This window comes from Hypanus sabinus, chromosome X1 (genome assembly GCF_030144855.1).
Source record: "Hypanus sabinus isolate sHypSab1 chromosome X1, sHypSab1.hap1, whole genome shotgun sequence".
NCBI lineage: Eukaryota > Metazoa > Chordata > Chondrichthyes > Myliobatiformes > Dasyatidae > Hypanus > Hypanus sabinus.
This window is the reverse complement of record NC_082738.1, coordinates 61,627,896-61,772,074: the sequence shown is the minus strand read 5'-3', so window position 1 is coordinate 61,772,074 and position 144,179 is coordinate 61,627,896.

The window sequence follows — 144,179 nt, the reverse complement described above, 5'->3', positions numbered from 1 at the left end:
CACGGGACTGTGAATACGTGCCCTCTACAGCATCCGCACCCGGGGAGGGCGGGATCAGGAAGGCTTTAAAGCGAGGCCGCAAAGTTCGAATAAAATCTTTTTTAACTGCAGCTCACCGACTCCGTGTCGTTATTTCAGCGCTGCGTGTAGCACACCGCTACAATTGGTGACCCCGACGGCCCAAACGATATTTGGTCCGAAGATGACCGATGCTGCATCTGTTCATGCAGTTTTGTTGAAACTGCCAAGCTTCTGGACGCTGCGACCTCACCTATGGTTCCAGCAGGCAGAAGCCCAATTCCACATTCAGCAGATAACCTCGGATGACACACGTTACTACTACATGGTGAGCTCCCTCGACCAGGAGACAGCCGCCCAGGTTGAGGAGTTCATACAGTCTCCCCCAGCAGACAGCAAATACACAGAATTCAAAGCCCTGCTCATAAGGACTTTCGGACTCTCATGGCGTGGGCGAGCTGCCCATTTACTACACCTGGATGGTTTGGGAGACAGACCTCCATCAGCTTTAATGAACGAGATGTTGTCTCTGGCCGGAGGACACAAGCCCTGCCTCATGTTTGAGCAGGCATTCCTGGAGCAGCTGCCCGAGGACATATGCCTGCTGCTGTCCGATGCGGATTTCAGCGACCCCCGGAAGGTGGCAGCCCGGGCGGACTTCCTGTGGAACGCCAAGAAGGAGAGTGGGGCGTCCGTCGCACAGATCACCAGGCCACGCTCCCAGCAGCAAACCAGACCAGGCCCGGCCACAGAGCCCGCTAACCCCAGAGGCAGGGGTGAGGAGACCAACGAACAATGGTGCTTCTACCACCAGCGGTGGGGCGCAGAAGCCCACCATTGTCGCCCACCCTGCAAGTTCTCGGGAAACACCAGGGCCAGCCGCCGCTGATGGCTACGGCGGCTGGCCATCGGGATAGCCTCCTGTATGTGTGGGACAAGTGGTCAGGATGCCGTTTTTTGGTCGACACCAGTGCCAAGATCAGCGTCTTACCTCCGATGAGTTACAACACCCGCAAAGGGCATCGGGTCCCACCCTGAAGGCCGTGAACGGCAGTACAGTAAGGACCTATGGCACCCGTATGGTGTGGCTACAGTTCGGCTCCAGCCGGTTCACATGGGACTTCACACTGGCCGTCATAGCCCAACTGCTTCTGGGTGCAGATTTTTTGTGGTCTCACAGCCTACTGGTCGACCTGCCGAGGCAGAGACTGGTACACGCCAAGACCTTTCAGACGTTCTCCCTGGGTGAAGCCCAGTTGCCAGCCCCACACCTCGACTCCATCACGCTGTCCGACAACGACTTCACCAGGGTCCTGGCGGAGTTCCCATCGGTTCTGGCACCGCAGTTCACAGCGGCCATGCCCTGACATGGCGTACAGCACCACATCCTGACCCACGGACCTCCCCTCCATGCCCGTGCTCGAAGGCTTCCCCCAGACAAGCTCCGACTGGCGAAGGAGGAGTTCAAGAGGATGGAGGAATTGGGGATCATACGGCGGTCCGACAGCCCATGGGCCTCCCCCCTGCACATGGTGCCCAAAGCGACAGGGGGCTGGAGAACATGCGGCGACTACCGCAGGCTGAACGAGGCTACCACACCGGACCGCTACCCTGTGTCGCACATTCAGGACTTTGAGGCAAACCTGCACGGTGCACGGATCTTCTCCAAGGTAGATCTCGTCCGAGGGTACCATCAAATCCCAATGCATCCGGACGACGTTCCCAAAACGGCACTCATCACCCCGTTCGGCCTTTTCGAGTTCCTCCGCATGCCGTTCGGCCTGAAGAATGCCACACAGACGTTTCAGCAGTTAATGGATGCGGTGGGACGCGACCTAGACTTCGCTTTCATCTATTTGGACGACATCCTCATAGCCAGCAGCAGTCGTCAGGAGCATCTGTCCCACCTCCGTCAACTCTGCGCCCGACTGAGTGAATACGGCCTGACAATCAACCAGGCCAAATGCCAGTTCGGGCTCGACTCCATCGACTTCCTGGGCCACAGGATCACTACAGACGGGGCAACCCCTCTGCTCGCTAAGGTAGACGCAGTCCGCCATTTTCCCCGACCCACTACAATCAAAGGCCTGCAGGAATTCGTGGGTATGGTAAATTTCTACCACCGCTTCCTCCCTTCAGCTGCCCAAATCATGCGCCCCCTGTTCGCCCTGATGTCAGGTCCGGGCAAGGACATTACCTGGGACGAGGAGTCCGCCGCCGCTTTCATTAAAACGAAAGAAGCCTTGGCAAATGCCGTGATGCTAGTGCACCTCAGAATGGACGTCCCAACCACCCTCACAGTGGACACATCTAACACGGCAGTCGGTGGGGTACTGGAGCAACTCATCGAGGGTCGCTGGCAACCCCTGGCATTTTTCAGCAAACACCTGCGACCACCCGAGCTCAAATACAGTGCTTTCAACCGGGAATCCGCTATACCTGGCAATCCGGCATTTCAGTTGCTTCTTAGAAGGTAGGCCCTTCACCGCGTTCACGGACCACAAGCCGCTTACCTTTACGTTCACGAAGGTGTCCGACCCCTGGTCATCCCGCCAGCAGCGCCATCTGTCCTACATCTCTGAATACACGACGGATGTCCGGCACGTCTTGGGTAAGGACAATGTCGTGGCGGACGCACTCTCTCGCCCTAACATTCATGCCTTTTCCCAAGGGGTAGACTTTGAGGCGCTGGCAGAGTCGCAGCAGGCAGACGAGGAGATCCCGAGTTACAGAACTGCAGTGTCCGGTTTGCAGCTCCAGGACCTCCCCGTGGGCCCGGGTGAGAGAACCCTACTGTGAGACATCACCACCGGCCAACCCCGTCCTGTCGTCCCGGCAGCCTGGCGGCAACGCGTTTTCAACTCCATTCACAACTTAGCGCACCCCTCCATCAGGACAACTGTCCAGATGGTCTCCAGCAGATTTGTTTGGCACGGACTCTGCAAGCAAGACAGTGAATGGGCCAAAATGTGCATGCAGTGCCAAACAGCCAAGGTGCAGCGGCACACCAAAGCCCTGCCGCAGCAGTTCCACCCCACCCACTGGCGTTTCGACCACATTCATGTGGATATCGTGGGCCCCCTGCCAGTGTCGCATGGAGCGCGGCACCTCCTCACTATCATGGACCGGTTCACCAGATGGCCAGAGGCGGTCCCGCTCACCGACACCACCTCCGAATCTTACGCCCAAGCCCTGATCGCCACCTGGGTGTCCCGCTTTGGTGTACCGGCCCACATTACCTCCAACAGAGGCGCCCAGTTCACCTCCAGCCTGTGGTCAGCTATGGCCAGCCTTTTGGGGACTCAGCTGCACCACACAACTGCCTACCACCCACAGTCGAACGGGCTAGTGGAGCGTTTCCACCGTCACCTGAAGTCAGCTCTCATGGCCCGCCTGAGAGGAGCTAACTGGGTGGACGAGCTTCCCTGGGTCCTACACGGAATCCGCATGGCGCCCAAAGACGATCTGCACACCTCGTCAGCCGAGTTGGTGTACGGTGCAACCCTGGTCGTCCCCGGGGAGTTCATACCAGCCCCAAGGGGGCACGAGGAAGAACCTGCAGCAGTCCTGGGCAGACTACGCGAGAGGCTCGGCAACCTGGCCCCTGTACCCACTTCGCAGCATGGGCAGAACCCGACCTGCGCACCCAAAGACCTGCAGAACTGTAAGTTTGTGTTTGTACGAAGGGGCGGGCATCGGCCACTGCTACAGCAGCCCTACGAGGGGCCGTTTACGGTGATCAGGAACAACGGGTCCACATTCGTGCCGGATGTTGGGGGGAGAGAGGAGGTTTTCACGGTGGACCGACTCAAACCGGCCCATGTGGACCTGGCGCAACCGGTCGAGTTTCCGGCACCGTGGTGCAGAGGCCGACCTCCCAAACAGGGTCCGGCCCAGACTGTGGACATTGGGGATGTATCGCCGGTTCTGGGGGGGGGGGGGGGGGTGGTTATGTGGCGACCCACTTCCTAGCGCACTCGAACCGGCTCACAAATAGCCAGCATAAAGGCCAGTCCCAAAAGGGCGCCAAGTCTGCTTCACCAGCAAGGGGAAAAGCCCGCACGGGACTGTGAACATGTGCCCCCTACAGCATCCACGCGCGGGACAGGACTGTGAATACGTGCCCCCTACAGCATCCGCGCCCGGGGAGGGCGGAATCAGGGAGGCTTTAAAGCGAGGCCGCGAAGTTTGAATAAAATCTTTTTTAACTGCTGTTTACCGACTCCGTGTCGTTATTTCAGCGCTGGGTGTAGCACACCGCAACAATGTGTACATTGAAACATTCAATGAAGTATGGTGTTTATGTAAATAACCACAGCATGAGTGCAATCTGGAATCACATCTGACACACCTTCCCATCCATGTTAAATATACCCATGTATCCACCTTGTATTTGGTTATTTATTTATTTATTGTAATATTGTGTGAATCAGCCTTGCTGGCTCCTCAAGACATGCTGCCCAGCAACCCCAATTTATCCTTAGCCTAATCACGGGACAGTTTACAATGACCAATTAACCTACCTGCTGGTATGTCTTTGGTCTGTGGGAGGAAACCCACACAATCACAGAGAGAATGTACAAACCCTTTACAGACAGTGGGTTGTTGGTATTTTAAAGTGTTGTGCTAATCACTACACTACCATACCATCCCAAATCCCATGAACAAAGTATTAAATGGAGGTTCCATCTGCACTCACAGAACAATTTAAAAGATCTCATAACAAAATTTAAAATATTTTAACACCCACTGATTATCACAGAAATACATTGGCTCAGAAAAGGGGTTCCCAATCTTTTTTTATGCCGTGGACCAATACCATTAAATAAGGCGTCCATGAACAGCAGGTTGGGAACCTCTGGCCTAGAAGTTCTACAAAGCAAACTTCATGTATTTTACACATCAGTAATTCCATGAAAGTATTCTTGATTAAGAAGATTCTTAACTTTGGAACTTTGAACTAGAACTCCACTTTCCTTCAGCTTCACTTTGAACCTATGTTGGCATCTATCCTTGTATGGTTCTGAAAACAAAACAAAAGACTGCAAGTTGGGAGTCTTTTGTTTTCTTTCTCAAGCACCCCATTAAAAGAGTAAGAGCAGTAGCATGGCACAATTCCATTCTTTAGTGGGATATTTTATTATGGGTCAGTTTTACTTCATTCTGTGTTTGTCCCTCTGCAGAATTTTTTAAAATGCTAAGCTTGCAATCACTGTGTTGTAGCTTATCCTGTGTGTCCCCTGCTTCTAGCCTGCTTTGAGATGCTTGCTGCTGCATTAGTTGAAAAATACAGATGTAAAATGACCAGATAGTGAACTCCTAGATTATTTCAAGTTGATCATCCAATTGACCACCACTAGATGGAGCCTTAACCCTCACTCCTATTAAACATGGGAGGCCAAGTGTGCCTGTCCTGTCCGTCTGTCAGGGTTAAGGCCAATGTAGATTCATGGATGATTCCAACAACTGCCCTTATATAATCTTTGGCACAAACTCCTCCCTGTCCCATGGACAGCTTTTAAAAGCCTCTTCAAAATCAACAGAAAAGGTTTTCAATCATTTCAAACACAACTTATACTTACAAGTGTGTTTGGATATGGCAACTTTGTACCTGCCAGTGACTTGTGGTGTTCCACAGGGGTCTGTGTTGGGAACATTTCTTTATATGTTATATGTCAATGATTTGGATGATAGAATTGATGGCTTTGTGACCAAGTTTGCAGATGATATGAAGATAGGTGGAGAGGCCAGTAGAGTTGAGAAAGCAGGGAGGCTGCAGAAGGACTTAGACAGATCAGGAAAATGGGCAAAGAAATGGCCTAATTTTGTTCCTATATCTTATGGTCTTATGGTCTAAATTTCTGGGCTTCTAATTCTTTGAGATATAGTCTGAAGATACAGTTACCAATAATGACAATTAAACCTGTACTGAAGAGCTATAAAAGAGGAAAAGCTATTGTACCAGCTCAGTTCCACCCTCTCGGCCTTGGAAATCTGGGTCCAGTGGTATGAGTAGTTGTCACAACTGAGGTCTGCTTTGGTTGCAGAAGATGACCATGACTTCTTCTGTGCCTTGTCATGCCCTTTGCTCTCCACAAAGCATTACAGAACTGCCTTCCTGGCTGTTTGAATTTCACTGTTGATCTCATTTATTCATTTAGAGATATTGCATGGAACAGGCCCTTTCAGCCCAATGAGCCGCACCACCCAGCAACCCACCCATTTAACCCCAGGACAATTTACAATGACAAATTAACTTACTAACTAGTATGTCTTTGCAGTGTGGGATAAAACCAGACCACCCAAAGTGAACCCACATGCACACAGAACGAACATGCAAACTTTCTTACCATAAGACATAGGAGCAGAATTAGGCTATCTGGCCCATTGAGTCTGTTCCAGCATTCAATCATGGCTAATCCTTTTTCTCTATCTCCTTCTCAAACCCAGTTCCTGGCCTTCTCCCCATAACCTTATAGCCTTTGATGCCATGTCCAATCAGGAACCTATCAATCTCTGCCTTAAATTCACCAATGACCTGGCCTCCACAGCTGCCTGTGACAACAAAGTCCACAAATTCAACACCCTCTGGCTGAAGAAATTTCTCCACATCTCTGTTTTGAAAGGGCACTCCTCTAACCTAAGACTGTGCCCTCCTGTCCTAGACTCTCCACCATAGGAAACATCCTTTCCACACTTACTCTGTCTCGGCCTTTCAACATTCGAAAGATTTCAATGAGATCCTCCCCCATCCTTCTGAATTCCAGTGAGTACAGACCCATGAAACGTTCCTTGTATGATAACCCTCTTATTCCTAGAAACATCCTTGTGAACCTCCTCTGGACCCTATCCAATGCCAGCACATCTTTTCTATGATGAGGGACCCAAAACTGTTCACAATACTCAAGATGAGGCCTCACCAGTGTCTTATAAAGCCTCAGCATCAATCCCTTGCTTTTGTATTCTAGACCTCTTGAAATGAATGCTGATATTTCATTTGCCTTCCTCACCAATGACTCAACCTACAAGTTAACCTTCAGGGTGTTATGTACAAGGACTCTCAAGTCCCTCTACATCTCAGATTCCTAGATTTTCTCCCCATTTAGAAAATAGTCCACACATTTATTTCTACTTCCAAAGTGTATGACCATGCATTTTCCAACTTACAGAGGATACCAGAACTGAACTCCAAACTCCGATGTCCCAAGCTGTAATAGCATTGTGCTAACCACTACACTACCATGGTGGCCCATCCAATGGAGATGACTTTGCATGCTAGGACAGGCATGCCTCTATCTCACCAGAGTATGAGCCCATTGACTACTTTCACCTGGTTTAGCCCACCTGCAGAAGCAATGTACTGGGATGTGGAGCCACAGGTGACAGCTATAGGTTAAGTGGGGACAAAGGTGAGTGAGTGAGGATAAAATACAACTCTGATTATACAACTCCATTATCTGATTTCTTTTGAAACACCCAATAGTTTGCCATGTGATTCATCTGGTTTCCCACATTCTATTTAAACCCTCTGGGACCCCAAAGCTACTGTCCTTATAAAATCACTAGAGCACCATTTTCCAGAGTCTCTTTACGCTTACCTGCACTGTTCATTGGAATATTTACACTATTTCTCTATAGCATGTAAAAAAAATAATTTAAAATGTGTCTGGATATCATAGGCAAGAGAAATTCTGCAGATGCTGGAAATCCGAGCAACACGCACAAAATGCTGTAGGAACTCAACAGGCCAGGCAGCATCTATGAAGAAGAGTTTAGTCAATGTTTCAGGCCAAGACCCTTCATCAGGACTGAGGAAAAGATGAGGAGTCAGAATATCATAGGAGTCAAACTGCAAAAGTTTTGAAAATTGACTATTCCTCCCCAAAACAGATGCACCTCAACGTGTTAAGTTCCTCCAATAGATCATTCATTGGTCCAGATTCCAGCACTTGTTGTCTCTTCTGTCTCCCATCAGTGAAATTTGCCATTGCAGCACTGTCCAATTCCTAAGGGTGCCAGATTATCAAAATTTTACTGTGGCTTGTCATTTTCCAACAGAATAGCTAATAATTAAACTAAATCAATCCAGAATTGACTATAAAGATATCTTTTTCTGGCATGAGTGTAATGGGTCTACTCATGTTTATGACTGTAACAGAATGGTGCTTCATCAGATGTTACAGCAAGCTTTCAACCAAAGTGGTTGTTTTTTAAAGAGGACAAAATAGGAGGTGCTGCCTCAAGAAGGCAATATCTATCATCAAAGATTCCCACCAGCTGAGCTATGCCATCTTCTTACAGCTCCTATTGGACAGGATGTACAGGAGCCTGAGGTCCCACACCAGATTCAAGAACAGCTACTTCCCTTCAACCATGCTGTTGTTACCACCTGGCTAAACCCTGTTCACTACAGTTTAGCCACACTTTTAGAATATTGCACAAAAGTGAACTTTATTTTTGTATGTTTTACCTGTGCTTCCTTGCAAAAATTGCGTATAATTTATGTTCTTCTTGTGAATGATGCTGTTCACTGGTGATGCTGCTGGAAGTAAGTTTTTCATTCCACCTGTTCATACTTGTGCATATAACAGTAAATTTGACTTTGAATTTAAGAATGAAAGGGGGGAAATTCCGGAACTTAATGCTCAGGCAGTTCGGATTCAGGTTCAGATACAGATTCAGATAATTTTCCACGTATTGATTGGGACTCTCATACTGTTAAAGGTCTGGACAGGTTAGAATTTGTAAAATGTGTTCAGGAAAGTTTTCTAAATCAATATATAGAAGTACCGACTAGAGAGGATGCAATATTAGATTTTTTATTAGGAAACGAGTTAGGACAGGTGACAGAAGTGTGTGCAGGGGAACACTCGGGTTCCAGTGATCATAACACCATTAACTATGATCATGGATAACAATAGATCAGGTCCTCTGGTTGAGGTTATAAACTGGAAAAAGGCCAATTTTGAAGAAATGAGGAAGGATCTAAAAAGCGTGGATTGGGACAGTTTGTTCTCTGGCAAGGATATCGTTGGTAAGTGAGAGGCCTTCAAAGGAGAAATTTTGAGGGTGCAGAGTTTGTATGTTCCTGTCAGGATTAAAGGCAAAGTGAATAAGAATAAGGAACCTTGGTTCTCGAGGGATATTGGAACTCTGATAAAGAAGAAGAGAGAGATGTATGACATGTATAGGAAACAGGGAGCAAATAAAGTACTTGAGGAGTATAAAAAGTTCAGAAACATACTTAAGAAAGAAATCAGGAGGGCTAAAAGAAAGCATGAGGTTGCTTTGGCAGTCAAGGTGAAGGATAATCCAAAGAGCTTCTACAGGTATATTAAGAGTAAAAGGATAGTAAGGGATAAAATTGGTCCTCTTGAAGATCAGAGTGGTCGGCTATGTATGGAATCAAAAGAAATGGGGGAGATCTTAAATGGGTTTTCTGCGTCTGTATTTGCTAAGGAAACTGGCATGGAGTCAATGGAAATAAGGCAAACAAGTAGTAGTGAGGTCATGGAACCTATACAGATTGAAGAGGAGGAGGTGCTTGCTATCTTGAGGCAAATTAGAGTAGATAAATCCTCAGGACCTGACAGGGTATTCCCTTGGACCTTGAAGGAGACTAGTATTGAAATTGCAGGGGCCCTTGCAGATATATTTAAAATGTCAGTATCTACAGGTGAGGTGCCGGAGGATTGGAGGATAGCTCATGTTGTTCTGTTGTTTAAAAAAGGCTCTAAAAGTAATCTGGGACATTATAGGCCGGTAAGTTTAATGTCGGTAGTAGGTAAATTATTGGAAGGAGTACTAAGAGATAGGATCTGCAAGTATTTAGATAGACAGGGACTTATTAAGGGGAGTCAACACGGCTTTGTGCATGGTAGGTCATGTTTAATAAATCTATTAGAGTTTTTTGAGGAGGTTACAAGGAAAGTGGATGAAGGGAAGGCAGTGGATGTTGTCTATATGAACTTCTGTAAGGCCTTTGACAAGGTCCCACATGGGAGGTTAGTTAGGAAGGTTCAGTCGCTAGGTATACATGGTGAGGTAGTAAATTGGATTAGACATTGGCTGAATGGGAGAAGTCAGAGAGTGGTAGTGGAGGATTGCTTCTCTGAGTGGAGGCCTGTGACTAGTGGTGTGTCACAGGGATCAGTGCTGGGTCCATTGTTATTTGTCATCTATATCAATGATCTGGATGATAATGTGGTAAATTGGATCAGCAAATTTGCTGATGATACAAAGATTGGAGGTGTAGTGGACAGTGAGGAAGGTTTTCAAAGCTTGCTGATGGATCTAGACCAGCTGGAAAAATGGGCTGAAAAATGGCAGATGGAGTTTAATATGGACAAGTGCGAGGTATTGCATTTTGAAAGGAAAAACCAAGGTAGAACATACAAGGTAAATGGTAGGGCACTGAGGAGTGTAGTAGAACAGAGGGATCCAGGAATACAGATACAAAATTCCCTAAAAGTGGTGTCACAGGTAGATAGGGTAGTAAAGAGAGCTTTTGGTACATTGGCCTTTATAAATCAAAGTATTGAGTATAAGAGTTGGAATGTTATGGTGAGGTTGAATGTTATTGGTGAGGCCGAATTTGGAGTATTGTGTGCAGTTTTGGTCACTGAATTACAGGAAGGATATTAATCAGGTTGAAAGAGTGCAGAGAAGGTTTTACAAGGATGTTGCTGGGACTTGAGAAAACTGAGTTACAGAGAAAGGTTGAATAGGTTAGGACTTTATTCCCTGGAGTGTAGAAGAATGAGGGGAGACTTGATAGAGATATATAAAATTATGATGTGTATAGATAGAGTGAATGCAAGCAGGCTTTTTCCACTGAGGTTAGGGGAGAAAAAAACTAGAGGACATGGGTTAAGGGTCAAGGGGAAAATGTTTAAAGGGAACATTGGGGGGGCTTCTTCACACAGAGTGTGGTGGGAGTATGGAATGAGCTGCCAGATGAAGTGGTGAACTTTTAACATTTAAGAAAAACTTGGACAGGTACATGGATGAGAGGTGTATGGGGGGATATGGGCTGGGTGCAGGTCAGTGAGACTAGGCAGAAAAATGGTTCGCACAGCCAAGAAGGGCCAAAAGGCCTGTTTCTGTGTTGGAATGTTCTATTGTTCTGTGGTTCTATGGTTCTACAGCTTCAGTTATTTATCATGTGTAATTATTTATTATTATTTATTATTATTTATTATTTATCATATTGAAACACACAGTGAAATGTGTCGTCTGCATTTACAAACAAAATAAACTGAGGATGTGCTGGAGGCAGCCCTCAAGTGTTGCTACACATCCTGATGCCAACATAGTGTACCCACACTATTCAGCAGAACAACAGCAAAACAAGCTCCTTTCCTCCTTCCCATCTACACAGACACAGACTTCAGCCTACATTGTACTCGCAGACTTGCAGACCCGGGACTTTGGTCGTTCAGTGGAAAGCACAGCTGACAATGATGGAGCAATTAAATTCAAGAATGGCCCCTCTGACTATTCTGAACAAGGCCAATGTCCTATATTGACCATGCCGACATCTGCAGGGTTGGTACAGGGTTCAATGATACACCTCTATCCTGACAACATTTATCTCTGTCTGGAGAAATTGGGGGGAGTTACATTTTTTAGTTAACTTGAGGGAGAGGGAGTGAGCATGAATTCATAAAACATACACTCAGTGGCCACTTTGTTAGGTACACCTATACACCAACTCATTAATGCAAATACCTAACTAACCAATCATGTGGCAGCAACTTAATGCATAAAAGCATGCAGACATGGTCAAGAGGTTCAGTTGCTCTTCAAACCAAACATCAGAACGGGGAAAAAATGTGATCTAAGTAATTTTGACCGTGGAATTCTAAGACTTTCACACACAACAGTATCTAGAGTTTAAAGAGAATGATGTGATAAAAAAAAACAGTGAGTGGCAGTTCTTGTCAATGAGAGAGGTCAGAGGAGAATGTCTAGACTGGTTCAATCTAACAGGAAGGTAACAGTAATAACATTTTGTTACAACAGCTGTGCGCAGAAGAGCATCTTTGAATGCACAACACATTGAACCTACGGCAGCAGAAGACCATGAACATACACTCAGTGGCTACTTTATTAGGTACAGGAGGAACAGCACAGGATCAAGCCTTTCAGCCCACAATGTCTGTGTTAACCATGATGCCAATTTAAATTGCACATGCTTGCTCGTGATCAAAATCCCTCCAATCCACGTTAGTTCATGTGTCTATCTAAATGCCTCTTGAACACTGCTATCATTTCTGCTTCTTTCATCTCTCCTTACGGCATATTCCAGGCTCCAAGCACTCTCCTATTGAAAGCCTGATAAATTTCCACTAATAACCAATGGCTTTAAATAGCCCAACTCAGTACACTCAGCACACAAGGTATCATGGTCCTGGCCATTAATTCCCCATTTTCTCCTAATTTCCTTTGATGGTGGCACACCCGGTTTTCATCAAGACCTGCAGTATAGAGCACCGGCTTTGCACTCACTAGTTGCCAGATCATTTGTTTTAGCCAGTTTGGTAATTAACATTGCCAGCTGCTTAGGATTGTGTGTTCTAAATTTTACTCAAGTACCAAGGTTTACCAGTGAAACTTTGTCTCTCTGTGTCAAGATAAGGATTCCAAGTCAAGAGAATTATTGTCTACCGCTTGTCTTTCTACACTCCATGTCAAGATAAGTTCTGCCTGCCTCCTGCTTTCCTGTTCACCCTCCTGTTTGCCGTTCAGCTCCAGCCACTCCCACACCCTTGTCTGCATCCTAACTCAATATCCATGCCAGTGACTTCATTTGGGTTGCAACACAAGGTGCTTGAGAGTGATACAGTCACAGGACAGTATACATACAGCATTCACACCAAGCCTGTAGAGTTCATCTGATAGTACCAGATATTTTAGCCCAGGGGTCACTTCCTGCCCGAGACTGAAGGATGTCCTGTTAGATAAGAGATGAGGAGGGATCTCTTTAGCCAGAGGTTGACAGTGTTCTATATAACTCAGGGCTCTGATGAATCACCAACATGTGGAAGGAAGAACTGGTCTGAATAGTTTGGTATTAGAATTGGTATTGGTATTGGCTTGTTATTGTCACATGTAGCCAGATGCAGTGAAAAGCTTGTCTTGCATATTGTATGTTCAGATCAAATCATTACACAGTGCATTGATCAAGCATATGGTAAAACAAAAATAATGCAGAATAAAGTGTAAGAACTACTGAAATAATGCCTGCAGGTAAATGATAAAATGCAGGGTCATAACAAGATAGATTGAAAGGACAAGTGTCCATTTTATCGTACAGGAGGACCATTAACAGTGGGATAGAAGCTGTCCTTGAGCCTGGTAGTACGTGCTTTTAGGCTTTTGTATCTCTGCCTGATGGGAGTGAGGATAAGAGAGAATGTCTGGGGTAGGTGGGGACTTTGATTATGCTGTCTGCTTTACTGAGGCATCAAGAAGTATAGACAGAGTCTATAGAGGGGAGGCTGGTTCTATAGGAGTGAACATCAGGGAGAGCAACCAAAATCAGCTCTCGCCTCCGATCTGGGCTGACACTTAAATTGTCTAAACAGCAGATCATACATCACATTAGGACCCAGTTACTGCGGATGGCTGAGGGTTTACACCACACCTCCCAGTGTCTTGCTCTGGGCCCAGATTTTGCCGCCCAGCCTAAAGCCACTGTCAACCTCTTCAAATCAGCTTGGCGCCCAGTGTGAGCCAACCTTTCACCCAGGCCAGTTGTACAGGCAGATGGTACAGTGGTTAGAGCAGAATCTGGCCACACAATCTTCAGCATACAGGGAGGGGGCTGAGGATACAACCTTAAAGCACGAGTGTTTAGAATAATCAAGGCTGAGGTGTTGCTGCCTATCCTTACTTTTTGTGGCTTGTTGGTCAAAATTTCAAAGATCCCGTTGCAATTTATTTCAGGATGTAAAATTCAAAATAATGTGATAGATTTTTAGCTCTAAGCTCAAACATGCTGTTACAGACTGGTTTATATCAGTTCTTTAGCCCTTCAAATTTTGGTCCATTAATTAGATTGCAAGTTTTGTAATGGTGTAGTTCCTGGGCATAGAGCAAGGCAATATTGTTCAGTATAGTGATTTAACCACAGGATTATTCATCACATATAAAATAAAAAGTAACAGATGGCAATGTGCTGAATATGAGAGCCTTGGTAACTGTGCCTGTGAAAGGTTATCTGTTCAAACCCAATTTCAGAAACACAATCACGAAAGTCTGGGCTGTCACAGTGGTGTGTCTACTGAGGAAGTGCTCTGCTGACAGAACTGCCATCTTTCCAATGAGATGGCAGATTGAAGCCCCAGCCAGGAAAGCTCCCATGGAACCATTTGGAAGAAGAGCAGGGCCGCTATTTATCCTTCAACCAACACTTCTAAAATGGGTCATCTACTCTTCATTATCTTCCAGTTTGTTGGGAGATCCTCTCCTATCAAATTCCTCCTTCTTTACCTTTTCCACCTATCACCTCCCAGCTTCTCACTTCATCCCTTTTCCCTACCCAGCTTGCACACTTTGCACTTCCCCCCACCTTCTTATTCGAGTTTTTTCCCTATCCTTTCCAGTCCTAATGAAGGGTCTTGGTCCAAAATGTCAGTCTTTATTCCTTTCCATAGATGTTACATTAATGTGCAGAGTTTTTTGAGAATTTTGTGTGTATTACTCTGGATTGTCAGCTGCTATAGAATCTGTTATGCTTATGCGGTTAAGAGATCCTTCTCTGGAATGTTGTGCAATGTTCTTGTGCAATTTTTTGTACACTTGCACTTCAAAAGGTATGGATGCCATCCTGGTGTAACTAGTGGATCCATTTCTTTGAATTCAATCCTGACTTCAGGTTCTGTCCATGTGAAATGAGAATCAGAATCAAAATCAGGTTTATTATCACTGACATATGTCATGACATTTGTTGTTTTGTAGCAGCACTGCAGTGCAATATATAAAATATACTATAAATTACAATAAGAAGTATATAAAAAGAAATTTAATGTAGTGCAAAAGAGTGCAGAAAGGGTGAGGTAGAACAAAGATATTGAGGTAAGAGGAAAAATAGTGAGATTGCATGTTCTCCCTGTGAGAATATGGGTTTCCTCCAGGTGTACCAGTCCCCTCCTACATTCCAAATTTGTGCAGATCAGCAGGTTCAATGGCTGATGTAAATTACCTCTTGTGTCTCGTTAAGAGATAGAATGGACACCACGGTAGTGTAGTGATTAGTGTAATGCTATTACAGTAAAGTTTTCCCATAAATCAGAAAATACAACCTCTGGTAATTTCTCCTCTCTTCTCCTTCTCTCTTTTCCATTCCCCATTCTGTGGCCCTTCTCAGCCCTTCCCTTCACCTCACCTGCCCATCTCCTCCCTCTGCTGCCTCTGCTCCTTCCCTTTCTCCCATAGTCCACTATTTTCTCCTATTAGATTCCTTCTTCTTCAGCCCCTCATCTCTTCCACCTCTTACCTCCCAGCTTATTCTCCATCCCCGCCCCCACCTCTGTCTCACCTGGTTTTACCTATCAACTTCCCCTCCCCTCCACCTTATTATTCTGGCTCCTGCCCCCTTCTTTCCCAGTCCTGATGAAGGGTATTGGTATGAAACTTCAGTTCTTTATGCTCCTCCATAGATGCTGCCTGATCTGCTGAGCTCCCCCAGAATTCTATGTGTGCTATGAAAGTTCAACTTTCTGACCTATTCTGTCATTCGATATAACTATTGCACAGACGACCATATTTCTACTCTCTCTGTAACGATGCCTTGTATATCTAGAAAGATGCCCATCTCCTTATTAAAGATATTTAGTGGCTTGGCCTCAACAGCTTTCTGTGGTAAAGAATTCTACAGGTTCACCACCTTCTAAGGGAAGATGCTGTATATCTCCCCATCTCCTTATGTTAGTCTGAAATGTCTTACTCCGTAACTTGAGATTGTGATCTCCCTCCCCCTCAACACCCCCCCCCCCCAGGTCTTGACTGCCTTTCTGCTATCCAGCTCGTGGAAACATCCAAGTGGTCAAGCCCTGTTAGAATTAGAGTCATAGAGCAGAAACAAGCCCTTCAGTCCACACTGAACCATTATTCTGCTTAGAACCATTAACCTTTACCTAGACTGTAGCCCTCATGCTTCTCAAATATGTGTACAAACTTCACTTAAAAATTGAAATCAAACCTACATCCACCTCTTCTGCTGGCAGCTCGTTTCACATTCTCACCAGATACTGTATGCTTATATGTTTCAATGAAATCTCCTCTCATTCTTCTATGCCCAGTGAATATCGGCCTCACTGGCCAAATATCTCTTTACATCCTTCTCTCACAATCCCAGGTGTCTGTCCAGAGAATCTTGGCTGCACTTTCTCCAAGGAGAGTATATCATTTAGCAGATAAAGAGTCCAAACCTGCAGGCACAGTCTCATGACAGCTTGTATTACTGCAGTGAGACATTTTTGCTTCTTAGTCAAAACATTTTACTACAAAAGCCAAAATACCATCTGCCCTCTTAACTGCTTGATGCAACCATATGTTTTCTTTCAGTGACTGGAATGAAGGACACCTGTAGTATTTCCATTTTTACATCAATATTTCCCAATCACTTCCTATGTTAAAAATACTCTGTCTGCTTGTACTGTACTGTACTGTTCTATGTTCTATATTCCAGTACTGCACCTACCATGTATCTGCTCACTTGCTTAAATCACTTTGAAGCCACTTTGCAATTCCACCCAATTCCACATTGTCGGCAGATTTAAATGTATTGCACAGGAAAAAAATGAAAGGGCTAAATGGGAGGGAAGTGTTAGATTGATCTTGGAGTAAGTTAAAAAGTCAGCACAACAATATAGCTGAAGAGCCTGTACTATGCTGTACCATTCCATGTTCTAAAACAATACTGAGCAGGATGATGTCTTTGTTTGCTAAACTACATTATTTTTTGTAGAAAGGGAATCTTATTTACCCTAGTCAAGATGAGGATGGGAAAATTATCTGTACTGTGCTGTAATGGTCTATGTTCTATGTTTTATGTTCTAGAAAGTATTACATTGGTGGAACTCTCTGGTTCAAGCAGCATCCATGGGGGATAAGGAATTGTCAGTATTTCAGTTTGGGACCCTGCTTCAACCCAAAACACAGACAACTCCTTTCCCTCTCCACCAATGCTATTTGACCAGCTGAGATCCTCCAGCAGTTTGCTTTGTATGGTACAATGAAAAACATTGCATGCCATCCACACAAATCATTTCTGCATATCAGTACAATGTGGTAAACATTAACAGAATGCAGAATAAAATGTTACAGAGAAAGTGCAGTGCAGGCAGACAATAAGGTGCAAGGTTATAATGAGGTAGATTGTGAGGTCAAGACTCCATCTTATCATACTAGGAGATGATCTAATAGTCTTCTAAAAACATGCTTTCAGGCTTCTGTGTCTTCTACCCAGCAGGAGGAAGGAGAAGAGAGATTGACAAGAGTCTGTGTGATTTTTGATTATGTTGGCTGTTTTACTGAGGCAGCGAGAAGTACAGATAAAGTCCAGGAAGGAGACTTTGGCTTCCATGATGCACTAAGTAGTCTCCACAGCTCAATACAGTTTCTTGCAGTCTTGGGCAGAGCAGCTGCCATACCAAACTTTGATGCATTCCCCAAATTACTTGCAATCCCATGTGATTATTTTTTCCCATTAGTCCCTTATAAAAGGTCTGAAAATTCATCTGTATCACATCTATGTATTCTCCTGTATCTATTCCATCAGTTATACCCTCAAAAAAAGTCACCAGTAGATTTGCCAAAGACAATTTCCCATTCATAAATCCATGTTGACTTTGTCTTATGGGGATATGCTTATTTTGTCATGTAAATTATGTATAATTTATGGTAATTTAAGTTAGTGTTAAGTTATGTTTGTCATGTTATAATATACTGTGCTTTCTGCAGACAACTAATATTCACGGTAATTTCTGTCTTGAATATGTATACTCATTATAATAAAAGAACTTAACTCACTTGTTATTTTCTAACCAGCTTGTTCTCACGTCTTTAATACAGTAGGCAGCTACATTGGCCATAATCAGCCTTTGTCCTGATCAGAGTTGACCATACTGTATATTTCAGGATATGGCATGATCTGTAATGGAGGGCACACAAAGAAATCTTTTCTCCATATTTTGGTACATTTGATAATAATTAACAAATACAAATATTCAATTAGTAGCTCAGATTGAAGGTGATTGTAAATCAGACAATATTTAAACAGAAAAGTTGTTGAACAAGAAACAGGTAACCAAAAACTTAGTCAAGGGGATGGGATTGAGCAGATTAGCAGTTAATAGCAAACAATAAAGCCAACATGTTTTTATCACATTAACAATTCAATTAATAAGATGACTGAGTCTTTAGACCCCCAACTTTATTGACATTAAAACCAAGGCCATACACAGATATGGTATATTCCATAAATTACACATTTTGCAGTATACAGTTAAAAATGTTTTCATCAAAAATAGGGAACAAGAGCAAGGACATGGGTTACCAACAAGAAAAAAAAGTATGTCCCTTTGTAACTGACTCTGTTAGGTTCTTGATTAGAAAGGGTGTCAAAGGTTATGGGGAGAAGCAGCAGAATTGGGTTGAGAGGGAAAATAAATCAGCCATGATAGAATGGTGGAACAGACTCAATGGGCAGAATGGCCTAATTCTGCTCTTATGTCTTATGGTCTCTTCAGTTACAACACAATGTCATGGAAGATGATGAAACTGGAATCCTCTACTCCAGAGGATAATGGAGGTGAGAACATTGGAGGTATTTAAAGAGGAAGGAATTGAGAGCTACATATAGGAAGAAGAAATGAGGGCCTCGGCCATTATTATATTGACTGGCAAAATTTCTTTCCTGACAATACAGCCCAAACGCTCAACATCTAGTACCTGATAGGGGAAAGGGGTCACGTAATTAGAAACAACATTGCCTCCACATTCCTAGCATGGAAACATATTCCTTATTGTCACGACATACAGAGTTTCAGGAGTCCCAGACTACAAGTGCATCATGCAGACTGTGGTACTATAGAAAGATATCTCACCAGCATCTTCCTAAAGATGGAAAGGTTTGGTGATCAATGTTGTCTTTGTCAAAATCACTTAAAACAATGAAGTGAGAGAGGCAAAATGGTAATGTAGGGTGGCTCAGTAGCATAGCTGGTAGAACTGCTGCCTCCAGATTCAGTGACCCAGGTTCAATCCTGACCTCAAATACTATCAGTGTGGAGTTGGCATGCTGGAGTTTCCTTCCTCATGCTGAAGGCATAAAAGTTGGTATGTTAATTGACCACTGTAAATTGCTCCTTATGTGTACATGTGTGGTAGAATCTGGGAGGAGCTGATGGGAATTTGAGGAGAATAAAATGGGATTAGTGTAAAAGTGGCTGGTGTTGACATAGTGGGTCAAAAGTCCTATTACCATGCTTATGATTTTGTGGCACGCAAACACACACAATGCCTCTTACTCTACATCAAGAAACAGCATGGTCCAGGAGAAGATTTGGTGGAGTGACGAAAGAAGGAGATTCATTCAGTTACTACAGTGGTTCCACATTAAAGTTCAAAGTACAAAGTAAATTTATTATCAAAGTACATATTGTATTTGGGGGCAGGGATCCAGAATATGAGAGAGGATAGCAAGAGGAAGAATAAAGGACAGGTGGGGACTACACGGTTCTGGAATATTAAGTGTGTAGTAGAGAAAGGTGAGGCAGAACAAGTGATAAGGAGGACACATGTACAGAGGGATGGTCTGTCGGAACATGGAGTTAAATGTGTTGAAAGAAGAAGTAAATTTAGGAAGGACAACAAAATTCTAGGGGCGTATAGCCTGATGGGAGTTCGGGGAACTGAGTTAAGCACAATAGGCAGCGATTCAAACAGAGAGAGGAGAAATGGGCTAAAAATTCTATATCTGAATGTACAAAGTGTCAGAAATAAGGCGAATAAGCTTGAAGTTCAGGTGTAAGTGGGTAACTATGATGTTGTTGGGATAACGGAGACATGGCTGCAGGGAGATCAAACCTGGGAAATGAATGTACAAGGGTATACATGCTATCGTAGGGACAGAAATGTGGGCAGAGGGGGTGGGGTGGCCCTGTTGGTGAGGAATGAGATTCAGTCCTTTGCAAGGGGGGACATAGGGTCAGGAGAAGTAGAGTCTGTGTGGATAGAACTGAGGAACAGTAAGGGCAAAAGGACCTAAATGGGTGTTGTCTACAGGCCACCAAACAGTAGCATGGATATTGGGTGCAAGTTGAATAGGGAGTTAACATTGGCATGTGGCAAAGGTAATGTCACAGTAGTTATGGGGGATTTCAACATGCAGGTGAACTGGGAGAATCAGGTTGGTGCTGGACCCCAGGATAGGGAGTTTGTAGAGTGCCTACAGGGTGCATTCTTGAAACAGCTTGTACGAGAGCTGACCAGGGACAAGACTATTCTGGATTTAGTGTTATGTAATGAACAGGATTTGATAAGCGATCTTGCAGTAAAGGAGCCATTAGGAGGTAATGATCATAATATGATAAGTTTTTATCTGCAATTTGAGAAGGATAAGGGCAGCTCGGAGGTGTCAGTGTTGCAGTTGAACAGGGGAAACTATGGAGCCATGAGGGAGGAGCTGGCCAAAGTTGACTGGACGGATATCCTAGCAGAAAAAACAGTGGAACAGCAATGGTAGGTATTCTTGGGAATAATGCACAAGGTGAAAAATCAGTTCATCCCCCGGAGAAGGAAGGATTCAAAGGGGGGAAAGGGGCCACAGTGGTTGACAAAGGAAGTATGATAGAGCTAAGGTGAGTGGGAGGACAGATGATTAGGAAGTTTTTAAGGAACAACAGGACTTAACTAAAAAGGCAATACAGGGAGAAAAAATGAGGTACGAACACAAGCTAGCCAGGAATATAAAGGAAGATAGCAAAAGCTTTTTTAGGTATGTGAAGAGAAAGAAGATAGTTAAGAACAATGTTGGGCCCTTGAAGAATGAATTGGGTGAAATCGTTATGGGAAACAGAGAAATGGCAGAAGAATTTAATGAGAACTTTAGATCTGTTTTCACTAAGGAAGACACAAGCAATCTCCCAGATGTATGGATGGGCCAAGGACATAGGGTAACAGAGGAAATGAAACAGATTGACATTAGGAAGGAAACGGTGATGAGAAGACTGATGGAACTGAAGGCTGACAAATCCCCAGGTCCAGATGGTCTGCATCCTAGGGTACTAAAGGAGGTGGCCCTGGAAATTGCGGATGCATTGGTAATCATTTTCCAATGTTCCTTAGATTCAGGATCAGTTCCTGAGGATTGGAGAATGGCTAATGTTATCCCACTTTTTAAGAAAGGAGGGATGGAGAAAACAGAGAACTATTGACCTGTCAGCCTGACATCGGTGGTGGGGAAGATGCTAGAGTCCATTATTAAGGATGAAATAGTGACATATCTAGATAGCAGTGATAGGATTGGGCCAATCCAGCATGGATTTACCAAGGGCAAATCATGCTTGACTAATCTGTTGGAGTTTTTCGAGGATGTAACCAGGAAGTTAGATGGGGGAGATCCAGTGGATGTAGTGTACCTTGATTTTCAGAAGGCATTTGATAAGGTCCCACATAGGAGATTGGTGGGTAAAATCAAAGCTCTTGGTATCGGGGGGAAGACATTGACATGGATAGAAAACTGGTTGGCAGATAGAAAGCAAAGGGTAGTGGTGAATGGGTGTTTCTCAGAATGGCAGGTGGTGGCTAGTGGGGTGCCACAGGGCTCGGTATTGGGACCACAGCTGTTTACAATTTACGTCAACAATTTAGATGAAGGCATTGAGAATAACATCAGCAAATTTGCTGATGGTACTAAGCTGAGTGGCAGTGTGACATGTGATGAGGATGTTAGGAGAATTCAGGGTGACTTGGATAGGCTGGGTGAGTGGGCAGATACTTGGCAGATGACATTTAATGTGAATAAGTGTGAGGTTATCCACTTTGGGAGTAAGAACAGGAAGGCAGATTATTATCTGAATGGTGTAGAGTTAGGTAAGGGAGAAATACGAAGAGATCCAGGAGTCCTTGTTCATCAGTCACTGAAGGTGAATGAGCAAGTGCAGCAGGCAGTGAAGAAGGCTAATGGCCTTTATTAAAAAGGGAATTGAGTACAAGAGCAAGGAAATCTTCTTGCATTTGTACAGAGCCCTGGTGAGCCCAAACCTGGAGTATTGTGTACAGTTTTGGTCTCCAGGGTTAAGGTCTCCTGGCTGTAGAGGAAGTGCAGCGTAGATTCACGAGGTTAATTCCTGGGATGTCTGGACTGTCTTACGCAGAGAGGTTAGAGAGTCTGGGCTTGTACATGCTGGAATTAAGGAGATTGAGAGGTGATCTGATTGAAACATGTAAGATTATTAAGGGATTGTACGAGATAGAGGCAGGAAATATGTTCCAGATGCTGGGAGAGTCCAGTACCAAAGGGCATGGTTTGAGAATAAGGGGTAGGTCATTTAGGACAGAGTTAAGGAAAAACTTCTTCTCCCAGAGAGTTGTGGGGGTCTGGAATGCACTGCCTCGGAAGGTAGTGGAGGCCAATTCTCTGGATGCTTTCAAGAAGGAGCTAGATAGGTATCTTATGGATAGGGGAATCAAGGGATATGGGGACAAGGCAGGAACCAGGTATTGATAGTAGATGATCAGCCATGATCTCAAAATGGTGGTGCAGGCTCAAAGGGCCGGATGGTCTACTTCTACGTCTATTGTCTATTGTCTATTGTCTATTTATCAGCAAATACTACCCTGGGATTCATTTTCTTGCAAGCATACGCAGTAGAGCAAAGAAATACAATAGAATCGATGATAAACTACACAAAACAAAGCCCGACAAATAGAAACAAGTAGTTGCTTGGTGGAAAATGATGGAAGGGCTCAGCAGCCTCCTGTGCCTGCATACTAATTTGGAATTCACTTTATGTTCCTAAACCTGGTGGTGTTGGACCCAAGGCTCCTATACCTCCTTCCTGATAGTAGCAACGAGAAGAGAGCATGGCCTGGATGATGGATAATGATGATTGACAAGCTTGCAGATGACATTGAGAGCTCTGGAATAGAGACCGGTTCACTGTGAGACCTGCTACTCCTTCTCCTACAGTGTAACGGTCCCCTTTCCAATAACTCCGAGCTGCCCTGGACCAGTCCTGCAGTAAAGAAATAAGAAAGTAATAAGAAACCACCAAGGCTTGACCAATCATCTTAAGACCCTTTTGCCTGGAAGTACAAGAGTATTTACTATGGTCAACTGTTAAACGTACCTGTACATGTGTTTGCATTGCCTATCAGCAATCCTTGATTTAATCTTGGTTTTGACTTTAAAGAAAATGTAAGAGTGATCTCACAAACTTCACATTGCACATCAAAATACTTTTATCATACACTTTAAAGTCTTCAGGATGCATTAGAGACGGGGCTAATCTGCAGACTCCCTTTTGCCCATTCCTCAAGGCAGACTCTTTCACCAGTGTCTAAACCACAATTTCCTAATTGTGAAATTTCAATATGCTTTACTTTCACAGCATCACCTCATTCTTCAAGGAATACTGCTTTGCCATTGAACTGTCACAGGCTTCATTTCACAATAAGATAGACTTTGTTCTCAAACTGAAGGTTATTTTTTCTTGTAAACAATGAAAAAACATTGTGTTAAAACTGAAGATTTTGCCAAGTGTTAGCAAGGACAAGAATACCTTTCAGAAAGGCAAAGGTCCAATAAATTTGTCTTTTAATTGATCTCAATTTCACATTCCTTAATATTGCAGATGACACTAGGTCACCTTCACTGTAATAGTTTTATTAGGTATGTAACGTTCTCCTTCGCGTGTAACGAACGCCGAATTAAACGTCGAGATAAACCACAGTTAATAAGAACCAGATCGCAGTAAGATTAACCATTTACTGTTCACTCTTCACATTAACATATGGTGAAAACTGTTGATAAAACAATACAAGATTGATACAGTATTTGTTCCTTCCTTAATATCGCATTTCAATTGTAAATACTTGCAAAGGTGACTATAACTACATTACACTAAGGTGCAGTATACAGGGAGAGTTTACCTGCTCCATTGACTACTTTAAATACACTTCCATGCAAACTATCCGCAACTCTTTAACTAACGAAAGCATAAACATTATCGACCGTCGTTACTTCTAACAGGATCGGCATTAACATCTTAGTTCAATATATCGATTATCTATTAACTTACAGCGTTGCTCTCACTGTGATTTCTCATGCCTGCAAAACAACTTCTGCACAGGTGTGCCTCGTGGTAAGCCCCCACCCTCGCGCTAATTTCAAACTGGTACTTTCCCACAAGACGCGGCGAAACCGGATGTGACATCATCGCATGCCGATATATTTTACATGCAATGAATATACTTTAAACACTTCTAATTCTAACTAGAAAATACTATCGAATGAATTACTAAGCAAAAATATTATAAACTAAATAACTGTCGTAAAGACAGCACAAGGTACATGAAGCACACCTTCCTACTACAGTTACAAGAATTACAAGAGGATAAAGTTTTGCTTGCTATTTGTGAAAAAAAAGTCACATCCAACATTTCTCCTCAAAGCCACAGAAAGTATCAGGAATCTTCTGAAAAAAAAATGTAGGCCTTGGCAGCTGAGACGTGGTCACAAATCATGACGTCATAAACATCAGGGTAACCTGACCGAAAATATGGAACAGGAATCCTTTTCCCCATAGTGCAAATTCTGGTTGTCTATCCCAATTTACATCACTTATCCTTTAAATGGAAATGGGACAAATAATTGTACCTCTTGCACTGACAACCGATTTGGAAGCACAAAAATCTCGTAAACAAAATATACGTCATCAATGGTCTATAGGTACTCTGCACCTAACACCATGGAAGTGCAGAATACAGAAATATTACAAGGATGCTGCTGGATTTGAGGACCTGCGGTATGAGGGAAGGTTGAAGAGGTTAGGTTTTTTTTTCCACTGGAGCATCGGAGAATGAGGTGAGATTTGATAGTAGTAAATGCAAGCAAGCTTTATCCACTGATGTTGGGTGAGACTAGAACTAGAGGTTATTGGTTAAGAAATATTTAAGGAGGGGGAACTTCTTTACTCAGAGGGTAGTGAGTGTGTAGAACGATCTGCCAGTGTGATGCACCATCAATAACTCTGAGACGTGAGTTAAGGTAGGCTTTTATTGGCTGGAAGAAAGCACAAGCAGCAAGTGACCATCACACAACATCCTGGAGACTGAGGAAGGGGCTGTGCCTCCAATCGTCTTTATACCGGGGTCTGTGGGAGGAGCCACAGCAGGGGTGGGACGTGTCCAGACAGGTATATGTAGTTCACCACACAGTGGAAGCAGTAGATGTGGGTTTGATTGCAACATTTAAAGGAAATTTATATACTGTAGGTACATGGATGAAAGAAGTATGGAGGGTAATGGTCCAGGTGGATCGATGGGATGAAGCAAAATAGAACATAGGACAGTACAGCACAGTACAGGCTCTTCGGCCCACAATGTTGTGCCAACCCTGCAACATTGGCAGCCATGCTTTCAGCTGCCAAAGCCAAGGACTGTCCTCCTAAGTAAGTCTACTTCTTTCACTTATGATAAAACATACCTTCAAACTTATTTGGGTCAGTTGTCTATTTCTGTTTATGTGACTCAGTATCAAACATTGTTTCATAGTACCTACGTGAAGCACTTTAGGATATCTTACAGTATTAAACATGCTATATAAGTGCAAGTTGTCATGAGTCAGAAAATACAGCTTGGATTCAATGGAAGTTTCTTCCCTATTCCTTAGTAGAAATATTTCTTTCCAGGTGTTGACAGAAGAAAGATATAAAAAGTAGTGGCAAGAAATAAAACTTAATCCAATTGTGGAAGGCTTGAGAATCTGAAAAATTTTTTGTTTCTTTTTTGCAATGATCTCAAAGTTCAAAGTAAAATTTATTATCAGAGTAGATACACGTCACCACATAGAACCCTGAGATTCTTTTTCTTCAGAACAGTAAACAGTAACTGTAAACAAGATCAATGTACAACAAACTGTGCAAATGTAGAATGAATAAATAACAATAAATAATGAGCATGAAGTAAGAAGATAACAGAGTCCTTAAGTGAGTATAGTTATCTCCTTTTTTTTCAAGAGCCATATAACCATATAACAATTACAGCACGGAAACAAGCCATCCCGGCCCTTCTAGTCCATGCCGAATGCTTACTCTCACCTAGTCCCACTGACCCGTACTCAGCCCATAATCCTCTATTCTTTTCCTGTCCATATACCTATCCAATTTTACTTTAAATGACAATACCGAACCTGCCTCTACTACTTCTACTGGAAGCTCGTTCCACACAGGTACTTTACTCTGAGTAATGATTAAGGGGTAGTAACTGTTCTTGAGCCTGGTGGTGAGAGTCCTGAGGCTCCTGTACCTTCTACCTGATGGCAGCAGCGAGAAAAGATCATGGCCTGGGTGGTGAAGATCTTTGATGATGGATGCTGCTTTTCTATGGCAATGTTTCATGTAGATGTGCTCAATGGTAAACTGCTTTACATAACCAAGATTCATCCTGGCTGCAATATAGAGTAATATGAATGAGACAGCAGAATGCCATAAAATATATTCTAGTAAGACAGTATTTTGATATAGACCAATGTAGAATAATATAGACCAATATGCTTGGAAGGAACTTTAAGAAGGGGGCATCTGCTACCACTGACTTTATTAAATTGTGATGTTATGTTTCATAACTTGCTTTTACAATCAGTTTTAAAGCTTCACAGATCTGCACAGTTTCTGAGAGCTATGATCACCATCACTGCCATTTCAATGCCAACTTAACTGGAGATGAACTGTATTTAGCTAATCCTCTGTGGCTGCAGCCACAAACAAAAATTTAGCAGCAATATTGCAGAAAATTAATGGGATTCTTTTAACTCTTTAATGATTTCTTGGTATGATTACCATTCTGTTAGAATACTTTATTAGTGACTACTTTATTAGGTACACCTTTACACCTGCTCGTTAATGCAAATATTTAATCAGCCAATCATGCGGCAGCAAATCAATGCATAAAAGTATGCAGCATGGTCAAGAGGCACTGTTGTGGTTCAGACCAAACATGAGAATGGGGAAGAAACGCGATCTAAATTACTTTGACTGTGGAATGATTGTTGGTGCCAGATGGAGTTGTTTGAGTATCTCAGAAAATGCTGATCTCCTGGGATTTTCATGCACAACAGTCTCTAGAGCAGGGGTCCCCAACCTGGGGTCTATGTACCCCTTGCTTAATGACATTGGTCCATGGCATTAAAAAAGGTTGGGACCCCTGCTCTAGAGTTACAGAGAATGGAGCAAAAAACAAAATAAAAATCCAATGAACGTTAGTTCTGTGAGCAAAAATGCCTTCTTAATGAGAGAAGTCAGAGGAGAATGGCCAGAAGTTCAAGTTGACAGAAAGGTGACGGTAACTCAAATAACCACACAACAGTGGTGTGCAGGAGAGCATCTCTGAAGACACAACATTTTGAACCTTGAATTGGATGGGCAACAGCAGCAGAAGACCACCCTGTGTTCCACTCCTGTACCTAATAAAGTAGCTACTGAGGCTACATCCTCACTATGCCAGATAAATCCGTAACCGAAGCTTTTTCTCTTTGTTTTTACCCTCCTCTACACTAAAATGGCGTTTTCATCCCCCAAAACTGGAGCTTTTCAGAAACACTTTCCAGGGTGGTATTTTTGAAAATGCTGCTCAGACAGATCAGTGTGGATGGGGTAACCGGAGACTTCTGAAAACGCTGTCAGACAGCAGCGCGCTATTTCATTGTTTTCTTGAACGCAACCTAACAATTTCAGAGCAGACCGCAACTAGACTGAAGCCAGAAGAGTTAGAAATATACTCACCAAGTACTTTGACCCATAACTTACTGAATAAATAAGTATACTGTACTCACTTTGCCCTGTTTTCTGTCCTTGCTCGTATGAAGGTGGTTTTACCTATTCATGCAAGTACTTCTCTGACAATAGATGTGTAACAGCCTAATGTAACATTGTATGGAAATACAAGATAACACTGATGCAGGCATGTTTTATACATTTAACAAGGTGCTTTATTAATGCAACAGAGTTAGTCAGTTTTTCAATGTTCGTCGTCAGCCGGGTTAATCTGTCCGTGAGCTCCTCGTCGGTTGCCTCCGTACACTCCAGTATTTGTTTTTTTTAGTTTTAAGTTCTGCGCGAGAGCCAACAGCTGTCCATTGTTTTAAGTTTTTCTAGTCTGTAACTACACAAACGCACACTTTTACAGCAAGATTTGACACCAAACGTGTCACTTATTTTCAGTAGATGTGTCCTGCACGTGCGCAGCAGGAGGAGGTTCGTCGAAATCTCCATTTCAATACGGATAGATATTTTCAAAAACGCAGTGTGGACGCCTATTGTTTTTATGTGAAACCGGCGTTCTGCCCGGTCTAGTGTGGATGTAGCCTGAGTGTAGGTAGTATAGCAGCTGCTATACTACCTACTTGAGGCACTAATACAGCACAATAACAACTATTCCCTCTACATAAGCACATTAATGAGTTGGTGGCATGATGGCTAATAAATCAGGAAGATTTTTTAATGACCTGCTGATGAGTTCAAGTCTTTGCACAGCACCTGAGCACTTAACTTCAATGCATTAAATAAATTAGAAAATCATATGCTACAGATTGGATGTTGAGAAATAAACAATGGTTTACAATGCCTTTTAGGAATGCAAATTGGTGACTGGGAGATGTATTCACCCTATGCAAATTAACAAACCTGAGTGCCCTTCCTAATATCAATTTGTGTTTGTCTTTGGTCAGACAGCCTCACCTAAAATAGAAACCAGCTACTCTGTTGTTTAAAAAATTAAGCCTAATGAATTACTTTCAAATTTCCATTACTTGGGTAAGCAAGTGCTGCAAACTACCGTGCACAAGGTCCCAGAAACAGCAGGGGAGAGAAATGTGCTCTCTGCAGCAACAACTGAAAGAATAATACAAGGGCATTGGAATGTGATGTGCTGTGAGGGAGGGGAAGAGGAGAAAGAGTTCAACAAACCCACATCTGTTTAAATTACTCTCACTAGAGGTAATCAAAACTTAATTCCCATGTACACTTCTATGTTAGATTTGAAACCAAGCTGCCGTGTTGACTGCAGCTTTTTGTCAACAGAACACATTATTATAGTGCCCCTCATACAACATGCATTGATATGTAGTACATGCAATTCTTGCTGTTACTTACCTTTTCAACCAATCTGTAGCACTTCCATGTGTTTTTGCTGTACCCTACTCTGCTTTTGCTGGCTGGTTACCTGTGGATAAGTTCATATTTATTCCTTCCTGCTTAAAATGTTATTTGAAGATTTGTTTTGAGCATTCTCCTCTTTGTCTTTCCATCACATTCCAGTCATTCCAGTTACTGAGATCTCCCTCCTGGATACTCCTCTTCCTCTCTCTCATTCCCCTACTTTCCCTTCCCTCTTTTACTCTCCAACTGTGGTGAACTACATACACCTGTCTGGACACCCCCCCCCCCCCCCCGCTGACTGCTCCTGTGGCTCCTCCCACAGACCCCTGTATAAAGACGATTGGAGGCACTGCTCCTCCCTCAGTCTCCAGGAAGTTGTGTGGTGGTCTCTTGCTGCTGACTGCTCTCTTCCAGCTAATAAAAGCCTATCTCACCTCACATCTCCGAGAGTTATTGATGGTGCATCACCAACTCTCTTCCATCACCTTCTTATTTCTTCTCTCTTCTGTCTTCCCTCCCACTTTCCTTCCTTCTTTTCCCCTACCCCATTCCCTCATTTTCAAATCACCAAGATCACCCAGTGAAATGACCTATACCAGTGCCCTGACCAGCTCCTTCTCCTTCCCAACTCTAAATAGACCCATTACTCCATTCATACCATTATGTCCCACCAACCCATACCCATGGGATCCATCAACAAGGCAGAAACACAGAGGTGTTAATTCTGTTTCTTTCTCTCCACAAATGCTGCCTGATCTGGTGAGTGTTTCCAGTGTTCCCTTTTTTCACTTACTTTAGGTTCTGACCATCTGAAGAATGTTCCACAATAATGGAAGGGAAAGAACAGGCAGAACAATAGGAGGAGAAAGAGAGAACAGAGAGCTAATGCACAGAGTAGGAAACATGGCAGCGAGTGCAGACTGACTGCACAAAACAAACACAGTCAGAGAATAAAGACAACAGAATCTGTGACTTACTGCGAGTGATAGTCCAAACCTTAGTGATTAAACAGTGGAAGCTTTTGTTGCACAACTAACATCCAACATTCTTCACACATTTGCTGTAATAATAGAAGCCAGGAAACCTTTTTTTAAAAAAGGGGTTCCTTTAACTTTATAACATTACCTGACACCATAATTGGTTGGGTTTTACATAAAACAAGTTATTTGCCGAAGTTAGAGCAATCCTCTTGAAGGGACAAGCTGGTCAGCAGATTCAGACCCTCAGCAGCCCAGGTCCCATGGGAGGATGCCTGGCATTATACAAAATTATGAACAGCTCCCAAATTGATAATATCTGCACCCTATAAATTGGTGGTCAGTAGGAGGGAACCGACTGCACTCAAAGTAAAACAAATAAGCAATCTCATATTCTCTGATGCTTGCGTGAACAACTTTTCAAGGTGAGAGACGAGACTGGGTCCACACCTACCCTCACCATTGCCCATTCCCATCTACAATACCACTACCCCATCAGGATTTCTGCCTCTGAACCCAATAATTAGAAACATAGAAACATAGAAAATCTACAGCACAATACAGGCTCTTCGGCCCACAAAGTTGTGACAAATATGTCCCTACCATAGAAATTACTAGGCTTACCTATAGCCCTCTATTTTACTAAGCTCCATATACCTATCTAAAAGTCTCAAAAGTCTCTTAAAAGACCCTATCGTATCTGCCTCCACCATCATTGCCGGCAGCCCATTCCATGCACTCACCACTCTCTGAGTAAAAAACTTACCTCTGACATTTCCTCTGTACTTACTCCCCAGAACCTTAAACCTGTGTGCTCTTGTGGCACCATTTCAGCCTTGGAAAAAAGCCTCTGACTATTCACACAATCAATGCCTGTCATCATCTTATACACCTCTATCAGGTCACCTCTCATCCTCCATCGCTCCAAGGAGAAAAGGCCAAGTTCACTCAACCTATTCTCATAAGACATGCTTCCCAATCCAGGCAACATCCTTGTAAATCTCCTCTGCACCCTTTCTATGGCTTCCACATCCTCCCTGTAGTAAGGAGACCAGAACTGAGCACAGTACTCCAAGTAGGGTCTGACCAGGGTCCCTGACCATGAGGTGCAGCAGCTAATGGCCTGGTGCAGAGCCAACAACCTGACTCTTAATCTGAACAAAACAAAAGAGATGGTTGTCGACTTCAGGAGGGCATGGAGCGACCACTCTCTGCTGAACACCGACAGCTCCTCGGTAGAGATCGTAAAAAGCACCAAATTTCTTGGTGTTCACCTGACGGAGAATCTCACCTGGTCCCTCAACACCAGCTCCATCGCAAAGAAAGCCCAGTAGCATCTCTACTTTCTGCGAAGGCTGAGGAAAGTCCATCTCCCACCCCCCATCCTCATTACATTCTACAGGGGTTGTATTGAGAGCATCCTGAGCAGCTGCATCACTGCCTGGTTTGGAAATTGCACCATTTTGGATGGCAAGACCCTGCAGTGGATAGTGAGGTCAGCTGAGAAGATCATCGGGGTCTCTCTTCCTGCCATCACGGACATTTATACTACACGCTGCATCCGCAAAGGAACCAGCATTATGAAGGACCCCACGCACCCCTCATTCAATCTCTTCTCCCTCCTGCCATCTGGGAAAAGGCTCCGAAGCATTCAGGCTCTCACGACCAGACTATGTAACAGTTTCTTCCCCCAAGCTATCAGACTCCTTAATACCCGAAGCCTGGACTGACACCTTACTGCCCTACTGTCCTGTTTATTATTTATTGTAATGCCTGCACTGTTTTTGTGCACTTTATGCAGTCCAGTGTAGCTTTCTCTGTGTTTTTTTTTACTAAGTAGTTCAGTCTATTTTTTTGTACTGTGTCATGTAACACCATGGTCCTGAAAAACATTGTCTCATTTTTACTATGCACTGTACCAGCGGTTATGGTCGAAATGACAATAAAGTTGACTTGACTTGACTTGACTTGATATAGCTGCAATATTACCTCTCAGCTCCTAAGTTCAATTCCCTGATTGATGAAAGCCAATACACCATACACCTTCTTAACCACAGAGTCAACCTGCTCAGCTGCTTTGAGTGTCCTATGGACTCGGACCCCAGGATCCCTCTATTCTTCCACACTGCCAAGAGTCTTACATTAATACTATATTCTGCCATCATATTTGACCTACCAAATTGAACCACTTCATACTTATCTAGGTTGAACGCCATCTGCCACTTCTCAGTCCAGTTTGCATCCTATCAATGTCCCACTGTAACCTCTGACAGCCCTCCACACTATTCACAATACCTCCAACCTTTATGTCATCAGCAAACTTACTAAACCCATCCCTCCACTTCCTCATCCAGGTTATTTATAAAAATCACAAAGAGTAGGGGTCCCAGAACAGATCCCTGAGGCACTCCACTGGTGACTGACCTCCGTGCAGAATATGACCCATCTACAACCACCCTTTGGATCCACAAAACAATGTCGCCTTGGGTCCCATGCCTCCTTACTTTCTCAATAAGCCTTGCATGGGGTACCTTATTAAATACAAAGCACACTGCAGATGCTGTGGTCAAATTAATACGTACAAGCACGCTGGAGGAACTCAGCAGGTCGGGCAACATCTGTGGAAACAAACAGTCAACATTTCAGGCCGAGACCCTTCATCCGTGTCCCCCTTGTCCTCACCTATCACCCCACCAGCCTCCGGATCCAGCATATTATCTTCTGCAACTTCCGCCACCTTCAACAAGACCCCACCACTAAGCACATCTTTCCCTCTCTACCCCTCTCTGCTTTTCGCAGGGATCGTTCCCTCCGCGACTGCCTGGTCCACATGTCCCTCCCCACAGATCTCCCACCTGGTACTTATCCCTGCAAGCTTAAGTGCTACACCTGTCCCTACACCTCCTCTCTTACCACCATTCAGGGCCCCAAATAGTCCTTCCAGGTGAGGCAACACTTCACTTGTGAGTCTGTTGGGGTCATCTATTGCATCAGGTGCTCCCGGTGTGGCCTCCTGTACATCAGTGAGATCCAACGCAGATTGGGGGACCGCTTTGTCAAGCACCTCCGCTCCATTCGCCACAACAGACAGGATCTCCTGGTTGCCACCCACTTCAACTCTCCCTCTCATTCCCATTCGGATATGTCCATACATGGCCTCCTCTACTGACATGATGAGGCCAAACTCAGGTTGGAGGAGCAACAACTCATATAACGTCTGGGTAGTCTCCAGCCCCTTGGTATGAACATCGAATTCTCCAACTTCTGGTAATTCCCTCCCTCTCCCTTCCCCCATCCCACTTTCACTCTGCCTCCTCTTCCAGGTACCTATTACCTCTCTCCCCATAGTGCTTTCTCCTTACATTCCTTCTTCACCTTTCCTGCCTATCCCCTCCCCCACCCCTTGATCTTTCCTCTGATTGGTTTTTCACCTGGCACCTACCAGCCTTCTCCTTCCCACTCTCCGTCCACCTTCTTTATAGGGCCCCTGCCCCTCCTTCTTCAGTCCTGACAAAGGGTCTCAGCCCGAAACGTTGACTATTTGTTTCAACAGATGTGGCCCAACCTGCTGAGTTCCTCCAGCATGTTTGTACATGTACCTTATCAAATGCCTTGCTGAATTCCATATACACTACATCTACTGCTCTTCCTGCATCAATGTGTTTAGTGACAACCTCAAAAAATTTTTGTCAGGCTCTCTGAACCTTTTGTAAACTTTTCTTTTCATCATGACTAGATTTATTACAGCTTTTGTACACCACGGTTCCTGTATCCTATCATAACTTGCCTGTCTCATTGGAACGTACCTATACACAACACCCACAAATACCCCCTGAATATTTGCCACATTTCTTCAATACTTTTCCCTGAGAACATCTGTTTCCAATTTAAGCCTCCAATTTCCTGCCTGATAGCCTCATAATTCCCCTTACTCAAATTAAACACTTTTCTAACTTTCCTGTTCCTACAATGCTATTGTAAAGGAGTCAGAATTATGATCACTATCTCCAAAATGCTCTCCTACTGAGAGATCTGACACCTGACCAGGTTCATTTCCCAATACCAAATGAAGTAGAGCCTCTCCTCTTGTAGGCTTATCTGCATATTGTGTCAAGAAACCGTCCTGAACACACCTGACAAGCTCCATCCCATCTAAACTCCTTGCTCTAGGGAGATGCTAATCAATATCTGGGAAATTAAAATCTCCCATCACGACAACTCTGTTATTATTACATCTTTCCAGGATCTGTTTCCCTATCTGCTCCTTGATATCCCTGTTACCATTGGGCAGCCTATAAAAAACACCCAGTAAATTTATTGACCCCTTTCCTGTTCCTAACTTTCACCCACAGAGTCTCCGTAGACAATCCCTCCATGACGTCCACCTTTTCTGCAGCCGTGACACTATCTCTGATCAACAGTGCCACGCCCCCACCTCTTTTGCCTCCCTCCCTGTCCTTTCTGAAACATCTAAAACCCGCACTCCAAGTAACCATTCCTGTCCCTGAGCCATCCAAGTCTCTGTAATGGCCACAACATCATAGCTCCAAGTACTGATCCACGCTCTAAACTCATCCACTTTTTTCACAACACTCTTTGAATTGAAATAAACACATCTCAAACCTTCTGAGCGTGTTCCTTCTCTATCACCTGCCTATCCTCCCTCTTGCACTAATTGCAGATTAGCTTTTGGAAGAGATTTATCACAATGTGTCTGTGATTAATTGAGCTGTCTGCTAGGCCCCCTGAGACTTTGCACTGCTCACTCTCTCAACATCTTCTCTGAGAACATACACTGAGTCTGCAAATAATAATTTTTAAGAAAACACATTTGCAGTTTCCTGGGACAAATGGGTGTTCTCCTGGGACTGAACACCAAGTAGGAGAGCCTAGACCGGTCTTTTGTATAAATATGTTTTGCCTTTCCAGCTTTTTTCCAATAGGTTTCATAAAATTTGGGAACCGTTGTGAGTTGGTAATAATGCAATGAAGACTGTAAAGCCCACAGTTATCTCAAGCTCTACTCAATGAATGAGTTCATGGGGTCTCCTGACACAAGTTAAACTAATCAACATTAATTGTTTGTTAAAGGGATTTCTTCATGGACTTTTCACTCTGCTCCTAAGTCTCAATTTAAAATGGAAAATTATGTTCCATTTGCAATTCCACTTGCAATTTTGAATGGAGACACATCCAAACTATTCAAGGCAACAGTGGAACAGGAACAGGCGATTCTGAACCCCACGCCTGTAGCATTGTAGTTCTACACTCAGTGGCCATTTTATTAGGTATACCTGTACACCTCACCTGTATACCTGTACACTGGTCCTCAACCTCAATAATATCTCCTTTGGCTCCTCCCAATTCCTTAAAACCATAGGAGTAGCCAATGGGCACTTGCATGTGTCCAGTTATGCCTGCCTTTTGATCCCTTACATGGAACAGTACAAGTTATGGAGATTATGGAGTACTTGGAGACACAGGACAAGATATGACAAATTCGGCATAGTTTCCTTAAGAGAAAATCTTGCTGGATGAACCTGTTGGAATTCTTTGAGGAGATTACATGTAGGACAGATAAAGGGGATGCAATGGATGGTGTATACTTGCACTTCTAGAATGCCTTTGATAAGGTGTCACACCTAAAGCTGTTTACCAAGTTAAGAGCCCATGGTATTACAGGGAACTTACTAAAATGGTTAGAGCATTGGCTGATTGATAGGAGGCAGTGAGTGGGAATATAGAACATTGGCTGATTGGTAGGAGGCAGTGAGTGGGAATATAAAGATGCTTTTCTGGTTGGCTGCCGATGACGAGTGGTGTTCCGCAGGGATCAGTGTAGGGACTGCTTCATTTCAGATGATGGAATAGATGGCTTTGTTACCAAGTTTGCAAATGATTCAAAGATTGGTGGAGGGGCAAGTAGTGTTGAGGAAACAGGTAGGCTGCAGAAGGACTTAAACAGATTAGTAGAATAGGCAAGAAAGTGGCAAATTAAATGTTTGAAAATGCATGGCCATGCACTGTGGTAGTAGAAATAAATGAGCAAACTATTCTCTAAATGGGGAGAAAATCAAAACAAATCTGAGATCATAAAGGACTTGGGAATCATTGTGCAGAACATTCTAAAGGTTAAACTTGCAGGTAGAGTCAGTGGCGAGGAAGGCAAATGCAATGTTAGCATTCATTTCAAGAGGTCTGGAATTCAAGAGCAAGGATGTGATGCTGAGACTTTATAAGGCACTGGTGAGGCTTCTCCTTGAGTATTGTGAACAGTTCCTCATCTAAGAAAAGATGTGCTGGCATTGGAGAGAGTTCAGATGAGGTTCACAAGGATGATTCCGGGAATAAAGGGTTATCATACGAGGAATGTTTGATGACTCTGTATTTGCTTGAATTTAGAAGGATAAGGGGCGTCTCATTGAAGACTTTCAAATGTTGAAAGGCCTAGACAGAGTAGATGTGGAAAAGATGTTTCCCATAGTGGGAGAGTCTAGGAGAAGAGGACACAGCCTCGGGAAAGAGGGGTGTCCATGTAAAACAGAAACACAAAGATATTTCTTGAGACAGAGGGTGGTGAATTTGTGGAACTTATTACCACAGTAGCTGTGGAGGCAGGGTCGTTGGGTGTATTTAAGACAGAGCTTGATAGGTTCTTAGGTGGACATGGAATCAAAGGCTATGGGGATAAGGCCAGGGAGTAGAGCTGAGGAGGGGAAAAAAGGATTAGCCATGATTGAATGGCGGAGCAGACTTGATGGGCCAAAAGGCCTAATTCTGCTCCTATGTCTTATGGTCTTATGTTCCAAGCCTACACCAGCATCGCTCCCAAACTCTTCCTACGGTACATTGATGACGACCTTGGTGCGGCTTTCTGCACCCATGTGAAGTTCGTTGATTTCACCAACTTTGCCTCCAACTTCCATCCCTCCCTTAAATATGCCTGGTACATTTCCAACACCTCTCTCCCCTTTCTCAATCCCTCTGTCTCTATCTCTGGAGACAGTCTATCTACTGATATCTTTCATAAACCCATGAACTCTCACAGCTACCTGGACAATACCTCTTTCCACCCTGTTAGTTGCAAAAATGTCATCCCCTTCTCACAGTTCCTCCACTTCTGCTGCATCTGCTCTCAGGATGAAGCTTTTCATTCCAGAACTACTGAGATATCCTCCTTTTACAAAGAAAACAAGCTTCCCTTCCTCCACCATAAATGCTGCCTTCACCCTCATCTCTACCATTTCGCACACATCTGCCCTCACTCCATCCTCCTGCCATCCCACCAGGGACAGGGTTCCTCTTGTCCTCACCCATCACACTACTGGCCTCTGCATCCAGCACAAATTGTCTGTAATTTCCGCCATCTCCATCGAGATTCCACCACCAAGCACATCTTTTCCTCCATCTCCAGCCACTTTCTGCTTTCTGCAGGGATTTCTCCCTACACAACTCCCTTGTCTATTCGTCCCTCCCCACTGATCTCCCTCCTGGCACTTGCAAGCGGAACAAGTGCTACACCTGCCTCTACACCTCCTCCCTCACCACCATCATCCCAGGCGACACTTCACCTGTGAGTCTGTTGGGGTCATCTACTGCATCTGGTGCTCCAGGCGTGGCCTTCTGTATATTGGTGCGACCCAACATAGATTGGAAGACCGTTTTTCTGAGCACCTTTGTTCTGTCTGCCACAAACAGTGGGATTTCCTGAGTGCTACCCATTTCAATTTTACTTCTCAGTCCCATTCTGACTCGACAGTCTATAGCATCCTCTAATGCTGCAGTGGGACCACACTCAGGGGGAGGAGCAACACCTTATATTCAGTCTGGGTAGTCTCCAACCTGATGGCATGAATATTAATTTCTCAAACTTCCGGTAATAGCCCTCTCCCCTCTGCCACCTTCACCATTCCCCATTCCTGTTTCCCTCTCTCATCTTATGTCCTTGCCTGCCCATCACCTCCCTCTGGTTCTCCTCCCGCCTTTTCTTTTTTCCATGGCCTTCTGTCCTCTCCTATCAGATTCCTATTCCTCCAGCCCTTTATCTCTTTCACCAGTCAACTTCCCAACTCTTTACTTCATCCCCTCCCCCTCTCCTGGTCTCACCTATCACTTGCCAGCTTGTATTTCTCCCCACCCCATCCCCCACTTTTATACTCTGACTTCTTTCCTTCCTTTCCAGTCCTGAAGAAGGGTCTCAGCCCGAAACGTTGACTGTCTACTCTTTTCCATAGACACTGCCTGACCTGCTGAGTTCCTCTAGCATTTTGGATGTGCTGCTTTGGATTTCCAGCATCGGCAGATTTTCTCACGGTTGGTGTACCTGTACACCGGCTTGTTAATGCAAATATATAATCAGCCAATTGTGTGGCAGTAATTCATTGCACAAAAGTATGCAAACATGGTCAAGAGGTTCAGTTGTTGAGATCAAACATCAGAATGGGGAAGAAAAATGTAATCTGAGTGACTTTGACCATGGATTAATTGTTGGTACCAGACAGCGTGGTTTGAGTATCTCAGAAACTGCTGATCTCCTGGGATTTTCATGCACAACAATCTCTAGAGTTTATAGAGAATGAAGCAGAAACAGAAAAAAAAATCCGGTGAGCATCGGCAGTTCTGTGGGTGCTAATGAGAGAGAAGAGGAGAATGACTAGACTGGTTCAAGCTGACAGGAAAGCGACAGTAACTCAAAAAAAGAGCAAGCATTGCAATAGAAGTGTGTAGTGTGCATCTCTAAACACACAACATATCGAAAATTGATTAGGATGGCTGCAGCAGCAGAAAACCACAAACATACGCTTCGTGTATTTTCATGGTTTATACTCACTGTGTATATCCTATCTTGAGGTAAAATAGTTCAGTTCTTCTTTAGTTTCAGTCTTGTGGATGATTTTATTGTTGTTTTAATCAATAGTCTGCAAAATTAGGTACCTTTAGTTATTAAAAAGAACTTCAGGTATTAGATAAATCAATGTTCAAACTCAATGAAGTACAACAAACTTGAAAGTGGTATTAAATATACATGCACACTTGAGTCCACTATTCACTAGTTCACCTGTGACAGCACCAACCAATACAACCCTGGTTTAACTGGTGTTCAGCATCCTGTACAAGAGCTTGGTAAACCATGTTAGGAAATATTAAAGCAAAATAAATCAAAGAGTAAACTCTGCATCGTTGGCATTTATTGTTATCACAGAATTTAAAAAGAAAGCATAACTTTGAGTAGGTGTTTGGTTTGATTTTAACTTTTTTATTGGCTAAAGCTGAGCTGTTCAAACCAGAATACAGCTGAACATCAATAATTTTCCTGCCTGCTTTATTTTTCTAATAACCTTATTTTTAAAAATTCTGATCATGTTGGTCTTGAATGTCAACTCAAACAGTGAACATTCCAAGATTTCCACTGTTCCTTATGAGAGAAGCTGTCATAGGAAGATAGAGAAACACTACACTAATTCTACATTAATCGCAGTATTATTTATTCTCCACTCCTTAACTCCCCTCAAGATTCTACCACTCACTTATATATCAAAGATAATTTACAACAGCCAATGAACTTACTGACACTCGCATTTTGGGAGGTGGGAGGAAAGCAGGGGCACTTGGAAAAGACCATAGGACCATAAGACATAGGAACAGAATTATGCCATTCAGCCCATTGAGTCTGTTCTGCCATTCCATCATAGCTGATTTATTATCCCTCTCAACTTTGCTGCCCTGACTAATAAAGAATTATCAACCTCCACTTTAAATATACCCAATGATATGGCCTCCATAGCTGCCTTTAGCAATGAATTCCATATATTCACTGCCCTCTGACTAAAGAAATTCCTCCTCATCTCTGCTCTGAAGGGGCATCCCTCTATTCTGAGGCCCGTGTGGTAACAGGAAAAATGTGCCATCACCACACAGAGGTCAGGATTGAACCCATGCCTCTGGAGCTGTGAGGCAGTGGCTCTACCAGGTGTGCCACTGCACTTTCACACTTAGCTTAGTTCTTGAATAACAGAAAAGCTGATGCAGAGAGGGAATGGATAAAATTGTGAAAAGAAGCACCTAACATGGCAGGGGCCAATCTGAAAACCAGTCTATGGACCATTTATGGTCTCTATATCTTATGAAGTTAAGACAACTCTATATTAAATCAAGAATGCCTGTTGGGCATTCTCAGAACACAATTCAGTGAGAATATTCTGGATTACCTAACCCACTCCACACCAATTTTAATCAGTATTCTGTGAGCACTCAGCCTAGCAACTGACTTTGACTGTATGCTTGGTCTGTGTTCACAAGGTAATTATTTAAATCAAATAATACCCCCAAAATATCTCATCCACTGATCCAGTGTACTCCACAATATACTAACCCAGGAATGGGCAAAGCCTTGCATACAGGACTTCAGTACTCAGAGCACAGAGGATCTCCCATCTCAGGACCAGGGCTTAATCCTCCTTCTTCCCAGTCTTGTCCAATTGGAATTATGCAAACCAGCAGGATTGGATAAGGCTATTTTCAAACCTGCCTTGAGGAAACTCTTGCTGCCCAAAGCAATCAAGGACACCAATAGTTAAGAAAACTAAGGCAGGTTTATGTTTCTACAACACTTCAATCACCATAGCCAATAAAATAGTTCGGAAGCATTATCACTCATGTAAGCAGACAGTACACCACCTTACTGGGAAAGTCAAAGAAAATTAATTATCAAAGTATGTATATCTCATTATATATTACCTTGAGATTCATTTCTTGCAAGCATTTACAGGAATTATACAATAGTTATGAAAAACTATACATAAATAACGACTAACAAATACCCAATGTGCAAAAGCAGTCAAACTGTGCAAATAAAATAGTAAAATAAATAATACTGAGATTGTAAAGTCCTTGAAAGTAAAGTCCCTGAATTGTAAAGTCCTTGAAAGTTTGTCTGTACGTTTGGAATCATTTCAGAGTTGTGGTGAGTGAAATTGTCCACTTCAGTCCAGTTCAGGAGCTGAATGGTTGTAGGGTATTCTGTGTTCCTGAACCTGGTGGTTGTGGTGATGTGGAATCAATGTTCCACAGCAAGGTCCCATAAACAGCAATACAAGAATGTTAATTGGGGTTTAAATATTGGCCAGAGAGAGCTGTGGGGAGAATTCTCAATTCTTTCTTCAAAATAGTATCATCATATCTTCTGTATCTACTTAGAAGAGTAGCCTTTAAATTAAACTTAAAAGAACCTTTAAATTAAAATGTTATCCAAAGGGAACTAGGAACCTCTGACACTGCACTAAATCCTACTAAGGGCACTTCCCCTTCAACTCTGTGCTGAAGTAGCAGCTTGGGTTTTTGTGTTCAAATCTGTGGAATAAGACTTCAACCTATAACTCTCTGACCCAGAAGAGAGGTTACATACTCCAACTGAGATTATTAACTCAAATGAATTTGCGATGAGTTAGATTGCATTACACCCAATTTGTCCCAGATGCTTTTGCTGTCACTTGACCATGGCAGACAGCCTCAAGTCATTGGTTTGTTTAGTTTCTGTTCTACAACAATAAAACAGGCATTGAACTTCTTCCTTATTCCTTGAAAACATTAACACTATTGAAGAAGAGTGTCTTCCAGCAGTTATCGTTTGCTTTATAGACATCACACTCTCAGTCTCTCTAATTTAATTTTCATGCTGTGACTCACAGCTGTGGTCACTCATTTACCAAGGTCGTGAGTGCATTGCACACATTGTTAAAATTGGCATGGGTCAGGAAGTAACAAGGCTCTAATTTAACCCAATGCTTTGGAGAAGAAGATCCATTAATCTACTGGCCTATCAATCTCACAATTTCCAAACCCCTTGATCACATTATACCTATTTCACTAATGTAGTCAAGGCATGTATCTGAATCCAGTCAAATTTTACTTTCTAAAATCCTAGGCAAAGACCAAATGTTATCTATATTATTCACTGCACTGGAGATTTGTAAACGACAACTCTTTGTATAGGTCTATTAACTAGTTCAGTCTAGCATAACGTTTGCAAAAGTAGGTGTGATCCAAGCAGATTAGAAAGGTTGCGATGTGAGTTTCCTTCAACCAAATTTGTTTATCAGTCAGTCCATCAATTGAAACACTTTACCCTAGTACCATTTGGCTCTGCCTGCACATAATAACAAAATTCTCACAAATTTTGCTATTCAAAGAAATTGATCTGTTTCTGTAACTAGTTGCTGTATGTCAGCTTGTCCTTCATAATACTATTTACTCCTACACACTTCTGAATTGTCTTTCTTTGCCAAAGAACGATAATATTTATTCAGAGAGCCATTAAAATGCAGATGAGCTATGGGATAGTGTGGTTCAAGTGAATAACATGGGAAAGTTAGATAATTACATGAGGATAAAAGGGACAAAAAGCAATACTGATAGGGTTAGACTTGCGCAAAGCTTAAACATTGATATTAAATGACTGTACAAGAGACTGCAGATATTGTAATCTGTAGCAATTAACAAGATGTTGGAGAAACTCAGTCGGTTAGGCAGCACTGGTGAAGGGAAACAGACAGACAACATTCCCATCGTACAGACATTCAGGTCAGACAAAGGGTCTCAACCTAAAATGTTGACTATCGATTTCTCTCCACAGATGATGCCTGACCTGCTGAGCTCCTGCTGCATCTTGTTTGATGCTAATACTGTATTTATTGCTTTGTTGCTACAATTTGTATGGAGTTCTAACATCTAAATTATTAAACTAAAGAAAGACTTGCACTTACTTAACATCCTTCATGGTTTGTGTTTATCTCAAAAAATGAATGATTTTGAAATGGAGTTTTACTGCAGGAAATTATAAACACGAGATTCTGCAGCTGCTGGAAATCCAGGTAGCACTATAAATGCTAGACGAACTTATTAGGTCAGGCAACATCTATAGAGAGGAAGAAACAGTCAACGTTCTGGGCCAAGACTCTGCTGCTCTCCTGTTTATTTCTTTCCACAGATGCTGCTTGACCTGCTGAGTTCCTCCAACATTTTGTGTGTAGTATATTGTAGGAAATGCAGCAACAGTTTACACATAGCAGGATCCCATAAACCACAATACAATACAATCTGTTCTTTTGGGAATTTAACTGAGGACTAAACATTGACTATAATAAAATGGTAGCAACATTGTTGTGTTACTCGACTGGTAGCCTGAATTCTGGATCATTGATCCTTGGACACGTGTTTGATAATTTAAATTCAAATAAATAACCTAATCGGATTTTTCTTTAAAGTCAGTCTCAGCAACTACTGGATTGTCTTTAAAACCGACTTAGTTCATTCATGGATGGAAATCCATGAATCCCGTACCTTGTGTGGCCTTCATGTGTCTCCAATCCCACCAACATGATTGAATCTTAATGGGTCTCTGAAATAATATAGTGAGATGCACAATAAATACTGTCATCAAGACAACACCCTCACCCTGTGAACAAATAAATTAAAGAGAAGTGTAGTGATAGATACAAAGACTGAGATTTTGGTAAATACTGAGAAACAATCAGTGCAAAATTATCTTCTGGACCAAGCTATCAGGTTCAGCATTGGGATCTCTGATGTGTTGTCCATGGACAAGTAATGAGACATCATGAATTACAGCAGTTCCCAACAAATGGAGTAAATATCTATCCATCGGCTGAAACTACTGTGGCCAAAAAAATCAAGTCACTTAAAATAGAGTCCCCTTCCCCCACATTCTTATTCTGGTTTCTTCCCCCTTCCTTTCCACTCCTGCAGAAGAATCTTAACCTGCGATGTTGACTTTATATTCTTTTCCATAGATGCATGTCCCGCTGAGTTCCTCCGGCATTTTGTGCTTGTTGTTTTGGCTGTACTAAAGGACAACACCTAGAGTGAATTGCAATATTAAAAAATTACAAATTGTATTCCTTTATTCTTCAAATTCCATCAAGTATTTCCTGACTTGATCACACTTCTCCATCTGACATGATTTTCACATCAGTCAAACATGTGATGATCTCATCCCCTGTGAAATACTCCTTTGGAGCAGTGGTGAGAAGCTCAGACCACATTGCCTTGTGTGCTACAATGGGCATACCCATGTTTAATAACCAGTGTTGGATTGGGAGCTATCCAGAAGCCAAGTCTCTTGGTCTTTTAGGCACACATTCTATGCCACACAATGCACTGATTCCCCAAAACCTAGACTCTAATCACCCAGTACTCCACCTCTACAACTCTATGGAACCATGTAGAAATGGAGAATACAAGACCTAATCTCTAGACATTGTTTTTCAGAATCACCAAGCCCACAAATCCATACTCTCTGAACCCTGAGACTTTGCAACCATAAAGATCACAACCATGAGCTCCCCAATTTGAATATTGCTGTTGGTTTATTATTATCGCATGTACCAAGATACAGTGAAAAGCTTGTCTTGCATAATATTTATACAAATCAAATCATTATTCAGTGCATTGCGCTAGAATGAGGTAAAATAATAATGATGCAGGATAAAGTGTAAAAGCTACCGAAAAAGTACAGTGCAGTACAAGAAAGTACAAGATCATAACGAGGTAGATTGTGAGACCAAGTGTCCATCTTATCATTTAAGAGGTCCATTCAAGCATCTGATAATAGTGAGATAGAAGCTTAATATCCTGCAGCAGAACCTATCACCACAGCCCCATCTTGCATTTCACCCCAACACCTAGGAAGAAATACTTGGCCAAAAGTCATTAGCCCTCTCTATACCCCCACCTGCCCACTAACCTCCCAACCCTTCCTCTCAAATTGCCAAATATGGGTATATTCCTAGTTTATATGTTTCCTATGACTGAGAGATGCATGCCATTATAGTAACAACCCAGCCTCTAAGTACACGGTGCTACAACTATTTGATGTACTCACTTACATGTGCTAGAATTCCCAGTGAAATGCATTTTATTACTGCTGGCACATTGTCACAGGAGTGCCAAAGTCAACTGGCAATGTACACTTTTATCCCCAATTTGGCAAAGGATATTGGAAAACAGAGTTAGGATTCCCCAATCTAAAAGATGCTTGAAGATTACTTACCACTGCAGCAGAACAATCATTGTCCAACTTATACTTGTCTCTATTCTTTTCCATCCATCCATCTATCTATCTGTCCTAATTCCATAGTTCACTGAGAAGCTACATTGCTCTATTATGCTCTCTTTCAAGTTATATTAGAATAAATGCTATATTCCTATCACGATGAAGAATTGTCCAATTTACCAGGGGTCCCATCTTGTCACAATTACTGGCTTTCCTTTTTAAAAGAAACTGTGGTGCACTGGGTACTTCAGTCATTCTGAAGACGTGCCCTCATTGCTCTGGTTCCCGTTTTTGTTCATTATTTTTTTCTCTCTCTCTTTCTCTCTGAAAGATGTGCAGAAAAGTCACCGATTCTAAACTGTTCGAACCTATCCAGGAGTGAGAGGTTGCTTTTTGCCAATTTCACGTTCCCCATAGGGTATCCTCAGTCAGTGAGCAGTCATTGAATTGTGTCTGACTTCATAATAGGCACCCTCAAGAAACAGACTACTTTGCCCGAATTATAATGTCAATCCTATACTCTAATTTTTGTAAAATGCTACAATAAAGAGGACCTCTGACATGACAGGAAGAAACAAGAGCGAAAAGAATTTTATCATGTTATGACACAAATGAAATTCCCATCACATGGCATAAACAGACTCCAACCTCTGGCAAATGCCCAGTACCAACAAGATAGTTACTGCATCTAATTGCTTTCCTCTCTCTGGGAATGAAGTGGCTAAGATACTGAGATACTGGAAAATTCATTGGAGGAATTAAGTGCTGCCTTTTACTAACCAAGGCAGCAGTGAGAAATCTGGTGAAAGCAGAGAGGGATCTGATAGATTGCCTTGTCCGGCAGTTCCTGACAGGAAGTAAGAGTGAGCAGATGGCTTGGGATGGTGGGAGGAGGTTTGAGGCAGCTCAGACTGCTGACTTCTGGAGAAGGCTGCCAGGTCTGGATGGAATTTGTCATGGGGACGACATTGCATGACCTTCTGGCCCTTCCTCTGCACACCTACAACAAAGTTGTCAATGATTGCCTCAGAGGCAGATACTTAATTATTGTTTTAATAACTGGTTAATAGATTATTAAACATTCATTTCTGGCAATTTGCTTACAGCAGTCCTCTAAAGGTTCCATTTATTCCCTGGGGATTGCAGGGGAACCCTGGGCCATTGATAACAGCATCTCAAAGTTATGAGCCTCACTGTTCACTGTGGGAGTAGCTTGGTTTAACATGTGGGAGTAGCTTGGTTTAAAAGTAGATGTAAAGAGGAGCAGTCAATGCCGGAGCCTAGGACCAGGGGACGCAGCCTCAGAGTTAAAGGACATCCCTTTAGAACAGTGTTGAAGAGGAATTTCTTTAGCCAGAGTGATGAATCTGTGGAACTCATTGCCACAGACAGCTGTGGAGGGCAAATCATTGGCCATATTATGTTTCTATGTGTTACGGTCTATGCCTCCTGGTACCTTACAGTCATGTCCCAGTCAACATCTGTGTTGGAATCAAGTGCGAAGATTTTGAGCAGAAGATAAAAACTGTAAGAAGTTAAGTCATCATGAAAAGAAAGACATGACACAAGTCATTGCAGAAGAAAATATGCATCAGTTTTAATATTTCTAGAGATACTTTGCAAAAGGCTGCACCGTGTGGGAGTGACAGGATGTCATTGTTGAGCTATTTTGGTTACCCTGTGCACTTATATAAAGTTTAGCAATGCTGAAATAACTGGGACTGAGGAAAGTAACACCTACATTTTCTTCTAATTTCCTCCTCTGCTATCTCATCTGATGAAATTAGTTCTCTTACCTCAGCTGTAGTCTTGATGAGCAGTCAATACCTTGTACTGTCCCAGTCAACGCTGTCTAAGATGTAGTGCTCGAGTCCACTGTCAATACAGTGCTGCTGTGTAACCTGGCTTGGCGTTCACAGGGCTGCAGTTGAAAGCATGGATCAGCATCACAGCCAGAACCATAGCTCAGATTCCATAAGGCTTGGATACTGAGGACCAACCCTTTCATTCCATCCTACCCCTCTTGTCAAGCAAGTCTGCTGTGAGAAATTGTCTTCTGCTATTTTCTTTACTCCTTTTAAGAGAAATAGTTTTCTCCTTTGTCTGCATTGGGATAATTTTTGGAGAACTTTGATCAGCTACAGAAGATAAAACAATAGCTTATCCCTAATATCTGCAGAACCATTGTCAAACTCATCTCCATTACACTACCCAAGTTTCACCCCTTTAACTGCCTCCAATACCAAATCTCTCTTTGACCCCACCACTCTCACACCCTTCCCATTAACCCTAAACCATCTGTAATTCCTCTCTCCACCAAACCTCTCCTGTATTCCACCAATGCCAACCCCTTCCACTATCTCTACATCAGTCCCAAATGACTATTTCACTCCTTCATTTTTCTCATTCCTGTCTTTCACCTGTTTCCCCTCCACTAACTCCATTCTCAATCTTCATTTCTCCTGCTCTCCTATTTTTATTGTCTTTAGCTCCAACCCTCCTCCCTCACCTTCACTCACCTGCTCCACACTTCCTATTCCCACAGCTGATTCCTTCTGTCCCCAGCTCTCAGTCCTATTCCCACATGCACCACTTACTCCTGGCAGCCAGAACCTCCTCATTCACCATTCCGCAAGTTGTGGTCTGCTTCTCATTCCTTCAAATCTTTACCAATCCTCCCTAACCCCACTCCCATATCTGCAGCATTGGCAGAATCTCTTGTGTATCCCATATCTCCATCTCACTCTCCAACACCTCATTCCAGCCCCAAGATCCCACATATCCTCTATCAACCCCACCCACATTCCCAACCTCCTGCATTCCCACAGCCCTCACAGCCTTTCTATTTTGGTTTCACATTTTCAAGGATTGGGAAGTAATGTGTTTCACGGCTGTTTCCCCATGACAATGAGCCAGCCTTCAAGCTGCAAATCCCCTCTGGTGCACCTCTGATTTCCTAGACCTGCCAACTGCAGCATGCTACAGAACAATAGGAATATTTTTATAATGTTAAGATACACAGTGCTGGAAGACAGGTTGTAAAACCAAAAACAATTACCCATCTCTTCACACTCTGTCTTTGCAGGTCATAGAATTGATTTGGCACAGAGAGGGGTCAATCAGTCAGTCAACACTATCTGAGCTTCATTCAGTCCTTTCCCTTCACCCCATTTTCCCCATACCACTATAAATTACTCTCCAATGTCTATCACTCATCGCTGATTTGGATGCAGCATTGTCACCAATATTGTTTATGTTAGATTTCACCTTTTAAGAACAGCTGCTCAGTCATCAGATCTCTCAATGCAGTGAATCCATGTACACTATCTGACTTTACTTTGTTCTCTGTTTGCATTACTTAATACATATATACACATCTATATAAATATATATGTTAGAACAACAAATTTCAAGACGTATGTCGTGACATTAAGCCTGATTCTAGTTTTGTCTAGTTACTGTCCATTTATACAGCTCTTTGAGAGACATCATCAGTATTAATTACACTTCTTTGGTTACGTGGCTCTTGTATACCCTGTTCTCCCGGCACCTACTCAGATTCGCCGCAAAAGATTTCAGCGGAATTGCCGGCGGCAAGGTAAAACAAAGGGATCGGCTCGGGGGAGTTTGCGAAGCCACTGACATCGCGAGTCACTCAGACCAAATCGGCGTGGTGAATGGAGAGTTGCATTTCAAATTGTACTCTTGTGAGAAAGAGAGGGAGGAAGTTTAAAGGTGATTGCCGGAAAATAACAAAAATATCCTCACCTGCAATGCAAGTAAAGGTTAACATTTGCATTGGTTGTTTCTGAGATTCCTTTTGAGTTAATTAACCCGCCTGGTATCAGGCGCCAACCCAGCAATAAACAGAAAAACTCACTGGCATTCACATAACTTGTTAAAACATTATTTTTTTTTGAGGGGGGAGTAACCTGCGTTTGACTTTACACAGTGGGACACCTACAGCTGCGCTAACTTCCAGTTATAATCAGGGTTTCCTTGAACCGGTCTAAACACTCGCGAATCCTATGGATTGAGGAGGGTGTGAAGGCAAAACGGCGACATGACTCCACCCCAGATATGACTCCCACCCTAGATATCACTGTTTAAACCAGGCTCCAAAAGCAATGAAATGGGAGGTGGGTCATGGAATGTGGGTAGATTACATTGATACAGCCTTTGCAGAATTAACGCGATTTCCAAATATTTTGTTTTAAAGAGAAAAGCTATTTCTGACCAAGTAGTGCTCCCTCCCACTAAAGGCGTTGTTAATCGGGATACCAAATGCCTTACCTTCAGTCGAAATGTCCTTCCACAGAAGGAACGCTCCTTCTGCACGCCTCCTTCCGTAGAGATGGTATTATCTTTGGTAGCTGGCAGAGGAACGTACACCTGTCTCACGGAGCTGAAGAAATAGTCTCTTCATCGAGGCTTACTTTTTTGTAAGGGAGCGCTGTCCCTCCAGTTTTCCCCTCTCTCTCCCCCGCTTGCTCTATGACAATTGGTAATGAGGTAGGTGTAAACTTCATCAGTGATGAAGCCGTCAACCCTTTCGTTTACGAAGCTGACATGTACCCCTCCCATACTCCAATGGATTCAAGTCCTTGCAACGTGGTCGTTTCCTATAGTCTCACTTCAAGCCTGACAGCAATGGGATGAGCGGCGAGCAGCCCTGCAGAGGGCAGCTTCCGCCTGGAGGCGATAGTCAAGCCACTCTTCCACATGCCACAGCACTGCTGCTAATAGACGACTGCACTGTGTATTGCTGAGGGACCGAGCATGATTCTGTGCAGCCTGTTCCGCCAACGATTTACTTGACAGAGGCAGTGATATTTTTATAACATGCCCTAATTATTTTCTGAAATGTTTTTTTGTGTGTGGGATTAATGAACAGAGAGTAATGATGCCAGACAAGCTGTTAGAAAGAGGTTATAATTAGTTTTAAGTAAATTTATTATCAAATATTACCATATACTACCCTGAGATTCATTTTCTTGCAGGCTTTCATGGTAGAACAAAGAAATACAATGAAAAACGGCACATAAAGATTGACAAACAACCAACGTGCAAAAGAAGACAAATTGTGCAGATATAACAAACAAACAAACAAACAAACAAACAAATAAATAAATAAATAAATAAATAAATAAATAGATAAATAAATAGATAAATAAATAAATAAATAGGTAAATACATACATAAATAAATATGAGAACACAAGTTTTAGAGTCCATAGGTTGTGGAATCAGTTTAGAGATGAGGTGAGTGAAGTTATCCACACTGGTTTGTGAGCTTGATAGTTACAGGGTAATAACTGCTCCTAAACTTGGAGATATGGGACTTAGGGCTCCTATACCTCATTAAAATTAAAATTAAATTGATGGAATTAACATAAAGTTCTGAGCTCTTGTTTTTTTCTCTCTCTCTCCCTCTGCTTCCTACCCAATCTTATGGATTGGGTTATACATTTTGGATTTTTGCCAGGCTCTTGAGCACTCCTGAGGACTAATATAACATCTGGTTCCTCCCCTAAATCACTGTCTCATTTCACACTGTCATAATGGTTAATGCAACACTATTACAGCTCAGGGCCTCAGAGTTCGGAGTTCAAACCTGGTGTCCTCTGTAAGGAGTCTCTGTGCATCCTCCCTGTGGAATCCATGGGTTTTCCCTGGGTGCTCTGATTTCCTCCCACAGTCCAAAGACCTACTGGGTAGATTAATTGGGTTTTGTAAATTGTCTTGTAATTAGGTTAGGGTTAAATTGGGGACATTGGTATTTGCTGATCCTTGAAGGGCCTACGCTAGAAACAAAATAAATTTCTGGTTGGTACAGAAAGGCTCTTTCTGTGGAGTGAATTGCTAGTTCATTACTAGTTCATCTTTAGTTCTAGTCATTAATTTCATTGATACTGGTAGGAATTTGCTGTGTGAACATTAGCTCCTACCATTGTCTGTGTCAGCAGAGATTATTCTTGCCTGCAAAGTTCTTTGGGTTGTTAAAGGGTAGCTTGAATGACCTCAATATTATCTCGATAAAAGTGATCATTATAGGAAAGATGTGGAATTCATAAAATAAACAAAGAGGAAGAGAATTAAGAGGGTCATACAAAAGAACATTTTTACATATCATGTGGTTGGAATCTGGGATGAACTGCCAGCAGAAGTGGGATGGGGGCAGATTCCATTATTGAAGGTTGAACTTAAGGCAAAATACAAGGTTTCTGCAGAATTCTTATTGGTGTGAAGGAACAGAGGGACCTTGGGATCCATGCCTATAGATCCCACAAAGTTCCATGTAAGTTGATAGGATGGTTAAGAAGATAGATAATGTGTTTGCCTTCATTAGTTGGGGAATTGAGTTCAAGAGCTGCAAGGTAATACTGCAGCTCTATGTAACTCTGGTTTGACCACACTTGAACTATTGTGTTCATTTCAGGTCACTTCGTTATAGGAAGGATGTGGAAGCTTTAGAAAGGGTGAAGAGGAGATTTACCAGGATATTGGCTAGATCACAGAGCACGGGGCATATCTTATGAGGATAGGTGAGTGAGCGAGAGCTTTTCTCATTGGAGCAAAGGAGGATGAAAGGTGTCTTGCTAGAGGTATAAGATGATAAGGGGTGGACAGTTGGAGGCACTTTCATTGCGCAGAAAAGGCTAAAGCATAGAGGCATAATTTTCAGGTGATTGGAGGACAGTATATGGGGGATGTCAGAAGTAGGTTTTTCATACAGAAAATGGTGGGTGCATGGAATGTGCTGCCAGGGATGGTGGTAGAGACAGACACATTAGGGACATTTTAGAAACTTTCAGATAGGCACATGGATGAAAGAAAAATGTAGGGCTATGCGAGGAAAGAGTTAGATTGGTTTTAGAGTAGGTTAAGAAGGCAGCACAACGTACTGTCCAAAGTGCTTGTACTGTTCTATGTACAGTACCTATTAAAATCTGAACTACCGGATCTGCCACACATCATTTCCTGTATTTTGTTGCATTTATGTGTTTCAGTATTGTACTTTTGAACACTATAATAATAAGGGTAAAGAAAACCTCCATTCTCCAATTTCTGATTGTGTGGTAGAGTTGGGAAGTTGTGGGCAGTCACCAGTTACAAAGGAAATAAGAGGAGTGCAGGAGAATGAGGAAGATCATGAGGGATATAATTGGGATGAATGCATACAGGCTTTTTCCCCTCAGTTTGAATGAGACAGAAGCAGAGGTCGTAGCTTCACGATGAAAGGTGAAATATTCAAGGGGAATCTGAGGGGGACCTTCTTCACTCAAGGTGAAGAAGTTCTGCCTCAGATTCCCCTTGAATGATGAGGGTGGTGCAAGCTACTAGAGGAAGTATTAAATGCAAGTTCAATTGTAATATTTAAGAGAGGTTTGGATGGGTACATGGATGGGAGGCGGGTAGATAGGCTGACACAGATCAAATCAGAATGGACTACCTAGGCTGAAGGGCCTAGTTCTGTGTTGTAGTACTCTATGACTCAATGAGAAGCAATAGAAAATATCCTCCAACTATTCCTGTGTCTTCAAACCTTAATATAAAGATGTTAATGAATAATCCAGTCTGACATTCCCACACATCACCAAAGAAATGCTACGCTTTTCACTGTAGGATTATTCAAAGTGAGATGCTAAATCTGCCTGTTCATCTGGAGAGGAGAGGTCCATATTATTATTATAATAACAAGGGATTTCTTTCCAACATTGCAAAAGTGGACCACCTATCCATTAGCACAGTGTTCTTTGTAGACATTAATTAACTGTTTCATTTCTCAATATTCCATCAATACTCAACTTCAAAAGTAATTTATTATATGTTAAACACATTGGGATACCTGAGTTTAGGAAAGTCTCAGGTTCATTCACATCCATTCATAGATGTAACACAGAAAAACTGCTGGAGACACTCAGCAGGTCAGCAGGATCTATGGAGGCGAACAAACAAACAACATTTTGGGCCGAGATCCTTTATCAGGACTGGAAATGAAACCAGAATAAGAAGGTGGGGAAGAAGGGAAGGAGTACAAGCCTGCAAATAATAGGTGAGACCAGATGAGGAGAAACATGGGTGGTTCGGGGAGGAGGATGAAATAAGAAACTGGGATTTGATAGGTGGAAGAGATAAAGGGATGAAGAAGAAGGGATACAATAGGAGAGGACAGTGGACCATGGGAGAAGGGGAGGAGGGGCATCGGGGGAGGTGATGGGCAGGTTAGAAGAAGAGAAGGGGAGCCAGAGTGGGAAATAGAAAAAGAAAGGAGGGAGTGTGTCAGAGACAGGTTTCCAGGAAAAATATGTGGCTATGGTTGTAATTCTGGGTGAGTACATGGTCGAAGAGTCGTAGAGCAGTGGAGGGCACAGAGGCGGAGCAATGAGAGAATCTCACTGAATTGTTGAAGAGAAGATTTAAACTTCTTCAGGGTAGACACACCTCAAAGAGACTTGGCAGTGGAGAAGCACATCATAAACACAAGAGATTATTCTGACTTCTTCCCTCTTCATTTCCAGTTCAGATGAAGGGTCTCAGCCTGAAACATTGACTGTTTATTCTTCTCCATAGATGTTGTCTGAACTGCTGAGTTCCTTAGCAGTTTGTCTGTTTTGCTCTGGATTTCCAGCTTCTGCAGAATCTCTTGCATTTAACATTCATATGTTTTTTTCTTGTAGAGCTTAACAAGCAATTAGTCTCTTCTTAACCTCAGAATGTTTCAGCATTGATTATTAAATGAAAACATGCATTTCAGTGGCATTTTTTGTAATACAGTCTCTCTTTATGTAGTTCAGAGGACGAACTCTGGTTCTATGGGACTGAGAAGACAAAGGAGACCAATGTGGGAAATGCAATGTTAAATGTTAAAAAGTCAATGTTGAAGCATTTGTGTTCCCAAGCAAAGAGTTTGGGTCTGTCACAGCTGGGACTAACTTGACCTTTGATACCCTTACTAATCAAGAACCTATCAACCTCTACTTTATATATACACAATGACTTGGTCCACACAGCCATTTTTGGCAAAGAATTCTACAGATTCACCACCCTCTGGCCGAAGAAAATTCTTCCTCATCTCTCTTTAAAAGGATGTCATAGGACCATAAGACATAGGAGCAGAATTAAGCTATTTGGCCCATCGAGTCTGCTCTACTATTTGATCATGGCTGATCCATTTTGCTTTCAAACTCATTCTTCTGCCTTCTCACCGTAACCTTTCATGGCCTGACTTATCAAGAATCTATCAACGTCCACCTTAAATGACTTGGCCTCCATAGCCACCTGTGGTGATGAACTCCACAGATTCACCACCACTGGCTAAAGAAATTCCTACTAATTTCCATTCTAAAGTGGGGGGTTATATGGGAAGCAGAGTCTGAGGGTCGGCACAACATTGTGGGCCAAAGGGCTTGTAATGTGCTGTACTATTCTATGTTCTATGTTCTAAATAGACATCCCTCTATTTTGAGGTTCTGCTTTCTGGTCTTAGACTCCACCACCATTGGAAACATTCTCTCCACATCCGCTATATCTCGGCCTTTCAATAGTCAATAGGTCCCAGCGAGTACAGGCCAAGAGTTATCAAAAGTTTTTCATATGCTCAGTCTTACATTCCTGGAATCATTTTTGTGAACCACCTATGAACCCTCTCCAATTTCAGCACATTCTTTCTTAGATAAGCGGTCCAACACGGCTCACAATATTCCAAGGGCTCATCAGTGCTTTATTCTTTTACATTCTTACATTCTTTCAAAATGAATGCTAACATTGCATTTGTCTTTCTCACCACTGACTCACCCTGCAAGTTAACCTTTAGGGAATCATGCATGAGGACTCCCAAGTCCCTTTGCACTTCCGATTTTTTGAATTTTCTTCCCATTTAGAAAATTGTCTACACTTTTATTTCTTCAACCGAAGTGCATGACCATACACTTCACGACACTGTATTCTATCTGCCACTTGTTTGCACATTCTCTTAATTTGTCTAAGTCCTTCTGCAGCCTCCCTGCTTCCTCAACACTACCAACCCCTCCAGCTATCTTTGTATCATCAGAAAACTTCCACAATGTCATCATTTCCGTCATTCAAATTATTGACATACAAACGTAAAAAGAAGCGGTGCTGAACACCACTTGTCACCTGTAGCTAATCAGTAAAGGTTCCCACCCATTGCCTCCTGCCTATCAGCCAATGTTCTATCCATGCTAGTATCTTTCCTGTGATACAATGGCTCTTACCTTGCTAAGCAGATTCATATGCTTGTATTCTGAGGCAGTGCTCTCTGGCTTGACTTCCCCAATTTTGGGCCCCTTATCTAAGAAAGGATGTGCCAACATTAAGGTTACTGACTGGAATGTGCTTTGTGAACCATATGGGGAGGACATTAATGGACTTACTGATTGCATCACTGGCTACATCAACTTCTGTGTGGACACTGTAATACCATCAAGGACTGTTTGCTGCTTCCTTAACAACAAACCATGGTCACCAGTGATCTAAAGGCTCTTCTCAACCACAAAAAGAGAGCCTTTAGATCAGGAGACAGGGAAGAATTGAAAAATGTGTGCAGAGGAAGCTAGAAGAGAAGATCAAGGTGGCTAAAGAGGAATACGAGAGAGCTGGAGAATGAGCTTGGGCAGAGTAGTATACAAAAGGTGTGGAGGGGCATGAAGAAAAACACTGGCTTCAATCAGCCTCGCAGATTCATGAATCTCAGAATGCACCCGTGAATGGACTATTAAGTTAAAACAACTCTTTAATAGGTTTGGCAGTTGCCCTCCTGCTCACAACCACCCCCCCCCCCCCAGCACACCAGTCCAGGTACACATGGATGAACAACACAGGCTACCACTATCTTCATCCCTTCCTTGCCCTGCACCTACTATCCACACCTCCACATACCAACTGCTATCATCCTGGTCTTCACATACCACCCCAGACCTTCCACCAACTCCCCAGTCATCATGGACTCAACTTCACTACCAAGCAGGTGAGAAGGGCTCTGGAGAAACTCAGACACAGCAAAATATTGGGACAGGATAGTGTGTACCCCAATGTCCTGAAGGAGTGTGCTGAGCAGCTGTGTGGAGTTCTCCAGCGCATTTTCAATCTGAGTCTCAACCTGCAAAGGGTCCTGACTGTGTGGAAATCATCATGTGTGGTCCCAGTACCCAAGTAGGGCCAACAGAAAGTCTTGAATAACTATTGTCCATGAAGACTGGACCTGGCTCACCTCTGACCTCTGGTCAGATCAGCCCTCGATCCCCTACCGTTTGCCAACCAGGAGCACATTGGAGTCGATGATGCTGTCATCTACCTGCTGAACAGAGCCTACTCCCATCTGGATAAGCAGGGCAGCAATGTGAGGATCATGTTTTATGATTTCTCAAGTGCTTTCAATACCATTCAGATCTCATTGCTGAGGGTAAAACTCTGTTGAATGCAGGTTGGCACTTCCGTTGCATCCTAGATAATGGACTACCTGACTGTCAGACCCCAGTTTCTGCAGCTTCAGAGTTGTGTGTCAGACATGAACATAAGCAGCAATGGGGCCCCACAGGGGACTGCATTGGCTCTCTTCCTGTTTACCCTGTATACCTTAGACTTCAGATACAACACTGAGTCATGTCATCTGCAGAAATTCTCTGATGACTCAGCAATAGTTGAGCATGTAAAGGGAGCACGTGAGGATGAATAGAGGGCCCTGGTGGAGGACTTTGTCAAATGGTGCAAGCTGAGTTATCTGCAGCTCAACATCAGTAAGACAAAGGAGATGTTGATTAACTTTAGGAAGACTAAGCCTGCACTGCACCCTGTTACTATTGGTGGTGAGGATATGGATGTGGTGAGGACCTACAAGTACCTGGATGGCAGATTTTGAGTGAAGCACCAACAAAGAGGTTGTTACAAGAAAGGCTAGAGTGGCCTCTACTTCCAGAGGAGACTTGAGGTCCTTTGGAGTATGCAAGCATCTTTTTCACATGTTCTACCAGTCTGTTGTCACATACAACCTTCTACACGGTAGCACGCTGGGGCAGTGGCATCACACAGGTGATGCTAACAGGCTCAATAAACTGATTAGAAAGGCTGGCTCTGTTATAGGAGTCAAACTAGAGTCTATTATAGAACAAAGGAAAATCATGGCAATTCTGGACAATGATCTGCATGCCTCCTTGACTGAACAGAGGAGCACATTTAGTAATAGACTAAGACAACTGCACTGCTCCAAAGGGTGCTATATGAGGTCATTCTTACCCTCAACCATTAGGCTCTGTAATGAGTCAACCTATAGCCAGGGAAGTGATGACCCCCTCCTGTTTGAGGGAACTTATTTTTTATTCTTCCTTACTTCTCTTCTAATATTTGTATATATGTGCACTTGTAATGCTACTATAACACTGTAATTTCCTTTGGGATTATTAAAATATCTATCTATCTATCCATCTATAGGAAATATTGTCTCTCCAGACTCTCTATCTAGTTCATTCAATATTCAATAGATTTCATTGAGATCCCCCACCCTTTATTTTTCTGAACTCCCGTGAGTACAGGTTCAGAACCATCAAACACTCTTCATACATTAGTCCATTCATTCCCATGATCATTCTAATGAACCTCCTCTGGACCTTCTCTAATGCCAGTAATCCTTTTTTAAATAAGTGGCTCAAAACTGCTGACAAAGTGAAGTCTTGATCTATTGACAAATGGACCAAAATGTCTTCAAGCTTGCTAAGTAATCTTCAGTCATACTGTGAGTAGTGTCTTGGAAGAACGGTTAATACTTACTAAAAATACTGTAATCATACTGGCAATATAACAGATAAAACAGCTGATAATTTCTATCTGACGGCTTTGCAAAAACTACACTGGTGCAGTTTCCACTGTGAGTATCATATGGCAGGAACAGTTGGGGGCAGGATAGTTGTTAGCTTCTGCTATGCCAACCAATATTTGATAAAAGAACAAAATCAAACTGAACTAAATAATAAACACAAGAGATTCTGCAGATGCTGAAAATCCAAAGCAGCACACACAAAATGCTGGAGGAACTCAGCAGGTCAGGCAGCATCTATGGAAATGAACAAACAGTCAACGTTTTGGGCCGGTAGAAAGTAAACAGAAGTCAATCATCTCTAAAGTCAGCTGCACCTAGCAAACAAGTCAAAGACTTGAGCACAAGAATCCAGATCAGCTCTCCACTTTATTGCTGCAGTATTGAAAATTGGAAGGCAAATTTACTCACTCAGGTGTGAAGGATCACATGTGCTCCTTCAAAAAACAGCAGGGAAGTTATCTTTGATATTCCTTCCAAATGTTATTGAACATTTGCAGATTATATGAAGGTTGGTGGTGTTGTGGATAGTGTAGAAGGTTGTCGTAGGTTTCAACAAGACATTTATGTGATGCAGAGCCTGGCAGAAGATGGAGTTCAGTCTGGGTAAGTGTGAAGTGATACACTTTAGTAAGTAAAACTTGAAAGCAGAGTACAGGGTTAATGGTAGGATTCTCAGAAGTGTAAAGGAATAGAAGGATCTTGGGGTCCACATCCATATATCCATCAAAGCTGCTGTGCATATTGTAGGGTGCTTAAGAAGGCAAATGGAATGTTGGCTTGTGGATTGAGTTCAAGAACTGTGAGGTAATATTGCAGCTCTAAAAAACTAGTTAGATCACAAATGGATTACTGTGTTCATTTATGGTCAGCTCATTATGTGGAAGCTTTAGAGAGGGCGCATAAGAGATTTACCAGGATGCTACCTGGTTTAGAGAGCATGTCTTATGAAGATAGGTTGAGCAATCTAGAGCTTTTCTCTTTGGAACGAAGGAGGGTGAGAGGCAACTATAGAGGTGATAAGAAGCATAGGTAGAGTGGACAGACAGAGACCTTTCCCCAGGGTGAAAATGGATAATACGAGGAGGCATAATATTAATGTGACTGGAGGAAAGTATGAGGGGGTATCAGAGGTAGCTTCTTTACACAGAGAGCAGTAGGTGCAAGGAACATTTTGCCAGTTGTAGTATAGAGTCAGGTACATTAGGGACATCTAAGAGACTCTTAGAAAGGCACATGGATGAACAAAAAATGGAGGGCTATGTGAGAGGGAAGGATTACATTCATCTTAGTGTGATTTAAAAGTCTGACAACATTGTGGGTCAAAGGACATATGCTGTACTGTCCTATGTCAACAGTTTAACAGTTTATAACCCAATTTATTTTTAGAGGGAGATTTTTGTGTTTAAATTGTGTGTCTTATTTCCAACAAGAATGATTATGCATTGAAAATATTATGTTAAAAGACTTAAAGGACATTCTGAAAGGAAAAGGCAATAAATAAATAAAATTTGTTTTTTTTTGTCGTTAAGGCTCTTGATTACTTGGTCTCTTCCCACAAGTAACACATTGGATTCTTAAGTGGTCCAATCCCAAGATTTGACTGTGTAGGTCATTTGTTGAACTGTTTCTACAACCTATAGACTCACTTTCAAGGACTCTACAACTTACATTCTCAATATTTTTTTCATTGTTATTATTCTGCTTTTCTTTTACTATTTGCACAATTTGTTGTCTCTTGCACATTGGTTGTTTGTCTGTCTTTGCCAATGTATAGTTTTCTATTCATTCTATTGTGTTTCTTTGTATTTACCATGAATGCCCACAAGAAAATAAATCACACGGATATGTGATAAATATGCAATAAATCACATGCATATGTTGACATGCATGTTCTTTGATAATAAATTTAATCTGAACTTGACCACGGAGTAAATCTGGTCATTGTCCTTATGAATTAATACCAAGTTACCTCTTTCCATTCTGCAGCAGCAAGTACTTTTCAGACAGACTCCAAGAGAAATCTATCAAAATGTTGACCCAAGCACTGCATATTGAAATATGACCTTAAATCTTTATGACTTCAGTAACTTCAAATTGTTGATTGAATTCAGTAGTGAGGGAGCAACATGGCGGACATTTTGCATTGCTTGTTCATTTACGTCTTCATTGTATATTATGTGAAATTGATGTAGCTAATTATAGACCATGTTGATCACATTCTATATGTTGGCAGTCAGGACAATAATGTCACTGATATTTCATCTATAGGTGTCTGAATACCTATATTAAATAGATGTTTTAAAGTGTGGGCATTTGAGGACAAACTGTTTCCATTGCCAAAGAGGTCAGCCAGTAGAGGACACAAATTTAAGGTAGTTAGTAAAACAGCCACAGGGAAGATTCGGTAACAGATATTTTACAAAGAAAGATGTTGTGATCTGGAACTGATTCCCTGAAAGGCTAGTCAAGGCAGATTCAGTAGTTGCTTTCAAAAGGTAATGAGATGGATACAAGGGCTAATTGGAGAGTGCAGGCATAGGGACAATGGACTGAATAAACTCATTTTGTGCTGCAGGATTGCACAATTCCTCATTAGCAATATCAAAAATAGGTATGGTTAATAGTGGCAACTGCAATTATAATCTGGATGCAACATACAAACAACAAGAACTGTTCTCCATGTGCACCTCAACTCAGTTGTCAGATATGCCTTCACCGCATTCATCATCCAACCACTTACGACCCAAGACTCCAATGAAGGCTTCTACTTATTCTCAGCATCATCTCCTGATTTCTCAGTGAATATTATGGTACAATTACTGCAGTTTGTGCTGCTTCACAGCATTCCCTAACTAGTGAACAGTAGAAAGCAAGATGTGCATTTATGCAGCACCACTTTGTATCATTCCGAGAATTTTCCAATGCATCTTACAGCCAATGAGCTGTGGTTGAACCTTTATTGATTTTGTAATATAGAAAATACAGCAACCCAAATAGGGCCAAGTATCTTTTAAGAGCTTCTTAGATACGTAAATGGAGCTTAGAAAAATAGAGGGCTTTGCGCCAGGGAAATTCCAGGCAGTTTCTAGAGTAGGTTACTTGATCAGCACAACATTGTGGGCCATAGAGCCTGTAATGTGCTGTAGATTTCTATGTTCTATGTTCTATGAACATAGAAGCATACAGTGAAATATTTTGCTTGTATTCATTATCAACACAACTATGGATGTGCTGAGGGCAGCCCATTAGTGTCACCCCACCCCACCTCTCTTCGTCGGGAATCCTCAACCCCCATTACCTAACTCTATCCCCAGGCTGGTCCCTCCCTACAACACCCCTCAATTAGCTGCTGCACAACCCCCAGATCACAGCACCCAGTCCCTACAAAAAAACCCCAAATCCAAAACACTATCCATAAACAATAACTCCACCATTTTAACTTAAACTCCAGAATGGAGGTTAACAAGGAGAAAGATCCCAATAAAGGCAAGTCGGGGACCGAGATGATGACAAAGTGGGCCAAAAACAAAGTGGCAGGGTGAAGTGATACTGCATCTCCAGTAACAGATCCATAAACACTAGAGGGTTATTTTGCCCACCGCTGGCATACTCATATCCTAACAGCAAAACAAACCTCTTTTCCACCCCCACTCATCCACACACAGAAAGTCCTCCAACTCCAGGACAGGTCTCCAGCGTCCAGACTTTAGGCTTCAGCCATGGGCTTTGAATTCTGGACTGCTGATTGACCTTAGAGCTCCAATCATCAGTATCAGTATCGACTCCCAGACTAGCCAATGACAGGAGCCCAACCTCCAGTCTCGAACTCCAGCCATTCCAACTAACAAGCTCTCATGCATCTCGCTCGCACAGGGTCCATGTGGAAGCTGGGACTGTAGATGTTCTTCATTGCCCATCCACACCACTGGACTTTAAAGCAGAGGCCTAGGTTGTGGATGTTCTTCACTACCTGTCCATGTCTCTGAACTTGGAGAGTGGAGCTTAGGCTTGACTTCTAATTACTCCACGTTCATTTCCCTAAACCCTAACCTGACCACCAATTCCCTTCTCTGTCCCCAAAACCACCCTACAAACTTAAAAAATCAACTGTTTGAGGTCATTTGTTTTTAGTTTAATTATGTCAGATGAGGGATTAACCCACTAGGTCTTCACAGTGAACCATGGATTGATATTTCAAGTCAAATTCAGTTCTTCCAACAGATTAGCTTTCTCTTCATACTGCGGATGTAGAATGAAGGATTTGTGATGTCGGACTGTCTCTGGTCAGTGGGTCCCAGGATCAGATATCCATGCAATCAGAAGGGGTGAAGGCTGGTCAGTCGGAGTATTCAGGTTTCAAGTCTGGTGTTTGGGGTTCTGTCATTGGCTGGTCCAGGGGTCAGTACTGAAGATCAGAGTCCAAAGGTCAATCAGAAATCCAGAAGTCAAAGCTTGATTGCCAAAGCCTGGAGATCAGAGACTTGAGGTCTGTCCTGGAGTTGGAGTAATACCCATGCTTGTGTGGAAGGGTACGAGGGAAGACAGGTGCTTATTTTGCTGTTGTTGCTTGTTATGTTCTGTGTTGTTCTGCTGAGCATTGTGGGCATGCCATATTAGCGTCAGAATATGTGATGATACCAGCGGGCTGTGCCCAGCAGATCCCTAGGTTGTATTGGTTGTTAAAGCAACTGATGCATAATGCATTTCACTGTAAGTTTCAATGTACATGTAATGAATAAATCTGAATGTAAAAATAGATGGGTGTCATTCAGATGGCTGAACAAATGTTTTGTTAATGAGGAGAGAAAGATGTAAAGGATCTCACGGAGAACTTCTGGACTCTAGAGTGTAAACGTAAGACAATTAAGAGCACACTGCCAGTTTGTGAATGAACAAATCTGTGGTGCACAGCAAACAAGAGACGTGGATCATCATGTCTTTCAATGTTTGACATTACAGAGAATTACCACAGTGCCACCAGTCTGTAATACATTGCTTAGATGAATATTTTAGACATCAGAATCAAAAACACTGTTTCAGTACAGTTACCAACACTGGCATCTATCCGGCAGTGTGGAAAGTTGCTCAGGTATGTCTTATTCAGAAATAGCAGGACTGGCCCAATTTGGCTAATTACTGTCTGATCAATTCACTCTCATCAGCAAAGTGATGTAAGGTGCCACTAGCAATGTTATCTTGCAGCACGTACTAATAATTTGTTCACCGATGTGCAGACTGTTAAAGATTTAAAGAAGATTGGCTTTATTTGTCACTTGTACATTGAAACATAAAGTGAAATACATTTGATTGCATCAATAACCAACACAGTTTGTGGATGTGCTGGGGAGCAGCCCGCAAGTGCTTCCAGCGCCAACATAGCATAACTACAACTTACACTAACCTGTACATCTTTGGATTGTGGGAGGAAACCAAGCACCCAGAACAAACCCACGTGGTCACAGAGAGAACTTATAAACTTCTTACAGACAGCAGCGGGAAATGAATCTTGATCACTGATGCTGTAAAGCATTGTGCTAACTATTACACCACTGTGCTGCTTCCTATTATGACCATATCCCAAGAATAGATTAAAGAGCTGAATTCCAGAAAAAAAGTGAAAGTAATTGTTCTTGACACCAAGGTAGTGTGGCATCAAGGTGCTTTGGTAAAACTTAAGTCAATAATGTGGACTATTGTGTGGATAGTCAGAGGCTTTTTCCCAGGGCTGAAATGGCTAACACGAGAAGGCACAGTTTTAAGGTGCTTGGAAGTAGGTACAGAAGAGATGTCAGGGGTAATTTTTTTTACGCAGAGAGTGGTGAGTGCGTGGAATGGGCTGCCGGCAATGGTGGTGGAGGCGGATAGAATAAGGTCTTTTAAGAGACTCCAGGATAGGTACACGAAGCTTAGAAAAATAGAGGGCTATGGGTAACCCGAGGTAATTTCTAAAGTAAGTACATGTTCGGCACAGTATTGTGGGCCAAAGGGCCTGTATTGTGCTGTAGGTTTTCTATGTTCTATGTTTTAATACATCCCAAAAACAAAGTGATGTGTCTCTTGTGCATATAGCTGTGGAAAGTGTTGCATAATGCAGTGCTGTGTGCACTGGCTGGCCACCCGTTTCTTCTGTGGCTGGGATGAGTCAGTTCACTGTTTGTAAATGGAATAAGAGAGGTTGCTGTCATGGTGCCTTCTGGTAATCACCCCCACCTGGCTATCTTCCTCAGGAATTGGGCCTCAATCACCTCATTTAGTTCCCAATCATTCCCAGGTTCCACTAACTACAAACACCTGCTTTCCATCAGCAAATACTGTGACCACAACAAGGCGCTGCCAGTTTATTGGTTGACTCTGGTGTGAGTAACCTTGTTTCATGGTTTTCAGGACTACCAGTTCTAAGTCTAGCATCACTCCTGGATACCGACTCCACGCTTGCTACATTAATAACGCCTCTGGACTCTGCCTCCATGCCCATGTTCTGCACTTGGGTTTATCCACCGCCACGCTTGTGTAACAGAATGAACTGGCCATAATGAACCCAGTGGACATGAATCCCCTGCAACAGGCCCTCACCAGCCAGGGCTCCCTACTGTGCTTCCACGATCAGCTGCTCTGGGATGTCATGTAAGAAAGGTCAGTGAACAGGTCGACTGAGTATCTGCTCTTCATACCCCGTTGACTCCGGGAACTCTGTCTGACCAGCCTGGACAGCTTGTAGTGGCGACACCCAGTGCGTCAACAACACGTCCACCAAGTGAGCCACACGTACCTGAACCAGAGCCCTACGCCGGATATCTGGGGAAGTGTCAGGCTTTTCTACTGCAATGCTCCTTGGTGTTCGAGCAGCAGCCTTCCACGTATGCCATGGACAGATCAAAAATATCTTATATTATGGGGTTGTTGCGAGGAAATGCCTTAGCACGGACCACTGCGAACACTCCACGCCCATGTTCTGCACTTGAGTTCGTCCACCGCAACACTCATGTAACAGTTGCAGCCTCTAATTGAATAGACAAAGGGACTGCTCCTCAGTTCTGTTTACTCTTCAGACCTGCGCTCCTTATCTATGGTCATCCACTATGGAGGGGAGAGGGCCGCTTGGTGGGGTGGAGGGAAGGAAACCTCCTTGTGGGTTTGTTCGTGGCCTGGCCAAGCTGGCTATTCACAGGTCCAGACTAGTCTGCAGGCAGTCAAGGGCTCTGCCTGAATGATTGCTTGCCCCTCTTCTAGTTTACGCGCATGCCTGGGTGTCCTTGCAGAAGAAGTTCTTTGGGCACAATAGGGGATTTCTGAGAACAGTGACTCAAATTGGGGCTTGAATGTGTTGGAGATAGTAATAATAGTATTTTAATTTGAAACTACAGTTTATAAAGCCATAATTATTGTATTGTGTTTAGCTAGTGAATAAACTTTAATAAAAAGGGGTAGAAAAGAAAGCCCAGTCATTAACAAGAAAATCTGCAGATGTTGGAAATCCAAGCAACACACACAAAATGCTGGAGGAACTCGGCAGGCCAGACAGTATCTGGAAAAGAGTAAACTGTCAACGTTTCAGACCAAGACCCTTCAGCAGGACTGGCCTGCTGAGTTCCCCCATTATTTTGTGTGTGTTGCCTGTTTAGACCATAAGACAAAGGAGCAGAAGTCAACCATTTGGCCCATCGAGTCTGTTCTGCCATTTCATCATGAGCTGATTCAATCTCCCCTTTAGTCCTATTCCCCCGGCTTCTCACCATAACCTTTGATGCCCTGACTACTCAGATACCTATCAATCTCTGCCTTAAATATACCCAATGACTTTACCTCAACCGCCACCCGTGGCAACAAATTCCATAGACTCACCACCCTCTGGCTATAAAAAAAAATATTTTCTCATTTCTGTTCTAAATGGGCACCCTGCAATCCTCAAGTCATGTCCTCTCGTACTAGACTCCCCAACCATGGGAAACAACTTTGCCACATCCACTCTGTCCATGCCTTTCAACATTCAAAATGTTTCTATGAGGTCCCCACCTCATTCTTCTGAACTCCAAGGAGTACAGTCCAAGAGCGGTCAAACGTTCCTCATATGTTAACCCTCTCATTCCTGGAATCATTCTAGTGAATCTTCTCTGAACCCTCTCCAATGTTAGCACATCCTTTCTTAAATAAGGAGCCCAAAACTGCACACAGTATTCCAAGTGAGGTCTTACCAGTGCCTTATAGAGCCTCAACATCACATCCCTGCTCCTATACTCTATTCTTCTAGAAATGAATGCCAACATTGCATTCGCCTTCTTCACCACCAACTCAACCTGGAGGTTAACCTTATCCTGCACGAGGACTCCCAAGTCCCGTTGCATCTCAGAACTTCGAATTCTCTCCCCATTTAAATAATAGTCTGCCCGTTTATTTCTTCTACCAAAGTGCATGACCATACACTTTCCAACATTGTAATTAATTTGCCACTTCTTTGCCCATTCCCCCAATCTATCCACGTCTCTCTGCAGACTCTCTGTTTCCTCAGCACTACTGGCCCCTCCATCTATCTTTGTATCATCAGCAAACTTAGCCGCAAAGCTATCTATTCCATAATCCAAATCGTTGATATACAACATAAAAAGAAGCGGCCCCCACACGGACCCCTGTGGAACACCACTGGTAACCGGCAGCCAACCAGAACAGGATCCCTTTATTCCCACTCTCTGTTTCCTGCCTATCAGCCAACACTCTATCCACGTATGTAACTTTCCCATAATTCCACGGGCTCTTACCTTGTTTAGCAGCCTCATGCGGCACCTTGTCAAAGGCCTTCTGAAAATCAAAATACACAACATCCACTGCATCTCCCTTGTCTATTCTACTTGTAATTTCCTCAAAAAATTGCACTAGGATTGTCAGGCAGGATTTTCCTTTAAAGAAACCATGTTGAGTTCTGCCTATCTTGTCATATGCCTCCAGGTAGTCTGTAACCTCATCCTTGACAATCGACTCCAACAACTTCCCAACCACCAATGTCAAGCTAACAGGTCTAGAATTTCCTTTTTGCTTCCTTGCCCCCTTCTTAAATAGCGGAGTGACATTTGCAATCTTCCAGTCCTCCAGATCCAGGCCAGAATCTATCGACTTTTGAAAGATCATTGCTAATGCCTCCACAATCTCCACTGCTACTTCCTTCAGAACGAGGCTGTATTCCATCTGGTCCAGGAGATTTATCTACCCTTAGACTATTCAGCTTCCTGAGTACTTTCTCTGTCGTAATTGTGACTGTGCATATTTCTCTTCCCTGACACCCTTGAATGGCCGATATATTGCTGATGTCTTCCTCAGTGAAGACTGATGCAAAATACTTGTTCAGTTCCTCCGCCATCTCCTTATCTCATATTACAATTTCTCCAGCATCATTTTCTATCGGTCCTATATCTACTCTCACCTGTCTTTTACTCTTTATATACTTGAAAAAGCTTTTAGTATCCTCTTTGATATTATTTGCTAGCTTCCTTTCACAGTTCATCTTTTCCCTCTTGATGACCTTCTTAGTTTCCTTTTGTAAGCTTTTAAAAACTTCCCAATCCTCTGTCTTCCCACTAATTTTTGCTTCTTTGTATGCCCTCTGCTTTGCTTTTACTTTACTTCTTGTCAGCCACGGTTGCATCCTTTTTCCATTCAAAAATTTCTTCTTCTTTGGAATACATCTGTCTTGCACCTTCCTCACTTCTCGCATAAACTCCAGCCACTGCTGCTCTGCCGTCCTTCCTGCTAGTGTCCCTTTCCAGTCAACCTTGGCCAGTTCCTCTCTCACGCGACTGTCATTTCCTTTACTCCACTGAAATACCAACACATCGGATTTCAGCTTCTCTTTCTCAAATTTCACAGTGAGCTCAATCATGTTGTGATCACTGCCTCCTAAGGGTTCCTTCACTTCCATCTCTCTAGTCACTTCTGGTTCATTACACAATGCCCAATCCAGTACAGCCGATCCCCTAGTGGGCTCAACAACAAGCTGTTCTAAAAAGCCATCTCGTAGACATTCTACAAATTCTCTCTCTTGTGATCAAGTACCGACCTGATTTTCCCAATCCCCTCGCATGTTAAAATCCCCTATAATTATCATAACACTGCCCTTCTGGCAAGCTTTTTCTATTTCCTGTTGTAATTTGTAGTTCACATCACTGCAGCTGTTTGGAGGCCTGTAGATAACTGTCATCAGGGTCCTTTTACCCCTGCGATTTTTTTAGCTCAACCCATAAAGATTCTGTACCTTCCGATCCTATGTCAACTCTTTCTATTGATTTAATTTCATTTCTTACCATTAAAGCCACACCACCCCCTCTACCGACCTGCCTATCCTTCCAATACACCGTGTATCTTTGGACGTTCAGCTCCCAGAGACATGCATCCTTTAGCCACGTCTCAGTGATGGCCACAATATCATGCCTGCCAATCTGTAACTGTACATCACCCACCTTATTCCTTATGCTGCATGCATTTAAGTATAACACCTTAAGTCCAGTATTTGGTACTTTTTTCATTGATTGTACTGCAACTCATCCCAATGGCTGCAAATTTGCTCCATCACCTGCCTGTCCTTCCTGACATCCTTACTGCTCACTACTTTAGATCTATTTCTGTTTTCCCTCTCCTCCGCTCCATCATTCCAGTTCCCATCCTGCTGCCTAACACTCCCTAACAGCTCTATTAAACCTTCCCGCCAGGATATTGGTCCCCCTAGGATTCTGTTAGGGTCCGGTCCAGAGCCTGCCTTCCGGGTCTTGCTCCGGTCCACGGACACCAGACTCTGGGCCTTGCAGCCAGCCCTCCTGTCACCCGGAGCCATTGGATCATCTTGGCTTAAGGAGGTACACCTGTCGCCTATTAGGGGGCAGGTGTTTATAAGGGGTTCCGTGACTGAGCCTAGTTGAAGGGGTCGTCCTGCTCTGAAGCAGGTTTAACCTGCTCTGTGCCTGGTCCGCCTGCTCTGAATCCCGCTCTGTACCTGGTCCGCCGGCTCTGAATCCCGCTCTGTCCCTGGTCCGCTGGCTCTGAATCCTGCTCTGTATCCTGTTCTGCTCACCCTGGACCCAGCTCCCTTCTGTCCCTTGCCTCTGTCGGGTAAGCCAGGCCGTTGCCGTTACCTCTTGGGTGGTTCTGTCCCTTCCTGTCCCTTGCCCCTGTCGGGTGAGCCAGTCTGTTGCCGTTACCCTACGGGTGGTTCTGTCCCTTCCTACCCCTCACCTCTGATGGGTTGTGCCCTGCACCTGCGCAGGTGTCCGTACCTTGCCCAGGCCTCTGTGTTTCTGCCTGGGAGGCAGCCCTGCCCAGCATCCATGCGGCCTGCCCTGAGGACTCTGACCCTTCTCACCCCTTGCTCCCTACAGGATGCGCCTGTACCTGCCCAGGTGTTCTGTGTCTTGCCTGGGCCTCCGTGTTCCTGTCTGGGAGGTGGCCCTGCCCGGGAGTTATGTGCCCGCCCCAGGGTCTCTCCTGCCCTGCCACGAACTCTGGGATCCTCCTGCCTCACCTGACCTCTAGGATCCAGCCCCACCTGCATTAGCCCTTGCATGCCATGACATCCCCATCCTGTCCTACCCCTAGTACTTCAGTGCCTGCGTCCTGCATTTGGGTCCATTCCATGTCCACTCCTGACAGATTCAAGTGTAACCCGTCCTTTTTGTACAGGTCACACCAGCCCTAAAAGAGGTCCCAATGATCCAGAAACTTGAAACCCTGCCCTCTGCTCCAATCCCTCAGCCACGCATTTATCCACCACCTCATTCTATTCCTACTCTCATTGTCGCGTGGCACAGGCAGTAATCCTGAGATTACTGCCTTTGCAGTCTTCCTTCTCAACTGCCTTCCTAACTCCCTATATTATCCTTTCAGGATCTCTACGCTTTTCATACCTATGCCATTGGTACCTATATGTACCATGACCTCTGGCTCCTTACCCTCCCACTTAATTTATTAAAAAAAGTGATGGGTGTTGGAGATCAATCAACCCAACCCTAGGACATCACTGGAGGAATTACTCAAAGCAGTATTCTAACGCATCAATGATCTTCCTTTCATCAAAAGGAACCTTTCTGATGCTTGCACAATTCCATTCCCAAATCCTCAGCAAATGAAGTAATAGCATATATATATATAAAGATGACAGATAATTAGCTAATAATAGACACTGGGAATAATTACAAAAGGTATTAAAGATTGAATTGTGGAAGCTTTGTGCATTTTTTATGATATTATTTTGAGGAATCTGAATAACTTAGAATTAAATTATTGAATGAAACTGTATTCATAATTTATGCACATATTTTAAAACAAAAATTGTCAAAACTTTTCATAGTGCAATAGCAGACTTACTGCATTTTACTTTCTTAGCAGAGGAATGTAAATCTTTGGAATTATCTTGCTCCAAGATGTGGATTATAGATTGAGTAAATGCAAGTAGGCTTCTCCACCGAGGTTGGGTGAGATTAGAAATAGAGGTCACAGGTTAAGGTTGTAAGATGAAATGTTTAAGGGGAACCTGAGGGGGAGTTTTCGCTCCGAAGGGTGGCGCAAGTATGGAAACAGCTCCCAGAGGAAGTGGTGGAATCTGATGTAATCACACCATTTAAGAGAAGTTGGAATAAGCACATGGATGGGAGGAGTATCAAGGGTTATGTTCCAGGGTCTGGACAGAGGAGCAGTTTAGCAGTACTAGATGGGCCAAAGGGACTGTTGCTATTCTGTAGTACTCTAAGATTCTATAACTCTCTAGATTTGGTATGCTCTATCATTGATGGAATACTTGGGCATGAGACATCTCTAAGAATATGATTATCAGTTGAGAAATTTGAAATTGGTTTGGTACTGTCACATATATTGAGTGAAAAACTCTGTTTTGAATGCCATTCATACATTTCATTTCATTACAAGGGTACAAGGTACAAGGGGAAATCAGTAATTGAATGCAGAATATTGTGCTACAGTTACAGAGAAAGTGCAGTGCAGATAGACAATGAAGTGCAAAGCCAGGACAAGGTCGATTATGAGGTCAAAAGATGATCTTATTGTACAAGATGATCACCCAATAGTCTCATAACTGTGGGTTAGAATTGTTGTTCGACATGGAGGTACATGCTTTTAGGCTTTTGTACATTCTGCTGGAAAGAAGGGAGGAGAAGACATAATTTCTGCAACCACATTATCTTTACCTTTAATATGAGTTATCACAATATTGTACTCTTGTATCATCAAACTCCAATTTAATAATCTTCTGTTTTTGTTTTTTATCTTACTCAGAAAAACTAATGGATTATGATCAGTGTAAACAATAAGTGGTTTTTGAGTTGTACCAACATATACCTCAAAATATTCTAAAGCTAAAACAAGCGATAACAATTCCTTCTCTATTGTCGAATAGTTTCTTTGATGCTTATTAAATTTCTTAGAAAAGTAAGCTACTGGATGATCAACCTCATCACCCTCATTCCTTTGCATTAACGCTGCTCCTGCAGCCTCATCACTAGCATCTACAGCTAATGAAAAAGGTTTTTCAAAGTCAGGTGCCTTAAGCACAGGTTGTTGAAATATCATAGTTTTCAACTTTTCAAATGCTTCTTGACAAGGCACTGTCCACACAAACTTCTCATTCTTCTGTAAAAGGTTAGTTAATGGAAGGGCAATATTAGCAAAATTCTTACAAAATTTTTGATAATATCCTACCATTCCCAAGAATCTTCTGAGAGTTTTTTTCCCTGTTGGAGTGGGAATCTCTAAAATTGCCCAAACTTTTGCCTGAACAGGAGCTACCTTACCTTGACCCACAATATAACCAAGGTAAGTCACAGTGGCATGTCCAAATTCACTCTTAGCTAAATTAATACTTAAGTTAGCTTTTGAAAGCCTTTCAAACAATTTCTCCACCATAATAATGTGTGCTTCCCAAGTATCATTTCCTGTCACTAAATCATCAATATAAGCATCAGTATCTTTCAATCCCTGAATCACAGAGTTAATCATCCTCTGGAAAGTACCTGGGGCATTCTTCATCCCAAATGGAAGAACATTATATTCATATAGCCCAGATGGAGTTACAAATGAGAAATCTCTCTACCTCTGTCCGTTAATGGAACACACCAATACCCTTTCAATAAATCAATCTTTGTAAGGAACTTTGCTTTTCCAACTTTATCTACACAATCATCTACTCTAGGAATTAGATATGCATCTGTTTTCGTTACAGCATTCACCTTCCTATAATCCGTACAAAACCTAATACTACCATCTGGTTTTGGCACCATAACACAGGGTGAACTCCAATTCGAGTTAGAAGGTCTTATAATATTATTCTCTAACATATATTTAATTTCTTTCTCAGCAAGTTCACATTTTTCTATGTTCATCCTATATTGGTGTTGTTTAATAGGTTTGGCATCTCCAACATTTACATCATGTGAAGCTATAGTAGTCCTTCTCTGAACATCTGGAAACAAATCCTTATATTTAAAAACTAATTCCTTCATCTGATGTTTCTGCTCTATCTGTAAATATGCTAGTTTCTCATCAATATTTTCCAGAATGGTTGAATTTGGTAACCTGACAGAAACAATGTTGGATTTAGAATGAAATTCAAATGAATCATCTATCATGTTCCTAGTTAAATCAAACTCATTCTCATTAACCACAACAGTCACAGTATCAGATTGTTTCTCAAAATATGGTTTTATCATATTTATATTGCAAAGTTGTGTTGGCCTTCTACGATCTGGAGTATTTATCACATAATCCACATCATTGATTTTAGACACAATTTCATAAGGACCATGGAATCTAGCTTGTAAGGGATTCGTTTGCACTGGGAAAAGAATCAGCACCTTATCTCCAGGCTTAAACATCCTCATCCTAGCTTCTATATCATACCAAGTTTTCATTTTCTCCTGAGCCAATTTTAAATTTTTCTTGGCTAAGCTAAGCTTAAATTTCAAAACATACTCCAACAAATTAGTGTGTATTCCTTACTAATCCACTGTTCTTTTAATAAAGCTAAAGGTCCTCTAACTCTATGCCCAAATACAAGTTGAAATGGACTAAAACCTAAAGATTCTTGTACCAATTCCCTTACTGCAAATAAATGTAAGTTTATACCCTCATCCCAATCACTTCCATTTTCCACACAATATGTCCTAATCATATTCTTGAGAGTAGAATGAAACCTCTCCAAGGCACCTTGCAACTCTGGATGGTATGCAGACGAAGTGATTTGCTTAGCTCCCAATTTATAAACTATCTGTTGAAACAATCCAGACATAAAATTACTGCCTTGATCAATTTGTATTTCCTTAGGTAGTCCAAAATAAGTAAAGAATTTTATAAGAGCCTTTGTCACAGTTTTAGCTTTTATATTCCTAAGTGGTACCGCCTCTGGAAACCTAGACGAAGTACATATGATAGTCAACAAGTTCTGATAACCAGTTTTTGTCTTTGGTAATGGACCGACACAATTTACAATAACTTTAGAAAACGGTTCACCAAATGCTGGAATAGGTTGTAATGGAGCCACTGGTGTAACTTGATTTGGTTTACCCACAATTTGACAAGTATGGCACATTTTACAAAACATCGCCACATCTTTTCTTAGACCAGGCCAGTAAAAATGTTTTAAAATCTTGTCCACAGTTTTCCTTACCCCTTGATGTCCACCTAAAGGCACACTATGAGCTAAAGTCAAAATCTCATTTCAATAAACTTTAGGGACAACTACCTGGTAAAGAATATTCCATTCATCACTTGCAGGAATTGTAAGTGATCTCCACTTCCTCATCAACACTCCTTTTTCCAAGTAATATCCTACTGGCACCTTCTCAATTTCACTATCTAGTAGAGATTGTTCTCTTAATTTTATAATTTCAGGGTCTCTATTCTGCTCTGCTATCATCTCCTTCTGAGACAGAGATAAATCTTCATAGTCAGACTTACTCCAAAAATCTTGTTCAAACAACGAAGGTAAGAAAGTCTCTGACACATCCTCAAAACTCAAATCCTGAGTTGAACAGTCCTGAGTAACAACCTCATTCTGCGCATCAATCTTTTTAGCCATAGCTCTAGTCACAACACAGAAAGAATCTGTGTTAGAATTCATCTCTGGTTCCTCTGACTCCATTGTCAAATGCACTTCAGGAAAAACTTGTCCACCTGCCAGGTCATCACCTAACAATAAAGAAATACCCTTCACAGGTAAGCTATGCTGTAATCCTACTTTAACAAATCCTGTAACTAACCCTGACTTTAAATTAACTTTATGCAAATGTACATGCATAAAATCACTCCCAACACCTCTTATATAATTTACCTCACCAGAATCAGACTCTTCATTAAACTTCAATACACTGTCTAACATCAGTGATTGAGAAGCTCCAGTATCCCTAAGGCTTTTTATTGGCGCCAGAGTAGATCCTTCCTTCAAGGATACAAACCCTTCAGTTATAAAATGATCATATCCCTTTTTAACTTGGTCAGACTCTAACAAAACCTCATTTGTGTTTATCGAACCCTGTAATTTTACAGGTGCTTCAGTGTGTTGCACACAAGCATCTGGAACTGCTTCCTTCTCTTTTTTTTTCAATCTGAAACATGTTAGCTATTACATGGCCAGGTTTCTTACAATAGTTACAAATAAGTCCAAACTGTCTTTCCTTCACAGGCTTTCCTTCCTCCTTACCTTTCTCATTAAGTTCGGATTTAATTTCTGATTTACTGTGAGTCTGCGTGTTATTTTTCCTCTTCAAAATTCTGCCCTGAGGAAATTTATTCTTATGGATTAAAACATAATCATCAGCTAATCTTGCACAGTCCTGCAGTGTATCAGTATCTCTCTCATTTAAGTAGGTCCTTACTTCAACAGGAATACTTCTTTTAAATTCCTCCATTAAAATCAGCTCTTTCAATGTATCATAGTCCTCATTTACATTTTTAGAAGAAACCCATCTCTCAAAACACACAGCTTTATCATAGGCAAATTCCACATAAGTCTTTTCCACAGACGACTTCTCACTTCTGAATCGTTCTCTATACGCTTCTGGGACTAATTCATATGCTTTTAAAATATGCTTTTTCACAATATCATAATCAAGTGCTTGCGCAGCAGTTAAAGCTGTATAAACATGTTGTGCTTTGCCTTTAATTACACTCTGTAACAACACTGACCATTTATCTTTCGGCCACTCTGAAATTTGAGCAATCATTTCAAAATGTTAGAAATATCTTTCCACTTCTGTTTCACTAAATGGTGGGACCAATTTAATTTCTTGACTAGCAACAAACAGTTTTCTAGAACCAGAAGACTGATTCCCAGACCTTAATTCCGTCATAGCATATTCAAAATCCCTTTGTTTCTAATCAGCTTCTAACCTACAACACTCCAACTTCATTTGTTTGATTTGCAACTGCATCTCCAGATTACTTATTGAAAACGACTCTAAAATTGATTCATCAAAATCACCCAAATCCACATAGTGTGACGCAATTTTTCTCTGTATTACAGCCTTTGATGTAGTCTTCAAAATACCTCTAAGTTGCAATCTACTAGTTATCTCAGACACCTCAGTTTTTTTTCGCCTTTGCTAACAACTCCGCGTCTGGCGAAGCCAGAAACTCATCAATATTTGTTGTTGCCAAATACCACTCACAAGCCAATCAAACAAAAGAATCAAGTATTCCCCTTTTCCAAAACACCGAGTCAAAATCTAACAAGCATTTAAACTCAAATGATCCAATCCCGGACAAGCCCCCATATTTAAGTTACGGATTCAAGCAACAATAAATATATGAGTGAGGCAGGGGTTTCTATAACAAACAGAATATTTATTAAACACTGAAAAACAAACCCCCAAAAAGTAAATAAACCACTCAGGTAACCGGAAATCAACTGCTTTGCAGCAGCTTAAACAGTTCTTAAAGCAAGGAAGCTTAAACAGTTCTTAAAACGATGTTGCAAAAACAGTTCTTCAAAGTAGTATTGCAAAAGTTCAAAATGCTTTCAGTCCATTTAAGGAGAGAATTTTTAAGATGATTTAAATTCTCTTTCACATCGTGTTGCTGCAGTTCCAAATCAAACTTTTCCCACAAAGAATTTTATGAAGATGAAATGTAACGGCTTAAAGGCACTGACCTTTCCTTTACAGAACTGTTCCCAATCCTTTCTGCTATTCACAGGGATTAACATGAGAACAGTCAACAAATACCTTCCGAATAAGGATCAAACAAGGTCGAACCTGTTTCACCGTCGAACTCGATTCTCCTCAATCTTTTAACTCCCGAACTCCGATCTTCACTCTCCACTGATTCTCAACTAGCAGTATTATAAAGAAACTGTTGGCAATGACCTTTTAAACTTTAGGCATTAAATAAAACTCCATCTTTCAACTAAACTGCGTCATAACATTAAATCACGCAGTGGCATGAAGTCAACATGGCAATTCCAGCCACGAACTGCCCCTCCTCACAGGGAGGGGTCCTCCTTTTATACCCTGTCAAAAAAAACCTGTCACATGACCTCTACTGATGGGAAAATGATGTCACTCTACCATCACAAGACCATTACCTCAAGTCCAGTATAGCTTCAACACCTGTCACGTGACAAGTACACCACTGTCACGTGTACGTAACAATATGGTTCTGTCTATCATGGGTAAAGCCCTCACCACCATTGAGCACATCTACATGGAGTGCTGTCAAAGGAAAACAGCATCCATCATTAGGGACTCCTACCACTTTTTTCTCAAAGCTACCATCAGGCAGCAGGTACAGGAGCCTTACAGTCCACACCACGAGGTCCAGAAACAGTTATTACCCCTCAACCATCAAGCTCTTGATCAAGAGGAAATAACTTCACTCAACTTCTCTTGTCCCATCATGTCCCCACAACCTACATGTGGTAACTTCTCTTGTCCCATCAAGTCCCCACAACTTTCATGAACTCTTCAATTCATGTTCTTGATATTTATTATTTATTTATTATTATTTCTTTCCTTTTGTATTTGCACAGTTTGTCTTTTACACACTGGTTAAACATCCAAGCTGGTGTGGTCTTTCATTGATTCTATTATGGTTATTATTCTATTATGGATTTATTGAGTATGCCCTCAAGAAAATGAATCTCTGGGTTGTATATGGTGAGATACACGTACTTTGATAATAAATTTACTTCGAACTTTTTCTATTTCATTTCTTTAAAGAAATCTACTCTAAAAAGAACCAGAGGGAAAACCATTGATTTCCCTTCATTGCCCAGAGTAAAGACTCATGGATTTACAAGGATTTGCCAATCTCTTAAAAAAGTAATTATGCACTAATAAACCAGGTCCATTTAAGAAGATTTCTTTCTGGTTTGAACACAGTCTCCACCCAATTACAGCTCTTTAAAATCTTAAGAAACTGGCACAGAACTCCATTTTAACTGTTTAAGTGGCATATTCTTCTCACTATGTACTGCACAAAGGGAAATATACTTAATAAATATATTATATTGTAACACACTCATGTCCAGTAGGTTGTTATGTATTACTTTAAAGGGTTGCAAGAACAGGGCATTAACGGAAGTTAGAGAAGTTAACTGAGTTTGGCCTATGACAGTAGTGTCATCAACAAATTTGAATATGGCTTTGGAGCTGTGTTTAGCCACATAGTCATAAGTGTAAAGCAAGTAGAGCAGGGGATAAGCACACAGCCTTGTGGTGCACCTGTGCTGATGGAGATTGTGGAGAAGATGTTATTGCCAATCCAAATTGATTGGGAGCAAGTGAGGAAATCAAAGATCCAACGGTACAAGGAGGTATTGAGGCCAAGGTCTTGAAGTTTATTGCTGAGCTTTGAGGAGTTGATAATAACTCACCATGTGTAAAAAAAAAGACCTGTTTTGAAATTGTGAAAGGTGCTATATCAATGCAAGTTCTGCTTTACATTTCATTTTTTTCATCCATTGCATTGTTCCTGGCTAGTGGTCTCAGGATATTCATTAGAGTAAATAGAGCTCCTCATCTGGGATGGGCTGTTAAACCATCTCAGACCTGAGAATGAGACAAAAATGTTCTTGGTCCCAAAGGACTGCCCAAGAATTTGCCCCTGCTATTCTAAGTTGACTTTGAAATTAATGCAATATTTTTGATGAGAGGTAGCTCGAGCAAGCAGCCAGAGTCCAAATGAAGCTTCCAGCGACTGGTGGCATGGGCATGAAAGTGGGAACATTTCATGAGGGTGTGTCTTTGTTCTCAAGGACCTCTTTGTTTCTGTTTCTCAGTGGATAGTACTTCTGAAATGGATTTATTCATCCTTGCGAACACTGCTGTTGCCTTCTCTAAATGCTGCCAAGCAGATTGGTGTGCTAGGCTTTAAGGTAGCATTCACGCGACAATCACATTATTGGATCTGGAGTCACACATGGACCAGAACAGTAACGGCAGCACATTTCTTTTCCTGAGGGTCATTACATAACCAAATGTGTTCTTACAATAATCCTGCAACTTCATAGTCATCTGAAGTCAAAATGTGGCAGTTGCTGGAAACTTGATATTGCTAGAAATTCTTATCAGATCCGTCTGTTTCTGTGGAGGGAGAACTGGCTGATGATTCAGGTCAATGACCTTTCACCATTTCTCTCTCCACAGATACAGGCACAAACTCCCTCTTATTTGGAGGGCAGAGCTTAGGATGATGGCACCTAATGGCGACTCCTCTGCTTGCATCTTCGGAAACAGCTCTATTTCTATCTTTAACATCTTTCTTTTATCTTTTCAGGGTTCTTTTGAAGACCCTGACCTGGAGTTACATGCTGATTTTGTTTCTTTGTGGAATTGGGGCCCACTCTCAGGACCTCACGACCAGACACTTTTCAATATGCCAAGGACGTGGCTTGGAATACTAATGCACCTTCAGGGTGCCGGATTTTCGTGACTCTGGGGCCGGGCTGATTCGAGGTCAGTGCTGCCACCTCCTGATGTGTCGTGGGATGTATATTGTATACATCTGATATTAAATGTACCTATTGAAACCTTTTGATTATTCATATTAATCTAATAATTCTATATTTTTTCTTTTGTAATGACTTCAATTTAAATCTTGATCTGTCATAGGGAATTCTAGCCAGGTGTCTCCAGATCAATAGTGCAGAAATCTGAATACTAGCCCTGTAACTTAAGAATTTAAAATCAAATTCAGTCACAACATTTGAGAGAAGCTTGGATAAATGCATGGGCAAAAGGCTATGGTCCAGGTGCAAATCAATGGGACGAGGCAGAATAGCAGTGCTGCATGGATTGGTTGGGCTGAAGAGCATGTTTCTGTGCTATAGTGCTCTATAACTATGTGACAATAATAAACCAATGAAATAAATATTTTGCTTGTATTCATCTTTGCATCTACAGATACTTTTGATCTCTTTTGTAACATGACTTTTGTGACCCAAGTACCACTTTCTTATCTGTGTCATTTGGAAGGAAAATACTTACCTTGTTTCCTCATTGAGCCAATGTCATGACACTGGAGCAAGGGTCCAATTGCAGACCCAGTACTGTGCACACAGTGATATAAGTTGAGCAACAAATCCCAAGGTGCAAACAAAGTCGGTGTCAAAGTTCAGGCAGAGATCAAAACCTTCAGAGAAATCCAAAAACCAGAATTGGGAAACAAGCAGAGTTAATATTCAGACAGACAGAGTACAGATATAAATGATTGAAATGCTCAGGAAAACTCACTGACACAATCTGATGAAAACACAGGACAGAAATACACTGAGCAATAAACAGAGAAGCAGATGATAGGTGGAACACAATGAGACACGGGTGGCAGCAAAACAGGTAATAATCAGAAACAGATGAGAGACAGGGGCCGGAGTAGAGCAGGAGCAGGGACAGGAGCACATGGCAATACAAAACCACAGACTGACAGCTAGGGGAAATACACAAAAAGACAGAGTTTAACTGGAGGTACTGACAGTCAAGATTCATTCATTCAGAACTCTTCACATTCTGTGGGTTTATTCATTCAGTCTAATATGTATTGCTAACATGCATTTCTTTAAAAGCATTCAAAATGGAGCACTGAATTACCATCAATATCTGATCATTAGGAAAGTCATTGGTACATACTGTATATTATTCAGGCTTACAATGTGATCTTTTAGTGTTACAGTCATAGATGCAGCAGAGAAATAGACTTCTTGGCCCATCACATTCCCTCTGACCTCAAACACCCAGAATTACTCCAATCTTACCCTCACCTATTTTATTTTCCATATATTCTCATCAACCTCTGCCAGTTTCTATACTCACTTACATTCTAGGAGCAATTTATGTTGGATGATTACCTACTGACATACATATTCTTGTGAAACTGGTGCACACATGCAGTCACTGTACTGCCCCAACCTCTATAGTATTATTTTGCTGTTTTACTAGAGCACTGAACAGAGCAAGGAAGTGGAATTAGAATAAACTGGTGCAGATGAAAACTTTGAGGAAGCAAAGGAGGACAGGGCAAATTACTTACTTCTGTGTTAGGATCTAGGATCCACAATGGCTCTTGAATGGAGGTTTTTGCCAGACCACTACAGAAGTATGTATTGCCTAGAAGCCAGACTAGATAAAGATGATAGATTTCCTTCCCTAAAGATGTTACTGAATTAGTTTGGTTTCTAAGACTATCACCATAACTAACACAAGTTTTTGAAAATGTATTTAATTAGCAGAATTCACCACAATGGGATTTGAACATGTCACAGGCTCAATGTTAAAAGTACAAAGTTCAAAGTAAAATTCATTATCAGTACTATATGTTATCACATACAACCCTGAGATTCTATTTCTGCAGGCATACTTGCAAATCTATAGAACAGAAACTGTAAACAGTAAACATCAGGAACTGTAAACTGTAAACAAACTGTGCAAATGCAGATAACAAATAAACAACAATAAAAAAACGAGCATGAAATAACCGAGTGTTGTTATCCCTTTTGTTCAAGAGCCTGATGGCTCAAGAATTACTACTACCCCTCAAGCAAACAGCTGCATAATATACAGTTGAATACATTTACATGGAGCATTGCCAGAAAAAAAAGCAGTGTCTATCATCATAGAATGTCAACATCCAGGCCTGGCCGTATTCTCACAATTGCCTTTGGGAAGGAGGTACAGAAGCCTTTGGTCCCACACAGCCAGGTTTAGGAATAGTTTGTGTGTTACTCAGAAACACTTATTGCCATACGATCATCAGGCTCCTGAGTTGACGTGGATAGCTTTGTTCACCACAATTCTGAACTGATTCTACAGTCTAAGATTCACTTTCAAGAGCTATACAATTCATGCTCTCAGTATATTTTTGACTTGCACAGTTTGACTTCTTTTGCACATTGGTGTTTGTCAGTCTTTGTCTGTTACATACAGCTTTCCTAAATTCTATTCTGTTTAGGAGAGGGTTCAGCAGAGGTTCGTGAGATTGATCCTGGGAATGAAAGGGTTAATGCATGAGGAATGTTTGATAGTTCTGACTCCGTACTTGCTGGAGTTTAGAATACTGAGGTGGGGGGGGGGGTGGTTGGATCTCTTTGAAACATCAAATATTGAAAGGTCTTGACAGATTGGACGTGGAGAGGATGTTTCCTATAGTGGGGTGTCTGGGGCCAGAGACATCCTTATCGAACAGACATTAGGAATAGTTTATTTTGCTAGAGGGTGATGAATCTGTGGAATCCATTGCCACAGACATCTATGGAAGCCGAGTTATTGGGTATATTTTAAATGGAGGTTGATAGGTTTTTGATCAGTAAGGGCATCAAAGGTTATGGGGAGAAAACAGGAGAATGGGTTTGAGAGGGATAATAAATCTGCCGTGATGGAATGATAGAGTAGACAATGGGCTGAATGGCATAATTTTGCTCCTATGTTATATAGCCTATGGTATTATGTTATTTTTTAATTTTTTTGTAAATGCCTACAAGAAAATTAATCTCAAGTAATATATGGTAACATATACGTACTTTGATAATAAATTTACTTTGAACTTTGTTGGATGTAAGCAAACAGATAAAGATATTCTGTCCCTTCCTTACAGAGTTTCTGTGATGTGCATCACAGTTAACACTCTATAATTGCAAAGACTGAAGTAGAGCAACCGAGCACCACTGACATAGAATTTGTGTCCTTTACGAAGGAACAGCGAGGGATGGTGTATGATGAATAGGAATGGGTGCTATGAGAAGTGTCAAAGGCTGCATTTCAACAAAATAGCCCCAGTTTATTTGCACAATCTGCAGAGAATAAATAGCAAGCCACAACTGAAATACAGTACTGGTTTGCCATTGACAGTCGATATTCATTTGGTATTGCCTCAATTATCTGTGGAAAAAGTTAAAAAGACTTTGATGCCCTTGAAAAAGTATAAAGGACAGCTCACTATTTCTCAATGTCCCAATTTATTTTTGAGAGGTAGAAGCAATAACCAGCGCAGCATAAGTTACATGTGATCACAATGCTACCATCTTCAATGCAATGAGAGTTGAGCTCTCAAGCAATTTAAGATAGTGAAGGCAGGGATCTAGCCCACTATACCCAGCAGGCTTCACTGCTTGAATTTGAACCTACTCTAAGCCATGTGATTGGAATATAAATTCGAAGTTCAAAGTAAATACATTATCAAATACGTATTTGTCACCATTTACTACCCTAAGATTCATTTGCATTCACAATAGAACAAAGAAATCTATCAGAATCATGAAAAAGTACACAAAACAAACAACCAATGTGTAAAAGAAATAATTAAAAAAACTGAGAACAGGAGTTCCTGGTCATGACATCGTAGAGTTCTCGAAAAAGCTTCTAGATGCAAGAAATCTCAAATATAAATAGAAAGTACTAAGATTACTCAACAGTTAAGGTAGCAACTGAGGAGAGAAAAAAACAAAATTAATGGTTCAGGGCTGACAATCATTCATTAGAAAAAGTTGCTACCTACCCTGATAGGTATCCCCATTTCCTATGTCCATATTACCTCCTGTGTTTGCTGACCAACTTTGAAGATCTATTCTCTTTCTTGCTTTCTCTTCCTCCCCCACTGACTGTGAAACATCTCCACTTTGATACATCAAAACTCCCTTGGGTTTCAGTCTCTTGACAAGCCACAGAGGGAGTCTGGAACAAGAGGGCACAGCCTCAGAATAGAAAGACATCCCTTTAGAATCGTGATGAGGAAGAATTTCTTTAGCCAGGGGTGGTGAATCTCTGGAGTTTTATTTCCACAGACAACTTTGGAGGCTAAGTAAATGGGTACTTTTAAAGTGGAGGTTCATAAGGGTGTTAACAGTTATGGAGAGAAAGCAGGATAATGAAGTTGAGAGGGATAATAATTCAACCATGATGGAATGGTAGAGTCAACTTGATGGGCAGAATTCTGCTCCAATGTCTTATGGTCACAGCATCTACAACTCAGACACTGATTTCAGTGCCTTTCATTTTGCAGGCTCCCAAGCTTTAGGTTTTATTCTTGTTAAGCAATATATCTTCCAATCCACCAAACATGTCAAGCAAAATTCTCCAAACATTATTTGCAATTTTCCCTCTAATCCTCTAACTATATAAGCAATATACCATCAGTCCTTTGAAGATCACCAGTAATACAGCATCAAACCCAAAACTTCACTTAGGGAGAGTTTTATAGGAAACTGAAGGCCAGCCTCTTCACCATGGGTGGTCAGTATATGGAACAAGTTGCTAGAGGACAGAGTTGTTATGTTTAATAACTCCAAAACATAAAACTAATTGCAAGTAAAAGGTGGGAGCCAGGAGATAACTTGTGTACTTTGCTTTTATTTTAAGCGTGTCATGCATGTATGATGTTGTTGCATAAAGACATATGCCATTCACGTATTATTACAGATAACCCATAATTAACTATTTAAACAAACCAAGAATGCTTAATCAAACAATATATTTATATTTTTACTCAAATATTACTGAAATATTAAATCCGCAACACTGCTGCCTGCTTAACTATAAATTCCAACTCTATATAGAATAAATCTCAACATATATATACACACACAGAGTGTACTAAGTAATATAACTACTATATGGACATCCACAGTATAGTAAATTTGAAGTTGTCATATTCAGGCCTAAAGATTTAGTCACTGTGGAGACTTTCTTATTCAGGTGATGTCTTTCCCGACAAGGTGGGATCACTCTGCTCGACATGGCTGTGAAACAGTTTCAAGTTCTGAGGCCTCCTCCATGGTGGTTGTAGGAGTTGATCCTGGGACTGCAGGAAGTGATTCTGACAGATTTCTTCTCTATCAATTGACTCTGCTCTCCTCAACTGATCGAGGTGTCGTCTTCAGATGATATCAGATGCAATCTCCACTGTGTAGGAGAGTGATCCAGTTTTGTCCTTAACCTTTCCGATGATCCACTTTTGATAATCTCTGTAGTCCCTTGCCAGGATCGCTTGTCCAGGAGTGAAACATCAAACCTCCTTATTTATGGAGCCTTCAAATTGTTTCAGCTGTTTGTCCTGCATACTCCTTCTGATTTTATGTTTGAGGAGATCCAGGTGTGAGTGCAAGGGCGGCACAGGAACAGCATAGATGGTGAATTGTTGGTTGTTGAGTCTAATGCATTGTGATATGTGAGGAAATTAGCAAACTTCGGATTCGTTGTTAGTGTAGTGTGTTCTGCTGACATTGCTCACAATGCATTCTTTAGACTCTGGGCAAACCTTTCTCCCAAGCTATTTATAGCTGTGTTGTATGGTCAGATATCTCATTCCATTCATCTTCAAGAATGACTAAAATTGTTCTGCAACAAATTGTGGTCCAATGTCACTGACTTCTGGAAAACCAGTCCTTGAGAAGAGGCTTCTCAGCATATTAACAGTGTATGAGGAAGTAGAGGAAGCTATTGGGATCACTTCTGGCCACTTCATAGCTGCATCCACTCCTACCAAGAAATTTATGCCCATGAATGGTCCAGCAAAATCCATGCAAATCCTCTGTCAGGACAATGTAGGCTATTCCCAGGGATGGAGAAGTGCTGCTCCTGGCATCTTCTGGATGTGTTGGCATCCTGAAAAGTGCATGGCAAACTGTTTGATCTGCTGATCTATCCCAGGCCACTAGACAAAGCGTTGAGCCAATGCCAAGACTATGCCGAGATGACTGGCATGTAGCTTCTTCGGCTCTCAGCTTAGATGTTACAACTCTCAATACCCAAATGAGGCGACCCCCATCAAATGCAAGTTCAGACCAGCGATGGTAAAAAGTGGGGAAACTGGGATTTCTGTTGCATATTCCAGCCTTTTTGGATGGGCGTGTAGACTTGAAACAGTGTGCGGTCTTTTCTGGTTTCCCTTTGGATCATCTCTGACACAATATAAAGACTTTGATTTGCATTAGGGAGAATGCATCAAGAGTAGTGTCTTCTTCTGTGAATTTTTCTGTTAATTCCTTTTTCAAGATTCAAGATTCAAAAACTTTATTGTCATTCTAACCGTACATCAGCTCTGCAGGGCAGAATGAGAGCGTTTCCCAGGGGCAAGTGCAATCATAACATAACAAATGCAACACTAAATAATAAACACAACAATAAATAGTAAAACACAACAGCCACATGTCTGTTAAAATCAAGTTGTAAGTGTCCAGTGCAAGTTAAAAGTGTCCAAAGCAGAGTCAGGTAGAGCAGCTATTTAACAGTCTGACTGCCTGTGGGAGGAAGCTGTTTAGTAGCCTTGTGGTTTTTGTTTTAATGCTCCTGTAATGTTTGCCTGATGGCAGAAGAACAAACAGTTTATGGAGAGGATGTAAGGGGTCTTTAATGATGTACCGTGTCTTCTGGAGGCATTGATACGGAAAGAGGTCTTGGACAGAAGGTAGGGAGACCCCAATAACCTTCTCTGCTCCCCTAACCACCCTCTGCAAGGCTTTTTTGTCAGCAGCACTGCAGCTGGAGTACCAGGTTGTGATGCAAAAGGTCAGCACACTCTCAACCACGCCTCTGTAGAATGTAGTTAAGATGTTAGTGGGGAGTGATGCTTGTTTAAGTTCCCTCAGAAAGTGCAATCTCTGCTGGGCCCGTTTCACAATCCCAGTAGTGTTCCTGGATCAGGTGAGATTGTCTGAGATCTGCACCCCCAGGAACTTGATGTTTTCCACTGTCTCCACTGTGGAGCCGCTGATGCTGAGGGGTGTGTGCTCAGGCTGAGACCGTCTGAAATCGACAATCATCTCCTTGGTTTTGGTGACATTAAGCATCAAGTTGTTGTCATCGCACCAGCTCTCTAGGTGTTTGACCTCCTCCCTATACATTGTTTCATCATTTTTGCTGATGAGCCCCACCACTGTGGGATCATCAGCAAATTTAATGATCAGGTTCTCCTTGAATCTGGCTGCACAGTCATGTGTCAGCAGTGTAAACAGCAATGGGCTGAGCACACAGCCTTGTGGGGATCCAGTGCTCAGTGTGATGGAGTCAGAGATGTTGCTGCTAACATGGATTGACTGTGGCCTCTCTATCAAGAAATCCAGAATCCAGCGACACATGGCAGTGTTAAGGCCAAGTGGTGACAGTTTCTCCACTAGTCTCTGTGGGATGATGGTACTGAACACTGAACTGAAGTCAATGTGCAGGATTCTGGCATAAGTGTCTTTATTGTCCAAGTGAGAGAGAACTGTGTGCAGTGTGGTGGATATTGCGTCCTCCGTAGAGCGATTTGGACGATAAGCAAACTGTAGAGGATCCAGCGATGAGGCGAGGCTGGCTGTGATATGAGGCTTGACAAGCCGTTCAACACATTTCATCACTATGGGGGTCAGGACGATAGACAATAGACAATAGGCAATAGGTGCAGAAGTAGACCATTCGGCCCCTCGAGTCTGCACCGCCATTCTGAGATCACTATCAATACCCAGTCCCTGCCTTGTCCCCATATCCCTTGATTCCCCTATCCATCAGATATCTATCTAGCTCCTTCTTGAAAGCATCCAGAGAATTGGCCTCCACCGTCTTCCGAGGCAGTGCATTCCACACCTCCACAACTCTCTGGGAGAAGAAGCTCTTCCTCAACTCTGTTTTAAATAACTGACCTCTTATTCTCAATCCATGCCGGGACGACGGGACGGTAATCATTCAGACAGGCTACAACTGACTTCTTTGTTACAGGGATGATTGTAGAGGTTTTGAAGCATCTGGGGACAATGGCTTGATGTTGAAAATGTCTGACAGGACATCTGCTAATACATCAGCACATTCCTTGAGCACACGTCCAGGGATGTTGTCAGGACCTCCCGCTTTTCGTGGGTTGACCCTGGCAAGGGTCTTCCATGTGTGATCTGAATCAATGATTGGAGCTGGCTGGTCAGATGTTAAGAAGGGACTGGCTTTCCCCCTTGCTGTAGTGTTTGATGCTTCGAAGCGTGCAAAGAAATTGTTGAGCCTGTCTGGAAGAGAAGTATCACTGTCATCAGTTTTCTGCCTGATCCTATAGCCTGTCAGAGCTTGAATTCCCTGCCACATCCATCTGGTGTCACCTGTGTCACAGAAGTGTCCGTGTATTTTGCCCGCGTAGGCCCTTTTCGCTTTCCTAGTGAAAGCGCAGACCTGGCTGAGCGAAGCGCACTCCTGTCCCCCGATCTGTAGGCTGTGTCACGGGCCTTCAGTAGCGAACGAACACACCTCTGTTGTCATCCATGGCTTTTTATAACCACGTGCGGTGAAGGTTTTCATCACAGTGACATCCTCTGTACATTTGGCGATGTAGCTGATTACTGCCTCCGCATTCTCCTCAATGTCTATATGGTTGTCATAGGAGGCTGCTGTTTTGAATATGTCCCAGTCTGTGTGCATAAAATAGTCTTGTAGTGCTGAGGCTGCTCCTTTTAGCCAGACCCTTATCTGTCTTTTCTCTGCCGTTTAAGCAGTGGTTTATATGCTGGTGTTAACATGACAGATATGTGCTCAGAGTGGCCAAGGTGGGGGCGGGGTGCAGCTTTGTATGCCTGTGGGGTGTTGGTATAAACCAAGTCCAGTGTGTTGTCTCCCCTGGTTTTGAAATCCGCATATTGCAGGAATTTGGGGAACACAGTCTTTAAGCTGGTGTGGTTAAAGTCCCCAGCAATCACCACAAAGCTGTCAGGATGTGTAGTCAGTAGCTCACTGATGGCTTCATGTAGGCCTCCCAGTGCTTCGTTAGCATCGGCCTCAGCATTAGCACTGGGAGCTATGTAAACAGCTGCCACAAGCATGATGGTGAATCATAGATGAACAGGACAATCTATCAGTATTTCCGTGATTAGTCATCCTCTTGAATTTGTAATTGTGCACTCCAAGAAACAGAGCCCATCTCTGCATTCATGCTACTGCTGTTAATGGAAAACCCTTCTGTGGATTGAAAATGGACACAAATAGTTTCAAAGGTTTCAAGTGTCAGAGAAATGTATACAATATACATTCTGAAATACTTCTTCTTTGCAACCATCCATGAAAACAGAGGAGTGCCCCCAAAAGATGAATGACAGTTAAATGTTGGAACTCCAAAGTCCCACACAGCTCCCCTCTCTCCTGCGCATTAGCGGCAACAAGTAACAATCCCCCCTCCCCCCACCAGGAAAAAAAAGCATTGGCACCCACCACCGAGCACTCAAGCATGCAGTAAAGTAACAGCAAAGACACAAACTTGCAGTACCCCAGAGGCTACTCATTCACCTGCTATTCGACCCGGTAGTTGCTGATCAGTAATGAGGATGATCTCTGTCCCATACAAGTACCGATTCAAATTTTGCACCCCCTAACCAGACACAATGCCTCTGTCATTTTTTCTCTGCAATGTAATTTTTCTCTGCAGTGGTAAGGGAACATGATGCAAAGTCAATGGGGACATTCACTTTCAATACTCTTAACATGTGAAATGATTGCAACTATACCATAAGGTGAGGTGTCACAGGCAAGCTTCATTGGTCAATGTGGATCATAACGTGTCAGTACAGTGTGTGTCATTTCATTTGTCTTTTGGGAAACCACCTCACACTGCTTTATCCATTGTCATTTCTTCCCCATCTGCAGTAATGAGTTCAAGGGGTGGAACACAGTAGCCAGGGTTGGCAGGAACATGTCATAGTTATTGACAAATCCTAAAACAGAGCACAGTTGTGACATGTCTTTTTCCCTTGGGGTATCCACCACTGATTGAATTTTCTCAACACACTTGTGTAATCCTTGTGTGTTGATGGTTGACCACAGGCAAGTGATGCTTGTTTTAAAGAATTAACACTAGTTGTGTCATGCTCTAAGCTGATAATCTTCCACTCTTTTTAACACTGTCTTGAGATTTTGGAGATGTTCCTTGTCATCCTTACTGGTAGCAATGATGTCATCCAGGTTGCAGCATCTGGTCCATGGCTTTCTGCCAGAGTGCAGGTGCAGATGCTACTCCATAAATGTGTATTATAAAAATAAAGACCTTGGTGGATGTTTATGATGAGAAACACTTTGGATTCTTCTTCCACTTCCATCTGTAGTTAGGCCTCAGCTTAGTCCACTTTGCTGAAGAGTCTTTCTCCTGAAATGTTTGCAAAAACATCTTCTATCCTGATCTGAGGGATTTAATCTACTTTTATTACTGGGTTGATGGTGATCTTAAAATCATGACAGATCCTGGCAGACCCATTCTTCTTGCCTGCTGGTACCATTGGTTTTGCTAATGGGCTGTATTCAGAAGAATTCCATCAGCCTCCATGCAAACTAGCTCACTGGCTACTCTATCATAGATGGTATAAAGAACTGGATGAGCTTTGCAAACCTTGGGTGTGGCATTTTCATTTAGCACTATTTTGCCCTTGACAAACCTTATTGAATTTTTTGAAGAAGTTACGAGGAATGTTGACGAGGGTAAGGTAGTGGATGTAGTCTATATGGACTTCAGCAAAGCCTTTGACAAAGTTCCACATGGACGGTTAATTAAGAAGGTTTAGTCGTTAGGTATTAATACTGGAGTAATAAACTGGATTCAACAGTGGCTAGATGGGAGATGCCAGAGAGTAGTGGTGGATAATTGTTTATTGGGATGGAGGCCAATGACTAGTGGGGTTCCTCAGGGATCTGTTTTGGGCCCAATGTTGTTTGTAATATACGTAAATGATCTGGATTATGGGGTGGTAAATTGGATTAGTAAGTATGCCGATGATACTAAAGTAGGAGGTGTTGTGGATAATGAGGTGGGTTTTCAAAGCTTGCAGGGAGATTTATGCCAGTTAGAAGAATGGGCTGAATGTTGGCAGATGGAGTTTAATGCTGAGAATTGTGAGGTTCTACATTTTGGCAGGAATAATCCAAATAGAACATACAGGGTAAATGGTAGGGCATTGAGGAATGCAGTGGAACAGAGAGATCTAGGAATAACAGTGCATAGTTCCCCGAAGGTAGAGTCTCATGTAGATAGGGTGGTGAAGAAGGCTTTTGGAATGCTGGTCTTTATAAATCAGAGCATTGAGTACAGAAGTTGGGATGTAATGTTACAATTGTACAAGGCATTGGTAAGGCCAAATTTGGAATATTGTGTATAGTTCTGGTCACCGAATTATAGGAAAGATATCAATAAATTAGAGAGAGTGCAGAGACAATTTACTAGGATGTTACCTGGGTTTCAGCACTTCAGTTACAGAGAAAGGTTGAACAAGTTAGGTCGCTATTCATTGGAGCGTAGAAGGTTGAGGGGGAATTTGATCGAGGTATTTAAAATTTTGAGAGGGATAGATAGAGTTGACGTGAATAGGCTGTTTCCATTGAGAGTAGGGGGAGATTCAAATGAGAGGACATGATTTGAGAGTTAGGGGGCAGAAGTTTAAGGGAAACACGAGGGGGTATTTCTTTACTCAGAGAGTGATAGCTGTGTGGAATGAGCTTCCTGTAGAAGTAGTAGAGGCCAGTTCAGTTGTGTCATTTAAGGTATAATTGGATAGGTATATGGACAGGAAAGGAGCGGAGGGTTATGGGCTGAGTGCGGGTAGGTGGGACTAGGTGAGATTAAGAGTTCGGCACGGACTAGGAGGGCCGAAGCCTGTTTCTGTGCTGTGATTGTTATATGGTTATATGCTTGAGTTTTCCAATGGCATCTTCGAACACTGCTGTGGCTCCATCCATTACCTTTCAATTTACTCCATTGCAAGGAATGTGGCATGCAAATGTTGGATGGATCTGCAATCAAATTGTAGTTGTCTCAGCCAATCATGGCCCCACTATGATGGCTTTCCTGTTTCTACTACTCACAAGCCCAATGTGGCTTGTTGGTTGTTGTATTTCACTGTTATAAATGTCATTCCCACAGGAGTTATCATTTCTCCAGTATAAGGTCTTAGTTGAATATCTGCAGGTCTCAGATCAGTATCTTTGAAATGCTGTTCATACTTGTTTTGTGGAATGACTGAAACAGCCAAGCTTGTTTCCCATTCCATTTTTTATTAATTTTCTGTTCACTTCTGGTGCAAGTCATAGTCCTTGTCTGTTGTTAGTTTTCACATTATAAATCTCAAGGTTATCTCGTCCTGTGTCACTCTCATCATTATCAGATTTTTCATCAACAGCATGCAGCTGGGTGCCATTTGTGAAACTGCAACCTGACTTTATCTTTTTCCTTTCCCTGTTTAGACCGTTTATTTTTGCCTGCTTAGCATTGTTGCATTTCTGTAAGTTTAGCTTGGTCAGTCTTATTTTTTGTTTATAAGTTGCAATTTTGTTCACACTCACTTTCATTCCTAACTGCAACTCAATTCCATCTCTGTCTGTTGTTTCCATTAATACAGCTATTTCAACTGTTCTTTTAAATGTAAATTGTATTTCAGTTAGGAGCCATTTTTGACTGTTTTCTTGTAAGATTTCACATACCAAATGATCTCTCAGTGCAACAATAAGCCCATCACTGAACTGACATTGCTCAGATAATTCCTTCATTCATCCATGTGAACTGAAATGGATTCCCCTTCCTTTTGATTCTGCTTATGAACCCTAAAGCATTCTACAATCAATGATATTCTCAGTTCTAAATGTTCCTGCATTACTTTCACAATATCAGCAAAGTTCAATTTGGCTAGTTTGACTGGAGCAATTAAAGTTCTATGCAAATTATATGCTCTTACCCCTAATACACTCAGCAAAACTAGCACTTGCTTTTCATCGATTATTTCATTTGCTGCAAATAATGGTCATCCGTTCCAAAGACAACAGCAGTTATCCTTTGTGCAATCAAACATGTATATCATTCCAATGTAGCCAGTCATTTCTGATTTTTAAAAAAAATATTGTTATTATCACCCAGAACTCACTGTTTATGAACCTGTGAATTTAGTCGATTTTCTGCTTTTTTTTTACTTGAACATCTCTGTCCTTTACCAAAGAAGCATGTACTGCATGGTTTTTTAAACTTGAACATTTCACTGCACTTCAAGAGGTAGGTAGTCATCACATGTTCATGTTAAAACTTCCTCATTGCCACTGTTATGTTTTGAAATTCCAAAACATGAAACTAATTATAAGAAAAAGACAGGTGCTCAGGAAATAATGGAGGACAAACAAAGAATACTTAAGCAAACAATACACATACCATTTTATTCAAATATTCCTGCAGTTTTAACTAAAGAACAATAGTTAAGACAGGTACATTAACAACATTTAAAAACATTTCGAAGGATATGGGCCAAATGCAGGAAAATGGAACTAGCTTAGATGGGAAAGGACCAGGGAGGAACAAAGGGGCTGCTTACTCGCTGTGTGACTGTATGACTGCACTACTGTGCAGTGCTGAAAGTTCATAGAACATTGAAAACCTACAGAAAACCACAAAGTTGTGACAAAAATGTCCCTACCTTAGAAATTACTAGGCTTACCTATAGCCCTCTATCTTCCTAAGCTCTATGTACCTATGTCTCTTAAAAGACCCTATCATACCTGCCTCCACACCATTGCTGGCAGTCCATTCAATGCACTCACCACACTCTGTGCAAAAAACTCATTCCTGACATCTCCTCTGTACCTACTCCCCAGCACCTTAAACCTGTGTCCACTTGTGGCAACCATTTCAGCCCTGGGAAAAAGCCTCTGACTATCCACACGATCAATGCCTCTTATACACCTCTATCAGGTCACCTCTCATCCTCCATTGCTCCAAGGAGAAAACGTCGAGTTCACTCAACCTATTCTCATAAAGCATGCTCCACAATCCAGGCAACATCCTTGTAAATCTCATCTGCACCTTTTCTATGGCTTCCACATCCTTCCTGTAGTGAGGCGACCAGAACTGAGCACAGTACTACAAGTGGGGTCTGATCAGGGTCCTATATAGCTGCAACATTACCTCTCAGCTCCTAAATTCAATTCCATGATTGATGAAAGCCAATACACCATACGCCTTCTTAACCAGAGAGTCAACCTCCGCAGCTGCTTTGAGTGCCCTATGGACTCGGACCCCAGGATCCCTCTGCTCTTCCACACTGCCAAGAGTCTTACCATTAATACTATATTCTGCCATCATATTTGACCTAGCAAAATGAGCCACTTCACACTTATCTGGGTTGAACTCCATCTGCCACTTCTAAACCCAGTTTTGCATCCTATCAATGTCCCGCTGTAACCTCTGACAGCCCTCCACACTATCAACAACACCTCCAACCTTTGTGTCATCATCAAACTTACTAACCCATCCCTCCACTTCCTCATCCAGGTCATTTATAAAAATCATGAAGGGTCCCAAAACAGATCCGACCTCCATGCAGAATATGACTCATCTACAACCAATCTTTGCCTGCTGTGGGCAAGCCAGTTCTGGATCCACAAACAATGTCCCCTTGGATCCCATGCCTCCTTACTTGCATGGGGTACCTTATCAAATGCCCTGCTGAAATCCATATACACTACATCTACTGCTCTTCCTTCATCAATGTGTTTAGTGACATCCTCAAAAAATTCAATCAGGCTCATAAGGCGTGACCTGCCCTTGACAAAGCTATGCTGACTATTCCTAATCATATTATACCTCTCCAAATATTCATAAATCCTGCCTCTCAGGATCTTTTCCATCGTTAACAAGTCTCCAAACATCACCAGTCATTTTACATCTAGACCACTTAATACTATTAGCAACTAACCCCATCCAGCAAGACTCATTCACAATTTATCCCTCATCTAGTCATCTAAAAATAATCAGCAAATTTAAAACCCATCAATTAGATCCAGTCAGTTAGACCCTACAGTCTTACAATCAACACAAACAGTAGACAACCAGCCATCCACATTTCACAAGCAGTTTACCTTGTCATCTTCCGAACATCAGTCGTATTAATCTCACCTGGTCCTCCTAACAACATTAACATTTCATTCTTTGTGTGACGAGAGACCTTAACGAGGATGGTTAGGACCCAGATGCTGGAGTATTTCAGGCAAGGATTGAGATATGGTATGAAGCTGGTACGAGAACTGAGCACTGAACTAGATACTAGATGATATCCCTAGTTGAGCTTACAATTGAGCACTGAGCCTCCATTCAAATGCTCCTTAAATACTGAATCTTGGTGCCTTGATGTGGCAGCCAATTAGCAGGTGTGGTTGAGTGTGTATTGTAACAGGTGAAAGTCACTGGGTTTACTTTCTTGAGAACTTTGAAAGCTCCAATGAATTTGGGTGGCAACTTTCTAGACTCCACCCAGAGAGGCAAATCCTATGTGGATAGCCAGACTTCTAGCCCAGGCTGCAAAGCAGGTCCCCATCTTCTCCTTCAGCTAGCCTTGGTTTCCACCTTCCGGGTAGAGGCCAGAAAGATCTCTCTTGCCCTAGTCTATTTCTGCTTGTAGTGTTGGACAAGATCTTCGGCTGCAGGGTCCCCAATCTCAGTACCCTGTTCTGGGAAGAGTGGCGGAGGATATCCAAACTCACACTCAAATGGTAATATCCCCTGCACCAAATGCTGTAAGGTGTTGTGGGTGACCTCTGCCCACATCAAATAGTTGCAGCACTCGACAGGTCCTTCTGAGGTCAAGCATCTGGGTTCTGGTGTTTTGATCCTGATCAAAAGGTCAGGACAAAATTAACATGGTTAAAGAAAAGAGACCACATAACCTGTCTGCTATTCAGTCTCTTGTCCTCCTAGTTCTTGTGGTTTGTTCAAATGATGAAAGGTTTCTTGGCCCCCTCAAGCCAGTGATGCCAATCTTCCAAAGCCAATTTAACTGCAAGTCGCTCCCAATTCCTGATCACATAGTTTCTCTACACTGGGGACAGCCACCTGGAGAAGAATGTATATGGGTGCAATTTACTGTCTTAAGTTGACCGTTGAGACAATACGGCACCCACTTTGATGTCTGAGACATACACCTCCATGATGAAGGGAGGGTCCGGGTTAGGTGAAACCAAGATGGGAGCTGATGTGAACCATTGCTTAAGTTCCTCTTTGGTAGTCCTGACAAAGGGGTCTATAGATGTCTTGCACCCCCTGGGAACAGGCTCCAAGGGTTTGTGGTTAGGAATCTTTCCTTTAATTGGGACATGGCAGCTGAATCCTTTAGGCTTAGCTGCAAGCGTTCCTGACTGCTTGGGCACTTCCTTGGTCTTCACCTGAACTAGAGATTCCCTCTAATTCCAGCATTTCCCTGGCTAGACAGGATCAGGACTTGCACAGTCCTATTGTCTGATACCGACTTGTCTGTCTTTGAGGGCAAGACTAGGTTTCCAGAAAGACTTCAGGTGTCTGGAAATCCACTCCCTTATTGGTCGTTGGTCTCTGGTCTCAGGAGAGTCTGGGGGTTGGATCACTGCAAAAAATATTCTTTGGAGCAAGCAATGATTCTCGCTTCCTTCCAAGTCATGGAAGGGTTATGCTGGGACTGCCAATGGTTCCTGAGGATCAGGGGAAAGAGTGATGAGTCAATGTAGAAACTAATGTCTCCAGATTAATCTGAATCCTCATCTGCAAGACCAATGTCTATTGCTGGATCTGCCAGGAACCTAGCAGACAACCATCCAAGACTCTGGCAGACATGGACTGGCTCAACTCTCACTGTGGTGTGTTGAGCCGGCGGGTGGTCCCCAAATCACCAGATGTCCCAGAATCCACAAAAGCCCTCACCTCTCTTCTTATCTCAGAGATCTCTGCTTTCAGTGTGATGCCTGATTCCATAGGGTTGGGAGTGGTGTGTGCTACTGTCACAGTCCTCCTGGCACAGGATGGTTTTAGCAGTTCTCCCAACAGCTGCAGCCTCGGGCATTTGGCAGCCTTGACTGCAACGCCAAGAACTCTCATCAGCAGAGAGTCTAGTGCAGCCAAATTGCATGGGTTCGTCAGGATCTTGAGCAGGAAATGGACTGGTCATGGTCTGAGGTCACAGAGTGGAGCTGCAGAACACCGAGGCCGGGCTCAGGCTAGTCCTCTTCAACCTCTTGACATAGCCCCACTTTCACTCTGCCAGATGATTATCGAGATGGTTGGACTGGTTGATCAGAACCTCAAACTTATAAACCTCGGTGTTCTGCAGCTCCACTCTGTGACCTCAGACCATGACCAGTCCATTGCAGAGAGACCGACAGCATGGTCCTGAATCCTTAAAGGAACAATGCCAGCTATCCATACTCCAGAGAGTTAGAGCACTGGAATTCCAGAAGCTGGTGCGGTTAAGTACTCTTTGATAACCAGCATAACCAACATAATTGACACTCAAATGCCAATATCATGAGCATTGCACCTTTCCATCTTCCAAACAGGATACACAATAAACTTCCTGTTTCCCAAGCATTGCTAGCAATAAATCCTTCAGTGCCACCAGTGTCTTTTATCAATATATAGTACTTTCCAGTCCTGGAAACCACACCAGCAATTTGCCCTCCATTCCTCTAAAAACCAAAAGCAATCTACCTTCTGATCCTCAAGACGTTATGACATTATGATTAATATTCCCTCAGCCTGAATCAGCCTCTCCTCTATGGACTCTTGTCTATATTTTTCACTTTCTCAGTAAAGTAGTCAGCATAATCAAAGGCCCCACCCATCCCAGATATTCTCTCTTCTTCCCTCTCCCATTGGAAAGGTTGTACTTCCAGGTTTAAGGACAGCTCCTATCCTGATGATTTCAGACTCTTGAATAGACCTCTTGTACAATATGATAGACACTTGGCCTCAACATCTACCTTTTATGATATTACATTTTATTGTTTACCTGCACTGAACTTTCTTTTTAACTTTATTCTGCATTGTTATTGTTTTACCTTGTTCTATCTTAGTGTAAAGATTTGATCTGTATGAACAGCATGCAAGACAAACTTTTCACTGTATTTTGGTCATGTGACTAAAATAAAATAATACCTATTTCAATACCAATCCATTCTCCTAAAAACCATAAGCAATCTACCATCTGAGCTTCAAGTTCTATTGATATTATTATCAATATATCTTTCTATCCTTTGAATATTACACACTCCAAATATTATGAGCAATAAGCCATAAGGCCAAAAGACCATAAGACATAGGCGAAAAACGCTAGCCATCTGGCCCTTCAATGCTCCACCATTCAATAATGTCTGATTTATTATCCCTCTCAACCCATTTCCTGCCTTCTCCTCATAACCTTTGATACCCTTACTAATCAAGAACATATCATCCTCCACTTTAAGTATACTTGGACTTGGTCTCATCAGCCACCTGTAGCAGTGAGTACCACTGATTCACCACCTCTGGCAAAAGAAATTCCTCATCATCTCTGTTTTAAAGGGATGTCATTTTATTCTGAGGTTGTGCCCTGCATCCTAGACTCCCCCACCATAGGAAACATCCTCTTTACATCCACTTTGTTTAGTCATTTCAATATTCAATATGTTTCAATGAAGTCTCCCCTCATTCATCACAACCAGTAGACTACCTAGTCCGCTTTCTATTATTGACAATATACCTTTGTTTTATCTTAAACCTCACCAGCAGTAAACTGCTCAAAATACCAATTATCATGACCGATATTGCTGCATTCTCCCACTGGCAGTGTAATGTTCAACCAATAATCTAACCTTCAGCCCTCCCCCCAATAGCACCTCGTATACACCCTCCAATCTGCAGAACTTCTCTGGCAACATTTTCTCAACTACGAAGCTGCCAGTATTTCTCTCTAAAAATGCACTAAGGTACTGGATGTTGGAGGAAGAACTTTACCTATCCAAATTGCCACAGCAACACATGCAGAATGCTGGAGGTACCTAGCAAGACAGTCAGTGTCTATGGATGGGGAACAAATAGTCTATGTTTTGTGCTGAGACCTGATGCGAATTTGCATTGAGAATGCATTCAGTTAGCTTTCATTTTGAGAGGACTAGAATATAAAAGCAAGGACGTATGTTGAGGCTTTATAAGACATTGGTCAAAACACATTTGGACTATTGTGAGCAGCTTTGGGCCCCATATTGCTGGCATTGGAGAGGCCCAGAGGAGGTTCAGGAGAATGATCCTGGGAATGAAAGGGTTAACATACAGGTGCATTTTACAGCTCTATACCTGTACTAGCTGGACTTTAAAAGAATGAGGGGGTAGGATCTCATTGAAACCTGCTGAATATTGAAAGGCCTAGATTGAATGGACATGGAGAGGACATTTCCAACAGTGGGAGAGTCTAAGACAGGAGGGCACAACCTTAGAATATAAATTTGTCACTTTAGAACAGAGATGAGAAGAAATTTTTTTAGCATGAAGGTGGTGTATCTTGGATCCACTCCAATTTGCCTACCGATGCAGCAAGTCCACAGCAGATTCTATATCATTGGCTCTTCACTCAAACCTGGAACACGTGGACAGCAAAGATTCATGCATCAAAATACTCATTATCGACTATAGCTTGGCATTCAATACAATCATTCCCTCAAAATGAATCAATAAGCTTCAAGACCTTGGCCTCAAAACCTCCTTGTGCAATTGGATCATCAATTTCCTCACTTGCAGACTCCAGTCAGTTTAAATTGGCAACAACATCTCCTCTACAATCTCCAATAGAATAGGTGCATCTCAAGGCTGTGTGCTTAACCCCCTGCTCTACTTGCTTTATATTTATGACTGTGTAGCTAAGCACAGCTCCAATGTCATTTTCAAGTTTTCTGATGATACCACTGCCATAAGCCAAAGGTGGGGATAAATATGGGGATTGAAAATCTTGCTGAATGATGCCACAACATCTGCTTCTTATTCAATGTCAGCAAGAGCAAGGAGCTGATGATTGAATACGGGAGGAGGAAACCAGAGGTCCATGAGCCAGTAACAATCAGAGGATCAGAAGTGGAGAGAGAAACTTTAAATTCCTTGGTGTTAGTATTTCGGAGGACCAGCCCTGGGCCTAGCACGTAAGTGCAATAATGAAGAAAGCATGGCAGTACTTCTACTTTCTGAGAACTTTTTGAAGATTCAGTATGACATCCAAGACTTTAACAAACTTCTATAGATGTGTGGTCGAGAGTATATTGACTGGCTGCATCACAACCTGGTATGGAAACACCATTGCCCTTGAATGGAAAATCCTACAAAAAGCAGTGGATATGGCCCAGTCCATCACGGGTAAAGCCTTCTCCACCATTGAGCACACCTACATGGAGCATTGTTGCAGGAAAGCAGCATCTATCATCAGGGATCCCCACCACTCAGGCCATGCTCTCTTCTCACTGCTGCCATCAGGAAGAAGGTACAGGAGCCTCAGGATTCACACCATCTGGTTAAACAACAATTATGACCCCTCAACCATCAGGCTCTTGAACCAAAGGTGATAACTTCACTCAATTTCACTTGCCCCATCAGTGAACTGTTCCCACACCTATGGACTCACCTTCAAGGACTCTTCATCTCAAGTTCTTGATATTTATTGTTTATTATTATTATTATTATTATTATTATTTCTTTCTTTCGTACTTGCACTGTGTCATCTTTTGCACAGTGGTTGAATGCCCAGTTGGTGTGGTCTTTCCTTGATTCTATTATTGTCATGGTCCTTTAAATTTAGTTAGGTTGCAATCTGGACATTGATGCCTTGTTCCCTTTTAATTTCGTTTCACGCGTCCCTTGAGCTTGGCAATCAAGGTAATCTACCCGCGGCCCGAACCGGCAGCTTATAAGCCCCTGGCTTTAGCCATTCGGCGCGAGAGTGTTAAAGAAGCCTTCGCAAGTCGCCGCCGCCACGACAAGCCAGAGTGTTCCAGCCCACATCGGAGTACCAGCAATTCACCTTCCGTCACCAGAGTGGGTCCGGGCAAGGTCAACCTACCAGGGGTGAGTTGAAGGCAGAGTCCTGACTCAATGTTTATGCCCCTTGTCTGTGTCTACTCCTCAAAGAGTACTGGCTCGGTGCCTGAGCTGAAGGCAGAGTCCTGACTCGACATTCATGCCCCTTGTCCATGTCTACCCCCCTGAAGAAGAGTCCCGGCTCAGTGCCTGAGTTGAAGGCGGAGTTCCAGCTCGATGTCATGCCCAATGTCTGTGTTTATCCCCGAAGAAGAGTCCCGGCTCAATGCCTGATCTGGAGGCGGAGTTCCAGCTCAATGTCATGCCCAGTGTCTGTGTCTACCCCTAGAAGAGTCCTGGCTCGGTGCCTGAGTTGAAGGTGGAGTTCCAGCTCGATGTCATGCCCAGTGTCTGTGTTTATCCCCGAAGAAGAGTCCCGGCTCGATGCCTGAGTTGAAGGTGGAGTTCCAGCTCGATGTCATGCCCAGTGTCTGTGTTTATCCCCTCAAAGAGTCCCGGCTCGATGCCTGATCTGGAGGCGGAGTCCTGGCTTGACGTTCCTGCCAATGATCTGTGTTTACCCCTCAAAGAGTCCCGGCTCGATGCCTGATCTGAAGGAGGAGTCCTGGTACAAGATCCCTTGTCCTGTGTTTTGTTGTCCACATTTCTGGCTGCAGCGATCCATGGTATCCAAGTATCTGGTGGTGGTGAATCAAGGTTGCAGTGTCCAAGTCCAAGGTCCGTGACTGTCCAAGTTCCCCCTGTCCAAGTCCAAGGTCCGCAGTGATCCCAGTTCCCAGTTTCCAAGTCCCAGGTCCGTGGCGATCCAAGTCCCTAGTCCCCTAGTCCAAGGTTCGTATTCCTCTTCGTCCTCAATTTCCCGATCTTCTGTGTAGAGAGTAATAAACACTATTTTATTGTACCTAAGAAAGACATGTTTGTGTCCTGCGTGTGGGTCCTCTCCCAGCACCCTTGTCCCCACCTCATGAGAATTATGGCTTTTATTCTATTCAATTGGTTCAATTTTAATCAGAGAATGCATACAGTATACAACCTGAAATGCCAGCAAGGAAGTGAATCTCAGGTTGCATATGGTGACATATATGTACTTTAGTAATAAATTTACTTTGAACTTTGAATTTTGAAGTTGCACATTGTGTGACAGTGCTGCAGAAAATTCAACAAAGTTGAACACAAACAAAGAGCATGTCAGACAGAAAAATATAAATGGATTGCACGGGGAAGAGGAAGAGATAAGAAGTCAAGATGTAGTTTTGAAAACAGCACTAATCTGCATGTTGTTGATGAAAAATCTGTTAATGATGAAAATGACACAGAAATGAATAGCCTTGAGATTCACCATATGAAAACTAACAAGCAATATGGCTTACACCAGAAGTGATCACCGAATTAAGTGAAATGGAATTGGAACTGGCTTTGCTGTTTCAGTCGTTCCACAAAATGAGTTTGAACAGCATTTCTAAGATACTGATCTGAAGCCTGCAACTATCCAACTAAGACCTTATACTGGAGAAAAGATAACTCCTGTGGGAATGACATTTGTAACAGTGAAATACAACAACCAGCCAGCCACATTGGGCTTATATGTCGTCCAAACAGGAGGGCCAGCATTCGCTGAGACAACTACAACTTGATTGGAGACCTATCCATTATTTGCATGCTACGTTTTCTATAATAGTGTCAATTGAAAGAGAATTAAGAAAGGTATTGGATGATGTCACAGCAGTGTTCAAGGATGGCATTGCAAAACTCCAACATATCAAGGGTAAAATTTTGTTAAACGAAAATGCCACACCCAAGTTTTGCAATGCCTGTCCAGTTCCTTATATAACCTGGGTAGTAGTCAATGAGCTAGATCACATGGAAGCTGAAGAAATTCTTGCCAAGGTTGAGTGGAGCCCATGGGCAATGCCAGTGGTCCCAGTAGCCAATAAGGATGGGTCTGTCAGGATCTGTGGTGATTTTAAGGTCTCTACCAACCCAGTACAGAAAGTACATCAATACCCTTTGCCCAGGATATCTTCGCAAACCTTCCTGGAGGAAAACACTTCAGCAAAGTGAATTTAGCTGAGGCCTATCTATAATGCATTTCAGTTTAATGTAAAACTATACAAATGGAATGCATCAGCACACCACCATGCTCACCTTGCTTAAAGTAGACATGAAGATAGACTCGCATTCCTGGCTCTTTGTTTTCTTTTTGACTTGTTTTAATGTTTTGGAGCAAAAAAGCATAACAGAGACCTGTGCAGGAGAGCTTTTAAGTAGAAAAACTGCTGCACTGGGGCATTTCCACTCTCTTGAACTAGAAAGTCCAGGTCCAGTGGTACAATGGTTGTCACAAACTAGGGGGTTCCTTGGTTGCAAAGGATAGCCATGACTTCTTCTGTGCCTGGTCATGCCCTTTGTTCTCTTTATAGTGTTGCAGAACCACCTTCCAAGCTGTTGGATCTCACTATTGTTCTCATCCACCTAGTCCGCCAGAGCTCACAAGCTAGGACAGCACAAACAGTATATTATAGCTAAGACATAGTTAGATTTTTGCATAGTAAGGGAATTAAGGATTATGGTGGAAAAGGCAGGAACTGAGTTCATGGCTATAAGGCCATAAGAGCATTGAAACAGAATTAGGCTATTTATCCCATCAAGTCTGCACTTTTGCTGATCATGGCTGATTTATGTTGTCTCTCCACCCCATTCTCCTGCCTTCTCCCTGTAATATTTGACACCCTTACCAGTTATGAACCTATAAAGCTTCAATTTAAATATACACAATGACTTAGCCTCCTCAGCCATTTGTAGCAATGAATTCCACAGATTAACCAATCTCTGACAAAAGAAATTCCACCTCATCTCTGTTCAAAAGGAATGTTGTTGTATTCGGTAGCTGTGCCCTCTGGTCCTAGACTCCCCCAACTATTGGAAACATCCTCTGTACTTCCACTCTATTTAGGCAGATCTGCCATGATCTTATTGAATGGCAGGGCAGTCTCGATTGGCCATATGGCCTACTCATGCTTCTATTTCATATGTTCTTGTGCTCTTATTTTCAAACTCTTTCTATCCTTGTTTCGAATGAATGCTCCCTTCTCTTCACTTTGGAGAATACAGTTCTTTTGGATCTGCAGCTCTTCATCAATTATGAACATTGAGACATGAAGGTTTGTGTGTGTTTTCTCATTTGGTGTGATCTCATGGCTAAGAAGGTTTCTTCCTTCACCTTTGTCTTACTTCATTGCCTCTTTCTTCCACTAACATTTTCTGCTTTAAATCATCCAAGTGAAATTCTGTTGAGTGCCTTCAGCTTGGGTTCTGGAAATGCAGGACATAGAAGTACAGAATTGCAATAGCACAAAATGAGGCCAATAAGCTTATTGAAAGACATAGAGTTATAGAGCACTGCAGCACAGAAAAAAGCCTTTCAGCCCATCTAGCATATGCTAAACTGCTATTCTCCCTAATTCCATTGTTTCACAGCTGAAACATAGTTCTCCCATTCATCTACCTATCCAAGCTACGTTTAAATATGGCAATCAAACCCACATCCACCTACTAGTAGCTCATTCCACACTCTCAGCACCTTCTGAATGAAGGAGTTTGCCCTCAAGTTTCTCTTAAATATTTAATCTTTCATTCTGAACCTATGCCCTCTAGTTCTAGTCTCACACAACCTCAGTGGAAAAAGCCTGCTTGCATTTACCCTAGCTATACTCTTCATTATTTAGTATAATCTCCCTTCATCCTCCAACACTCCAGGGAATAAAATTCTGACTTTCCCTCTATCTCAGGCTCCAGCAACATCCCTTTACTCTTTCATGTAGGTCAGTGACTGGAACTGCACTCAGTACTCAAAACTTGCTACATCAATGTCTCATACAACTCATGCTAGCTCCCAGAATACCATTCCTTAATGTCCTGCAAACACATTCCCTATCAATTTCCTATCTATAATTGTGAATTTGTAAACTTATTTTTCTTGTAAATTCTGAATTTTTACACCAATAGATGGAACTCAAGGATCATGAATAGAGGGCAGATGCCAAGTCCACCATTCATCCTTCATCCAATACCTCTACCCAATCACCTTTGCAAACCATATTGTGCATGAGTATTAGAAAGAATATGTTAAAAAATAAGGAGGAAGCAAGTGAAAAATGCTAGAAATACTCAAAGTTCAAAGTACATTTGTTGTCAAAGTCACATATGTCACTATATACTTTCTGACATTCATTTTCTTTCAGACATTCACAGTAAATACTAAGAAACACAATAGAATCAATATAAAACTGCACACAAAGACCAACAAACACCCAGTATACAAAAGAAGACAAACTGCAAATACAAAAAAAGCAGTAATAATAGTAAATAAATAATACTGAGAACATGAGTAGTAGAGTCCTTCAGTCCTTGAAAGTGATTCCATAGGTTGTGGAATCAGTTCAGTGTTGATGTGTTCAGTGTTCAGTAATGTGAAGTTATCCACATTAGTTCAGGAGCCTGGTGGTTGAAAGGTAATAGCTGTTCCTGAACTGCAGGACATGGGAATCTAAGGTTCCTGAACCTTCTTCCCATTGAAAGCAGTGAGAAGAGAGCTGGTGGGGATCTTTAATAGTGAATGCTGCTTTCTTGTGGCAGCATTCCTTGTATATGTGCACAGTGGTGGGATGAACTAGTCTGTATCCACAACTCAGCAGGTCAGATTGCATCTGTGAAAAGAGCAAACAAGTTAATAATTCAAGATGATGACCATTCACAATCACTAACCAGCAACTTGTTCTAGGAAGTGTGTAAAGTTGTCTATATCCCCTGATTGGAATAATCCTCAATGTACCAAGTTCCCCGACTAACTTCCCACTGCTATTGAGTTTTGTTCATTTGGGCTATGTAAGCAGTTAGTTGGGACGCACACTTTCCATGTTATGGGCACGTGTGCTTTCCCTGTTATGGGTATGCACGGTAGAGGTAGAAGGGAGATGTGGGTAAGAAAGTAGCAGCCCTTGTGTACTTAAATTGAATATTGAAAGTAAAGTTGTTAAAACAAAAAAAAACTTTGTCATTGTTGTTTAAGAACTAGCAGTGGTAGCAGAGGATGGTTTCTAATTATAGGATCCTGCTGGCATTTGACAAGGGCAAGTCTTCCGCAAGCTGGAAAATGAAGTTGGAATATGGACTCATGTTACAGAGCTTGAGAAGAAGAAGCAGGCCCTTGCAGTTGCACTGTCACTTTCAGGAAGAGTGAAAGAGACTGGGATGGGAATTTCGGTGAAAGACTTGAACAAAGATGATTACGCTAATAAATGCGCTTGAATCAGCTTTTCTGAAAAAAGAAAAGATTCTGATTTGATATTCAAACTTTGACAAAATTTCCCGTCACAGTTCTAGGAATATAGCTTATTATATTATCGACTTCGACCAAAAGTACACCCACATGCGTAAGTACAAAAATGGAATTTCCTGATGCAGTATTAGCTTTTGAATTGTTGGATACTGGGTGTCTAGTCATGAAGGACAGACAGCTAGTGTTAACTGCATGTACCAAACTTACATTTGCATCTATGAAATTGGTACTGAAGAGGATTTTTGAATAAAAGGCCACCAAGACAATAGTCAGAATTAGTTTGAGTCAGGAAACAGCATACTTCACTGAGCAGAAAGAAGAGTATAGCAAGCATAGGTCCCAGACTGACCAGATGAGGGTCCCTGGCACAAATCCATTAAACAAGTACAGCAGGGGATGAAATTTTATGGTTTGTCAAACTACTTACCACGGGGCAAGAAGCTGTCCACACAAAATCAGACAAGTCAGACGAACTGAAGAAAATAAAAAAAATTTGAAGATGTAAAGTTCAAAGTATATTTTATGCAACCTTGAGATTATTTTTTACAGGCAACTACAAGACAAAGAAACCCAATAGAACTCATTTAAAAAGCTAGACCGTCAAGCACCCAATTTGTAGTAAAAATCTGCAAACAATAAAAATAAGTAAATATCTTTCAGAACTGAAGTTCACAAAGGTGAGTCCACACTTTGATAGCTGCAAGCCACAGCCACAGTTCGGTGCAGAGATAAGTCAAGTCAAGTCGTCACTTTTTATTGTCATTTTGACCATAACTGCTGGTACAGTACACAGTAAAAATGAGACAATGCTTTTCAGAACCATGGTGCCACATGAAACAATACAAAAGCTACATTGAACTACATAAAAACAACACAGGAAAAACTACACTAATCCACAGACCTACCCAGGCCTGCATAAAGTGCACAAAACAGTGCAGGCATTACAATAAATAATAAACAAGACAATATTTAAAAAGGAAGATTTGATAAGGGCACAGCCGTTTGTGGGCAGAGGAGCGAGCAAAGTGAAGGCTTAAGGACTTGGGCTCAAAGGGATTAGGCGGAAGCGGGCAAGGCAAGATAGGTTTAGGTTTCAGTTTTTCCTGTTATTTGAGGAAAGGGGAAGTATGAGTGTGAGGGCAGCTTGTTGCTCTCGGTGTCAGATGTGGGAGGTTCTGGAGTCTCCTAGCCTCCCGGACGTCCACATCTGTGCCAGGTACGCCGATCTGCAGCTCCAAAGGGACCATGTTAGGGAACTGGAGCTGCAGCTCGATGACCTTCATCTGGTCAGGGAGAGTGAGGAGTTGATAGAGAGGTGTTACAGGCAGGTGGTCACTCCGGGGCCATGGGAGGCAGACAGGTGGGTCACGGTTAGAAGGGAGAAGGGGAAGAATCAGGTACTAGGGAGTACCCCAGTGGCTGTACCCCTTGACAATAAGTACTCCTGTTTGAGTACTGTTGGGGAGGACAGCCTACCTGAGGGAAGCAACAGTGGCCGTGCCTCCAGCACAAGAGTCCAGCCCTGTAGCTCAGAAGGGTAGGGAAAGGAAGAGGAAGGCAGTAGTAATAGGGGGTCAGTTAGGGGATCAAATAGGCAATTCTGTGGAGGCGATCAGGAGACCCGGATGGTAGTTTGCCTCCCTGGTGCCAGGGTCTGGGATGTTTTTGATCGTGTCCAAGATATCCTGAAGTGGGAGGGTGAGGAGCCACTGGTCGTGGTACATATAGGTACCAATGACATAGGTAGGAAAAGGGAAGAGGTCCTGAAAGGAGAATATAGGGAGTTAGGAAGGCAGTTGAGAAGAAGGACCACAAAGGTAGTAATCTCAGGATTACTGCCTGTGCCACGCGACAGTGAGAGTAGGAATGGGATGAGGTGGAGGATAAATGCATGGCTGAGGGATTGGAGCAGGGGGCAAGGATTCAAGTTTCTGGATCATTGGGACCTATTTTGGGGCAGGTGTGACCTGTACAAAAAGGACGGGTTACACTTGAATCCTAGAGGGATCAATATCCTGGTGGGGAGATTTGCTAAGGCTATTCAGGAGACTTTAAACTAGAATGGTTGGGGTGTGGGAATCAATTTGAAGAGACTAGGGGAGAGGAGGTTAGTTCACAAATAGAGAAAGCTAGTAGACAGTGTGTGAGGGAGGATAGGCAGGTGATAGAGAAGGGGAGCGCTCACACTGAAGATGTAGGGGAGAAGGAAGAAAAAGATAATAAAGTTGATCGCATCGTTAGGGATAAACAGAGAGGAAGAGGTGGAGAGTTTCTTAAATGCATCTATTTTAATGCTAGGAGCATTGTAAGAAAGGTGGATGAGCTTAGAGCATAGATTGATACCTGGAAATATGATGTTGTAGCTATTAGTGAAAAATGGTTGCAGGAGGGGTGTGATTGGCAACTAAATATTCCTGGACTTCATTGCTTCAGCTGTGATAGAATTGGAGGGGCAAGAGGAGGAGAAAATTGCTTGTCTGAGAAAATATTACAGTGGTGCTTTGGCAGGATAGATTAGAGGGCTCATCTAGAGAGGCTATTTGGGTGGAATTGAGGAATGGGAAAGGTGTAGTAACACTTATAGGGGTTGTTACATACCCTGTAACTGGGTGTCTTACCAGCAAAGATAGAAGTGTCCGTTGGAGTCTGGTGATACTATTTTCAACAATATTTATTAGCAAAAATATACAAAATAATATCAATGCGAATATACAAAGAATATACGCTAGCAATGCTAAACCTAAAAGTGTAGGTATAATAATAATCACTAATGAAACAAGCTCTATCATTGTCTTGGGGATAATGAATTGTCAGATGGAAATATAAAGTTCAGTTCAGTTCATACAGGCTGTGGTAGTTGTTTGTCGATGTGTTGCAATTGTTGGAGAGAGAGAGAGAGAGAGAGAGAAAGAAAACGTGTGAACAGTAACAGCCATTATCTTGCCAACCTTCCTTTACGATTTTGATCTGTCAATGCGTTGTTGCTGTGGCCATTCATGTATGACCCTTCTGTCCTTTAGCAAGACCGTTCTTCCGTGGTGGACTCGTCACCCAGGCAAGGGTGGACACACACATGAGCCCCCATCGGTCTCGCTACAAAACTCTGTGAGTTAAAATTTACCGACCCTTCGTTCAGTCTCCAATCTCCCACACTGTCTCGTGGGGGTTCTGATGCTCACTAGCATTTCTCCTGGTGCATCTGAGGGGCGTTACCCCAGACCTCACTTTTATCCCCACTCACGGGGTCAATCAGGTTGAGATGATGTAACCCATCAAACCAGCCCACTCTGGTTTCTCCCTGAGGGGTTTCAATGAATAGAACAGTACCAAGTAAACAATCCTTCTCCAAAAGACAATAGCAGTAAATCAATGGCTTTTGTCAGTAGGAGACGTTCAACCTTAGCTGTGTCTCTCTCTCTCATTAACTTTCATGAGCTGTTATCAATAACAACTGCCCTGGCAGATTTCCTTTTGTCTCTCTTACTTGTTAGCAGCATCAAAATAGTAGTGATTTGCAATTCTCCAAAAAGTTGGGGGGGGGGGGCATGGGCCACTCTGCACCATCAGAGTTGTTCATCCTTCGTAACACCCCCATCCTTCTAAGAATTTTCACCAAAGGGGAAAATTAACTAATACAGAGTCTTACAGAATTACAGAATCTAACACAATGCAAAAGAGTTTTTAACTACAGAGTAATGCAGATATACATTCAACTTGGCATCTAAACAGTTAGCGATTACATTGTCATTTCCTTTAATATCTTAATATCTTGTACCTTAATAAATTCCTGTAGCATCAGACTCCAATTTAATAACCACCTATGTTTATTCCTTTTCTTCAGCAAAACAAAACTAAAGAGTTGTGATCTTAGCTTAAGTGTATATTACAAAATGTGAACCAATACATGTGTGATTATTCTGTAGTACATTACAAAAGTTTATGCAAATACTAATTTTTATTTTACTTTTAAACTCAACAGTCAATCTTCCATGGTGTTGTCTTTATTATTTACATGCTTTGTTGAAATCCCTCAAAACCGGATCCTGTTATTTAAAGTGGCATTTTGTCAACCTTTGCCTCTTTTCCATTTAACTCTCAAGTAGTTAGCTTGCTCACCAGTGTGGAATAGGCCTTTGCATACTCCTTTCATAGGAGTTACCTTATCAAACTTAGCCCATTTCCTGAACTTCCAGACAATTCTTTATTTTTAAGCAAGTCATTAATTTTATCTTCCAGACCCTTCATTCTATCAGTTTTCAGTTTAACATCTTCAAGTTGTTTATCTTTAAATTCCAAAACTAACTGTACTTGATTCACAGGCACCTTGTTAACAAGCCATTGTTCCTTCAGCCTGGTTACTACTTCTGAAACCAATCCAGACCTTAAATTTTCTTTATTCAATTTAGGAACTACACTTTTCCCTTCTCCTTCAATAATAATATTCACATCACCAGCTCCCATCTCCTCACTAACTTTTAACACACCTTCTAACACAAACAACTGAGAATTCTCACTTCCTACTTGTACCAAGGTTAACCCTTTCTTCACTGAACCAAGTCCATCTGACCCAAAAGGACTGCATTTCTTTTCAACTAAATCAGATACCTCAGACTTTTCCTGTGTTTCATTACTAGGTTCAGTACCATGTGCATCCACATCTTGAACACACTCAAACGGGACATCTGCCTCTTCCAGGCTTTCAATACCCATCCCCTTTTCAAATTCTAAGTTCCCCTGATCTTCCCAGTTACTCTCTGGGCAACTCCCATCCGGAGTAAACTCAACCCTGCGGGTTAAAACAATTTCATCTGCTAACCCAGCAGACTCCTTCAAGGTAACAGCATCCTTTTCATCTAGGACTGCCCTTATATCATTATCAGGTACACATTTCAATTTTTCAACTTCTTCAAACAGTTCCGTCAAGCCAGACAGATCATCCATGTCCAACCCTGGACCTTCTAACTGACTTATCTGTTTCTCATCTTCACTCCGTGCCTCTATGCATTCCCTCCTGGCTAAGGGTAGGTCTACCTCCTCTCCTTTACTCTCTTTCACCTCCCTATTCGCCGTCTTACCATCCCCTAACCCCTCTTGGTACAGGGTTGGTAAAAACGTCTCAGCCAAATCAACACAGGACTCATTTAAACTGGTCTCTTTCTCAGCTGCCTTTCTCGAGTGAGTGATTGCGCATGCGGGATAGATCTTGGAATCTAGGGGCGGGTCCTCAACACTTACAGGCTTGCTTGTCAGCTTCACGGCTGAACACACCTCACCTCCTGCTAAATCATTACCAAGAAGGACGTCCACGCCGTCTCTCGGTAATTCTGACTGTACCCCTGTTTCAACTGGTCCAGATACCAGGTCACAATTTATAATGATACAGCTTCTGTCCCTTTTCCTATGCCTCTCAAAACTACCTCTCCAGTCTTAGGACCAAAATCTAGTACATAACTGAGAATCAATGACTGCTTAGCTCCAGTATCTCTCCAGATCCTCACTGGAACTGGGGTTTTCTCCTCTTTCACAGACACGGTCCCTTCTGAAATAAATTTCTCACGCCCTTCTCATATTTTATCTACCTTGGCCTTTCTCATCGATTTGCTGATCAACTCAATGCACCCTGTAGGTACTGCTGCTCTCCCTTTTCCTGTCTCCTTCCTTGGAGCAAAGCACTTAGATGCAATATGACCAACCTTTCCACAATTAAAACAGGTCAAGTCAGGAACCCTCCTGCCAGCCTGTCTTTCTTCCTCCTTACCTTTACCATGAGCTCCCAGCTTATTTTCTACCTTAACCGGCGGGCTTTCTCTACCATCCCTACGGTCTTTCTGGTAACTCTTATTCAAGGAAAACTTTGTCTTGTTGGTTAGGGCATATTCATCTGCGAACCTGGCAAATTCTGATATAGATTTGTTTGGCTTCTCGTTCAAATACATCCGGGTATCATCTGATACACAACCTTTAAATTCCTCAATCAAAGTAGAATTAACTCCCTGAAATGATGGAAATCCTCCTCCACTCTTTCTGCCGCACACCAACGATCCAAGAGCACACCCTTCTCATAGGCAAACTCTGCATACGTTTGATTCCACACTTTCTTTAAATCTCTGAACTTCTGTCTAAATGCCTCAGGTACCAACTTGTAGACCCGAAGGATAGCCTGTTTTACTTCCTCATAATTCCCAGACTTCTCCACAGACAACGCCGCATATGCCCATTGTGCCTTCCCTTTTAACACACTTTGTAACAACACCACCCACTGATATCTGGGCCACTTCTGATTCACTGCCACCTTTTCAAAATGCAAGAAATAACTATCAACATCTGTCTCCTCAAACAGAGGTACTAACCTAAACTCCGTACTAACATTAAACTTCTCCTCTTGGTCTGCCCCTGGGACTCTTCTCTCTTGCTTTAACTTCTCCATTTCCAGCTCATGCTGCCTCTGTTTCTCCTTCTCCTCATACTCCCTCTGTTTTTCAGCTCTTTCCTTCTCCCTTTTCACCTCTAACTCCTTTAGCTGGAGCTCATACTCCCTTTTCTTCTGTTCCGCATCCAGCCTCAATTTTTCCAACTCTAACTGAACCGTCCCAATAGATGGTACCTTTTCAGGGATATGTTCCAATACCTCAGCCAAAAACACATCCTTCTCAATATAATACTGAGTTATGGCCCTCTGCATCTCCTACTTTTTCATTGACGACTTCACCTCTGTGAGATTTAATCCTTTCGCAATATTTACCAAGTCCGTCTTTGTGGCATCCTCTAGCGCCTTCAAAGTCGGGTTTTGTGTAATTTCATCTTCTATGTAACTTCATCTATCTTTGCCGGTTTCCCATCTGGTTACCCACGCAACCAGATCCAAGTCTGGACTTATAGCCCAATTCACTGGCCCTCCAATTTGGTATCAAATCCCGGACGAGCCCCCAATTTGTTACATACCCCATAACTGGGTGCCTTACCAGCAAAGATAGAAGTGTCTGTTGGAGTCTGGTGATACTATTTTCAACAATATTTATTAGCAAAAATATACAAAGTAATATCAATGCGAATATACAGAGAATATACGCTAGCAATACTAAACCTAAAAGTGTGGGTATTATAATAATCACTAATGAAACAAGCTCTATCGTTGTCTTGGGGATAATGAATTGTCAGATGGAAATATAAAGTTCAGTTCAGTTCATTCAGGCTCTGGTAGTTGTTTGTCGATGTGTTGCAATTGTTGGAGAGAGAGAAAAAACGTGTGAACAGTAACAGCGATTATCTTGACAAACTTCCTTTACAATTTTGATCCATCAATGCATTGTTATTGTGGCCATTTATGTATGACCCCTCTGTCCTTTAGCTAGACCATTCTTCCGTGGTGGACTCGTCACCCAGGCAAGGGTGGACACACACATGAGCCCCCACCAGTCTCGCTACAAAACACTGTGAGTTAAAATTTACTGACCCTTTGTTCGGTCTCCGATCTCCCACCCTGTCTCGTGGGGGTTCTGATGCTCACTAGCATTTCTCCTGGTGCGTCTGAGGGGCGTTACCCCAGACCTCACTTTTATCCCCACTCACGGGGTCTCAGGCGTCAATCAGGTTGGGATGATGTAACCCATCAAACCAGCCCACTCTGGTTGCCCCCTGAGGGGTTTCGATGAATAGAACAGTACCAAGTAAACAATCCTTCTCCAAAAGACAATAGCAGTAAATCAATGGCTTTTGTCAGTAGGAGACATTCCACCTTAGCTGTGTGTCTCTCTCTCATTAACTTTCATGAGCTGTTATCAATAACAACTGCCCTGGCAGATTTCCTTTTGTCTCTCTTACTTCCTTGTTAGCAGCATCAAAATAGTAGCGATTTGCGATTCTCCAAAAAGTTGGGGGAGGGGCATGGGCCACTCTGCACCCTTCTGCCCATCAGAGTTATTCATCCTTCGTAACAGGGTGTATAATAGACCACCTAATGGGGAGCGAGAATTGGAGGAGCAAATTTGTAAGGCGATACCAAATATTTGTAGTAAGCACAAGGTTGTGATTGTGGGAGATTTTGATTTTCCACACATAGACTGGGAAGCCCATTCTGTAACAGGGCTGGATGGTTTGGAGTTTGTAAAATGTGTGCAGGATAGTTTTTTGCAGCAATACATAGAGGTACCGACTGCAGAAGGGACAGTTTTGGGTCTCCTGTTAGAGAATGAGATGGGTCAGGTGACGGACATATGTGTTGGGGAGCATTTCGGGTCCAGTGATCACAATACCATTAGTTTCAATATAATTATGGAGAAGGATAGGACTGGACCCAGGGTTGAGAGTTTTGATTGGAGAAAGGCTAACTTTGTGGAGATGCGAAAGGACTTAGAAGGGGTGGATTGGGACAATTTGTTTTATGGGAAGGATATAATAAAGAAATGGAGGTCATTTAAAGGTGAAATTTTGAAGGTACAGAATCTTTATGTTCCTGTTAGGTTGAAAGGAAAGGTTAAAAGTTTGAGAGCGCCATTGTTTTCAGGGGTTATTGGAAACTTGGTTCGGAAAAAGAGAGATATCTACAATAAATATAGGCTGCATGGAGTAAATGAGGTGCTCGAGGAATATAAAGAATGTAAAAAGAATCTTAAGAAAGAAATTAGAAAAGCTAAAAGAAGACACGAGGTTGCTTTGGCAAGTAAGGTGAGAATAAATCCAAAGGGTTTCTACAGTTATATTAATAGCAAAAGGATAGTGAGGGATAAAACTGGTCCCTTAGAGAAAGAGATGGAGAAGACTGAACAATTTCTTTTCTTCGGTATTCACTACGGAGAAGGATATTGAATTGTGTAAAGTAAGGGAAACAAGTAGGGAAGTTATGGAAACTATGACAATTAAAGAGGAGGATGTACTGGCACTTTTAAGGAATATAAAAGTGGATAAATCTCTGGATCCTGACAGGATATTCCCCAGGATCTTGAGGGAAGTTGGTGTAGAAATAGCAGGGGCTCTTGACAGAAATATTTCAAATGTCATTAGAAACGGGGATGGTGCTGGAGGATTGGCATATTGCTCATGTGGTTCCATTGTTTAAATAGGGTTCTAAGAGTAAACCTAGCAATTATAGGCCAGTCAGGTTGACGTCAGTGGTGGGTAAGTTAATGGAAATTATTCTCAGAGATTGTATATTTAATTATCTGGATAGACAGGGTCTGATTAGGAACAGTCAGCATGGTTTTGTGCGTGGAAGGTCATGTTTGGCAAATCTTATTGAATTTTTTGAAGATGTTACGAGGAAAGTTGACGAGGGTAAAGCAGTGGATGTTGTCTATATGGACTTCAGTAAGGCCTTTGACAAGGTTCCGCACGGAAGGTTAGTTAGGAAGGTTCAATCGTCAGGTACTAATAATGAAGTAGTAAAATGGATTCAACGGTGGCTGGATGGGAGATGCCAGAGGGTAGTGGTGGATAACTGTTTGTCAGGTTGGAGGCCGGTGACTAGTGGTGTGCCTCAGGGATCTGTATTGGGTTCAATGTTGTTTGTAATATACATTAATGATCTGGATGGTGGGGTGGTAAATTAGATTAGTAAGTATGCAGATGATACTAAGGCCGAGATGGCCTGTTTCTGTGCTGTAATTGTTATATGGTTAATAGGCACAGCAGAGGGCAGTAAGTTGGTGTCAGTCCAGACTCTGGGTATTGAGGAGTCTGATAGCTTTGGGGAAGAAACTGTTACATAGTTTGGTCATGATAGCCTGAATGCTTATGTGTCTTTTCCCAGATGGTAGGAGGGAAAAGAGTTTGTATGAGGGGTGCGTGGGGTCCTTCATAATGCTGCTTGTATTGCGGACGCAGCGTGTTGTGTAAATGTCTGTAATGGCGGGAAGAGAGTCCCCAATGATCTTTTCAGCTGACCTCACTATCCACTGCAGGGTCTTGTGATCCAAGATGGTGCAATTTCCGAACCAGGCAGTGATGCAGCTGCTCAGGATGCTCTCAATACAACCTCTGTAGAATGTGATGAGGATGGGGGGTGGGAGATGGACTTTCCTCAGCCTTCACAGAAACTAGAGATGCTGCTGGGCTTTCTTTGCTATGAAGCTGGTGTTGAGGGACCAGATGAGATCCTCCTGCTGGTGAACACCAAGAAATTTGGTGCTCTTAACGATCTCTACCGAGGAGCCGTCAATGTTCAGCAGAGGGTGGTCACTCCATGCCCTCCTGAAGTCAACAACCATCTCTTTTGTTTTATTCACATTCAGAGACAGGTTGTTGGCTCTGCACCAGCCCATTAGCCACTGCACCTCCTCTCTGTATGCTGACTTGTCGTTTTTGCTGATGAGACCCACCACAGTCATGTCATCAGCGAACTTGATGATGTGGTTTGAGCTGTGTGTTGCAGCACAGCCATGGGTCAGCAGACTGAATAGCAGTAGACTGAGCACACAGCCCTGGGGGGCCCCCGTGCTCAGTGTGATGGTGTTGGAGATGCTGCTTCCAATCCAGACTGACTGAAGTCTCCCAGTCAGGAAGTCTAGGATCCAGTTGCAGAGGGAGGTGCTCAGGCCCAGTAGGCTCAGTTTTCCAATCAGTTTTTGAGGAATGATTGTGTTGAATGCTGAACTGAAGTCTATGAACAGCATTCGAACATACGTGTCTTTTTTGTCCAGGTGGGTCAGGGCCAGATGGAGGGTGATGGCAATGCGTCGTCTGTTGAGTGATTGGGACGATACACAAACTGCAGGGGATCCAGTGAGGGGGGCAGCAAGGTCTTGATGTGCCTCATGATGAGCCTCTCGGAACACTTCATGATGATGATGTGAGTGCAACAGGATGGTCATTGAGGCAGGACACTGAAGACTTCTTCAGCATGGGGACGATGGTGGCCGCCTTGAAGCACATTGGAACAATGGCGCTGCTCAGAGAGATATTGAAGACGTCAGTGAGAACAGCTGCCAGCTGGTCTGCACATCCTCTGAGCACTCTACTGGGAATATTGTCTGGTCCAGCAACCATCCGTGGCTTGACACTGCACAAGGTTATCCTCAGCTGTGGAGACCAAGTATTTATGTGTATTTAATGCAGAGTTTGATAAATTCTTGATTGGTTAGGCCATGAAGGGATACAGGGAAAAGGCAAGAGATTAGGGCCAAGAGGAAAATTGGATCCGCCATCACGAAATGGCGGAGAAGACTCGATAGGACAAATGGCCTAATCCTGCTCCTATATCTTTCATTTTTAAATTAAATTTAATTTACAATGAAATAAAAAACAATAAGAAAGAAGTCTGTACAGTGCAAAACAAAGGTATCGAATGTAACATGTAACAACTGTATGTAACATAACAGTTAAAAAAAATCACCCATGGTAGAATGTAACAACTGAATGTAACATAACAGTTAAAAAAATCACCCATGGTAGAATCATATATCGTTAGTTACCACCCTACCCTCCCATTGAGTGACTCCAAGCCAACCTTACAATATATACAGAACTTCTATCTCCACAGAACTGTATTTATAAAAAGAAGGTATGTTGTCTACTACCTGGACTGTAATAGATTTACACATCAAAAACCATAAATCTTAAATGAAAGAAGCTGGAAGTAAGGGATTTATATACACAAAAAAAAGGGATGGACCTTTAGTCTAAGTGGGAATTATTAAAGTATTCAAAAAAAGGTCCCCACACCCTTTGGAACTTTATGTCCAAATTAAAGAGTGAATAATTAATCTTTTCAAGGTCTAATCAGGACATAAATTCACTCTTATCTCTAAGCCATTGAGCATGAGTGGATGGGGCAGCATCTCTCCACCTAAGAAAGACAATGCGTCTGGCCAAAAGAGAAGCAAAAGACAGTGCATGACATTTAGTCGGACTCAGATGTGTGTCAACCTCTCCTGAGGTGCTGATAAGAGCAATCAGAGGGTTAGGTTCCAAATAGTAATTAAGTATATGGGCTAAAGTTAGAAAGACACCTCTCCAGTGTTTCTCCAAGCCAGGGCAAGTCCAATGCATATGAATAAAGGAAGCCTTGCCCCCTTTACACTTGTCGCAACAGGGACTAATGTCTGGATAGATAAGTGATAGTTTAATTTTAGACATATGAGCCCTGTGTACAACCTTGAACTGTAACAGGCAATGGCAAGCACATAAAGAAGCTGAATTAACTGACTTGAGAATTGAATCCCATACATCATCAGACAAAGGAAAATTTAAATCTTGCTCCCAGGCAGTTTTCTTATCTTGAATAGTAGATATGAAACCTTTACACAATGAATTCATGTGAAGAAGCAAGTCAACAATGTTTTAATGGGTACCTCAGGGAAGTTTGATATTAAAGGGTTGATGAAATGTCTAATTTGGAGATATCTAAAGAAGTGAGTGTTGGGTAGGTTGAACTTTACAGACAATTGTTCAAAAGATGGAAAACGATTGTCTACAAAAGATCTTCAAAGCACCTAATGCCCTTTCTGTGCCAGACTTGAAATGTTAAATTGTGCATAGAAGGCTAAAATAGATGATTGTGTAAAATAGGAATGGAGAGAGAGAAACCGTGAAGACCATTATACTTTCTAATCTGAGCCCATCTTCCCAAAGTGTGCCTGATAACAAGGTTAACAATTGATTTGGGTGGATGGCAAGGAAGTGCAGATCCAAGAAGTGTGGAGATAGAGAAATTCTTATTAGAGTTCAACTCCATTGCCACCCATATTGGGCAGTCAGACTGATTATGAAAGTAAGACCAAAAAATAGGACAGCGTATGTTGGCTGCCCAGTAATATAAGCGGAAAATGGGCAAGGCCATAACCCCTACACTTTTAGGTTTTTGAAGGTGAGCTTTATTTAATCAGGGACGTTTGCCCTTCCATATATAGGATGAAATAATTGAGCCTAACGAGTCAAGGAAAGCTTTAGAAATAAAAATTGGTAAAGATTGACATAAGTATAAAAATTTAGGAAGGATATACATTTTAATGACATTAATACGACCCATCAGGGACATGGACAGGGGTGACCACTGTACTAGACTCTGTTTTATATGATTTAAGAGATTAGTAAAAATTTCTCCAAAAAGATGCTTATAGTTCCTTGTTGCTGTAATGCCAAGATAAGTAAATTGATTATTCACTACTTTAAAAGGGATGTTGTGAAACTCTAACATTCGTGCTTCTCTGTTTATTGGAATGAGTTCACTCTTAAGTAAATTAAGTTTCTATCCGAAAAACTGGCTAAATTTATTAAGGAGTGAAAACATTGAAGGTAGGGAGGTAGTCGGATTTGATATAAAAAGTAAAAGGTCATCAGTATAAAGACAGACTTTGTGCTCAACACCTCCCCCCCCCCTCTAAATCCCCATCAGATCAGCACAACCACCAAATGCAATCATCCATGGCTCTATGGCCAGATCAAAAAGTAAGGGACTTAAAAGGCACCCTTGCCGGGTGCCACATTTAAGATTGAAAGGCTGGGATTGCTGAGAGTTAGTCAAAACAGAGGCAGTGGGATGGGAGTATAACAATTTAGTCCACGTAATAAAACTTTGTCCAAGATCAAATTTTTCTAAAACCACAAAGAGATACTTCCACTCCACATGATCAAATGTTTTCTCTGCGTCTAAAGAAATGAAACATTCAGGAATCCCAGCTGAAGGTGAGTATAAGATATTAAATAGAAGTGGTATATTAAAAATAGGAGATGATTTTTAATAAAACCAGTTTGGTCTTCAGAAATAATTAAAGGCATACTGTTCTCCAATCTACAGGCCAAAATTTTAACATCAACATTTAGCAAAGAAGTGTAAGAGGAACACTCTTTACCTTTTCTCGCTAAAAGAATGATACATGCCTCATTAAATGATGCTGGCAATTTACCATGTTTAAACAAGTTGGTTAAAACTAACTTTAGTTGAGGCAAAAGCAGTGAGGGAAATGATTTATAGAATTCTACAGAGAACCCATCAGGTCCTGGAGATTTACCAAACTGCTGTATAGAAATGGCTGAGGATATTTTCTCTAGTGATATTGGCTCATTCAGTTTTGCTTTGAGATCAGGAGAAAGCGCAGGAATATTTAGATTATTTAAGAAATTCTCGGGCGAAATGTTATCATTTAAAGATTATAGAGTCAGGAATAAAAATTCCTGAATGTGTCATTGATTTCAGAGTGAATCAAGATAATATTCCCTTTTCCCATTCAAATTCTTGTTTAGCTTTGAAGCGTCTTAGTTGGTTGACTAAAAATTTATTATCACCTTGAATATAAAACTGGCTCTTACTTTCCAAAAGTTGGCATTCAATTGGGTGAGTGAAAATAAGGTCAAACTTAGTTTGAAGTTCCACTCATTTTGTATACAGCTCCAGATTTTTGGTTTGGTTGGTCTGTTTCTTTGATTTGATTGACCAGATCTAATCACTCTTTATAGGTCCTTCTTTTCAAATTTGCAGAATATGAAATTATTAGACCCCTTTGCAAACCAAACAACCAGACTTGAAGTTTCAGATGATACATTAGTACTTAGGAAAAAAATTATCTGGTCCTCCATAAATTTTACAAAATCATTATCAGACAGTAAGATTGCATTGAAACACCAATGCTTATTTATTTGTGGGGAACCAGGAAGGAATATAGACAGGGTGACTGGGGTATCATCTGAAATCATTATACTCTGATAGTCACAAGAACGGACTGATGGGATCAACTTACTATCAATTAAAAAGTAATCAATTCTAATAAAAGTATGATGAACATGTGAAAAAAAATAATCTCTCTCATTTAGGTGGAGAAAACGCCATACATCGGATATACCATAATTGGAAAGGAAGGACTGAATTAGTGAAGCAGATTTGTTTGGCAGTCTGGGAATAGAAGACGATCGACCCAAAACTGGATCTAATCAACAGTGAAAGTCACCAACCAATATGAGAGAGTATGAACTCAACTCAGGCAATAGAGAGAAGAAACAATCAAAACACTCCACATCATCTGAGTTAGGAGCATACAAGTTAGCCAACACTACCAATGTATTATATAATTTCTCTGAGACAATGATAAAATGAACATTTGTATCTAATATTTTGTTATGGAGCTCAAAGGGAACATTCGGATTTATGAGAATTGAGATCACCCCCCCCCCACCGGCTTTAGCCTGAAAAATAGAATGGAAATGCTGCCCCGCTCATCTTGACATGAGACGAGAGTTATCAGAACTACAAATGTATGTTTCTTGCAAAAAAGCAATAGCTGTATTAAGCTGTTTAAGATGCAAAAATACGTTCCTTCTTTTAACAGGATGGTTCAATCCCTTTGCATTCCAGCTCACAAAATTCAATGGCATAACCATTGTCCTTTAAAAAAGATACTAGATAATAGACATAAGCAATGTCAGAAATTTGAGTAACAGCTCTAGGATAAAAGTATAAAACAAAGAAAAACAGAATAAAAATACATCCTGAATAACAAAAAATACCTAAAGGTTCTATGAATGATATTGGCAATAGAGTTCCCTCCCACCCCCTCCCAACCCACAGCAAGACGGCTACCGAAAAACAGCAGCAAGCTCTTCAAAAAACAGTCACCCCATAATTCAACTTCCTATCTCGTGACAGCATCAACAACTCTGTCTTTTATCAATTTAAAAAACAGAAAACTTCTACCACTCCAGACAAATATTATACATTATGAAAAATAGAGCAATTCCTCCAAAATTTATTAAGCACAACTCAAAGTAATAATCCAAAAAAAGGATATGGACTAGTATTTAGAAAAAGGAAGATAAAAACAAGTCAACAGATTTTACCCAATGAATCACCCACAAAAGACTGTAAAAAAAATTCACTGCATTGAAAAAAAAGGTCATGAAAGAAAACAGAAAAAAATTAATGCTTCTTCACCAATCTAGCTAATCAAACTGAATTGGAAGAAATTGAAGTAATAGGGAGGCTATCAATAAATTTCTGAGCTTCTGCAACCGAATTTAACCACTTTTTGTCTCCAATGGGAAGAGTGATTCAAAGTCGTACCAGAAACCAAAGAGAAGGCCTGAATCCATGACTATATAGCTCCTTCATTACTTCTCTATACTTGGCTTGTAGAGTCAAAACTTGAGGGGCATAATCCTCAACAACACAAATCGATTGATCCTTGTACTCTATATTCTTTTTCTGCCGAGCCTCCCTGACCAGAAGATCTTTAGTCTGGTAGCGATGAAATCGTAAAATTACTGGGCGTGGTCTGTGCTCCGAATGTGTTTAGGTGCTAAGGAACTGTGAGCTCTATCTATCTCAAGCAGAGTCGAAAGTATATTTTTGAACGATTTCTTCTCTTCTCTTCGGTATTCACTAAGGAGAAGGATATTGAATTGTGTAAGGTGTGGGAAACAAGTAAGGAAATTATGGAACCTATGACAATTAAAGAGGTGGAAGTACTGGCGCTTTTAAGAAATTTAAAAATGGATAAATCTCCAGGTCCTGACAGGATATTCCCCAGGACCTTGAGGGAAGTTTGTGTAGAAATAGCAGGAGCTCTGACGGAGATCTTTAAGATGTCATTAGAAACGGGGATTGTGCCGGAGGATTGGCGTATTGCTCATGTAGTTCCATTGTTTAAAAAGGGTTCTAGAAGTAAGCCTAGCAATTATAGACCTGTCAGTTTGACATCAGTGGTGGGTAAATTAATGGAAAGTATTCATAGAGATAATATTAATAATTATCTGGATAGACAGGATCTGATCAGGAGTAGCCAGCATGGATTTGTGCGTGGAAGGTCATGTTTGACAAACCTTATTGAATTTTTTGAAGAATTTACGAGGAATGTTGACGAGGGTAAGGCAGTGGATGTAGTCTATATGGACTTCAGCAAAGCCTTTGACGAAGTTCCACATGGAAGGTTAGTTAAGAAGGTTCATTCGTTAGGTATTAATGCTGGAGTAATAAAATGGATTCAACAGTGGCTAGATGGGAGATGCCAGAGAGTAGTGGTGGATAATTGTTTATCGGGATGGAGGCCAGTGACTAGCGGGGTGCCTCAGGGATCTGTTTTGGGCCCAATGTTGTTTGTAATATACATAAATGATCTGGATGATGGGGTGGTAAATTGGATTAGTAAGTATGCCGCTGATACTAAGGCAGGAGGTGTTGTGGATAAAGAGGTGGGTTTACAAAGCTTGCAGGGAGATTTATGCCAGTTAGAAGAATGGGCTGAACGTTGGCAGATGGAGTTTAATGCTGAGAAGTGTGAGGTTCGACATTTTGGCCGGAATAATCCAAATAGAACATACATTGAGGTAACATAAATTGAGAACATAAATGGTAGGACATTGAGGAAGGCAGAGGAACAGAGAGATCTAGGAATAACAATGCATAGTTCCCTGAAGGTGGAGTCTCATGTAGATAGGGTGGTGAAGAAGGCTTTTGGAACGCTGGCCTTTATAAATCAAAGCATTGAGTACAGAAGTTGGGATGTAATGTTAAAATTGTACAAGGCATTGGTAAGGCCAAATTTGGAATATTGTGTGCATTTCTGGTCACCGAATTATGGGAAAGATATCAATAAATTAGAGAGAGTGCAGAGACAATTTACTAGGATGTTACCTGGGTTTCAGCACTTAAGTTGTAGAGAAAGGTTGAACAGGTTAGGTCTCTATTCATTGGAGTGTAGAAGGTTGAGGGGGGATTTGATCGAGGTATTTAAAATTTTGAGAGGGATAGATAGAGTTGACGTGAATAGGCTGTTTCCATTGAGAGTAGGGGAGATTCAAATGAGAGGACATGGTTTGAGAGTTAGGGGGCAGAAGTTTAAGGGAAACACGAGGGGGTATTTCTTTACTCAGAGAGTGATAGCTGTGTGGAATGAGCTTCCTGTAGAAGTAGTAGAGGCCAGTTCAGTTGTGTCATTTAAGGAAAAATTGGATAGGTATATGGACAGGAAAGGAGTGGAGGGTTATAGGCTGAGTGCGGGTAGGTGGGACTAGGTGAGATTAAGAGTTCGGCATGGACTAGGAGGGCTGAGATGGCCTGTTTCCATGCTGTGATTGTTATATGGTTATATGGTTATATATCCTTCCCAAAAATCTCACATAGCAGAGTGGAAAAAAATTCAGTGGGACATCCATGTTCGATAGACTCTGGCAGGCCCAAAATACGTAGGTTCTGATGTCTGCTTCGGCTTTCCAGGTCGTTAACTTTTGCTGATAGTTATTGTTATCGCTCAACTGGAACAGATGTTTTCCAGCTCGTTAACGCATTGTTCCAAATCATGCGTAACAAACTCGAGACTTGATAAGCATTGGGCATGATCCTCCACTTTGGAATTGATTTGATTCAATTTCAATTCCAACGAACTGAAAGAGGACAAATTCAGCGATTATCTCCTGACGGTGCTGATTCAGTATCAAGATAAATGTCTTCGCCCATCGAACCAGCCACTGGAACATCTTTTTTCCCGGGTTTGGAACTGTTTGAGGCTGTTGTAGAGCAGGCATATTTGCAGGCGGGAAGGAGAATAATAACAGCTTGGATTTAAAAAAAGGGAGAAAAAGAATGCGGAGATAAGAAACAGAGTGGAGCAAATGTTTTTACCGACTAGTCCATCACCATCTTGACCGGAAGTCCCTGCTCCTATATCTTATGGTTTGAAAGCAGAATGCAGTGCATAAAGTATGAATGAGGACACACCAAGTTACAAAGCATTCAAATTTGGAGATGGAAAAATTATACATTCTACCAAAAGAGTGAAAAATTCCCACAAAAATAGGACAGTCAAAATGGTTTATCAAAATGGATATAGTGCTAGTGAACATTCCATTTCTCTTGAGTAAAACTTCCCTAAAAAGGTAGGGCAGTACTCGATATGGAGAATGACTAAGCAATGATGTTTCAACAGCCAGTGTCTCTTGAGCTCACCAACTCTTGACATTACTGTGTGAACATTCTAGATAAAGTCATCACTAAGAATCAATATGGAAATGAAGTACTAACTGTCACAGAGAACAGGACACCAGATGAGAAACACAAAGAGTTGCTTAAGCTTCACAAGCAATTTGAACACACTTTGACTGATAGACTTCAGTAACTGCTCAACAGTTATAAAATTTATAAAATTTTATGCCTTATAAAATTCTGCAGAAAATCCATCAAGACCCAGAGCCTCCCCGAGTGCAAGGAATATACAGCCTCAGAAATTCCCTCATACAAAATAGGCTGATCCAACTGTTTTCAGTTATCAACAGAAAGTGGAGCAATGTTTAATTGATCTAAAAAAATTATTAATTACAGTGTTATCTTTGGGAGGGTCAGAACTATAAAGTTTAGAATAAAATTCTTTAAAAATATCGTTTATTTCTAAATGGTCAGATGTCCTATCACCATTGGCTTTACAAATTTCTTTAATTTGCCATTTAGCTATAAAGGTTTTTAATTGGTTAGCCAATAATTTACCTGTTTTGTTTCCATGGATATGAAATTGACTTTTATCTTTTAAAAGTTGAGTTTCAATTGAATATGTTAAAAGAAGATCATATTTAGTTTGAATTTCAACATGCCTTTTATATAAAGCAAGATCTGGAACCAAGGCATATTTTTGATCTAATTGTTTTAACTGATTAGCTAACTTAAATCTCTCTTTATTAGCTTTTTTCTTGACACTTGCAGAATAGGAAATAATTTGACCTCTAATAAAAGCCTTAAAGGCATCCCATCTAACAAGACTAGAAGTTTTTTCGAAAGTATTCTCTTAAAAAAAAGAATAATTTGTCTCTCCAGAAATTTTAAGAAATCTTCATCAGATAACAAAGTTAAATTAAAACTCCAAGATCTATTTATTTGAGGAAGACCAGGGAGATTTAAAGATAAAAGCATCAGAGCATGATCTGAAACAGCAATTTCTTTGTATTCACAGGATTGAATTAACGGAATCATAGAACATAGAACATCAAATAGTACAGCACAGTACAGGTCCTTCGGTCCACAATGTTGTGCCGACCCTTGAACCCTGCATCCTATATACTCCCCCCACCTTAAATTCCTCCATATACCTGTCTAGTAGTCTTTTAAATTTCATTAGTTTATCTGCCTCCACCACTGACTCAGGCAGTGCATTCCACGCACCAACCATTCTCTGTGTAAAAAACCTTGCTGTAATATCCCCCTTAAACTTCCCACCCCTTACCCTAGAGCCATGTCCTCTTGTTTAGAGCAGTGTTGCCCTGGGGAAGAGGCACTGACTGTCCACTCTATCTATTCCTCTTAATATATTGTATACCTCTGTCATGTCTCCTCTCATCCTCCTTCTCTCCAAAGAGTAAAGCCCTAGCTCCCTTAATCTCTGATCATAACACACACTCTCTAAACTAGGCAGCATCCTGGTAAATCTCCTCTCTCCCCTTTCCAATGCTTCCACATCCTTTCTATAGTGAGGCAACCAGAAATGGACATGGTACTCCAAGTGTGGCCTAACCAGAGTTTTATAGAGATGCATCATTACCTCGCGACTCTTAAACTCTATCCCTCAACTTATGAAAGCTAACACCCCATAAGCTTTCTTAACTACCCTATCTACCTGTGAGGCAACTTTCAGGGATCTGTGGACATGTACCCCCAGATCCCTCTGCTCCTCCACACTGCCAAGTATCCTGCCATTTACTTTGTACTCTGCCTTGGAGTTTGTCCTTCCAAAGTGTACCACCTCACACTTCTCTGGGTTGAACTCCATCTGCCACTTCTCAGCCCACTTCTGCATCCTATCAATGTCTGCAATTTTTGACAGTCCTCTACACCACCAACCTTTGTGTCATCTGCAAACTTGCCAACCCACCGTTCTACCCCCACATCCAGATCGTTAATAAAAATCACAAAAAGTAGAGGTCCCAGAACCGATCCTTGTGGGACACCACTAGTCACAGTCCTCCAATCCAAATCCACCATGACACTGTGCTTTCTGAAGGCCAGCCAATTCTGAATCCACCTGGCCAAACTTCCCTGGATCCCATGCCTTCTGACTTTCTGAGTAAGCATACTGTGTGGAACCTTATCAAATGCCTCACTAAAATCCATGTACATCACATCCACTGCACTACCCTCATCTATATGCCTGCTCACCTCCTCAAAGAACTCTATCAGGCTTGTTAAACATGATCTAAGCAATGCTGACTGACCCTGATCAGACCATGATTCTCTAAATGCTCATAGATCCTATCTCTAAGAAACTTTTCCAACAGCTTTCCCACCACAGACGTAAGGCTCCCTTGTCTATAATTACCCAGACCACCCCTATTACCTTTTCTGAACAAGGGGACAACATTCGCCTCCCTCCAATCCTCCGGTACCATTCATTTGGACACCGAGCACATAAAGAGCCTGGCCAAAGGCTCAACAATCTCTTCCTTCGCCTCATGGAGCAGCCTGGGGAATATTCCGTCAGGCCCTGAGGACTTATCAGTCCTAATGTATTTTAACAACTCCAACACCTCCTCTCCCTTAATATCAACATACTCCAGAACATCAACCTCACTCATATTGTCCTCATCGTCATCAAGTTCCCTCTCATTGGTGAATACCGAAGAGAAGTATTCATTGAGGACCTCACTCACTTCCACAGCCTCCAGACACATCTTCTCACCTTTATCTTTAATCGGTCCTACCTTCACTCCTGTCATCCTTTTGTTCTTCACATAATTGAAGAATGCCTTGGGGTTTTCCTCTACTCTACACGCCAATTCCTTCTCATGCTCCCTTGTTTCTCTCCTCAGCCCCTTCTAAAGCTCCTTTCTTGCTACCCTATATTCCTCAATAGCCCCATCTGATCCTTGCTTCCTAAACCTCATGTATGCTGCCTTCTTCAACCTATCTAGATTTTCCACCTGATTGTCAGGTGGATTTGTCACCCATGGTTCTTTCACCCAACCATTCTTTATCTTCCTCACCGGGACAAATTTATCCCTAACATCCTGCAAGAGATCCCTAAACATTGACTATATGTCCATAGTACATTTCCCTGCAAAAACATCATCCCAATTCACACCCACAAGTTCTAGTCTTATAGCCTCATAATTTACCCTTCCCTAATTAAAAATTTTCCTGTCCTCTCTGATTCTATCCTTTTCCATGATAATGCTAAAGGCCAGGGAGCGGTGGTCACTGTCCCAAATGCTCACCCACTGAGAGATCTGTGACCTGACCCAGTTCGTTACCTAATACTAGATCTAGTATGGCATTCCCCCTAGTCGGCCTGTCAACATACTGTGACAGGAATCCATCCTGGACACACTTAACAAACTCTGCCCCATCTAAACCATTGGAACTAATCAGGTGCCAATCAATATTAGGGAAGTTAAAGTTACCCATGATATTTCTGCATCTTTCCAAAATCTGCCTCCCAATCTGCTCCTTGGTATCTCTGTTGCTACCAGGGTGCCTGTAGAATACACCCAATCATCCTGACTTCTACCCATACTGACTCAAAAGAGGATCCTGCTACATTACCCACCATTTCTGTAGCTATAATAGTATCCCTGACCAGTAATGCCACCCCTCTTCTCCTTGTCCCCCCCCAATCCCTTTTAAAACACTGAAATCCAGGAATATTGAGAATCTATTCCTGTCCTGGTGCCAGCCAAGTCTCTGTAATGGCCACTACATCATAATTCCATGTATGTATCCGAGCTCTCAGTTCATCACCTTTGTTCCTGATGCTTCTTGCATTGAAGTACACACACTTTAGCCCTTCTACCTTACTACCATTACACCCTTTATTCTGTTTCTCTTTCTTCAAAGCCTCTCTATATGATAGATCTGGCTTTACTCCGTGCACTATACTTGCAGTTCTCGCATGACCTTTATCCTCCTCCACCTCACTATCTGCTCTAACACTCTGGTTCCCCTCCCCCTGCAAATCTAGTTTAAACCCCCTGGAGCAGCACTACCAAACTTTGTATTTAAGGCAGAGATTGATAGGTATCTGAGTAGTCAGGGCATCAAAGGTTGTGGTGAGAAGGTGGGGGAATGGGACTAAAGGGGAGATTGGATCAGCTCATGATGAAATGGCGGAGCAGACTCGATGGGCCGAATGGCTGACTTCTGCTCCTTTGTCTTATGGTCTTAAGGTCTTCCCGCAAGGATATTCATCCCCCTCCAATTCAGGTACAACCTGTCCCGTCGGAACAGGTTCCACCTTCCCTGGAACAAGGCCCAATTGCACCAACTCTTTAGCCACGTATTTAGCTGCATTATCATCCTCTTTCTAACCTCACTAGCACGTGGCACTGGTAGCAATCCTGAGATTGCAACCCTGGAGGTCCAGTCCTTCAACTTTGCACCTAACTCCCTAAACTCTCTCTGCAGGACCTTTTCCTTCTTCCTATCCATGTCATCGGATAGGTGGACCACGACATCTGGCTGCTCACCCTCCCTCTGAGATATCACAGACCCTGGCACCAGGGAGGCAACAGATCTTCTGGATTCTCAATCTATCCCACAGAACCTCTTATCTGTTTCCCTAACTATCGAGCCCCCTATCACTACTGCTCTCCTATTTTCCCTCCTTCCCTTCTGAGCTGAGAGTCCAGTCTCGGTGCCAGAGACGCAACCACTGCAACTTGTCCCTGGTAGGTTATCCCCACCATCAGTATCCAAAACAGTATACTTATTGTTGATGGGAACAGCCACAGGGGTGCTCTGCTCTTCCTGTCTATTCTCATTCTGTCTCCTGACAGTCACACAGCTAGCTGTCTCCTGACATTTAGGGGTGACTATCTCCCTGAAACTGCTGTCTATTTCCGCCTCTGTCTCATGAATGATCCAAAGTTCATCCAGCTCCAGCTCCAGCTCCAGTTCCCTAACTCGGTTTTTCAGGAGCTGCAGCTGGATTCACCTTTTACAGGTGTAGTCATCAGGAACAATTGTACTTGCCCTGACTTCCCACATTCTGCAAACGGAGCACTCAACTGCCCTAACTGCTGCCTCCATTACCTACTCCTAATCTAATTAGATTAATTAGAGGAGCTTACCCAGCTTTACCTCACTGGGAGCAAGCTCATCCTCAGCCTCTCGAGCCAAAGAGAGTTATATTCTTATTCTATATAGTTAAGTTCTTATGTTCTTATATGCTAAAAAAAAATCCTGGATCATCTGTATTTGGATCATACAGATTGGCAAACACGATTAATTTATTACCTAATTTTCCTGACGCTATGACAAGACACCCATTAGTATCAGACACTACTTTACGTTGTACAAAGCGAACTGTATTATCCATAAAAATCGAAACTCCTCTAGAGTTAGCCTGAAAAGAGGAGAAAAAATGTAGTCCTTTCCATCTACTGAAAAGACGTAAGTTATCACATTTACGTACATGTGTTTCTTGTAAGAAAATAATTGGGGTTTTAAGTATTTTAATATATGCAAAAATTTTATTCTGCTTCACAGGGTGATTTAATCCTTTCACTTTAAGATTGAGTAAGTTAATAGTATGACCCATTATTAATGCTACTTAATAGAGAAATTAAAGTAATACCCAGTAAAATGAACATTAAAACCAAAGAATAAGCCTTGAAATAGGGTAACCAAGCAACAGATTTGGCTAACATCCCAAAACAGCTCCCAGAAAAAGACAACCCCCCCCCCCCAAAGTCAGAAGGCCAGCCAAAAGAGGGCTGGCAGCTACAACTAATGACATCACCCTCTCGAAACAGCCTGCTGATTGACTCCTAGTTAATTCCAAGGTCACCTGTATTCCAAACTAGACTAAATAACAGCCAAGAAAGGCTTAGCCCTCATAGCAAGGACACAGATAAATTAATTATTACAGTCTCAAAGCAATAGAACGAAAAATATCCAAACTAAGCCATATTGATAAGAAAACCTTGAGAAAAGTGTATGAAATAATAAAAAACGTATTAAAATTCATAACATATAATTATACTCGGTATTAACTCATTAAAATCTTATTCTCTAAGTAAAGCATTTAAATCACAAGGAAGTTTAGCTGCGAAGGTTCACCAAAAGTAAGAGAAGCAATTATTTATATAGCAAGATACTAAACACTCTTTAAAAAAATCTCTGGCTTCTTCACTCGAGCGAAACCATTCATTAGAACCATCTTGCAGTGTGATTCTAAGATGAGTAGGATAACGAAGAGATGGCTTTAAACCTTTATTAAACAGTTCTGACATAACCTCTTTGAATCTAGTAAGCTCATTCTTGACCTCGAGTGAAAAATCCTCGACAATCCTGATCTTCTGACCCTTGTAGTCTATCATTCCTCTTCGACAAGATTCACAAATTAAACGATCCTTTATTTGAAATTCATGAAAACAAATTATAACTGATCTGGGCTTGGCTCCCAGAAGTGGTCTCGGAATGGGCGATCTATGAGTTCCATCAATCATAGGTGCAGACGGTAAGATTTTAGAAAATATAACCATATAACCATATAACAATCACAGCATGGAAACAGGCCATCTTGGCCCTCCTAGTCCGTGCCGAACACTTACTCTCTCCTAGTCCCACCTACCCGCACTCAGCCCATAACCCTCCACTCCTTTCCTGTCCATATACCTATCCAATATTACCTTAAATGACACAACTGAACTGGCCTCTACTACTTCTACAGGAAGCTCATTCCATACAGCTATCACTCTTTGAGTAAAGAAATACCCCCTCGTGTTTCCCTTAAACTTCTGCCCCCTAACTCTCAAATCATGTCCTCTAGTTTGAATCTCCCCTACTCTCAATGGAAACAGCCTGTTCATGTCAACTCTATCTATCCCTCTCAAAATTTTAAATACCTCGATCAAATCCCCCCTCAACCTTCTACGCTCCAATGAATAGAGACCTAACTTGTTCAACCTTTCTCTGTAACTTAATTGCTGAAACCCAGGTAACATCCTAGTAAGTCGTCTCTGCACTCTCTCTAATTTATTGATATCTTTCCTATAATTCGGTGACCAGAACTGCACAAAATATTCCAAATTTGGCCTTACCAATGCCTTGTACAACTTTAGCATTACATCCCAACTTCTGTACTCAATGCTTTGATTTATAAAGGCCAGCGTTCCAAAAGCCCTCTTCACCACCCTATCTACATGAGACTTCACCTTCAGGGAACTATGCATTGTTATTCCTAGATCTCTCTGTTCCTCTGCCTTCCTCAATGTCCTACCATTTATGTTCTCAATTTATGTTACCTCAATGTATGTTCTATTTGGATTATTCCGGCCAAAATGTCGAACTTCACACTTCTCAGCATTAAACTCCATCTGCCAACGTTCAGCCCATTCTTCTAACCGGCATAAATCTCCCTGCAAGCTTTGTAAACCCACCTCTTTATCCACAACACCTCCTGCCTTAGTATCATTGGCATACTTACTAATCCAATTTACCACCCCATCATCCAGATCATTTATGTATATTACAAACAACATTGGGCCCAAAACAGATCCACTGCCTTACCCTCGTCAACATTCCTCGTAAATTCTTCAAAAAATTCAATAAGGTTTGTCAAACATGACCTTCCACGCACAAATCCATGCTGGCTACTTCTAATCAGATCCCGTCTATCCAGATAATTATAAATACTATCTCTAAGAATACTTTCCATTAATTTACCCACCACTGATGTCAAACTGACAGGTCTATAATTGCTAGGCTTCCTTCTAGAACCCTTTTTAAACAATGGAACCACATGAGCAATACGCCAATCCTCCGGCACAATCCCTGTTTTTAATGACATATTAAAGATCTCCGTCAGAGCTCCTGCTATTTCAAACTTCCCTCAAGGTCCTGGGGAATATCCTGTCAGGATCTGGAGATTTATCCACTTTTAAATTTCTTAAAAGCGCCAGTACCTCCACCTCTTTAATTGTCATAGGTTCCATAACTTCCTTACTTGTTTCCCACACCTTAGACAATTCAATATCCTTCTGCTTAGTGAATACCGAAGAGAAGAAATCATTCAAAATCTCTCCCATCTCCTTCGGTTCCACACATAGCTGACCACTCTGATTCTCTAAGGGGCCAATTTTATCCCTCACTATCCTCTTGCTTTTAAAATAACTGTAGAAACCTTTCAGATTTACTTTCACCTTATTTGCCAAACCAACCTCATATCTTCTTTTAGCTTTTCTAATCTCTTTCTTAAGATTCCTTTTACATTCTTTATATTCCTCGAGCAATTCCTTTACTCCATGCTGCCTATATCTATTGTAGACATCCCTCTTCTTCTGAACCAAATTTCTAATATCCCTTGAAAACCATGGTGCTCTCAATCCTTTAACCTTTCCTTTCACCCTAACAGGAACATAAAGATTCTGTACCCTCATAATTTCACCCTTAAATTACATCCTTCCCATAAAACAACTTGACCCAATCCACTCTCTCTAAATCCCTTCGCATCCCCTCAAAGTTAGCCTTTCTCCAATCAAAACTCTCAACTCTAGGTCCAATCCTGTCCTTTCCATAATTATATTGAAGCTAATGCTATTGTGATCACTGGATTGTGCCAATAAGCTTGCAAAGAATTCAATAGGCTGATCACCTTCCATTAACTCTTCAAGACCCAGAATTCATAGGTTATTTCTTCTGCTTCTGTTTTCTAAATCAATAATCTTCTCTTGATTTCTCATTAGATTTAGATTAAGAACCCAACCAAATGCTCTTCATACAGACCAATTTCTTTACTTTGATACTAAAATCCTATCTAAAATTCTGGTCTATAGAATTGAAAATATTTTACAATCTATCATTTCTGATGATCAGACAGGATTTATTAAAAGGTCGATATTTCCACATTAATACTCATTGTTTATTAAACATTATTTATTCCCCTTCTAAGGAGGTATCAGAATGTGTTATTTCTCTGGATGCTGAGAAGGCTTTTGATTGGGTTGAATGGGATTATTTATTTAAAACTAGAAAAATATAATTTTGGGCTTGATTTTAATCAATGGATTAAATTACTGTATCTATCTCCTTCTGCCAGGATCCTTACTAATTTTCAGCATTCCAAACCTTTTAAACTTCAACGTGGAACTAAGTTGTCCCCTTGAGCCCTTTGCTCTTTGATTTGGCCTTAGAACCTTCAGCCATTGCTTTTCGAGAATCTAATGATATTACTGGTATTCTAAGGAGAGGGACAGTTCATAAAGTTTCACTTTATGCTGATGATCTATTGCTTTTTACTTCTAATGTCAAGACTTCACTACCTACTCAGCTTTCTTTACCTTCTTGTTTTAGCCAGTTATCAGGATAAAAATTGAATTTACATAAGGGTGAACTTTTTCCTTTGAACAACATCATCAATTAATACTAACCTTCCTTATAAAATTGTAAAAAATCAATTTACCTATTTGGGTGTAACAATTACCAAGAATTATAAACATCTATTTAATGAAAATTTCTTACCTTACTGAATTCTGTAAAAAGGACAATATCAAACTGGTCACCTTCTTCGTTATCTTTGATTGGTCGAATTTATTCTATTAAAATGAACAGTTTGCCTAAATTTATATACCTTTTTCAGGCATTATTTGTTTTTATTTCTAAATCTTTTTTTGATTCTCTTGATTCTATTATATCTTTTTATATATGGAAAAACAAACATTCTTGACTAAATAAAGTTCAGCTTCAAAAATCTAAGAAGAATGGAGGTTTAGCATTACCAAATTTTAGGTTTTATTATTGGGCAGTCAATATATGAAATCTTACATTTTGGACATATATTAACCATGAGGACTGTTCGATATGGGTTTCTTTAAAAGCTAACTCTGTTAATAAATTTTCTATTATTTCTCTTCTCGGATTCTCACTCCCTTTATCTGAAAATTTGGTAGTTAAACATACTTTGAGGATCTGGGTACAATTTAGGAAATTCTTTAGTTTATTGAGATTTTCTTTGTCTAGTCCCATTTGTTTTAATTATTTTTTTAAACCTTCATTGACCAACTCCATTTTTAAAGAATGGGATAGACTGGGTATTAAATGTTTCATGGATTTGTTTACTGGAGGAAGTCTTCTTTCATTTGAGCAAATGTCAACTAAATATAGTTTACCCAAAACTCTTTTTTTTGTTATTTACAAATTAGAGATTTTCTGCGTTCTCAGCTACTGTATATATATTTCCTATGAATTCCATAAGGATTTATTAGATGTAATTTTTAATTTGAAACCTTTTTATAATGGTTCAATATCCAATATTTATGGTATGTAGTTACAAAATGAGAAATGTGCATATAGACAAAATTAAAACTCTTTGGGAACAAGATTTACACTTCAATTTCTGAGGAAACTTGGAATGAAATTTTTAAATTGGTTCATCGTTTAAATACTTCATCGTTACGTGCCTGTCATTCCCTTTTACAATTCAATGTGGTTCATAGGGCTCACATGTCTAAAGATAAGCTATCTTGTTTTTAGTTTGGATATATCCCCTTTCTGTGATAGATGTAATAATGGAGAGGCCTCATTAATTCACATATTTTGGACTTGTCCAAGCCTTGAAAGATACTGGAAGGAAGTATTCCAAACTTTCTTGGTACTTTTCAAGGTAGATTTTAAGCCTAACCCTTTGACCGCATTACTTGGTATTGTTGGAGGAAAAGACTTTATTTTGGAGACACCTGATTTGCACCTGATGGTACTTTGACGATCGACCACAAAGGGATAAATAGAGCCTTTCAGGATTTTTATAACTCCTTATATCAATCAGAATTCACTAAGGACTTTTCTATAATAAATGAATTTTTAAGGAAATTGAATATTCCAAAAGTAACTGTTGAGGATAACGTAATTTTAGATACACCTGTTATGGAGTCTGAAATAGAAAAGGCTATTTTTTCAATGAATTCTGGTAAAGCTTCTGGTCCAGATGGTTTTCCTGTAGAATTTTTTAAATCTTTTTCTTCTATACTTTCTCCTTGGCTTTGTAAAATTTTTAAAGGTTCATTAAGTATAGGTAAATTACCACAATCTTTTTATGAAGCTTCTATTTCTTTAATTCTTAAAAAAGATAAAGACCCTACTGAATGTGCATCCTATCGGCCTATATCCTTGTTAAATACGGATTTTAAGATTTTCAGTAAAATTTTGGCTATTAGATTAGAAAATATATTCCCTCGAATTATTTCTGAAGATCAGACTGGATTTATTAAAAATCGCTATTCATCTTTTAACATTAGAAAATTAATTAATATTATTTATACTTCTTCATCTAAAATACCAGAATGTGTTATTTCTTTAGATGCTGAAAAAGCATTTGATAGAGTTGAATGGCCATATTTATTTACCACAATGCAAAAATTTAACTTTAGTTCAAAATTTATATCATGGATTAAATTAATATACCATAAACCTTTAGCTTCGGTTTTTACCAATAATCAAAGATCCCCTTTTTTTCAGCTATTTTGTGGTACAAGGCAAGGTTGCCCTTTAAGTCCTTTACTATTTGACCGCTTTAGAACCATTGGCTATAGCTATTCGTGAATCACCTAATATTCTGGGTATTACCCGTGGGGAGAGGACATACAAAGTATCACTATATGCTGATGATTTGTTATTATATATATCTGACCCTGAAAGATCTATCCCTGCTATTTCATCTTTGCTTACTCAATTTAGTAATTTTTCTGGTTATAAATTGAATTTTAACAAGAGTGAACTATTTCCATTAAATATGCAAGTTCCAATTTATAAACATTTACCATATAAAATTGTTACAGATTATTTTACTTACCTAGGTATTAAAATTACTAAAAAACATAAAGATTTATTTAAGGTTAACTTTTTACCTTTAATTGATCAAATTAAGCAACTTGCTATTAGGTGGTCTCCACTATCTTTGTCATTGGTTGGTAGAGTTAATGCTATTAAGATGATGATACTACCTAACTTCTTATATTTATTTCAAGCATTACCAATTTTTATTCCTGATTTGCATATCTTGGCTTTTACTTCTCTTATAGCTAGGAGGGTGCTCTTGCTTAAATTTAAGCTCTTGCTTAAATTGCTTAAAGGTTCTGCCTACTCATGCTCAATGGTTACAGGATGATATGTCATGCTTAAATTTAGAGAAGTTCCGATGTTCAGTTTTTGAATCTAGACAAGACTTTTATACATTGTAGGGACCATTTTTGAGTTATTTCCAAAACCTTTGATTTGTTGTAAAAGTACAGATGGTGGCTATATATATTTTATCATATGATAAGGGTTTTTTTTCCCTTTTTTCTTGCTTTTCCTAACAGCTCTGGCTTTGGTAGTAGGTTCAGATTTTTTTCTGTATAACAAAATTATTATATTCCAACATTATGATTTAATTTAATTTTATGAATGCTGTGTTTTGTGATTGTAACTGTATTTTTAATACAGTGTGTTTGGTACTATTCATTTGACTTATAATATATATCTTCTTGTACTCTGTATTCCTTTATGCAGAAATGAATAAAAATATTGAAAGAGAAAAGCAGATAGTTGACAGCCAGAAGTCTGGAAAGCTCAAACTGAAGCCTCTGGTTGGTCTGCCATCAGTATCTGAATACAGTGAAACAGTAGCCATTGACCTAAATGAACTGGAGCAAGGAGTGTGTTATCTTCACATCATTGGTAGCATTGCAAATACAAAGAGACCCTCAGAAATAGTAAAAAAAAAGCTTCATCTAGTCTTGATAAGTGATAATGGTGGTGAATTTAATAATGACAAATTTAGAGATATGGCAGAGAACTTTTCTCCAAGGACTGTATGCCGCTGTCATTATTGTTTCAATGAAGTTGATTACTTCTGGAACAAAACAATCAAATACTTACTAAAATAATTCTGATTGAACACCACCCTGGACTGTGCCCTTATGGTGAAGACATGGCTATACATGGCTACAGCCAGTATGAACATACGTTCAGTCAGAATTCAAACCTTCCCTCTGTACTGGCTGACAGACCATCTGCTCCAGAGGGCCCTGCAAGGAATGACTGGGTTGAGAAACATACTTCAGCACTGCATGTATCAAGGAAGGCTTTCACTGAAGCAGGATGTTCAGAGAGAATTCGAAGATCACTGAGGGCACAGCTCCATCTTGCATATGAGAAATATGAGACAAGGGACAAAGTGTGTTACAAAAGAGCAGACCACACAGAATGAAAAAGTCCTGGAGTTGTCATTGGTCAGGATGGAGTGTGGTATTTGTGAGACATGGTAAATGTGAGAGTGCATCATTCCAGACTAAGTAAAGCGCAAGCTGAGGATAAGTACCTACCTGATAGTGTGTCACATAGCGCAGATAGTGCTGAGGAGAGTGTAGCTGAGGACTCAACAGAGTTGTTCAAAAGTGGAAGAGAGTGCAGTTGGGGACTCAACAGACTTGTTTGACTAGAAGTCATCACAAGTGCAAGGACAACATAAAAGTTTCAGACTTAAAACAGTGAGATTTGTAGACCAAGACACTGGTATCTCATACAAAGCTGAAGTCTTGAGGTGAGCAGGCAAAGCCACTGAGGGAAACAAAAGTTGGTACAAACATAGATCAGACAGGACCATTTGAGATATGTCAAGATGAAGATATCCTTGTAAGTGAGGAGATATCATTTGAATCTCAAAACAGGATGAAATCAGTAGTTGGCGAAATAATGGCTTCAGGAAGTCAGAGACATTGTCAAAAGAGTGTGCACCCTGAAAGAAACCCCAACAGGAATTACACTAAAAGCATGCCTAGTGGCTAGAAGTTTTGAGAAACTGAAAATAAAGGAACTCCAAAAAGACACGGCAAAATTTGCATCAGAGGCTCTCCAACTATGAAGGGAGAATGAAAGGATTAATATATAAGGAGTGTTTGGCAGCTTTCGGCCTGTATTCACTGGAATTTAGAAGAATGCAGGGGGACCTCATGGAAACCTAACGAATGTTGAAAGGATTAGATAGGGTGGATGTAGAGAGGATGTTTCCTATGATGGAAGTATCCAGGACTAGAGGGCACCACCTCAAAACTGAGGGGTGACTTTTTAGAACGGAGGTAAGAAGGAATTCTTTTAGCCAGAGAGTAGTGAATCTGTGGAATGCTCTGCCACATACTGAGGTAGAGGCCAAGTCCATGGGTATATTTAAGGTGGATGTTGGTAGTTTCCAGATCGATCAGGGCATCAAAGGATGTGGCAAGAAATCAGATGTATGGGATTGAGTAGGATACGGGATCAGCCTTGATGGAATGGCAGAGACTTGATGGGCTGAATGGCCTAATTCTCCTCCTATGTCTTTTGATTTTACGGTCTTATGTACTACTTCTCACAGTGATATGTGATATTGGCAACCCTGGAGTAGACAGTCGGCACAACACTGTGGGCTGAAAGGCCTGTAACGTGCTTTTAAAATAATCCATTGCATGACATAAAATCCACATTCTTACAGGGAATAGAACAGTCATGTGATATTTACCCAGAGAGTGGTGGATCTGTAGAATGCTCTGCCTCAGAAGGCAGTGGAGGCCAATTCTTTGGATGCTTTCCAGAAAGAGTTAGATCGAGCACTTAAAGATAGCAGAGTCAAGGGATATGGGGAGAAGGCAGGAACGGGGTACTGAAATTGGATGATCAGCCATGATCACAGTGAATGGCGGTGCTGGCTCAAAGGGCTGAATGGCCTACTCCTGCACCTATTGTCTATTGTCTATTTGCATTCAATCTCTGCATGAAGCCAGAAGGGAAGGAACACTGTGGAAACTCAAACAGTCTAGCAGATACATAACTCTACTGGTATAAAAAGGTCAAGGACTTGATAGAAACATAGAAAACTGACAGCACAATACAGTCCCACCAAGCTACACATTTTTGCCACTGACACTGTTTCACCAAAGGTCTGCTGCCCATACCCTAACCTAATGAAAAAACAAGAACAAGAAGTCATCAGCCAAAACAGAATCAGAAAGAATATAGTACAGGGGTCCTGATTTTATGGGTTAACTTTCCGTTGTTACGGATTCAGCAACAATAAATATATAAGTGAGACAGGGGTTTTTATAACAAATAAAACATTTATTAAACACTGAAAAACAACCCCCAAAAGTAAACAAATCACTAACGTAACCGGAAATCAGCTGCTGTGCAGCAGCTTAAACAGTTCTTAAAGCGATGCTGCAAAAACAGTTCTTCAAAGTAGTACTGCCAAAAGTTCAAAAGTCTCCATTAAAGGAGAGACTTTTTAAGACAATTTAAATTCTCTTTCATGTCGTGTCGCTGCAATTCCCAGTCGAACTATACTCTTCCCACAGAGAATTTACGAAGATGGAAATGAAATGGCTTAAAGGCACTGACCTTTCCTTTACAACATTGTACTCAATCCTTTCTGCTATATTTCACAGGGATTAACATGAGCACAGTCAACGAATTCCTTCTGAATGAGGATCAAACAAGGTCGAACCTGTTTCACCACCGAAATCGACTTTCCTCGATCTTTTAGCTCCCAAACTCCGATCTTCACTCTCCACTGATTTTTAACTGGCAGTATTATAAAGAAATTGCCAGCAATGACCTTTTAAACTTTAGGCATTAGATAAAACTCCATCTTTCAACCAATCTGCATCATAATATTGAACCACGCAGTGGCATGAAGTCGAAATGGCAAATCCAGCCACGAACTGCCCCTCCTCACAGGGAGGGGTCCTCCTTTTATGCCCTGTAAAAATACCTGCCACATGACCTCTACTGGCAGGAAAATGATGTCACTCTACCATCACAAGACCTTAAGTCCAGTGGAGACACTAGTAGTGTTGACACAACCTTCAACACCAGTCATGTGTCACAGGTACGTAACACCTCCCTCCAAAAAAAAAATTGCTCGGTCAAGAACAAAATTTTAACAATTATTCACAAGGAAAAAAACAAATGTATAAAACAAATTATACCATACACAATATACATAGTATCATCATATAACATCTTACAACTTACAATACAGTAGGAGTGTTACAGTTGTAAAAAAACCACTCCATAAAAAATTACGTTGTACATTCAACATCGAGATAGACAATCAGCAACCACATTATCTTTACCTTTAATATGAGTTATCACAATATTGTACTCTTGTAACATCAAATTCCAATTTAATAACCTTTTGTTTTAGTTTTTCATCTTACTCAGAAACACTAACGGATTATGATCAGTGTAAACAATAAGTGGTTTTTGAGTTGTACCAACATATATGTCAAAATATTCTAAAGCTAAAGCAAGAGATAACAATTCCTTCTCTATTGTCAAATAGTTTCTTTGATGCTTATTAAATTTCTTAGAAAAGTAAGCTACTGGATGATCAACCTCATCACCCTCATTCCTTTGCATTAACGCTGCTCCTGCAGCCTCATCACTAGCATCTACAGCTAATGAAAAAGGTTTTTCAAAGTCAGGTGCCTTAAGCACAGGTTGTTGAAATATCATAGTTTTCAACTTTTCAAATGCTTCTTGACAAGGCACTGTCCACACAAACTTCTCATTCTTCTGTAAAAGGTTAGTTAATGGAAGGGCAACATTAGCAAAATTCTTACAAAATTTTCAATAATATCCTACTATTCCCAAGATTCTTCTGAGAGTTTTTTTTCCCCGTTGGAGTGGGAATCTCTAAAATTGCCCGAACTTTTGCCTGAACAGGAGCTACCTTACCTTGACTCACAACATAACCAAGGTAAGTCACAGTGGCATGTCCAAATTCACTCTTAGCTAAATTAATAGTTAAGGTAACTTTTGAAAGCCTTTCAAACAATTTATCCACCATAATAATGTGTGCTTCCCAAGTATTATTTCCTGTCACTAAATCATCAATATAAACATCAGTATCTTTCAATCCTTGAATCACAGAGTTAATCATCCTCTGGAAAGTACCTAGGGCATTCTTCATCCCAAATGGAAGAACATTATATTCATATAGCTCAGATGGAGTTACAAATGCAGAAATCTCTCTACCTCTGTCCGTTAGTGGAACACACCAATACCCTTTCAATAAATCAATCTTTGTAAGGAACTTTGCTTTTCCAGCTTTATCTACACAATCATCTACTCTAGGAATTGGATATGCATCTGTTTTCGTTACAGCATTCACCTTCCTATAGTCCGTACAAAACCTAATACTACCATCTGGTTTTGGCACCATAACACAGGGTGAACTCCAATTCGTGTTTGAAGGTCTAATGATATTATTCTCTAACATATATACAATTTCTTTCTCAGCAAGTTCACATTTTTCTATGTTCATCCTATATGGGTGTTGTTTAATAGGTTTTGCATCTCCAACATCTACATCATGTGAAGCTATAGTAGTGCTTCTCAGAACATCTGGAAACAAATCCTTATATTTAAAAATTAATTTCTTCATCTGCTGTTTCTGCTCTGGCTGTAAATGTGCTAATTTCTCATCAATATTTTTCAGAATGGTTGAGTTTGGTAACCTAACAGAAACAATGTTGGAATTAGAATGAAATTCAGATGAATCATCTATCATGTTCCTAGTTAAATCAAATTCATTCTCATTAACCACAACAGTCACAGTACCAGATTGTTTCTCATAATATGGTTTTATCATATTTATATGGCAAAGTTGTGTTGGCCTTCTACGATCTGGAGTTTTTATCACGTAATCCACATAATTGATTTTAGACACAATTTCATAAGGACCATGAAATCTAGCTTGTAAAGGAATCGTTTGCACTGGGAAAAGAACCAGCACCTTATCTCCAGGCTTAAACATCCTCATCCTAGCTTCTTTATCATACCAAGTTTTCATTTTCTCCTGAGCCAATTTTAAATTTTCCTTGGCTAAGCTACAAGCTTTATGTAACCTGTCCTTAAATTTCAAAACATAGTTCAACAAATTAGCATGTACTTCCTAACTAATCCACTTCCTCATCAACACTCCTTTTTCCAAGTAATATCCTACTGGCACCTTCTCAATTTCACTATCTGGTAGAGCTTGTTCTCTTAATTTTATTATCTCAGGGTATCTATTCTGCTCTGCTATCATCTCCTTCCGAGACAGAGATAAATCTTCATAGTCAGACTTACTCCAAGGATCTTGCTCTAATAATGAAGGTAAGAAAGTCTCTGACACATCCTCAAAACTCGAATCCTGAGTTGCACAGTCATGAGTAACAACCTCATTCTGCGCATCAATCTTTTTAGCCATAGCTCTAGTCACAACACAGGAAGAATCTGTGTTAGAATTCATCTCCTCATATTCCTCTGACTCCATTGTCAAATGCACTTCAGGAAAAACTTGTCCACCTGCCAAGTCATTACCGAACAATAAAGAAATATCCTTCACAGGTAAGCTAGGCTGTAATCCTACTTTAACAAATCCTGAAACTAAACCTGACTTTAAACTTACTTTATGCAAATGTACAGGCATAAAATCACTCCCAACACCTCGTATACAATTTACCTCACCAGTATCCGACACTTCATCAGTGATTGAGAAGCTCCAGTATCCCTAAGGATTTTTATTGGCACCAGAATAGATCCTTCTTTCAAGGATACAAACCCTTCAGTTATAAAATGATCATATCCTTTTTTAACTTGGTCAGACTCTAACAAAACCTCATTTATGTTTATTGAACTCTGTAATTTTACAGGTGCTTCAATATGTTGCACACAAGCATTTGGGACTCCTTTCTTCTCTTTCTTTTTCAATCGGAAACAGTTAGCTATTACATGGCCAGGTTTCTTATAATAGTTACAAATAGGACCAAACTGTCTTTCCTGCACAGGTTTTCCTTCCTCCTTACCTTTCTCAATAACTTCTGATTTACCTTGAGTCTCCGTGTTATTTTTCCTCTTAAAAATTCTGCCCTGAGAAAATTTATTCTTATGGATTAAAACATACTCATCAGCTAATCTAGCACAGTCCTGCAATGTATCAATATCCCGCTCAGTTAAGTAGGTCCTTACTTCAACAGGGATGCTTCTTTTAAATTCCTCCATTAAAATCAGCTCTTTCAATGTATTATACATTTACATTTTTAGAGGAAACCCATCTTTCAAAACACACAGCTTTATCATAGGCAAATTCCACATACGTTTTTTCCACAGACTTCTTCAAACTTCTGAATCTTTCTCTATATGCTTCTGGGACCAATTTGTATGCTTTCAAAATATGTTTTTTCACAATATCATAATCACATGCTTGCGCAGCAGTTAAAGCTGTATAAAGTTGTTGTGCTTTGCCTTTAATTACACTCTGTAACAACACTGACCATTTATCTTTTGGCCACTCTGAAATCTGAGCAATTGTTTCAAAATGTTGGAAATATCTTTCCACTTCTGTTTCACTAAATGGTGGGACCAATTTAATTTCTTGACTAGCAACAAATGGTTTTCTAGAACCAGAAGACTGATTCCCAGA